The following is a 128679-nucleotide window of genomic DNA, read 5'->3' on the forward strand; positions in this document are numbered from 1 at the left end:
TTCGGCCTTATAACTTTTTTTAGGGCAATTTTACAATAAAATGATATAAAAGCAATATTATAGAGGTATTTTCACAGAATAATTTTCACTACAAAGTTGTTTAATTTCATTATTTTTCTGGATTTCACAGCGCTTCTTGGACTAAGGGGTGCAAAGGGTTTTCTCGCTGTATTTTGTAAACTAGCAATCTGCAACCTTACAGAAAATTTTATTAGTTAGTATTTGTATCAATTTAAATTTTCTACAAATTTATTCCTATTACTTTTTATGGTAAAATCGAAAATAAACAAGTTATTAACAAACGTAACGTTTTACAATAAAATGATGTTAGAAAAATATTATAGAGGGTTTTACAGCGCTCCGAAGTTGATTGGTAATAAATTACTCCTAAGAATACGATAAAAACGAACCATTAGACCGTTTTCTATTATATATTTTTTTATTTATATAATTTTAAATTAATTTATTATTTACTTAACATTCCTATGTTATTATTAATTTATTATCGACCCATTCCGCCACCACTAAACTTACCCATCGCGTGCGTCTGAGTTGCACGGAAAAGCACCAATGGACAGAGATAAAGTTTAATAAGACTATTAAACTATTAAACTAAACCAATATTATTCCTAAATAAATTTCTTGGTAATGAAAAAAAAACAAAACAAATTAATAGATCTTCCTAAAATTGCTCTATCAGAAGTGGTAGTATCGATCAGGCTGAATCTGATGCAGGTACAGTCATCATCCGTTATGCGCTTGCTGCATTTCAAGCTATAATTCTCTGACTGTCGTAGCAGAGGACATTAACATTATTGTCTTGCTTACAGCATTAGGAAGGGAGCAGTCCAATGTTGTGCGTCCGATGTGTCCAATTTTTTTAAAGTTTCAAAAGGGTGTAAGTCGCATCAATTACACTATCCTTTAAGTTTTATAAATGGCGACGTCATTGCAAAGAGTTTTTGCTGTTTCTCCATACTTTTTCAGGATGCGACACAATATAAGTAGCTTACAAGATCAGAAAAACTCATCAATATTTCACAGAAACATCCTGAGTTAGACAGCGGAACAGTATTATTTCTCAGTGCGAAAGCCGAGCCATCCTTGCCCAATGTCGTTGGCAAACGTTTTTTCATCTCTTTATATGGTGGAAATAAAGATGATTTTCTAATAGCATGAGATACAAACGATTCGCCAATACAGTGACTAAAATTACATTTAACTTATCATCGCTTCTGACAACACAAGATGCAGCTCGTGAATTAAACTTATCTAAAATTAAAATTAATTTAAAAATTCGAAGAATTCGAAGATGAATTACCCACAATGACGCCAATTCTAAATTGCGTTGTTTGGTAAACATCTTTGATATTGAATTAGATCCTGAACCACAGCCTGAACTATAAAAAAAATGAAAGAACAATAGCTGGAAATCAACTTTTTAAATATATCCTCCTCCTCAGTCCATCCTCCATCCTTCCCTGTCCTGGGCTAGTTGTTCGGCTTCATGTAACCCTTATTTAACGGCTTAGAGATCTTCCCCTAGGTCTCTTTCCTTCAACTCTACCCTCGACTATCAGTTTTTCCATCGTACCTGTTCTTCTAGCAATATGTCCAAAACACTGCAAATATCTTCGTTGTATTTGTTTAAGCAATCTATCCTTTACTTTAAGTTGTTCTAATATCGATACGTTAGTGCGATGATGAATCCAGAATATTCTTAACATGCGGCGGTATATCCACATATCAAAAGCGTCCAGTTTATTTTTATCCGCTTTCTTTAAGGTCAATGTTTAGGAAGCATATGTGGCTGTGGGAAAAATGAGCGCCCTTACCAGCCTTAGTTTTGTTGACTTGTAAATTGGACCGATTAAATTTAGACGACCGTATTGTAAATTTAACCAGTCCTATTTAGTTCTTGATAGATTTATTTTTTATTTCAGAATGTCATCACGTGGTAAATACGGCAAGTGGGGCACAGAAGATTTGAGCAGTGCTATTTCCGCTTTTCGTAATGGTCCTTATGGGCTTAATAAATGTGCAAGGTTGTTTATATTACCTAAAACTACACTAAAAAGATATCTCGAAGAGAAAAACAAACGGGCAAATAATGCAATTTAAAAAATTGGTGGGTTTACTGTATTTAATGGAGAAGTTAAAGCAGAATTGGCTAAGCATATTTTGATTTTCGAAGAGCGCATGGGATGGGCATACGATACGTTTGCAAACTGGCATTTGAATTGGCCATAAGAAACAATTTGAAGCACAATTTCAACATAGATAAACGTATGGCAGGCAAGAAGTGGTATTATGTCTTCATGTCAAGACATAAAGAAATATCTTTACGGCAGACGGAGAAAACATCAATTGCAAGACCTGCTGGATTTAGCAAAGCATCATCATCATCATCAATGGCGCTACAACTCTTCGTGAGTCTTTGCGCGTTTACTATTGCCTTCAATGTTTGTCGGTCCTGATGAGTTGATAAATTCTATCAAAGAATTTGTGAACAGGAAAAACTGACCGCCACATTTATATTCAAAGTCTGAAGAAGAACCCGGCAATGATAGTATTGAGGCATTACTACATTATATGTAAGAATAGGAAGAAAGAGAAGAGGCAGAAAATGAAGATAAAGAGGCTTTAGAAATAAATGTTCTAGAACCAGAAAATAAAAACGATCCTCGCAGTTATAATCCCCAGTGGTCAAAATATACAGGATGTCATAAAACTTTTTCTTTTCAAGGTAATATGAATATAAATAATTTCCTGATTGAATATTTAAATTATAATTTTTTAGCAACCTCTTGACTAAAACTTGACATCTCTGAAGATATAACAGCTTATGAGGCATACTGCTTATTTGTAGATGATGAAATTATAAATAATATTATAGAATTTACAAATAAATATGCAGCAAGTGTAATCGAGAACACTAGAATACAACGTGGGTCTAGATTAACAAAATGGATTCCTACGAATAGTACTGAAATAAAAAAAATCTGGGCCTCACTTTATGGATGGGTCTGGCGAGACACTCGTGATGTAAAATTACTGTCTACCAAACATGCTCCTGACTTGATCAATACCTCACAAAATAAAGAGAACACAACCACATCGACACCATTAACTAGTAAACAACTTTATCTGACCAAATGTCTTCCTATGCGATAACTTTAAGAAAAGGGGTAAAGTGGTTCAGGAAGCTGGCCATGGAATATCTCCTCGATATTAGTGTTGCCAATACTCACCTGGTAATGAAAATGGTTTCAAAGAAAAAGAAGATGCAAACACGAAGGTTCAGAGAACAGCTGGTTCAGCAAATGTTAGGCATAGAACCAAGAGAAAACCTATAAAAAAAAACAGGACATGCATTGACCAAAGACAAAAAAATTCGTCGTATTTGCAAGCCTTGTTACAGACATTTGATTGGTTCTCTAGGAAGATCGGAAGCCAGAAAGAAACTGAAAAAAGTAATGACTTATTGCTGTGGTTGTCCTGATCAACCTTATATGTACATGGACTGCTTTAAAAATATTCATACGTAATAAATTTATATTTTCACGTTTTTGTTTCACTTTTGTATGGCAAAAATAAAAACTATTTTTTTCTTTTAATTTTTCGTTATTTTTTCTTGGAGCGCCACCAATGTTTTAATGAAGTATCATTGGACGCCACAACAACAAAATTGCATATAAAAAACCAGATACCCTCACGTAATTTTAAGTGATAGAAGGGTATTCAAAAGCTATCGTGTCAGTCATATATGACTGACATGGTCCCACTGTAAAAATTTCCGTCAGTCATATCTATCTGACATGGCCTCTAAGAATTGAACAACTTTTTTGGTGTGGCGCCCCATAAAACTTTTTGAGAAAGGCGTGTGGCAGGCAATGTGTTAACAAAGAATTTGTGAGCAGGAAAAATTTACCGTCACATTCATATTCAACGTGAATAAGACAGGTTGCTACATTGCTATAATGGCGTGCCCTCCAAGTATTAAACCTGGCAGGACCCTGGGCTACCTATCTCTCGACATACGCCCGTTAGTGAAACCTCTGCCCCTACGAGTCCGACACCAAGGTGAAGGTGCCACGCGGCGCGTACCAAAAACGTCCCGTGGGTCACCCCGTGGGGTTACCACGACACGTCTACTATACGCGTCCCGTGGGGGCTCCACCTTCCCCGTAGTACCTGTGTTGTGAGTACCTTGCCTACCCGTTACTCCCACACCACGGGCGGGTAGGTTCGGCAGGCGGAGGAATTTCCACCTCACACGTAGACAGGTCGCCGCCGAGGATCTCTCCTCTACCACTCTTGGATCTCCCGGTGGGTACGTGCCGGGACACCCACACCACGCCTGACCAAGGTCAGGAGAGGTATATACGGGCCCAGCTCGTTCAACCTCACCAGGCTCTTTTGGAATGAGAGTAGAGTGGTCCCACGAGATTCTCGTCTCGGATACTAGGAATGTAGACCGGTGACCGTGTCGCCGAAGCGACCGTGTGCGTTTCTACCAACCCGACACCTCAAGCGACGGCTCTCCACCTCTCGATTCCTACCCATTAGTCGCCTCTTATGACAGGCAGGGCTTTCTGACCCCGGCCGTATTTTCAACGAGGAAAAGTTTGCAAGAGGAATTTCATTAGGTGCTTCGCCTGGCAGCATCGTCACTATTAGCGATACTGGATATATCAGTAGCGATCTTTTTGTAACACAGGTTAATAATTTCATTGAAACAGTTAAGCCAAGCCCTGAGGCTCCTGTTTGGTTATTGCTGGACGGCCACAGCACCCACAGTAAAAACATCAAAGCGCTACAAATTGCCAAGGATAATGGAATTAGGTTATTGCAGTTACCCAGTCACACAAAAATAGTTGAGGAATAAAGTAGGTTAAACTGTATCAATGTTTCAGGTTTCCGGGATAATTGGAGATGCTTATGGGCTTGCTGCAATAGTGGGAAATGCACAGAACGCTTTTCGTGCCAGTGGCATTTGGCCTATAGATGACAATGTTTTTAAAGAAACTGATTTTGCAGCTTCTATGATGCTTGACAGGGCAACAAACTCTAACCATGAATCTCAATAGGAAGCATCCTCTTCTGAAGATGATAATATTCCATTGGCAGAACAAACGAAGAGAGCATCATCAACTTCCCTAAATGCTCTTTCAGTTCAGGATATTTCGCCGTTACCTATAAAGGAATAAAAATCATCAAAAGTTTTCCGCACCCAGGACACAGTTGAATTGAGTAGTTCCCCGTACAAAAACGAACTTGGAGTACCTACGAGCTGAGTCATCTAAAGTAAAATCAGTTAAAACTATTTTAAAATTGTCAAAAATTGGTTGAGAAAAAAAGGTAGCAAAATTAGGTGTAGCTAAATCTGACAGCTGGTATTGTGAAATATGCGAGTCAGAATCAGTCGAAGAAATGATCCAATGTCTTAAATGTAAAATTTGGTTTCATGCAAAATGTGCCAATATATCGCTAAAAACTAAGATGTTTTATTGTTCAAATTGTAACACTTAAGATTGAGATTCATAATATTACATGACAATAAAGATTTTCTACATTTAGGTTAAGTTTATCAGTTACAGAACATTGAATATTAGTTTATGTTATGGTAATATATATTTTTTAACACGTTCCTCATGTTTAAATATAGATTTTAACATCGGTCCAATTTAGGGCGCTAATGGTACAATTAAAGATGCCGCTATCCCAAATTGGACTTTTGTTTATTTTTTTTTCATTTGAAAAATGAAATATTAAAAACTACCATGTATCTGTTATTTGATATTTTTTGGAATACACACAATATTAAGTAAATGATTTTTATGATAAAATTTTGAAATATTTATTAACATGTGTAATACAATAGATATTTGAAAAGTGGTCCAAATTAGGAAACCTTACCCTATTGTTGCCCGTATCCCGCCACCACGAGGCATTTACTTTATTCGGGATAGTGTTGTATATTTTAAATTATAATTAAATAATAAAATTCTGCTCTCTAAAGATATAAAATAATAATTTACATTTTTCGTAATTTAAGCATTAGGTTTTTGCAACTATTTCATCTTTACGTCCTTAATATTTAATTTTTTTTTGTATATTTTAAATAAATGTCCACATTACATCAATTATCTGACAATCTTTCAAATTCCTCAACTACTCATCAATACCGAGTGAATGGAAAAAAATAAACGGCTCGAAGAAGTGGCGGGGAGACAATAACTAACAATCTGATTGCAATTTTGGATTCACACTAGCTTCTGCTCTCTTAACCGTATCAGTTCTAAGCAGACCGGTAAAGATCGTGACAATTGAAATAATTTTCCCAAGTACAGTGACTCTGGTGTTACACTTGACAGTTTTAGAAACGGTTTCTTAAGGCGAAAATGTGGAAGCAGTATTAAAATCGACAATAACATTAAAGCGACAGTTAGATTATTTTCGATTATTTCTGATAAATTAATTTTTGAGTAACCTTCACTTTTCGTTTATCGGTTTCCGGATCTTTTATTGCGTGAGAAAAGTGGTGAAAACGGATATACAGCAAGAGGATATGCTAAAGATTCTTTTGTAACTTACATTGTTACTCATGTCTGTTTTAATAGTTTAGTTGAAGATATGGGAAATTTATCTAGGTGAGTACATACTTGCTCAACGCGCAATAATTTTTGACAATCTATTTTTTCGCCTAATGATTTTATTGTTTTTGATTATCTATTAAATTATATATAATTTTTCTTAAAGAAAATGTTACAGTGATGTATTTATATTTGTTTAATATTGAAATAATTTCTTTATTCATTGTTATTAAAAGCTTTAAAAATCGATGGAATTTAGCGCAAAGTTGAAAAGGTTTTTAATAAAATTTCAAAATTTAATTATTTGATTATTTCTTATAACATATTCTTTTTATGTACTTTCATTTTTTTTAATATTTATTTAATGTTAAGTAAAATGGTATTTTAAATTTACAATTTTTAAAGCCGAAGTCATGATTTAGATCTTCCTTGTCTATTTTTTCTATTGGATTGTACTGTCTAATATTTATCACCATATACATTTGTTTTGGGTATATTGTTATTTATAATACTGTATTAATTACGGTGATACTTTATTTCCATATGCATAGTTATGAGAATAATTTTAATATTCTTTGTTTATGTTATGAATTAAGATAACAATTGAAGAAAGGTTTCATGCTCTGAAACATATCTTTAAACATTTCTAAGAGTGGCTTTATTTTAGTTTTAAGGTCTTGCTAATCATCGGCTTTTTCTTCATATTTTTCACTTGGACTAAATTTTTGTTTATCTCAAGGTATTTTTGATTCCGATCTAATGTATTTATTTACCAATGATAGGTTCAGAATTTTTTATTATATCCTATTAGCTTTGATACCAGTTGGTGTTATTATCTATGTGACTTTTACATTATTGTTTAATTTTGTTGGTGTTATTATCTATGTGACTTCTACAGAAGTTTTGGTCGTACGTAAATTCGAAAAATAATAGTTCAAGAATTCCTGGTGTAATGAAATATAATGGCATTACTACCTCCGACCCACAAAATATTGTGAGTGTGTTTGCAGAATTTTTCAAGAGTGTTTTTCTGTCATCAGATATTAATTTCAAGGCTAACTCTTCCTCAGTTAACGCAGATTATTTAAATTTGTATCCTATTTTAGAGTCTGAGATAATTTTGGCTAGTAAGAAATTGAAAGACAAAATGACGTGTGGACCTGATAATATTCCATCCTTTTTGGTTAAGGATTGTATAGGTGCCTTAACTGTGCCACTATTAAAAATTTTTAATTTATGTCTTCTTAACAAGGAATATCCGAGTCTCTGGAAGGAGTCAAAAGTGTGCGCAATATTCAAAACTGGTGAAAAGGGTCAGGTAGAAAACTACAGACCAATTTCCATTATTTGCAATCTATCGAAAGTCTTTGAAATAGTTTTGTATAATCGTATTTACTCACGCACTCGTAATCAGCTCTCTCAATATCAACATGGTTTTGTCTCCAATCGGTCCACTGTGACAAACTTATTAATAGTTACACAATAAATCTCAGCGGCCCTAGATAATAGAGGTCAAGTTGACGTCATATACACTGACTTTACGAAGGCGTTCGACAGAATTCACCACGGCGTATTACTTTCTAAATTATGTCTCTTTGGCCTTTCTGAGGATGCCGTAACTTTTATGAGGTCTTACTTGTCAAATAGAACGCAGTTTGTTGCTTATAATGGTTACAAATCGGAAAAGTACCTACCTTCTTCAGGGGTTCCACAAGGTTCTAATCTAGGTCCATTATTGTTCTTGTTATTTATTAACGATCTGTGTGAATCAATTTCTGCACCATGTTTATGTTATGCCGATGATTTAAATATTTATTCATTGATAAGCGACCTTAATGATTGTCATTTTATGCAGAGTGAACTGAATCGAGTACATGAATGGTGTAATGTAAATCATTTGAATCTTAATGCCAGTAAGTGCAAAGTAGTTAGTTATTCTAGGAAACAGTCTAATATATACCATCCTTATATTATCGACGATAATGAACTTGAACGTTTGAATAAAATTAAAGACCTTGGAGTTACATTTGATTATAAACTCACCTTTGTTGAACATCAAAGAAGCACTTAAATTTTATGGATTCATAATTAGAAATATTCGAAATCTCACTAATACTAAGGCAATTAAATTACTTTATTACACTTTTGTACGCTGTAAACTGGAATATGCCTCTGTCATTTGGTCACCTTTTTATGATGTACATATCCAAATTATAGAGCAGGTGCAGCGTAAATTTTAAAAATTTTTGTCTTTCAAAATTAACGGCATATATCCCAAGAGGGGCATCAGCAATAGTGAGTTGTGTAGCGGTTTGGACGTAGTATCATTAGAATCTAGACGAACTAATGACTCCCTAATATTCCTGTACAAGCTACTACACAATCTCATTGACTGCCCTGATATTCTTCGACAAATAAATTTTAACGTTCCATTTTATCCAGTGAGAAATTCGATTACGTTCAGAAATACACAAACTAGAACTAATCTTATGTTAAATTCTCCTCTATTTCTCATGTGCAACTATTATAATTCCGGAAGTGCTTACTGCGATATATTTCACTGCAGTTTAAAGCAGCTTTTTAGGATGGCTGAGATCTAGGTGATTGAGTAGTTTCTTTATGTTAAGGTAAAATACTCGAAAAATGTGCTTTTTAGTTAGTACCTATGAATTATTAATATTTCATTTAACTTTAGGATTGTGTTTTGTCCTATAAATGGATTCTGTTGGACAATAAACGCTATTATTAAACGCTATCCAGATTTAGCCATACGGCTCACACTCCCTCTAAGGAGAAAATTCAGAGATACCGGTGGGACTCTTTCCGTGTTATCGAGCCCTAGGTGACTTGGTATGCTGGAGTACCTCCCAGAAATTTTCGTACACATCTGGACGTTGAGAGTAGTACAGCTTTCTGGATGGTCTTGTAGAGATGTTCATTCAGACCTAGCTTTTTTATTTTCTAGGAGGTTCTTTGGAATGACTCCAGTAGTAGAGAGAATAATAGGTATTGTCTTGGTACTTTCCATTCTCCACTGTCTTCGTATTTGAATTTCCAGATCCCTGTATTTGGCGATTTTTTCGTTCTGTTTAACACGAATATTATTGTTGTTCTAAACGCTTAAACGCTATTATTATTATTATTATTATTATTATTGTTTAATTTTTTAACACCAGTTTAAGCAAAGTAAGACACTTAGTTAACCCTTAATTTACTGGATCAATATTGGCGCTATCGGTTAATATAGTTGCAACTTGCTTACTTCTCTTTCCGAGAGAAGCAACACTAGTTAATGCAGGTGCAGGCGAAATGATATCTAATAACTTTCCCGGGGTCTCTTCCTCTGAATTTTCCTTTTCTGTGATGACTGTTTCTGCAGGCGGAGGAGTAATATCTCTGGGACACTTTGGTTTGTTTATGTTAACTGAAGGATTGGAAATGTGCTCCGGAACTGTTTCGGAATTTGCTTATGAATTATTATTAGTACTCCTCGTATCCAAATAAGCGTATTCTGTAGTTACGGATGGAATTAATGGGACCATATCAGTAGCTTTAAATGATGAAACAGCATTTTGAACTGTTGCAGATTTTTCCTAAGCTGTGGGAAAGAGTCGACCAAATGGTCGAAAGGTTTGCCATTTAAATAATGCCCTATCAAGAGCCTATAAAAACTGAGTGGTGTAGCTTGGAAGGCAAAACAGAATAACATCATTTTCGGAAGCGTATTCTAATGTTTTGACACTACTGCAATGGAAAGAGTGGCCATCCAAAAGTAGTAACACCATCCCTATCGGTTTTCTTGGAACAAACTGTTTTTTAAGTCATCGCAGAAAAAGTTCCTTGGTAACATAGGCTGATTTTTCACCCATAAATACTGTTGCATCAGGTGGCATACCTTCTTCAAAGGACTCTTTTTTTATTTTTTTTTACATTTTTTTAACCCTTAATTGCTATAACATATTCCGGCATGCTTTTAAGCTACAACCCTGTCTCGTCAATATTGTATATTGAACCAGATTTATTCATTAAAGAATGTTCATTCAGGATATTCAAGTAGAGTGAAATAAGCAGAAACATCAGTTTTGTTCATTCCTAAAGCTCTGGCAGCTGATATACCTTCAGATTTTCTTACTGACAATTGTTTATTTCTTCGTAAAAATGATTTCAACCAAGGATAACCAGTTTTTCGGTTATCCTTATTAAATTTGTGATTTAATTTAAGCTTTTCAGCTAATTCAAATGCCACTGATCTTACCATCGTCCGAGTAAGAGTAAAACCATGTTGCTGTAACTTTGTGATATGATTTACTAATTTAATTTCATTATTTATCGCAAGAGTGGAAGTCGGACCAAGTTCACGCTTTCGGAAGTCCCTGGTTTTTGAGAACTGAAATTTATTACAACTGATAACTGAACCTACAAGGTTTAGAGGCAACAACAATCCTTCAATTTTAGACTTATTTTTCACAAATGACGATGAATTAATTTCTACACTTGAAGCCTCTTCTCCTTTGGGTCTTTCTGATCAGTCGCTTATTACTACTCACATTCAATTTAGTTTAACACCGCTTTGCAAAAATAATTTTGTAACATATGCCACTACTGCTTTCTTTAATGTAAATTCAGTTTTATCCCAGTTAAACTGACAATCTATTTTTCTTAATCACTAAGATCCATGGTCAATGTGGATCTCTTTTCTTCATAATGCTATTACAACAATTTCTGATCATACAACCGAATGGCAGCTGTACAGAAATCGACTAAAACCTTGGATTCACCTCTCAGCTACCTACTTAATTCGACATAACGGCATAAGCCACAGCTTAGGCGAACATATAAACTTACTGGTTCCCTTGATGATTTTCTCAACCACCCTAATTTTTCTAACCGAGTCAAACAATCGTTGTTAAAGTTAAGAACACGATTTGAAGAATCTATCATTGCAAATGGTAATAATAAAAAAGTTTATCGGTATATTCGCACATCCTTATCTTCTAAATTCTCCATACCATTACTTCAAAAAGATGACGGGTCTTTATGTTCTTCGAATGACGAATCTTCGAAATGTTTATCGTTATCCTTTTCGCAGGTTTTTTCAGATGAACCTAACGATACCATATCTTCAAATATGTGCCCACGTTTCTCTAAATCTCTTAATAATCTCTCTTTCACATCGGATGCAATTAAACATGAACTGGATTAGACGAACCCGCCTCTTTTTCCTCAAACAGTGTGTAGAATCTGTAGCCATCCATATATCTCTCATAATGAATACTTCTTTTAATCAAGGTTCTCTATTGTCCCTTGTCCTGGAAATTGTCTTCGGTTACTCCTATATTTAAGAAAGGAAATAAATTTGGTTACAATAATTTTCGTCCAATCAACCTGGTCCCATTATCGGCAAAGTCATAAAATCGATTATTTCGGAAGCTATGTCTGAGTTTTTTCTTCAAGAAAATGTCATCCCTCACCAACAGCATGGCTTTATCAAAGGTCGTTCAACGATTACAAACTTACTTCATTGTGTAAATGATTCCTCATCATATCAATCGGCATCCTGTCTATGTAGTATTCTTAGACTTCTCCAAAGCTTTCGACCGTGTTCAAAAACGTCGATTACTGGCTAAATTGGATCACTATGGTATAATACCACTCACTAGACATGTCAGTCAAGAGCGGAGTCCCACAGGGATCACTACTTGGACTGCTACTTTTTTATATCTACAATAATGCCTCTGAGATTCAGTCCAAGTTGCAAACGTTCCATTCTTCTTTGGTCTACTTTGAGTTTGGTTGCTGCAGCCTGAGTTAAGAAAAGTGTTCCGTAAGTCATGACTAGAAGCACACATTGGTCGAACGTCTTCTTTTTCAAATAATTTGGTATGTTGCTCTTCAAGATGTCTGATAGAGCCCTATATGCAACCCAATCTAAAGTGATTATTATTTGCAGTTCAGCAGTTTGGTTGTCCCTGGAAATTTGGATTTCATGACCTAAGTATTTATATTTATGAACTAATTCTATTTAATTGCAGTCATCTTTTGGATTTGTCATGTATTGTGACTTTCCAAAATTTATGTTCAAACCCACTTCATTACAGGCGGCATTCAACTTAGTAAGCATAGTTCCAATCTCTTTTAAGTTATCTGTTATCAGAAGAATATCATTCGCAAATCATAAGTGGTAGATCATTTCGCGATCGACATTGATTACTTTGGCTTACCATTCCAATTTTTTGAAAGCATGTTCAGAACTGTCCTAAAGAGTTTGGGAGATAACTTGTCTCCTTGTCTCATTCCTCTATTGATTTTTATACAGTTTGCATCTCTGTGTAGTCTTACGATCATGGTTGCATTATTGTATATGTTCGCCATCAGTTTGAAGTATCGATAATCTATGCGACTTTCCTCCAACGCTCTTATTGCGCTGTTAATTTCTAACGTATCGAATGCTTTGTGAATATCTACAAAAGCTGGGAGCAATGGTCGGTTGTATTCGATGAATTTTTCTATAATCCCTTTTTTGCAATGTTGGTGGTCGTTGGTGCCAAATTTTTTTCTAAAACCTGCCTGTTCCCTGTTCCCTAGGTTGGTAAAAATCGAATTTTGCTTCCCGCTTCAATTTTTTAAAGCATTTTCCAGAATTGCCGTAAAGAGTTTGGGAGATAACGTGTCTGCTTGTCTGAGATTCTTCAGCTTCGTTTTTCGAATAAAAAGTTTTCATTTTTAATGCGTTGACATAATTAGTGACATAGATATTATATCATAAAATATGTATATATTCTAACTTAGTAACTTTTATCTTTAAAAATAAATTGATACCTGTACTAAATTGTAAAATCACCAAGTGTTTTTCAAAATGTACACCTATATATCACGTAATTTTTAAAAACAATATTTTCAGATGTGTTAAAAACAACGTAAAATATAATGCATTACTCCTGTCTAAGAGTTTATTACTTTATAAATTCAACTCCTATAAAAAACAAAAAATGTACATACAGGCCAAACCTTCAAAATGCTCGCGTCCAATAAATTCTTAGTGAATCATAAGGTTGTAACTTTTTTACAAATTGTGTCAAATCAAATCTAAAAATAAAAAAGAAGTACGCTTAAAAATCAATTAGTAACAAACCAATACCGTCTTCCTTACACTAACGAATTAAAATAACAGTACGGTACTCCTAGTGGGATGATATACTATTAGTACCGCCTTTATTATTGATATCGTCTAGTATCATGATACTATAACTAACAGTCTAGTATTACAAGTTAGAACTACTAAGAACAGACATAAATTTATGATTTTATACAACTAGTAAATAGACTAATGATCCAGAAATGTGACGAACTAATAGATCATTTCAAACAAATATTTTATTACTTAACGTTTTTTGTCTACCTTGTTCTAGAAATTCAGATCTTTTGTGTTTCTTACCCGTCGTCTAGTTTTTTGTTTTTTTTTTATTTCAGTGAAAACAGAATTTGGAAAATGGGGCTGTGGGCAATCTATAACATAAGGCGTAACATTCGTCGATACATTCACAATTCACACATGCTACAAGTCTACCAATACTGCCGATTTAAACGTCAACGCTTCAACCTCATCCACAAGCGTGAAATTTATCTAGCACACCATAAAGTTTCATTTTATTTGTATATCGAGTGACTTATCCCCTAAAAGTTTTACAACTTTGTCATAGCAATTTCCATTTGAGCTATAATTTTTAAGTTGATATTTAGGTTTTAACCGATTTCGCTACATTGAAATTTAAAGTTTTTGAAAATTGCTTCTTGTGTACACTTTAAAATAAAAGCGCTTTAAAAAGATGGAAACAAAAATTCAGGAGAATGGGGATACCGCTCACCAACACTATGGTATATACGCTCAACTTTGCAGACGATCAAGTAATAATGGCTCAGGATTATGACGATTTAAACTATATGCCACGAAAATTAATTGAAGAGTATGATATATGGGGTCTAGAAGTAAATAGAAAGAAAACCGAATACCTGTGCATTGGAGTGGAACAAAAAGATCTCATATTATAAAGCCACGATAAAGCACTGCTGTGACTACAAATATCTAGATATCACTATTTCACAAGTTGGAACATTAGATAAAGCCATAAGAGAGAGAAATACGTCAGGGAAAAAAGCCATCACAATGTTAAACAGCAATTCATCAGCAAAGAAAATAAAAAGAGGATATATGAGACTATAGTAAAAAGTATCACTTTGTACAGCTGCGAGGTGTGGTCACTGAAAGAAAGAACACTGCCAACGCTGAAAGCGACGGAAATGGATTTTTGGAGAAGAGCTGCAGGAAGATCTAGAAGAAAAAGGATTACCAATGAACGCATTAGAGAAATAATGGGAATCAAACGAACAATCACAAATGACCTAACAACAAAACAACTTATCTGGCTCGGTCACATAAAAAAAATGGATGAACAACGAATACCAAAAGAAATATTAAAATGGCAACCAGAAGGAAAGAGAAAACGAGGTAGACCGAGAAAAAGTTGGAGCGAAGGAATAAATAAAGAACTGAGAGAGAGGGCCATAGAAGAAGACCTATGGAACAACCGGACTAAGTGGCGATCGGAAGTTGGAAAACGGCGGAAAACGTTATAAGCCGAAAAGTAGTAGTATAATACTCGTAGTTACCTATTCTAATAAATGCCATTTCTTCTACTACACGCTGTTTTAGTTACTTATATCGAAGTGTACACAAGAAGTAATTTTCAAAAACTTTAAATTTCAATGTAGCGAAATCGGTTAAAACCTAAATATCAACTTAAAAATTACAGCTCAAATGTAAATTGTTATGACAAAGTTGTAAAACTTTTAGGAGATAAGTCACTCGATATACAAATAAAATGAAACTTTATGGTGTGCTAGATAAATTTCACGCTTGTGGATGAGGTTGAAGCGTTGACGTTTAAATCGGCAGTATTAGTAGACTTGTAGCATGTGAATTGTGAATGTATCAACGCATGTTACGTTATGTTATAGATTGCCCACACCCCTATTTTGCAAATTCTGTTCTCATTGAAATAAAAAAAAAACAAAAAACTAGACGACGGCTAAGAAACACAAAAGATCTGAATTTCTAGAACTCATAGTAAGGGATACAATTTAATTGAAAACTAAATTAGTAACTAATTACTAATAATAACTAAAATAGTATATTGGCATTTACATTATTTCGAAAAAATTTAAGAATTTCGAGACCAAAAGTGAACAATTTATTATTTAGACGAGACATGATATGACAGGTATGATCCCGGTAGCAAGAGTTCGACTGATGGTTCACTTAGGTGCCAGTTGAAAGGGGTGAATAGTAATTGTAGGAAATATGAAAACGAATTGGTAAATTTAAGATTGAATTTCAAATAATATGGTTCTACAAGTTATGCACAAAATCGCTTAACTTAAATTGGTGTTCTTTAGGATTTGGTTAACTATGCAGACCCAAAGGTGACTACTCAATTTATCACTGCTCAATCCCTGCAATGGATTCCTTCCATGAAATTCTTGTTGGACGCGAAACGGTACCGCCTGATATGTAACGTCCGAATTCTTCACCTTTTTCGTTGAAGGCTGGAAGTGAAGTCGTACTGTACCTTCTAGGTTAAAATCTACTCATTGGGGCATGCCCATTTGGATATATGTGTGCGTCGAAGTAAAATCATATTATGTGGCGCTTTGAATGAAATGCGACCAATAAGCACATAAGGTTATTCTGCATCATTTCAAGGAAATATAATTATTAAAATCTAAAACTTATTCTACTCGAAATAAATTAAGCATTATAATAATATTCAAACTAATCGAGGAACTAATCGAGAAGCTCCAAGAGAAACACGATCATATAAATATCCACCGAAGGATTCGTGAAGCCACTGGTCAATACAAGAGGAGAAACACACACCTCCTCATAAATAAAGACGGTAATCTGGCGACGACAGTGAATGAGAAGTTGGTTACCTGGAAAATATATATCGAAGAACTTTTCTGGGACGACTGAGGCAACCTTCCAGAAATAAATTGCATGACAGGGCCGTCAATTCTAGAAAGCGAGGTAAAGGCTGCTTTAAAACAGTCTAAGAATGGTAAGGCTACAGGTCCGGACGAAATACCCGTTGAACTTATTAAGGTGATGAGTGAAGTGAGCACGAAGGAGTTAACTGAACTGTTCAACGCCATATACGATTCGGGTAATATCCCAGAGGAATGGCTATTGTCAACATTTGTAACGATACCAAAAAAACGATCTGCGAAAACGTGCGAAGATTTCCGAACTATCAGTCTTATGAGTCATGCACTTAAAATTTTTCTTAAAATCATACATGCCAGAATTTACAAGAAATGCGAAGAAAATGTCGGTGAAATGCAATTCGGATTCCGCAATTCCATGGGTACACGTGAAGCACTTTTCACCTTACAAGTCCTACTTCAGAGATGCCGCGATGTCAGTTGTGATGTCTATATTTGTTTTATTGACTACGCTAAGGCATTTGACCGTTGTCAGCACCAGAAGATGGTCACCGCACTACAAAGAGTAGGATTGGATGAGAAGGACATTCGGATCATCATGAATTTATACTGGAACCAGCGTGCTTAAGTCAAGGTCAAAGACCAGCTGACCGACCAAGTGAAGATCATGCGAGGAGTAAGGCAAGGATGTGTGCTATCGCTGACTCTTTTCAATATATACTCTGAGGAGATTTTTAATGAAGCCCTCAAAAACCTAGACATAGGAATCCGAGTGAACGGTGAATACATCAATAATATCCGCTACGCCGATGACACTGTGTTACTAGCAACCAGCCTAAACGATCTGCAGGCCTTACTAGACCGAGTGCTAACTGTGAGCGTAACATACGGACTGAACCTTAATATTAAGAAAACTAAATTCATGGTTGTCAGCCGTACAAATTTAGATCCCGGGGCACTAATGGCAGATAGCGAAGAGATCCAGAGAGTTGACAGATTCACTTACCTCGGAACTACCCTCAACGTACAATGGGACTACGCTCAAGAGATTAGATCCAGAATTAAAATGGCACGGTCTACATTTATTAAGTTGAGATCCTTGCTGTGCTGCAGTGATCTCAGTTTGGGAACCAAGATGCGGATAGTGAGGTGCTACGTTCTTCCAGTGTTACTATATGGAGTTGAAGCCTGGACACTGACGCAAGCCACTGAAAATCGAATCGAAGCCTTCGAGATGTGGATATACAGAAGGATACTAAAAATATCTTATGTGGACCATGTCACCGACGATGAGGTCCTACAGCACATGACAAAAGAAAAAGAAGTGCTTAATTTAATTAAACAACGTAAGCTTGAGTACCTCGGTCACGTGATGCGGAACGAAGAAAAATATCAAATTCTTCAACTCGTTATGCAGGGTAAAGTATTTGGCAGAAGAGGACCGGGACGCCGTCGTATCTCGTGGTTGAAAAATCTCCGACAATGGTTTGGGATGACCTCAGCCGAGCTGTTTCGCAGAGCAGTCAACAAAACCATAATAGCCTTGATGATCGCCAACATCCGGACCGGATAAGGCACTAAAGAAGAAGAAGAATAATATTCAATATAAAATAAAGAAATAAGGATTCCCGAACAAGGGGTATCTTCGAATAAAGGTTCTCGAATGATTATTTTGCACTGTGGATCTTCAAATGGTTGGGTACCAAATGGGATAAAGCTTTGCGGAAAAAAAATAAAAAAGTGTAGTGTAGATTATCATCAGAATATGAATTCTAATATATTTGAAGGGTGGTTTAAGAATACATTACTTCCTAATATAACACCCAGCACTGTGATAATTATGGACAATGCCAGCTATCACCTAAGACTAAAAAAAATTCTGCACAGTTCTTCTTCAAAACAGAAACTAAAGATTTGCTCTAAGATAATGATTTGTATTGTAAAGGGAACTATAATAAGAAACAATTACTTGAAGTGTTTCATATTAAAACTTAAGACAAACAATATATACTTAACACGATTACAACAGAACATGGCCATACTGTTTTGAGGTTACCACCTAATTTTTGCAACCCCATAGAACTTATTTGGGAACAAATAAAAAAACGTATTCGGAGGAAAAATATTTTTCCAAAATTTCACGCCAAAGTGATTGATTTAATTCGATATGAAATATCAGAGACCACAAGTGTCGACTGGAAAAAAGCAGTTAACCATGAACTTAATTTAGAAAATGAATTCAGAGGACTAGGACAATTAACTTCAAACAGTAACATGAGAGCTCGTTTGCAGAAGAAATATTTTAGACTAGGCAGGCTAATGTGGTGACCATTTGAGTTAAAACCATTCAGTTTTTCATTTATAATGAAAAGCCATTGCGGAAGCCAGCCTGTTCTACCGGTTGGTAATTATTCATTTTTAAAGCAACTGGTTGTTAATAATTCTCGAAACAGTTTGTTTACTAACTGAGAAACGATATAGGTCTACAATTCTTTAGAATTTGACATTTGTCTCCTTTTCTGTGTAAGAGTATTACTAGACTCTCGTTCCAGTCGTTAGGGATTTTTCTATTGTAAAGACATCTATAAAATAGCTCGGACTCGGAAAATTACAGATTAATTAATTTATTAGACACAACACTAAAATTAAAAACCAAAGTAAGAACAAATAAATTAAATGAAATTATAACACTAGCAGAAGAACAACAAGGTTTTAGGTCGGGAAGAACATGCACCGACGCTATATTTATAATGAGGTAAGTGCAAGAGAAATCATTAGAATACCATAAACCGGCATATCTATGTTTTATGGACCTTAAAAAGGCAAAATCAAATTAAAGGAAGTTATCCACAAATTAAATACACAGCTTTTGGTTAACCAACATCCAATTGACAGAGTGGACAGCTACACATACCTTGGTACCAACATTAACAGCCAATGGGATCACATGAAATCTCTTTTCAGAAGTCACGATTTACCACTTGCTACCAAAATCTCTCTCATTAGATGCTATGTATTTTCTACGTTATTATACGGAGTAGAGGTCTGGACACTTTCCGAAGCTTCTTTAAGAAAACTCGAGGCATTCGAGATGTGCTGTTACAGACGTATTTTAAGAATTTCATGGGTGGATCGTGTGACCAATGTTGAGGTCCTACGTAGAATAGGCAAGGAATGCGAGATTATTAATACCATCAAAGAGCGCAAACTAGAATATCTTGGCCATGTTATGAGGAATGAACAGAGATACGGCTTGTTGCAACTCATTCTTCAGGGCAAGGTATTTGGAAAGAGAGGACCAGGGAGAAGAAGAATATCTTGGCTTCAAAACCTGAGAAAGTGGTTTAATACATCGACAACCGGACTATTCAGAATAGCAGCAAGCAAAGTTAGGATAGCCATGTTGATCGCCAACATCCGGAACGGATAGGCATCGTCAGAAGAAGAAGAAGATCCACTTATTGTACGGAAGAGAGATACCTCTAGGAATAATCAAAGCGATCGAAAATATCTACTAAAACAACACAATAAAAGTAAAATTAGAAGAAAAATTAACTGACCCTATTGAAGCTGGCAATGGGATAAGACAGAGTCCTCTATTGTTCAACCTGATTATGGATAAAATAATAAAAAAAGTAAGAACTAAAAAAGAATACCAAATGGGAGAAAAACAACTTAAAATAATCTGATATGCGGACGACGCAATAAATACTACTCTCTCAGAGTATAGATGATTTACAACGTATGCTGCACTATTTAATATAACCACCAGAAAATTTACCATGTTAATTTCTCCAAAAAAGACAAAATGCATAGTTATAACAGCAAATTTACTAAGATGTAAATTGGAGCTGGAAGGTCAGATAATAGAACAAGCGATGGAGTTTAAATATCTAGGCATCACATTATGTAGCTACGGAAAGCTCGAAACGGAAGTGGAAGATCAAGTGAATAGAGCAAACAGAGCCGCAGGCTGTGTGAATGGAATGATTTAGGAGAAATAAAAATACCGGAAAGAAATGTTGACTGGACAAAAATAATGTTAGAAACAGCAGATGAAAATACAGAAAAATTGATAATAAAACCATAATAATAGAACCCAGTTCTTGATGTTCTCCAAGGTGGAGAACATCAAGAACTGGGTAAGAAATAGAAGAGTATAATGGAATGATCATATAAGCCGAATCGGATCAAATAGAGTAGTAAAGACGGTAAGAGACTGTTTCATAATAGGAAGGCGATCAGTAGGAAGACTACGTAAACGATGGAACGACAACTTATTGGAAACATTGAAAAACAATCATGTCTACATAAAAAGAAGAAGAAGAAGTATAGGAATTGTTACTGTCCTGCTTGTTTATAGAAGCTTGGCAATTATTGTAACGTCGTGTTCTAAAGCTTTATGATTGTTTAGCTCTTTCTATTTCAAATCTCTCTATATTTGGTAGTACCTCTGATAGGAAATTGTGGTTAACTTACTTAACTTACTTAATTTAAAACAAACAATTTCTCGTTCTTTACTATATTCTGGATACCAGGAAATCTATAATAGTTAGCATTTTAATTACAAGTAAATTTTAATAATTTATCATTTGGCAGATAAAATAAACATCTTAATTATTAGTTTTCTTACCTTCACATGGTATATTTCCTATAATCTACAATAATAGCGTTATCTAAGTTTTCGATAATGAAACGTTTAGAAAATACTAGTGATTATATTTTGACTCCCAGTCTCCCGGTAATTTTGTTATTAAATCCTCATCTTTCCGTAATGTTTTCATACAGATTACTTGAGTATTAAAAATTAAAAAGTGTAACGATTGAACACGAATATAGTGCTTATAGAAAATTAAAGTTTTGAACTTATGTAATTACTTATGGAGATTTGTGCATCGATCCGTTACGGATGTTAGGTGTATTTCATTTTCACTTTCATTGATCACATTCTCACAGCTTGTCTTGTATAGATTATAGCCAAAGAAAAACGTGAAACCATGACAATGCCAAGATCGCTAGGTGGCGGAAATTGAAATTTGAAAAGTGTTATTACTTCACGTCTTTGCTTTATGGTTTTAAGTAGTACCGTTGCATAATTAGTATACATAATAGTCGCAGTACGATAGATTACAACATAAAAACTAATGATCCTTTAATATTTTAGTCTGGATATACATATTTAAAAAAATATAAAGTGCTTTTCAAATAAAACCATCCACCTTAAATAATTTTTGAACTCCTAATTTTTAGGAAAATATTTGTAATATATTTGTAATATTTGAAATATTTGTACGGAGAAACAATATGTCATATTTAAGCTTGCTGGGAAAGGCATCCTCTTACCCCCCGTACCATCCCTTATTTTTTTAAATTACTTTCACCTTTTTTTTTATTTGATCCATATTATGATATTAAGCCGTAATTGGTTATAATAACCTTTATTATAAATTAAATATATTTTTAAAAAAGGAAAAATTAGAAAGTCAACTGATGTTAGATTTCCATGTTAATGTAACCTTAGGTTAACATAAGAATGTAATTATCATTACAACCAATTGTGGCATAATCTCATAAAAAATATAATTGTTAAACATGCCACAAAAAAAAAACAGCTTCAAAACATTTAAAAATCAATCCATATATATAATAACGGATTTATTACGGCTGTCACCGCTTCTCCGCCCCCAATTTCCATCTTTTTCTGTCATATGCAGTTGCCTCTTCTAAGTCTCTTGCCGCCATTGCTTCATCCATATCGTTGCGCCAACTTCTCCGTGGTCGTCCTCTCTTTCTTCTTTCAGGAGGGATCCATTCCAGTACTCTTCTAGGCCATCTGTACTCTGGCATTCTTTTAACATGTCCGAACCAGATTAACTGTTTTCTTTCTATGTTATCATTGATATTTCGCTCCATTTTCATTTCGTTTCTTATTTGTTCGTTTCTAACTTAATTATTTCTTAACTTATTTCCAGCTTCGATCTACCGTAGCTTCGTCTCAGATAATCCATTTCTGTCGTCATAAGTTTATTTCTATTAGCTTTGGTGACGTCCCATACTTCCGAACCGTAAAGTGTAATACTTTGGACTATACTACCGTAAATGTGTTTTTTGGTTTCTCGTCGAATTGTTTTTTGCCAGAGAAGAGAGTTTAAGGCACGGGTCGCTGCTCTGCCCTTGTTTATTCTTTCCCTGATTTCATCTACGCTATTTCCCTCTTGTTGAAAATGACCCCCAAATATTTGCAGGATTGCACGCCTTTGATTTTGTCGTCTTCCAAGACTAGATCACATATTTCATCTGTTCCCACTGACAGATATTCACATTTTGTCATACTCATGTTTAGACCTGTCACCTCATATTCTTCTTGCAGTTTTCTTACCATATAGCTAAGATCGTAGCTGTCTTCGGCAATTACTACCTGGTCATCCGCAAAGAAAAGTGTATATAGCTTGTTTTCTTCCACCGTTATTCTCATGTTTCTACATTTTTTTACCCATTTAACTAAGGATCTGTCCAAATAGATTTTAAATAAGGTGGGTGACAGACAGCAGCCTTGTCTTAGTCCCTTTGTTGTTTGAAAGGAGAGGTGATTTCTTGTCCCATTTTAATTCTTGCAAAGTTTTGTTCGTAATATTTTTGAGTGGCGTTAATAAGAATTGGGTTTATTTTCAAGTTACCCATTTCTATCCATAGTTGGGAGATCGGTACACTGTCATATGCTTTTTCCAAATCTATTAAAGCTATATGGGTTTTTCTATTTCTCTGCACTCGTTTTTCCATTGCAATTTTTAATGTGAAAATATTATTAATAGTGGAGCGTCCGACCCTAAATCTCGCTTGTTCTTCGGGTTGTTTGTCTTTAATATTATTTTCTATCAGGTTTCGTAGTACTTTTGAGTATAGTCGGCCTATAGTAGCAATCACTGCGATCCCTGTATAGTTTTTAGGATCCATCTTTGTGCTTTTCTTGTGTATTGGAGAGATATACGATTGTCTTCATTCTTCTGGAACTTCTTCTCCGTTTAAGCATCTTTCGAATAATTTTAGGATCATTTCAAACAGTTTTGATGATCCATACCTAATCAACTCTGGATGTATTCCGCCTGAGCCTCAGGATTTTTTTAATTTCATTCCCTTAACTGCTTCTTTCACTTGTTCTATTGATATTTCGATTCTTTCTTCTACTTCCACTTGTTCATTTGTCTGTTTAAACCTTTCTCTTCTCTCTGTTCATAAGTTCTCAAAATGCTCTACCCATGTGTTCTCTGGTATTCTATTTATTATGACTTGATTTTTTGTCATTGTTCTCATCGTTTTTATAGTTCTCCAGCCTTCAGAGCTCTTTGTCCCTCCTATATGGTTTGTCTAGGTATTGGCATTTTTGTTTCCATGCACTATTTTTCTTTTTAACGACTTCTCGTTTGACTTCTTTATTCAAGTTTTTATATTGTTGTTTTGTATGTTCGTCTCCCTGTTGTAATAACTTTAGATATACTTCCTTCTTTCTTTTTATCTTTTCTTCCACTTCTTTATCCCACCAATATGGTTTATCTACTCTCCGTACCTGTGGCCCTAAGGCTTCTAGCGCTGCGTCTTTCATGCAGTTTTTTATATGTTCGTATTCATCCGTCATTGATCTGTGTGATTCCTGTAGTTTTTGTGTTAGTCTCGAGGAGTAAAGTAACTAAAGTAAAATCAATCCATTCATATTTTAAATTGACCTCAACGAACAAAATATATCAGTTATTTGCAATTATTTTTTAAAATCATATTTGTCTTGCGATGAAATTTGCTTTAACAATGATGGCGACTCTTTTAAAAACTTATAAAAATTAACACATTCATATTTCAAATTAAATTTTAGAAACAAAATATTTTTTAAGGTTTTAATGCCAAGTTGCGATTTTTCGGCGCTGTCCATATTTTTGTAATCAATGAAAAAACGCGCTCGACGTTCGCAGAAGTAGCTGGTAAACAAAAGAATTCAACAACTCGTGCAAAGCTTTTGTACGGAACGTGATTTTTTTCCGGGATTTAACGGGATGATTAAAGTGTTGTAAGCATTCGACCCAGCGTTGATGTGGTTTTGTGTGATTTTCGTTCCAAGATGTAATTTTATCACTGGTCACAAATTTCTTTACATGTCCGAACTCGTCAAATAATTCAACATTGTTTTCTTCTACGCTAATCCAATGTTTCTCTACCATGAAGTTACTCGTTGCCTCGACTTCATTCCAATTCGGCTCGGTAGCGAGTGTAGCCCATTCAAATATGAGTACATCTTCAAACTGTGATTTCCACTGCTCGAGATAATCGATGCAACTTTGATAAAATGGAAGGGCTGTTTGCAACACTGTTTGTTTATCAATACCGAGGTCCGCGTCTGCTTTGTTTACTTTGTTCAATACAGCTGACGACAGGAACTGTGAATCCACTCTTGTTTTCAACGACTGCTGGAAATCGTCCAAAGCCTGTATCATTTCAATCGCAGCTACTTCTTCACTTTCAATTCTTAAGACTGCCCGATTGACAATTTTAACCTATAGAAAAAAAAAACAATTGCAATTCAGGTTAGATTCAAATATTCAAGTTATGAAGTGATTAAAAGTCATTTTTGAACACGTTTCTTGAGATGGTTTTACATTATGCAATTTTCATGATAGGCAAGAGCCAAGCAAGACAAATTATGCAACAGCGCATGCCCACGCGCTATTTTCATGCAATTCCTGTGCTGTAGGAAAAATTAAAACGTGTTCAATTTTTCATACTATTTTGCTGTAAGTTCCTATCAAAATTCATGTTGCCAGTATAAGAAAATTTATAGTTTAGAATAAAACTGAACATTATCACATTTTATTGTGTAAGTTTATAATATTATTTATTGGATGTAATAATTTGTAATTTTTATTTTAATATATTTAATGCTGGACTGAAATGAAATATCTCATCATCATCATCAGTGGCATTACAGCTCGTTATGAGCTAAAGCCTTCTTCAGAACAGTCTTCCATTCGCCCCTGTCTCTTGCAACTCTTCTCCATGCTTTAACTCCGATGGATTTTAGATCATCCTCTATATTATCTTGATACCTAAGTTTTGGTCTTCCTCTGGCTCGTCTTCCCACTGGTCCTCTTCGGTCGAAAATTTTTCTGATCGTTGCATCTTCATCTCGCCTAATTACATGTCCTACCCATCGAAGGCGTGCTAATTTAATATATTTTACAACGTCAGATTCCCCAAAACTTCTATATAACTCAAAGTTGTAGCGCCTACGCCACAAACCCTGTTCTTGGACTCCTCCATATATTTTCCTAAGAATTTTTCTCTCGAAACGTTTAAGCAATTCTTGGTCGTTCTGTGTAAGTGACCACGTTTCAGACCCGTATGTTAACACTGGCCTTATTAGTGTTTTATAGTTTTTTATTTAGTGTTTTATATATGGTAACTTTAATTTTTCTGGGTAGTTTTGGGGCCACATGTTTCCTCAAGTCATAATAGCACTTATTGGCAAGCACTATTCTTCTTTTAATTTCTTCGCTGACATTGTTGTCTTTGGTCAGCAGCGAGCCCAGGTAGACGAAGGTGTCCACACCTTCCAGTTCCAGATCATCAATTAATAGTCTAGGTATCTGGTTTCCTGATCTAGTACAATACATATACTTTTTCTGTGCGTTTATTTTTAATCCCATTCTAAGTTCAGACGCCCTTAGTGATCGAAATGCTTCGATCAGAGATTCTGTGGACCTAGCAATAATGTCTATGTCATCTGCATATCCGACTACTTGTACAGATTTATTAAAGATGGTGCCATTCGTATTAATATGGCACTCTCGAATTAATTTTTCTAGTGCAAGGTTAAATAAGAGACACGACAGTCCCTCTCCCTGTCTCAGTCCATTTTTACAATGGAAGGGTCTGGAAAAGTCGTTTTGGATTCTGACTCTTTACGCCTGTGAGTGTAACTTCCGTTAGTTGAACAAGATGAAGCGGCATTTGAAATTCCACCATAGCCTGTAGAAGGTGAAATATCTAAAGTTAATATTTTGGTATATTTCTTTTGTTGGCAACAATGAAAGTGGTATCAAAAATTGCACAGAAATAGCTCTGATGTAAACAGGCTAGGCACAAGATATGCCATACAAAACAAACTTGCATAGAATGGGACTTGCATTGCCTAGATTTAAAGCTTTTACCTGATCAAGAATGAACAACAACCAAACTTTCGAATATGGGTCCTTAAAAAAATCCTTCAGTAATTTTGGGCTGTTTGAAGTTTCCAGAAAATACGCTTTTAATCGATCATAAACTCGTTGATAACATTGATTGCACGCATGTGAACATTTCCAAAAAGCGTGTTTTCCCATAACCAAGGATTTTCTGGTATTCAAAGTTTGCGGTTTCATAAAACTCTTTAAAATGTGTGACACGAACAGTGAAACGATAAAAATGTGAATAAATTTTCGCCATAATTATTTCCACGTCAAATGGTAACATATTGCAGCCACATTACAAAATGTTGTGAATAATGTGAGCCGCACAACCTATTCCCATCAAATTTGGATTCACCTGTGATTTTAGTTTGTAGTAAACATTGTTTTGCCGACCTCGGTTTTTACCACCAAAATTAGTATTAGTATTATCGCCGCAGAATGAAACTAACTTTCTTGATATGTTGTACTTTTCAAGAGTGTTCCTCAAGAGTTGCACAATAATATCAGATGTTTCCTCATCTTCAGCCGTAAAATTCAATATTTTCGTCTTCATGCCTTCTAATGGAACGAAATATCTCACCACAACCGGGAACATCTTTACGTTTCCATGGTTAGATGCATCGATAATTATACTGACGTATATTGCGTTGTTCATTGCATCAATCAATTGATTTTCGATTTAGGGACCAAAGGCATTTTTAACAATTGCCTCACATTTAGTACGAGCTGACTGAAATTTGGTCAATCCAAAGCAATTCCGAAATATTTTCGATGAGCAATCAGCTGAGCGAAAGTTTTCATTTTCCTTAATCATATACGCCCAAACACCTTCCCGAGCTGCTGTCTCTAAATCAATATTACTCGATGTTACTGGGCCTTGAAAAATTCAGTATTTTTTTTGCTGCTTGGCGCGGAGCTAATACCTCTTTGGTACTTTTCACTTTTGATGTGACTCACTACATCCGCTCTACCACTGTGGGCGATCGAAAATTCGGATCCACAAGTATCACATTTTACGTCACTGTTACTTTTTTCAAAAATAGGAATTCTTCCAGCAATGTTTTATTAAAAGTGCAATAGCGTTTTTTCTTTTTATTTTCTTTTTCTGGTTCCATATTAACAATAGAATATAATGAAAAATGTAAAGTCAACTAAACAATGCTTCGGACCTTCGTAGATGATCACTAATCTATTTGAGGCTTCAAACTGGTTAGTGACATGACATAAATGTTTACATAAAATCATATTGCAACGCAGCATATTTGATCTTGGTTCAAAGCACGTAACGGTTTGGAAATGAATCATTTATTCTTCAAGAATATAGTGCGAATGAAATCAAGAAGTTTGTTTACCTACTTAGAACTGGAATTTGAGATAAAGATGACCAGAAGGTGCCCCAATAATATTGGTTTAGTTAGTGATGGTCTCTATAGGGACTTTAAGTCGGCTGACTATGTGAAAATAACGGATTTTTTGTCACAGTTCTGTTGGGATCATTTATTTTTAGGAAAGCCACTGAACCAAATTATGAATTTTTTTATGATATAGTCTACTTAGCTATAGAATTATTTATCCCCCTAAAAAGGTATTCAAAACGTAGATTCCCTTCTTGGTTCTCTCCTGAGTTGAAGGACCTGATAGTTGAGAAAACAAAGCTTACAAAAAATACCTTTTATCTAAATCACTTCTGGATCATCGCACTTTTTCTCAGCTGAGGGCCAACTGTAAATTAATAAAAGCCGAAGGCTACAGAAATCATATTGATTTACCAGAACTATCGCTAGGAAATAATTTGAAGAGATTTTGATCGTTTGTGAAACCTTCCCTACCAAACAATTATTAGTGCTTTTCCATGAAATAAATTGTTGTGAGGAATGTGTAACAAATGTGTTTTAGATTTATAAAAGATCTAAAATAATAATCTATCTATCAGAATTGTTCAACAAATAAACAATTCAAGAAAATTTTAATTTAAAATAGATTTTAAAAATAATGAATTTGTCGCGTACCAAATAATGTAAAATATAAGATGAATTAGCATGAGCCTCTTTAGCTCAGTGGCAGAGCACTGGTCTTGTAAACCAGGGGTCGTGAGTTCAATCCTCACAGGAGGCAGATTGACGAAACAATCTTTTTTGTTTTTTTTTCTCTATATTACATAAAATTGTTTTTTTTGCAAAATTACTATAGGTTAATTTATATTTTTACTAACTGCTTAGAGAGTTTTAATATGCTAAAATAATTATTCGCAAATAAAAGTAGAGTAATATTATACAGAGAGGAAATAACTTATATAACAATCATTTTTGACCTTATTTTAGAAAATTATAATGAACGCTTCGACCCGTCAACTTTAGAGCATAGTACGTTCTTCGAATAAAAATATAAATATACAGGGTGATTTACACCCAAAAATATAAATATATAAACATTGACTCCAGCACCGATAGTTTTTTTTATTGGGACAAATTGTATAATTATATATTTTTGAAAGTTCTTTAATAACTACATTTTTTTTCATAAAAAAGTATTTCAAATTTAATAAGCGTCTTATAGTAAATGGAGTGTGCTGATCACGAATATGTGATTAGTTTTTTGCCAGGACGTCAGGTTTTCAAGAAAAGTGTGTTTGAAATTTTTCAAAGAAACTGCCAAAAATACGCAGAAAATATTTATTGAAACTAATTTTAAAAGAAATTTACACTGTAAAATTGAGTTGGTTATAAAAAAAGCAATGCAGTATAGGTAATCTACGTTAGGTTAACAACGTTATCAACGTTAGACAATCGTTGCTTTTTTGAATAAAATCGTTCTCTTTCCGTGAAAACTGCGTTTTGTAGTTTTCTATTTGTGGATTTTTTTGAGCGAGTCCCTTTCCAGCAGTAATTGCCATCATTTTAATATCCTATCTTCCGTGGTAACGTCTCTCCATCTCCTTTATGTCTTGATGGAAACTCTCTCCCTATCCCTCGCTGACAGCTCCAAGTTTTTCGAGAAAATAAACAACGTTTTTTATAATGGTCGGCCATGTTGGCTACAATTTCTTTGAAGCTTGGAGATTTGTTGTTTTCAAGGAAACCTGCTTCAGATTCATCCTGGGTCATTGTATTCTGGAACAATCTGTCCGATTTTAAGGTTCGAATTTGAGTGTCTATAAAAATTCCTTCTTTAAGTTTAACTTCAGATAGTGTAGGAAATTTGTCACACAGCTATTTAAAGCAGTCACCTTGTTTATTTAAAGCTTTGACAAACTGCTTCATCAATCCTAACTTTATGTGAAGGGGATGTAAAAGAACTAATTTTGGGTAAACTAATGCATCACGCACAAATGTCTCAATATTGACAGAACTCGACATCAATACTAGGCTTACCACAATCATCAACCAAAATATAGGACACGTTACCAGACGAATTGAAGGCATGGAGAGGTTGGTGGTTGAAGGCAAGGTAGATGGTAAAAGAACCCGAGGAAGATCACCACTTCGATGGTCAGACCAAATAAAGTGCGCTACCGGTTACTTTCTGTCTGAGGTAGCACACCGCGCCCAGGAGAGAGAAGAATGCATAGCAACCATTCGTCAAATACCATAACTTCACCACATCCTTACGAAGGATAAAGGATAGAGGAGGAGGAGGAGGAATGCATCACGCTGCACATTTTTTTGTCCCGGTTCAAGTCTTTCCCTGAGTGGCCATTCTTTCTTCACGTAATGTAAATTTCGTGCTCGACTATCCCATTCGCACAAAAAACATAGACACTTTGTGAATCCAGACTGCTGGCCCAAAAGCATGTATATTATTTTAAGGTCTCCACAGAGTTGCCAAAAATATTCCCTTTACATTATTTTATTTAGTAACAGCTTAAAATTCTCATATATTTCTCTGAGATGCACGGATTGAGCAACAGGCATTGAGGCATAAGTATTACAATTTTGCAACAAGACACCCTTCAGACTTCTCTTAGAACAATCAATAAATAACCGCTGTGGTTTGGAATCGTAATTGTCGGCTCCTAGTTTCATGACTACTTGAGGAATATTATTACAACATACCAGTGGACACTCTTTTCACGATGCCTATACCACGAAACTGTGGTTCCTGGACTCAACAGATTTTTATCTTTTAATCATAATCCTAAGATTTGTGCAGCATCCTTCGATAGGCCTAAGTCTCTCACTAAGTCTTAACTCAGCTCAGATATACTGTTGAGGTTGGTCTGTATCTGGATTGCATTCATCTTTATTGGCTTTTTCGTTTGAAATTTCATCTGATGATTGCTGTTGGATGGTGTGAAGAAAAGGTGGAGGGATGGAGATTCCTGATCCATGAGGTATAGATCGTTTAGCAGAAGGTAAAACAGGATACTGAAGTATATATTAATTTTTCGAATTAGAAACCTTCATATAGCAAAAGCAAAAGTAACAGTCGTCTCCATGGATTTTTGGTACCCCCATACCATAGGAATGCCGAAGGGTAAAGAGCTACGTGTATCTTTTGTCCATTTTCTCAGTAGCTCGACACACTGAAAGCACTGAATTTGTGTGGAGCCCAAGGTTTGTTCTGATCACCAAGCTTTACACCGAAGTAAGCGTGAAAGCTTTCTTGATAAATTCTGTTGTTTCGTTGATGCTTTGCTACCGTTAAATCGATGCACACGTAACAAAATACTCGTATATCAGGACTATTTATACACTTTGATGACACAATAAAAATGCAAATATTCATAAGAACTTCTCACCTTTAAAACGCTTTTTGATTTTTGTCGAAAGGACACTCTTATCAAGAGATATCTAATTTTTACCATTGAATTGACACAGATTTGATTTAAAATTGATTTCGCCCGCGTAGCCGCTTCGCTTTAAGCGATATTTTTGAGAGACCGGTTAATTTTACACAAAAAGTCCTAATGAAAATTTTTGTTTAAAATAGTCTTTTTTATTGAAATATTTTTTTTCTACGACGCACAGATTCTTGGTAAATCTCAAAAAAAAAATTTGCATATTTTTTGGGGTCAGAAAATTAACATTCTCGGAAAAACTCAGTTTGATCGTATGATTTTTAGAGATTCAGTGGTATTTTCGTCTCTGGCGACTACTGTATAAATAAATTAATTTGTTTATAACAAAACTAAAGCATCTCCGACATTTTGTAATGCGCTTTTTAGTTGAATCTATTCGTGTTACGTCGAAATAAAACAAAATACAAAATTAAGAAAATTGCTTTATTGTAAGCCGAGAAAATACATTTTTTTAACGTTTACCGATTTTGATATTTGAAATTCAATTTTCTCCAACCTATTTTTTTTTTTGGTATTTTTTAAGAGCAATATCGATGGTTTTTATTATATGTTATAAATATCTTGAAGATATAATTTTTATCGAGAAAGAGCACCGTAAGAAAAAGGTAATGATTTAAAGATTATCATCCTGTTGTTTATAACTTCATCGCACATGCCTCTCAACTTTGACCTGTTATATCTCAGGGAGCACTGCTCGTAATTAAACTTTTTTTCTTTTATAAAAAACGTCTTGCCAAGTCTTTTCCAACCCCGTTTCTTGAACTTAATTTAAGTTAATAGTTGCCGAGATATTCTATTTGTTTATAAGCCAAACAATTGTTTATAATTTTAAAACATTTCTGAGGCTGTCCAAATAATCGGATTTGATTTCCATAAAACATGTTAGATAGATTAAGTACGTTTTTACTAGTAAAAAAATTGGCAAACTTCCATGTGGTCTAGTTTTTGTTGTGCAAGATTTTAAATAAATTAAATTTTTTTTTTAAATTTAAATTGCAAAATTATTATGCGAAATCTGTTAAATCGATTGTATTGAAATTTATAGGACTGTTTTACTATGTTAAGATTTTCTAGACGAATTATAAAGGTCCTAAGGGTAATATATCATCATCATCATATTGGTGCTACAGCCTTAGAGGGTCTCGACCTTCTCAAGCTTTCTACGCCATTCTGCTCTGTCCCTTACTTGCATTTTCCAGTTGCCGACTCCGATCTTCTCGGCATCTTGTGTTACCCCGTCCATCTACCTCAGCTTTGGTCTACCCCGTCTTCTCATTCCCACGGGTTGCGTTGTTAGAATCTTTTTTATCATGTTCGATTCAGGGGCCCGGGCTACATGTCCTGCCCACTGCAGGCGGTTTCGCTTAATTATAGTGGTAATATCTTTTCCACCAAACGTATGCTTGTAGATATTCTGCAGTTCAAAGTTATATCTACGCCACCATATTCCGTTCTTACAGACCTCTCCGAATATCTTGCGTAGCACCTTTCTTTCAAAAATCGATAGAGCGGATTCATCTGTTTTAGTTAGCGTCCATGCCTCTGATCCATATGTGAAAACGGGGACTATCAGTGTTCTATACAGCCTTATACGAGTTTTTTGAGACAGACGTTTGTTAACTAAGTACTTTCATAGACCTTGATAACACTTTTTATTTTCTCAGATGTGTTATTATTGGGGATAACCGATGTCCCTAGATATATGAACTCTTTGACCGCTTCGAAGTTTTGGTCATTGATAATTACATCTGCGTCAACATTTCCAGCTCTTGTGTTTGTGTTAGTCACCATGAATTTGGTTTTATTTTGATTTATATGTAACTCCATTCGTTCCGCTGCTGCTACTAGCTCGGTTAGGATTTCCACAGTTCTCGCCCTGGTTCTTATTATAATGTCCACGTCGTCTGCATATGCTAGAATTTGGACTGATCTATTAAATATTGTTCCCCTGCTATCTAAATTAGCGTCTCGTACAACTTTTTCTAAGGCGACATTAAAAAGCTGACACGCCAGCGCATCTCCCTGGTTGAGTGGTTTTGAATTTTTACTACTGATAGCATCTTCGCCATTGTCACTTTTATCAAACATATGAGTTTTTTTGGAATTCTTAACTCATTCATAGCGTTGTAAAGACTTGGTCTTAAGACACTGTCATATGCCGCTTTAAAATCGACAAAAATATTATACATATCTATGTTAAACTCTTGCGCTTTTTCGAGAATCTGTCGTAGTGTAAAGATCTGGTTAATGGTTGAATGTCCACGCCTGAATCGTGCCTGATATTCTCCTAGAAACGTTTCGGTATAAGTCGCTTTGTCGTAATCTCTCGTGCAAAATGTTTTGTATGCTGTATTTAGGAGAGTTATTCCGCGGTAATTATTGCATTCAAGTTGGTTTCCCTTTTTGTGTAACGGGCAAATTAAGCCTAAGCTCCTCAGACCAAATTTTACAAACAATTTCTCGTATCACCTTGGTGAGCTGCTCTCCACCGTGCTTAAATCACTCTGCTGGGATGCCATCGCTGTCTGGGGATTTGTGGGTCCTTAGTTTTTCTATAGATATTTTCACTTTATCTACCGAGGGGGGTTCCACGAGTTCCTCATTTCAGTATTCCAGCTCTATATTGTTAGTAGGTTCCCCTTCCAGCAACTCTCGAAAATGCTCTACCCATCGTAACAGGATATCCTCTTTGTTGGTAAGTAAGTTACCTTCCTTATCATTACAATAGTTGATGTTCGGTTTGAATTCTTTTCTAATAATATTTATTTGATGATAGAACTTTCTTGTTTCTCCGTGACTCATATGGCTTTTGAGCCGTTCTAATATGTCATTTTCCGAGTCTCGTTTCTTTTTTCGGTATATGCGTTTTTCCTCTCTCCTTAAGTTTTTGTAGCTATTTATTGTTGTATTAGTTTTTCGTTGTTGCATGGTCCTAAATGCCCCATTCTTCTCATCTGTTATTTTTTTGCAGTCTTGGTTAAATCAGTCGTTTCATTCTTGGGTTCGGGATATTCCCAATGTGCTTTCGGCTGCTAATTTCAGAGCCTGCTTGCAGTTGTTCCACATTTACGTGCTTGACTGGTCAACTGCCCAGGTGTGTTCTAGGGTTTCTTTTATATGTGACTGGAACTTTTTCTCTTTGTTTTCATTTTTCAGCATATGTAAATTATATTTTACTTGTCTAGTGTGTTGTGTCTAGTGTAAGTGGTTGAAAAATATTGAATAAGAAAAGGCTTGTTTCCCTTTCTTTTTTGTATTTGTTGCTATTCTGTAGCAAGGGTAACAAATTAAAATATTTTAAACCAGCCGTATCTTACAGAAAATTTAATTGTCGCTATTTTATTTTGTTGCGACTTTGCTCCAAAGTGAATTGTTTTGAAGTTATAAGTAAGAAATTGATAAAAAACGTAATTATCTTTTAGATTACCTCATATACCTAACATTGCCAAACCTTATATTGAAAAAACAAGAAGACCGAGAAGAGTCCAAAAATGTAAAAACATACATGGTATTATATTAAGAAAAAGATAAGTTTGTTCCACCCCGTCAATATGGGAGGCCCTGTGCTCCAACTTTAACCTACATAATTTTTTTTCTGCAGCCGTCTCGAAAATAAAACTTTCGGTATGATTTATTAAATCGAAAGTACCATTTTACATAACTCGTACCGAAAGTAGCTACTTTCGGGACTAATTTTTTCACTTTAGGGGCGAGTTTGGGTAGCTAGGTAACGGCTTTGACAATTTTTATTTTATTATGACAACGCTTGTCATTTAATATTCGTTTGTTTTCGCTCAGTTTTCCGTTTTTCAAATCCAAGAAATGGAAATCAGTAGTGAAAGTAAAGCCGAAATGATTCCAGATGAGATTAGGGAAATTGCTAAAGCCGCTATTTCTGAATTATTGCCGGTAAAGTCAAGAAAGAGGTATGAATTGGTCTACGATTTATTTCGAGCTCAGCTACTTTACTGGCTGATAGTGGCGGTACTACAACCAACTTAAAAAGACACGGACAATGGAAATCAACTAATGTAGCAGAGGGATACGTAGAAAATTCTTTAAGAAATACAATTCACATAACTTCACAAATTGAAAATGGCCGCAACCAAGTTAATATCTCAAAAAATAGTAAAAGTACTGACACGTCTAACACTAATTTCAATACTGCCACTTCTGTTAATATTCCTAACAATATCAATGTAAATAATTGTTATAATTGTGTTATTTTAAAGAGTAACTTTAAAGTGTTTAATAAAAGTTCATACGTACAGTCTGTCCCAAACCCTTCTTTCAGTGCGTCACTAATTTTGACGTCATATAGGATTTTAAGAATGTCGAGAATTATTGCATGACATTTTAGTTAAATTTGACAGTTGCAGGATGGTAATCTGTCTTTATCTAATTGAAAATAATTTAATTAATTTTAATATTAGTCTGTGTTCTTTCTCGATATATCTCGGCATATTTAAAATATTTTTATGACAATAAATACAAAATTAAATTTTCACTGTAAAATGTCTGATAATACTAATCTGGAATGACATTTATCATTTTATCAGTTGACATTGTGAAAGTACTGTCAGGATCGAGTCAATCTGCGTCAAATTATATTTATGCGCATCATTGATTGGATATCTATTTAGCGTATTCTAAACTCCAACCAATTATACATCCGTAAGTAGAATTAGCTTTACGATAAATAATTTTCTAAGTTCAATGTTTAATAATCACAGACTCACATTTTTTTCTGTCACTTCTAGCTTAATGTGTTAGAGAGAATTCGATCAACTATGACGCACTGAAAGAAGGGTTTGGGACGAAATATAAAGATTATCGATATATTCTTTTTAACATACAAAATGGCTGCAGAAAAAATATTGTACGTAGCACGATCCAAAAGTAATTTTACGAGACTCGCAGGATTCCAGGACTCGCCTACGGCTTGCCCTGGAAACTTCCTACTCGTCTCGTAAAATATCACTTTCGGAACTTGTTACAAAAATTACTATTTCGTATCTCTTACAACAAATAAGTAATTGGACTTCCTCTCACTAATGCCGCATACTGTATATCAGAAATAGGTACGTATATACGGTTGCCTTCCAATGTATACACAAATTTTTATATATTTTTTTGCCGATACCCTGTACTTTTATTATACTCTTCACTTGCATTAACCTTTTTCTTGTTGTTTTAAACGTTATAAACGTTTGACACTCCTTTCGTCAGGTAGCTTAGCTTCCTCTGTGGATGTGTTAGTTGTTGCTCTGGAAACCTCAGAGTCTTCTAATATTATTGCCACAAATTGGTCGGATTTCTCTTGTAGTGATCGTTTCGCAAGTTAATATGCTCCGTTTCTAACTTAGCTGGTTTGGGTGTTTTTTTAGACGTATGGAACTTTGAAATGGAATAAAACAAAGATTATTTTTATAAATGACATGAAATTGACTTTATTCGAAAGGAAATCTTTTGTCATTATAATTTAAATATTATTTCTGGCACATGACCTTCATGACTGGCTCTGACGTAGTCTTATCTGGACGTCCAATTTTCGATAACTTTTTCCAATATTTGTCGCTGTATATCGGCAATAACGCAGCGAATGTTGTCCTATAAGTGGTCAATCGTTTCATGCTTATCTGCGTAGACTAGCACCTTCACATATTCCCACATACAATACTCTAGCAGTGAAAAATCGCACAATCTTGGAAACCAATTGACGGTCCGAAACGTGAAACTATGCAGTTACCAAACGTTTCCTTCAATAAATCAATTGTGGCACGAGCTGTGTGACATGTTGCACCGCCATATTGAAACGACAGCTCCTGCACATCATGGTTGTTCAATTGGGGAATAAAAAGGCAGTAATCATGGCTCTATAGCGGTCACCATTGACTGTATGCAAGTATGACTGCAAGTACGGTCTAATAATTCCACCAGACCATAAAGCACAGTCAGTTTTTCTGGATGTAATGGTTTGTCAACATACATTTGAGGAATATCTTACCTCCAAATAGGGCTGTTTTGTTTATTGACGTAGCCATACAACCAAAAGTGAGCTTCACCGCTAAACAAAATTCACTTATGAAAATCGGAATCAACGGAAATCTCGTTTGGACCCACTCACCGAATCTACGAATCTACACCTTGCTAGGTGATGATGTACCTTCAATTCTTGAGTTTGATTTTGTAAGCATGCAAAGTAAGATCTTTTCGCAAAATCTTCCATAAAATGAATGGACACGGATCCAACTGCTGTGCACGATGGCAGACAGACTGATTCGGGTCTTCCTAGATGCTACGCTCTACAGCAGCAAGAACTTCTTCTGTACGCATTGTACCACGTGCACATGGTGCAAGAATATTCCATGGTTAATAGAATTACTTGCTCTGATAGACTATTATGTTGACCATAAAATGGACTAGTGTGCGATACGTATTTCGAACAGAATCACAATTTTCAAAATTTTATACAATTTGGAAGCGTTGTTTAGACGTCAAATCTATTCATGCTGAAACGCCAAACCAAACGTAACATAAATCACTTGACAGCTGTCAAAATGGCCGACACTTAAAAATAATATTACCAACGTACATTTTCAAAACACCGTTTATGTATATATATATATATATATATATATATATATATATATATATATATATATATATTATTATTATTATATGCAAAATATTTAACCCTACAAAATAAATGAGCATGTGTTTTTAACTAGTAACTAAGAAAAAATACTGTCTTGTCTTTGTCATTATCAATAATTCTTATTGACGAGACTAGATACAAAGAAATATTTTAGAATCATCAATGCATAACTCCAGACTACATTCTGAATAGTATAAACTTCACGGTTAAACAAATTTGGCTTTACATCACAACAATGCGTTCTATAAATTTGTCATAATAAATTCTGTAACGAATTATAATATTGTACTAGTCTAACAGTAATTTTTAAAAATTAGGTAACCGAGTGATAACGGTCATAACAGAAAACCGAAGAAAACGATGGTTTGTTTTTTAAAAAAGCAAATGAAACGAATCTGGCATTGTTTTAATACCTGAATAATTGAGCAAGTGGTTTGGTTATGGCGAATTGATACATTTTTTGAGGTCATGGATACTGTTTATCACGTTCTTTATAAATCGATAACTGTTTTTTCTCTTATTGAATTTGAATATTTGTATAAATAACCGCAGTCTTGTGTGATTTTGTCTTCTTTTACTTTTACTATATTATATATATATATATATATATATATATATATATATATATATATATATATATATATATATATATATATATATATATATATATATATATATATATATATATATATATATCTACTAATATTCATAAGTTTTGACAACACAAACAATTATAACATACATGTTGCTATGGTATATTTTGACTAAGAATTTGCTATTTTATCAATTTTAAAATAGTTATTGAGGATGAAAAGTCTACTTCGTTTTGACTACTAAAATGTTCTTATCAACTCTAGGGAGACGAAAGTTATCCCTTTGTAAAATCCTTTTTATAAAATTAATTTCTGGCTGCTAATGTCAACAAAAAATATTACGTTTCTCGGTGTTTATATATATATATATATATATATATATATATATATATATATATATATATATATATATATATATATATATATATATATATATATATATATATATATATATATATATAAAGAGTTTATTACAGCTGCCGCCGTTTCTCGCATAGCTTCCAACGCTTGCGATCGTTCCAGTCATCTACTTGTAGACCCCTATCTTCCATTGCACCTTTTACTTCTTGTCTCTACGATCTTCTTGGTCTTCCCTTTTTCCTGCGGTTGGTGGGGATCCACTGTAACATTCTCTTTGGCCATCGTTGATCATTCATCCTTTCTCCATGGCCATACCATTTCAGCCTTTTGCATTCTATAGTTTCCAGGACGTCAATGTCTATGCCCATACGCTCTCTGATTTCAGTATTCCTTACTCTATCTCTTTTAGTGAGTTGGCAACATCTTCTCCAATAATTCATTTCCATTGCTTTTATTTTGGATGCGTCATTTTTATTCATTACCCAAAGCTCTGAACCATATGTAGCAATGCTTTCTATGATACTTTTGTATATCCTAATTTTTGTGTTTCGGGTGATGTGGTTGTTCCAAAGTATACTATTCAGTTGACGTATTGCTGAATTTCCTTGACCAATTCTAGTAGCTATTTCTTTTGTATTCCGACCATTGTTTGTAATGTTTACACCGATATATTTATAGCTATCAGTATTTTGAATTTGTTTGCTTCCTAGTTCTAAGTGCTTTCCTTCACCTCCCATTACTACGTACTCTGTTTTTGATGGATTAATTGATAAGCCCCACTTAGTATATTCTTCATCTATTTTTCGTAACATGTAGTGGATATCATCTTGATCTTCTGCAAGTATTACTTGGTCATCAGCAAAATGCAAGCTGTACAGTGTATGGTCTCCAATTATAACACCCATAGGTTCACATTTTCTTTTCCAAATATCCAAAACCCCCTCCAAATAAATCTTAAAGAGTGTAGGTGCAATGCAGCAGCCTTGGCGAAGTCCTTTGGCCACTTTTATCTTTTTTGTCACTTTTTGTCCAATCTTTATTACACTCCTCATATCATCATACAACTCCTTTACAGCATTAATGTAAATCGGTGGAATATTCTTGTCTTCTAGCACCTGCCATAGCTTGGCCAATGGGACACTGTCATACGCTTTTTGAAGATCAATAAATACCATGTGTGTCTCCATATTATGTTCCAAACGCTTTTCTATTGTTTGTTTTAGGCAGAACACATTGTCTATACAAGAACGACCAGTACGAAAGCCACTCTGATCTTCAGCGTCTTCCCAACAATCTTCAATTCGGCTTTTAATTATCTTCCCGTAGACTCTACAGATTGAGTTAGTTACACTAAGCCCTCGGTAGTTCTTACAATCTTTTCTGTCGCCTTTATTTTTGTATAGATTGCTGATATATGGAGTTTTCCATTCTGGGGGTAGCTCTTCTCCTCTCAAGAATAAATTAAAAGTATAGGCCAATAACTGAAATAGTTTGTCAGGGCCATATTTAATCAGTTCAATGGGTACTCCCCCGGTCCTGGAGTCTTTCCATTTTTCATAACGTTGGCGTGTTTTTTAATTTCTTTTGGTGTTATTTCAGTTTCTTCGCGGTAGGAAATACAATATTTTTGGTAGCCAATATCTTGGAATTCTGTTCGATCTTCTGTCAGCATTTGTTCATAATATTCGACCTATAATTCTGGGGCTATTAGAGTTTAACCTACTGCATTCTTTTCTATCTGTTCTACTACCTCTAATTGTTTTCCAGGCTTCTTTACTTCTTGCTGTACCCATAAAATTTTCTACGTTATCGCAGGCTTTATTTATTATTATTTATTTACCTCTTTTTTTACTTCTTTGTTTAAGCTGTTGTACTGTTCTCGGTGTTTAACTTTAGTTTATACTCGTTGCATATTGTCAAAACTCAGTCTAATAGATATTGTAGTTCCTTAAATCCTTATATTATCCTATTGTACTATCCTATTGTATTTTCAGGAAGTAGAGATAGCCACAAATTCACTCAAAAATAAAAATTCACCAGGATTAGACGGAATAACCAACGAGCTTCTAAAACACTGAGGAGAAAGTATAACCCTTGAGATTACAAAACTTATACAAAAACTAATATTGCACTGCAAGATACCAGACGCATGGAGAAACAGCATAATGATACCAATGTTCAAAAAAGGAGATAAAGAAAACCCCAACAATTATAGAGGTATAAATCTACTGAACACCGCACTTAAGCTTACCACAAAAGTCCTAACCAACAAAATCAATAAACCAACAACTTTATCAGATGAACAACAAGGATTCAGATCCGGAATATTCTGCGTAGACGTCGTATTTGTACTAAGACAAATCACAGAAAAGGCGTAAGTAATACAGTAGGTGTAAGTCGAAGCCGTCTTACACCTACTGTATAAAAGAAACATACCAATCAATATTATATAAATCATAGAAAACATCTACTTCCATAATCGAATACAGGAAAAGATAAATGGAAAACTAACACAGTGTATATCAGTACAAAGCGGAGTCAGACAGGGTGACTCGTTAAGCCCACTTCTCTTTAATATAACAATGGACGAAATAATACAAGCAGTACGTAAAGGTATGGTTAGAGAATATGGAACAAATAAATCAAAATATTATGTTATGCAGACGAAGCCGCATTAATCGCCGAGGCAGAAGACGAACTCCAAAGATTAACACAGATCTTCAATACAACAGCCAAGAAATACAATATGATAATATCAGCAGAAAAAACCAAATGTATGACAACATCTAAATACCCACTACGATGTAAAATCGAAATTGATGGGAAAATAATAAAGCAGGAAGTAAGGTTTAGATATCTGGAAATAGATATAGTTACGGAGATGTTGAAGAAGAAGTACGACAACAAAGCTTAAAAGCAAGTAAAGCGGCAGAATCTCTTAATGACACAATCTGGAAGAACAAACACCTAAGACAAGACACAAAAACAAAAATCTATAAAGCAGCAATTAGACCTATATTAACATACACGGCGGAGACAAGACCTGACATATCTAAAACGAGACGACTACTAGAAACAACAGAGATGAAAATTATCTGACGAATATCAGCGAAAAGTCTGTTGGACAGGGAGAGAAGCGAAAAGAAGAGCATGCAATACAGAAGACATAAATGGATGGGTGACAAAACGGAAACATGAGTGGAATAGTGGAATAGTAATTACATTAGTAATATGGCAGAGGATACGATAGTACGAATAGCACGAGATAAGTCACCAAATGGACGAAGAAGTATTGGCAGATCAAGAAAAAGATGGTGCGATAATTTAAACAACTTAGGAAACAATTTTTAATATTGAAGAAGAAACAGACTTTTAAGAATACATACAAGAAGAAATGAAAAGAAGATTCTATTGTACAAAAAATATTTTTTTAAGTCCAACCAGAGAATACTTACACGTTTCTGGACAATTGTTTATTCAGAAAATATCGTTTTGGGACCGTTTGGGACCTAATCGACGTTAGGAACCACCAAAAGCTTTTCTTCCATATTTTTATCTTTCCAATGGCTGTTTAATAATATAATCTGCCTTGATTTCGTTACTATGATAATTTTTCGACTGTTCTAACAACCATTCAAATTTCGTCATTTTGTGTCATGTGGAACAATTTCACCCAATCATGTCAACATTAGACTGATAATTGTATTCAGTGCAATTTTCAATCCCTATGACAACACGATCGAGTTTGACAACTTCATCCAAATAAATTTCAAAATGTCACGTTTCGGCAATGAGAATGTTCAAAGTATAAATGCGCTAATCAAAGAAAAAATTCCCAGAAATACAACCTACAGTCACAAATATATTTGAGGAATATTCATGGGATTTTGCTGCGGACGAGAATATGAGTTGAATGAACATAGAAGCTTAGAAGAATTGGCGTTAAAATATCAATAGATCTTCTATAGTAGAGACTAATTTAAATAGCCTCTAGGCACCAATTTAAATAGCCAATGGGACCACTCAACAGAAATTTAACAGCGAATAATAAAAGCAAAAGCAGCATTCGTTAGAATGAGAACCATTTTCAACAGTCGAGACATATCATTAAAAACAAAATGCCGTCTATTGAAGTGCTACATATTCACAGTTCTGCTCTACGGAATGGAAGCATGGACACTGACTGTTGCATCTATGAATCGGCTCGAAGCTTTCGAAATGTGGTGTTATAGGCGCATCTTACGTATATCCTGGGTTGACAGAGTTACTAATGTGGAGGAAAAGTTGGAATAAACAAAGTAAAGATAGCCGTGATGATCGCCAACATCCGGAACGGATAGGCACTTTAAGAAGAAGAAGATAGTAGAGAACAGCAACGAATCTAATGTTAACTTAAATTTTATTATGAAAATTTTAAATGTCATATTCGTATAATTTTTATTATGTCATGAAATTATCTCGTCTGTTATCAATGTCCTAGGGATATTACTACTGATAACGAAATGGCGAGTTATTATTAAGTGACAGTTGATTTTTAATTTGATTTTTGTTTCGCGAGTTCGCAAATTTTTAAATATGGATTCAGACTAATTTTTAACTAAAATTGAAAATCGAAAAGTCAAATAAACGTATGTTCAACTAAAATTGTAGAGGATTCTTATTAAAGGTAGTAAATAGCATTAAAATAGCATAAAAAACAGTTTCAAAACCGTTGTATAATTTATGTAAGAAACCCAATACAAAAATAAAAAAAATAATACTATCTAAATGGTTCCGTGTTGTGATTAGTGGGAATATACTTCAGAAATGATTAGAAAGAAAGTTTTGGAGGAACCGATTCATTAAAAACAAAGGTCTTATAAAAGTAAATAATGTCATCTGTACTAACCCGTGTAAATTATATCATTTTAATAAGCAGATAAAACACTTCTTAAATCTTTTGGAACGTGACTTACACATTTACCAAAATATTAACCTAGTTATATTCTAAAATAGCGAGTTTATTATAAATTAACTTAATTGTTTTAAGTGATAATGATCTGTCGCAACTTTTTTTGATGCAACGTCTTTAATTATTTTTAAATTAACCCAAAATCTTACTTTACCAGGCGAAATGTTTTGCGTCAAGTTCAACGATTTTGAAATTGGGAAATTATTAATGATTTAGTGAACAATTAAGAATTTATTCTTGTGTTGTCTATGCTTCCTTTTCTCAAAAAAATCGTCATCGTCTACGCGACATACATTTATAATTATGGATAAAAAAGCATTTAACGAAATGAACCTTGGATCGCGATCGGAACCTGAACTCAAATCTGAATATGAATAAAATATATTTGTTTTTAAATTTTTTATTAATTATATTGTAGCATTTCTAAATTCTTTGGATATGTATCGAAATCCCCTCGTATTTGATAAAGAATCAAAGAATAATCTTGGTGTATTTTATTTCCCATTCGTACGTATTAAAACACCGAATTCTTCCAATTCATCTTAGCGTCACCGAGTACAATAAACCATTTTTAGAGTTGTTTATATTTCTTGGGTATTTTTTTCTTTGATCGAAACCGCTAAATATTCTGCGTTTCAAATAAATATTCCAGTTTATATGTTTTGTTTATACCAAGATTGTGCGAATGAATGTTAAAAGATTATTAGATCACTCTCGCTAAAGCGGCTGTCGGCTAGAGTCGCTTATAGTGTTAGTCAAAAATGTTTCTTCGAATTTGTATTGTTTTCTGTTTTGTTCCTTATTATGGAAAATAAGTTTAGTGGCAGTTAATTGTTTATTTAATAGTTACAGTTAAAGTGAGGATTTGAAATATACAAACAAATTTTCCAGTCTTTTTAAAAAGCAGAGCTCCAAGTTTGTGTTCCATGCCCAATTTCAAATCTAAATTTTGTCTTTTCCTATCACAGTGGAGTTGAATTTGTCGAGTGGTACAGAGTTTGAATTCCAGCGAAGTTTGGTTTCTACCCCCAGAATTTTTGTGTAAAACCCCAGTGCAATCCAGGTAACTTTTTTTGTGTTAAAATTTAAAGTAAAGACAGACATTTTTTTAATAATAATAATTTGCTTTCATAACAAAAAGAATTTGTAATAATTAATATTGTACTATCTAATCATATTGGACATTAATTCATTTGTTTTGTTTTAAAAAAAAGGTTAACCTTCATTGCAGTAACAATTTCTTTGTAAGTTTTTGTAGTATCTACAACTCCTAAAGTTTGTAAACGGCTAGGACACATGTAAGTTTTTTCTATGTTATTTTTGTACTCTGTAACTATCTATATAGTAATTTGTGTCATTTATTTTTGTAACTGTTTGTGGTGAGACACAATAAATGTTTAATTTTTTTTTCTCTAACCATTTTGTTTATTTTTTTAACGAACCCTTTTTTTTTGAGTTTCATGTATAAAGATATGTTTTTCATTTTTAATAATTATTTCGATAGTTACAACTAGCTGTTGTAATAGTTATAATTAGGCACCTCGAAGTGGCGTCCTTTTTAAATTACTAGAGCTGTTTCCTGTTTCCTTTCTGTGTTTTGTTTTGTTTGTCCCAAGAGATTCATGATTCTTTGTTTCATTTTTCTGTAGTTGCCCCAATCCAACCCCCTTGTCATTTACTTATCCACGACCCCAGCTCTCCTAACAGACCCTGAGTGCCGTTCGCATACGTTTCGATTTATTTTGCTTGCCCCATCTCCACCCCCAGTAGTTTCTGTCCCCAATTTTCCACTCCTTATAATGCCCATGTGGTAGGCAAAATATTTCGTTACAATATTTATTCTTATTCTCAAATTTAAATTTATCATATTTGAATCAGTTATTTATGAAACATAGTAAGTCATAAAACTTATATATTTAAAGTCATATTTAAGTCATATTTAAGTATTTTAGTCATACTTAAAATACTGACAATAGGATTTAAATGAAACATGACAAGGGTAAAATTACAAAATTTTGAATCTTAGTTTAAGAATATTTTTTCAATTAAATGCTATGACTTAGTATGATTCATAAATAAACATAGTTTTTGATATATATATATATATATATATATATATATATATATTTATAAAACATTAGCATAAGCTATTAAACATGAAAAATAACAAGAACCTATTGCCAAAAAAAATGATGTACTTTTATAAACTTAAATAAACTTAAAATAAACTTAAAATGTGATGATGTAAGAAAATATTTCCTATTGGCGAGTTGGCCAGTCTGGTAACGTATTATAAAATTCTTTGTGCTCTTCTAGCAAGTACTGAAGTGTCTTCTTTAAATCGCCTATCTTCTCTTTCAAAATGGGACACTTCAATTGATAAGCTTGAGTAGTAGGTAGTTGAACATCATACTGCCCTGGCTTTTTTAAAGTAAACGTACTCCTTATAGCGCCACCAATAAAATTACTAATAGTAACAGAACCTTTTGTTTTTGAGTCAAATACAAATTCGGTATATTCTGAAATTTTAAAAGGTTCTTTCCTTTGTGCTTTGTTAGCAATACATTCAATAGAATTGGTAACTTTTTTGTAGAGAATGGGCCACCACTTTTGAAGATCAAGAATGGCTATAGTATCAACTAGCTTTACTAAAAACTTATGTTTCTTTCCAGGACGTAGTATTAGTCCCATAACTTCTTTGACACTGTAATAGCGATCTGTTCGATTTAATACACGCTTAATCAGACCAAAGTCTCTATCATTCGGACGAAATGAATGACCTCTTAAAGGCAATCTATAGAAATGTTTTTTGATTCGGCGCATATCTGTCAAAGCCAAGAGAAAACGTATCATCAAATGATTTTTGTTTTGTCCTGCATAGATGTCACTGTACAGGTACAAATTGTCAATGCTAGGCAAAGTATAAATATTCAAGAAATCCAATAGGAAGGAGCAAAGTTCGTTTGGTCCTTTCTTAGCAAGGCCTTTATGGTATAGGCAAAATATAGCAGTTTCATCACCTACATTATGAATTGAGAATGGAAGCACAAATAATTGCCTAAAATAGTACATTTCCTGGATGCATAGCAGTAAAATATTCTGCATATAGTCGAATGTTAAACAAAGTGATGTGCAATTTCTCGCTTTACATAGTTCTGTTGTATCCCTTATAGATTTGTAAAATTTCTTACTACGTTTTTTGTGGACAAGCAATTCGGCAGCAGCAACACGTTTTGTAGTATCGTTAAGTGTTGTATTTTTCAGTCTTAACGTTAGTCTTTCACATTCACAGCATGTGTCCACTTGTGGCCGACCATAGCGGTGGTTAAACTACTCTTTAAAAATTTTGTAATAGAATGTATATCCTACTTTTGTGTCAGGGTACCTAGTTTTAAAAAGATCGTACATAATTTTTATGTTTAGGGTTTAACAAAGATATTTGACTTCTGGAATAGAATAATGACTTTCTTCAAGGGAAAACATTGAATGTAATACATTATTTGAGCAACAGTGTCGGCTGGAATGGTTTTCCTGTTATTCTGCTGCCGTCTCTTATCTTCAGAAGTTTTTCCTAAAAGTAGTAAATTTTGTAAGCGATTAATTTTGATTGACGTTACGCCATGGAAGTTTTCAAACGCTTTCTTGCAGATCATTATTTTACATTCCCCCAAATGAACGTTATGAACAAATGAACTGGTTCTCTCTTTAAATGATGTTTTTCTCTTGTTCTCTAATTTTCTTGGTCTTCGATTTTTTTAGGTATGGCCTAGATTAGACTCTGTAGGTAAATATTTTGTTCGTTTTTGGTCTTATAGGAATAGGAATAGGAAGGAATTTGGTCTTATAGGAATAGGAAGGAATTTGGTCTTATAGGAATAGGAAGAAATATATTTTCTTCAAAATGTCCTGACTGTTCCTTTACAGAAACAGTTGCAACTATTTACCTGCACGGTTTTCCGGTTTTTCTTGCACGTACTATATTGCCTTTGTAATTAACATACTCTGCTCCAGAAAGTATTGCATTTTTAATTCTATTGATTTTATACTCGTCAGTGTGTAGTACACCTTTTTTCTTATCCGTTTAACACTTTTACTATCACTCATTTTTGTTACTAAAATACAAATGTAAAGCAACAATAATGATTTGGCAACGACAGAGGACAAACAAACAAAAGTTAGGTTAGATGTTGTATGTATTCTCTCACATTGGTAGATGAAAGTTTATTTGTGAAACATAACGTCGTCGACTTAATATCTTTCATAAATAAACCGAATAAAATACGGTCTGTTAGTGAGGGACCTGTCATAGTACTTAATATGTTTCATTAGCAAATGATGCGCCTATGTGTAAACATTGGTTTTCTGTCAAAATGTCAATTTCTGGAAATGGGTGACTTAATATGTTTCATTTATTATTAAATATATAATACACTACACACTAGTCGACCCGACAGATGTCGTACTGTCTTAGCTATATGAGTCAAAAAATGAATAGAATCTGGCCTGTTTCTGGAAACCAATATATAGCGTCAATTTAACTTGGTCACCGGCACATATTATATAGCGAATGGGCTTTAGAAAAAATTAATTAGCAGAGAGATTTTTTTGATTATGTTCTATTTGGAGATCAAGCTATATTCCATCGAAGCGGTTCTGTTAATCGGCAAACTTTCATGACTATTCAGTGTTTGTGTTTTTATTCATTTATTGACAACTTTAAAATTAATAGTCAAATTCACAATATAAATACAAGACAGAATCAAAAATTACATGTGCCTTTCTCTAAAGGTAATACGTTTTTTTTACTCACCAGCAGTAATAGGTCAAATAAGTTACCAGAGTCAATAAAAAAAATGTAAGAATACTAGAACATTTAAATTGATTTTAAAAAATTTTTTATTACAAAATAAGTTTTATTTTGTGTATGAACATTTTGATAATTAATAAGTACTATGTTTATACCAGGTTCTGAAACTACTTTCTTGTGACATGGTTAAGTTAAATATTATATTTTTTTGGGATTAAGCCACAACTATTGGTTGGAATTGTGATGAAAATCACATTTTTAATTAACTAATATTTGACGTTTCGATTTCAAATTATGTAAAAATGTGTATAACCAAAGATTTAACATTACCAATAAAAAAATCTTCCTTCCTTCCAAACCCTGAAAATCTAAATGAATACTTCTTTAATGTGAGTAAAAATATAACATCAGCTATTTTGCCACAAGATCCCATTTCCTATCTCCCCAATTCAAAAAAGTCTCGAATTCATTCTTTATAAGATCAGTTGATAAATCTGAACTAATCCAAACAATCAATAGTACCAAAAGCAGATCTTCCTGTAGTATTGATGGACTATCCATAAAATTTTTCCAAAAAATGTGTTGGAAGTCCTGGTCTCACGAATTAATGATTTCTTTGAAAAAGGTATATTTCCAAAGTGCCCAAAGACAGAGATTATTATTCCTTTTCATAAGGGTGGTGAAAAATCGAATGCCTGCAACTATAGACCTATTGCCTTACTACCGGTACTATCCAAAATAATTATTCAGAGACCTATAAAAGCCCGAATTATGTCCTTTCTCATTGCAAACAAGATTTTATCACAAAGGCAATTCGGCTTTTTATCTAATAAATGTACCAGTGATGATATGTTTTCTGTACTATATGAGGTTTACCAAACACTAATCTCTTTATAGATTACTATTATAATAAGGATACTAAAAATTCCATGGAGTAGCAGAACTAGAAACGAAGAAGTTCTTCTAAGAATGGGACATCAACGAACTCTATTAAATATTATTAAGAGGCGTAAACTAGAATATCTTGGACATATAATCAGAGGACCAAGATATGAGTTCCTTCGACTAATTCTCAACGGTAAAATCGAAGGAAAGAAATGGATAGGACGGAAGAAACTCTCTTGGTTGAGGAATTTGCGGCAGTGGACAGGTTTGACAGCGGACCAATTGCTACACGTAGCGCAAGACCGAGATCAGTATAAAAATATTATAAGCATGGTAGTCGCCGACGTTCCGTAGGGATATGGCACTCTAAGAAGAAGAAGAATCTCTTTATCTTAATCTTTACATTGCCACTATTTCTGTGACTATGCCAAGCTTTTGATTGTGTAAATCACGACATTTTGATAAAAAAACTAATTTTTTACGGAATTTGATGCATTTCTTTGAATTGGATCCAATCTTACTTGGGGAATAGGAAATTAGTAAACAACTGGTTAAAGCAAATTGTACTGACTCTTTTGTTGACAATTGTGGGTCTACTATTAATATATTTAATAGTTTTGCTATGATCACCCGATTTTATAAAATTTTGTACTTCATTTTGGACTTCGTTATAATACTCACATTGCTGGTTGGTTTGATCAGCAAAGATCTTGATACCTGCTTTTTTAATCAGTTGTTTATAACCTAACCTTTTCTTTATATGGTAGTATAACATTAATTGGTCAAGTTTTCAGTGGTGCAAATTTTTTAACTCTAAAAACTTTAATGCTGTTTCTGTCGATATCAAAATTTTACAATATGTCGTTTACCGTAGTCAAGTCTTAAGCATTTCTCTCCTGATGGGACTTCATTTTGGACTCATTTATATTAAAAACTACAATATTCGAAGCTCTCCTCTTTCTATCCATAATTTCACTAATTAAATCTTCCTTAACGCTCAATGAAATTTCACCATTTCTCTTATAACCTTCAACAGATTTTTTTAATTCTTGCAGCTCGTTTTGTAAATTACCAATTTTTGTAGCAATGTAAGAATTAATTTAACTCCGGCTTCACAGTCTTTACAGTAATTTTTCAATAATTTGGTTCTCTTAAGATCAATAACTTTTAGTTTACTTGCAGTAAGATTCGAACAATCCGTGTGCGTAGCCCGCTGGCAGATATCACATGTTATATGTGGTCTATTTTTTATTATTTTACAAACAACACACTCCATGATAATCGTAAACTTAAAAATTTAAGAATTGGGGAATTAGGCACGCCACTGGTAAATATTTCAAATCAGACGGAGCTTATCGTTAATTGATTTTTAATGGTAATTACTTTTGAGCAAAAAAAACGAAGAAGATAACAGCAAAACTTCACCAATTTCCACAGATCTCTTAGATCAGAACACTTCAACTTCAACAAAACAACTCTTCGCAGAAACTGCAAATTTTTCTCAGTATGCAGCTATGATTTTCAAGAATTAAATCGATGTTATTGCCAATAAATTTCGATCAAAACGTCATAAATGGACACACAACAGCAGTAAAAGTGGTTTATAGAATCCATGAAAAAACTGGAAGTGGTAGAAATGGACTATCTTAGTCAGACTTGGTTACATCCCAAATAAAGAAATAAGAAGAAGCACGGGAAGGATTTATAATACCGTAGATATAATACAGTCCAAGCAAATCTTGTGGTACGGGCATGTAATGCGAATGAAAGACGAACGATGACCAAAACAGGCTTTAAACGATGTTTCAAGGACTAAAAGAAGAAGAGGGGGACTGTCTCCACCGTTAAAACCATTATTTTGACGACGTTTTGGCAAGGTCTCACTTAAGTACCAGCAAACCTAACTTGACAGCGGCAAGAACGACCTTGCGTCAAAATAATAGATTTTCTCAAAACCAAAATTATTCAACTCGGAGTCAAACCTGAAAAACCACAGAAAGCATATATTATACACATATACACTTGCTAGTTTACTTTTTGTTATTTATTAAATAATATATAACTTTGATCTGGCACGCCTTTATGAAACACCCTGTAGGATTGTAACTTAAAATGTGGAGTTTATAGCTACCTGAAACTTTTGTATCTTTTACTATAACAGATCTACTGTGCTTTCTCGCACTAATCAGTCACCTTGTATTAAACAGAATGAATGAAAATCGACTAACTAAACAAATACTAAATTATAAACCGAAAGGAAGAAGAAGTAAAAAAAATGTATAACCCGGGAATGATGAAGAATCTTCTTCCAATGGTGTACAGTTTTTATATACTTTTAAGTTAAATATTTATATACTTTTTAACCAATAATTGTGATGTAAAAGTGGTTCGCTATAATATATAAAATATTCCGTATTCCATGATAGATCATACAAGGGCCCCAGATATGAGAATCGTCTAAAACATAATTGCCATATCTGAGCTAGTTTATCATCTACATCGTTTAATATATTTTGCATCAATTCTGTTTTGTATTCGCATTACTTATTTTTAAATTAACCCCGAATTTATATTTCCGTTTACATTACGTCAGTTCCAGTCACCGTTTTAACGCCGTAAGAATTATTATTGGTACCGCTAAACGGTATGATTCTCACGTTATGTGATAATTGAAAAAGAATAACCACTAACACAGAGACCTTTACCGGAATTCGGTTCCGGACGAAAGCTATAACAGTACTGGCAAAGCTCATCGGAGCATTTGTTGACAAATTTAACGTGAGCGACAAGTGCGCTTTGGAATAATGGAATTAGTCTCACTAGGAAGCGTAACAAGTTAACTAGGGATGTTTGCACACAAACTGCACATTAATGAAGCCAATGCTTCTTCATCCGTTTGATGATTTCTTGTTGGTTGGGAGATGTGACTGTTACCGAGAACGGACGGATAATATATGGGAATGGCAAATGGGTTTTAAATTATCTAACCATTTTTCATTGTATAGTAAAAAAAGAAAAGTCTTGTTGAATAGAAGTCTTGAATACAAGGCGTCCTACGATTTGTTTTTTTTTTTCAAGTTTACAGCTAGGCGGGATCATTGTCATTTTTAATTTAGAAGATTTTTACATGTAATCGCGTTTTAAATAGTATAATGATTTTGAAAAAATTGTATAACAAAACTGTTTTTAATAGATAATAAAGTTGAAATTTAGACGACCAAAATAATTCCTCTTAAAAAAACCATTTGGTTGAATTTACCACTACTTGTAAGCACAATATAAAGAATTATCAATGTTTTAGTAAAAATACACCAAACTTAATCAATTTACAATGACTAACAATAATAATTTTTATCTTCATAAACAACATCAATATACCTTGAGAACGCCAGGGGAGAAAAGTGAACCATAGATTATACTTGCAAAATTACGTCATGTTCATAGGTTTGGCCACAGCGGGTGCCGTGGCAGCCACACTAACTTTCGAGGGCTGCAAAAATTGGGATCGTTCACTTCTAGAAAGTGCCAACCTGTAAACATTTTGAGTAATATTATATGGAGACATTAAACTATAAAGAAAAACTTTTGTAATAAATAAGTTAAAAATTATAAATATGTAGTTATATCTAATACGGGCTACCGTTGGTATTTTAAAATTTTGCTCGAATGTTGAGAGCGATAGATTAGGAAGTTTTGATAAATACCTAACAATTAAAACTGCTCTATGCATTTACCATAGGACTTTTAATATTTTTATTTGTTTTTTAAGGTGAATAATATTTATTTATATTAAAAATAAACTAATCAAAATTAATTATACAATATACGAGTATAGTTCCATTCGTTTTTGTTTCAGCTTTTTAATCGTTTTTTTATTTTTTTCATAATTAATTTTTTACTGAAATTAATTTACTACACACACCACATAATATACAAATTGCCAGTGACCTAAAAACTAGTATATAGAAACTCGTACGAAATTACTGGCAGAATCATTGGAAACAATCCACTACATTTTTACACCAAATAGATCAGACGATTGAGCGGTTCGTTATCCCTGGTATAATTTAGAAATGAGATGGCTGTTGCTAGAAGATTGCGTATCGGTCACACCAGATTTACACATGGTCACCTAATGAATTCTACACCTAAGCCAATCTGTCACTATTGCCAATCTCCACTAAGCGTTCTACACATCCTTGTGAACTGCCCTCATTACAATAAACGACGCCAAGAACTGGGCATGAAGGGCGACATCACAGATATATTATCGAACCAGAGCCAAGTCATCACAGCTATCCAGTTCCTGAAGAACTAGCTTATTTAGTAAGCAAACTTACTAAATAATATATAACTATAGTATATTATAATATGTAATTGTACCTTATATATAATTGTATCCACGGTGCCTCGTACTAATGGCCGAAAATGTCACAAACAAGTTAAATTAAAAAAAAAAATTACTATACCTAATACGGACCATCTGGAATATTTATAATTTTAAATGTTTTTATTTGTGGATGAATGAGTGTTTTATAATCGGATATCTCTATTAGATAAGCGTATATAAGTTAAAAAAGGATATTGGAAATCCTTCAAACATGATAGGAAACCATAATACTGTGCACGATGACCCTTGCTTACAATTATTAACAAAAGAAAGATTAGAAAGATCTTCTAGAATAGTAAGAGGAGCTCCTTACCAACCACAACTAGAACAGTTTCCAACCAAATTAACAGGCAAAGCTAAAAACATTAGAAGTCGGTCGTTTTCTCGACAAGATGCAGCTTTCTGTTTTTGTACAGATGTTTTGGCACTAACGACAGTACTAATCCTGGATTGATAGAGACTGCGTTTATTTCTAGTGGATTTTCATCAAGGAATAAAGCTAGAGAACGATTTAAAATGCATCAAAATATAAGTTGAAATGAATTTATAACAAAAACTTCAAATTATGACGTGAATAAGTCCGTAGATCTTTAAATCCAAAAGCAAAAAGAGGCTGAACTAAAAACCACGGAGGAGCAGCGACAAAAAAATTTACATTATATAAAAAAACTAATTGTACAATTTCTTAAAAAATATTACCTTACATTTAAGGTATACATATAATCGGCCCCAAATAACTGCACTTATCTTGACAACTACATTCAAAATGATATTTTACGTCGTTCTCTCAAAAATGTAATGGATATTCAGAAGGAACTGAAAGAGCAACCTCTTTCTGCCATTGCAGACGAGATTTCTGATGTCTTGCGCCACGAGCAGATTTCTCTTGTTTTTAAATATATCCCTAAAGGTAGTACGTTTCCAGCTGAAAGGCTAGTAATATTAAAACGTTTAAATTTAACTGATGCATTAGCCATTTTTGAAATGATAAATTCTAATTTGCATGATATGAATGTTTCTGGGAGGACGTTGTAGCTGTATACTTTGACGGAGCTTCAGCGATGCCAGGAAACTTTACTGGTGTACAGAAAAGATGTAAAGAGAAACAAATTAAAATTTTGTATATTCATTGCTATGCTCATTGCTTACCGCATTGGTAACCGATTGCGCAAATCATATTGAAAATCCTAAGATTTTCGATTTTTTAGTGTAACACAATTGGTTTATTCTTATATTAAAGGCAGTCCAAAAAGGCACGCTGTTTTTGGAGAAACAAAGTTAAAATCTTTATTTGAAACACGTTGGGCTTCTCGTGCTAAGACAGTTGCTCCGGTCAAAAATCAGCTTGAAGCAATTATAGAACATATTGAAGAGACAGTTGATGACGCAACTGATGCAATAGCTAGAGCTAACGGTAAAAGGATACTACATCAAATAAAATCCTTTTGTTTTATTATGTGCAGTTCACGTCGGAGAAGAAAATAGAAAATAGATAATAGTGAAAAAGACAAAGAAAGGGTTGAAGGGGTAAGTATATGGCGTGCATCAGCTTCCGACCATCTTTTGACTCATGTTGGTTTATCGACAAACAATGGGACAGCACGCGCCAACGTAAATAGACAGTTTTGCCCTATCCCAGGGATCGTAAACCACAAATATTGAGAGAGAAAATGACATTCCACATTGCGTTGGTTCCCGTCTTTAGATTTTGTCTTTTACTTTTATGTATTTCCTATTTCTCTTCGCCGATGAAGATCGCTGCTGCACGTTCTATCAGATCACGGCTTTAGGGTTCTAAGCTCGGCAAACACGGCCTACTATTAACTAAAGGACGGAGTTGTGTATATAAATAAATACAAAAAAAAAATAAAAGAAAAGCCCGCAACTGTTGAAAAATACAATATTGAATCCATTAGCGACAATACTAATAAATATAGATAACAAAGACTAAAGACAAGAATTAGTGAAAACAGAATTCTTGAGGAAGACGATGTCGAAATCCCGTGGACAAAACTTGGCAATAATATAAAAGCAGTTGCAGAGCAACCACTAAATTGTCTAACTTCATCTAATACACAGATTTCTAACAAACCAGTGGTTGCTAAAGTAAACAGTTTAAGAAGATGGAAAGAAAGTAATCCCAGTGAATGGAAAAGAAATGTGGCTAAAAGACGTCGTTCAGAGTATTTACCCTATATTACTACAAATGTGGCATTTACATGATGGCAAAAGCCCTAAACCAGTTAATTTTGACAAATGTATCTATAAATATACTGAGCATTTTTCAATGGAACTGCGATAAGTACTTTGCGCTTATTATTGGAAATGAATTTTAAACGAAAAAAATATTTTATTTTGTCAAACATAGATTTTTTCTCCAAAAAGACGCGTATTAGTCAAGAAAACACAACATAAAGAAAGATCTAATGCAAAACATTATTTCTTTGAAAATGGCAATGACAATATTCGAGTATGCAGAAATTTTTTTATAGAAACATTCTCAGGTGGTGATAAACGCGGAAAACATAAGCCTATTATTAAAACCAGTCCGGAATCAATTCAACAAGTTAAATCCTATATCGAGTCATTTCCATCAACTGAGTCGCATTATAGAAGAAAGAGCACGAAACGTCAGTATTTAGATAAAAATCTAAATATCTCAAAAATGTATAGCTTATATCTAGCCCTTTGCAAGGAAAAAAAGTGGGTGCCGGTTTCTGAAATAACATACAGAAGAATATTTTGCAGAGAGTACAACTTGTCTTTTTTTAAGCCAAAAAAAGACCAGTGTTCAATCTGTTCTGTATATGATAATGCAAAAGGAGGTGACAAAGAACAATGTAAACAAAAATATATCGATCACATAGACAGAAAGAAGTCATGACAAAATGCAAAATCAAAGTATAAAGAAAGAGCAATGAAAATAATTTTCTTTTACTGACTTTCGACCTGCAAGCAGTATTACAAATCCCATGTGGAGATGTTAGCCAGGTATATTACACTCGCAAAATATCTGTGTATACTGTTACGTTTGGACAGAGATGAATGGACAGAAAGTAAGTTCGCAAGTAGGAAGTTGCATCTTCGACTATCTAAAGAACAACATTAACAGTAATGTATCCTATATTACACTGTTCTCGGATACTTGCGGTGAGCAGAACCGCAATCAAAATGTGGCTGCTTTATTGATGTATGCAGTGGAAGTGTTGGATAATGTTGAAATTATAGAGCAAAAGTTCTTGAAAACGGGACACACCCACATGGAGGTAGATTCGATGCATTCTGCAATAGAATGTGCAAAGAAAAATATTCCTGTGTACTCCTTACATGACTGGATGAACATTTTCCGCCATGCTAGATCAAGAAAAACTCGTAAAACCGCAAAAGTCATAAATGTGTCAAAACTGTATGACTGTACGGATTTTGCGAAAAACTTATTTTTAACAGAAATATTGACCAAACCGGAAAACCAGTGATGTGATCGGATTTATTACAATTATGACCTTTCGAATAATTTGATAATTTTGATTGCATTAATGTTTTTGAAGGAACAATAAAACAGAGTAATCCAAAAAAATTATGCTCGGCAAGTAAACCTAAAAGAACTAAAAAATCCACCAACAATACAAATAATAAGACGTCACCAACACTGATAAAGGTTTTAAAAATATAACTTATTAAACTGTTTATTCGGGCTGTTGGGCCGTTGTCTTCTGTTGAGATTTGTTCTCGACGTTTCGCCAACACTAGGGGTTGGCATCTTCTGGAGATGTTGATGCTTCGCTTGTAAGCAGAAACTGACGACGCGTTGTACTACGGAGGCAATATTTATAATTCCCACTCGCCTCCCCTCCACTGGTTTCGGCTTGAGGGGGCGTGTCGTTGTTTATAGTAGCTTTTCTATCTCCGTGTTTGGCGGGAAGGGCGTTTGTGGATTTTAATACTGGTATCCATGTTTTGTTGATTTTTAGTCCTTCTTCTATCCTATTGAAATTGTTTGGGTGCTTGTATATTTCCACCGCTTCCCGATATAACCGTGGGTAGTACTGTGAAGTTTTGTCCAGCATCTGCGTTTCTTCAAATAGTATTCGATGTTCTGCGCTTCCCAAAGCGTGTTCGGCAACGGCAGATTTGTCGATATGTCCTAAACGACAATGGCTTTTATGTTCATTTATCCTGGTGTTGGTGTGTCTTTTTGTGGTTCCCACATATACCATTCCACATGTGCATGGTATTCGGTATACTCCGGCCGTTGCTAATGGGTCGCGTTTGTCTTTTACCGATCTTAAACAATCCTTGATCTTCTTTGTAGGTCTGAAGATGGTCTTTATGTTGGCTTTCTTGAGTATTCGCCCAATTCTGTCCGTTACCCCCGATATATAGGGCAAGAACGCTTTCCCTTTACATTCTGTTTCTTCGTCCCTTCTTCTAGATACGTTGTTCATCGCCTTGTGTATTTCTCTTCTGGTGTACCCATTAGAGGTGAGCGCTTTTTCAATATAAAGAAGTTCACTTTGGAGATGTTGTGGTTCACAAATTCTCTTCGCCCTCTCTGCCAAAGTTTTGATGATACCTTGTTTTTGGCTAGGATGATGATTTGAGTTCCTGTTTAGGTATCTGTCTGTGTGTGTAGGTTTTCGATACACTTTATGTCCTAAGTGACCTTCCTTTCGATTTACTAATACATCCAGGAACGCTAGTTGTTGAGCTTTTTCTGTTTCCATCGTAAATTGAATATTTGGATGTAGTGTATTTATATAAGCCAGGAAATCGTTTAGTTTTTCTGCTCCGTGACCCCAAATCACAAAGGTGTCATCAACGTATCTGAACCATACCCTAGGCTTGTATGCTGAGTCCATTATCTTCTTCTCTAAATGCTCCATGAAAAGGTTGGCTACGACCGGGCTTAGTGGGCTTCCCATTGCTACTCCATCCATCTGTTCATAAATTTGGTCTTCCCATGAAAAGTATGTGGTAGTTAGGCAAATACGGTATAATTCCACCATATCCTTGGAAACTAGTCCCTCAATTAAATTCAGAACGTCTTCTAGGGGGACTCTTGTAAATAGGGAAACCACATCAAAACTAACAAGAATGTCAGATTCCTGCAAAGTTATTCCTTTGATCTTCTCAATAAAATGGGCGGAGTCTTTTACAAAGGCATCGTTTTTTCCTATATGTGGTTGTAAAATATCGGCCAGATGTTTTGCAAGGCTGTAAGACGGAGATCCTATGGAGCTCACAATAGGGCGGAGAGGTACATCGTCTTTGTGTATTTTCGGCAAGCCATACAAGCGTGGTGGGACTGCTTCGCTGTTGCATATTCTTGGCTTTATCTCCTCTGGTATGGACGAAGATTTAATAAGTCTGTTGATTTTCCGTAGGGTGACTGCTGTGGGATCTTTTTTAAGTTTCTTATAAACCGCAGGATCTAGAAGATTTTGTATTTTCGTTTTGTAGTCGGCTGTCTTCATTACGATCGTGGCGTTTCCCTTGTCTGCTGGTAAAATTACAACATCTTTGTCTGCGTTTAACGATTTTATGGCACGCATTTCTTGGTGGCTCAAATTATTTTTCGGTGTCCTAGCTTTATGCAAAATTCTTGCTGATTCTGTCCTTATTTCTTCAGCTGCTTCGATTGGTAAGTTGCGGATCGCAGACTCTATATTAGCGATGATGTCTTCTTTGGGTATAACTTTAGGCACAATCGCAAAATTTCCCCCTTTGGCTAACAATGATGTTTCAGCTGAAGTTAAAACTTTATCTGAAAGATTGACCACTGTTCTTTCTGTGTTTTGTTTTGATTCTACCTCCTTATGTTTGGTTAAGCGTTCGTATTTGTTTTTCTGGCGTTCAGTGTTCCTTTCTAGTTCATTTTCCATTTTTCTGTAACAAATGGATTCAATTTTATTCCAATCTTCATATTTCAACCTGCTGCTCAAAACGTAAAACAAATCTAGAAGCTCCTTGTCAACCTTCGCCAAATTTCGTCTGGTGTCATGTATTCGTTCTCGTAATAGTGCTTTTTCCATGCGTGTATATATTCTATTGGCTTGACTTGTTCTGATGGATCGATTCGTTCGTAAGAAGTTCGGTAGTACCCCGTTGTCTCGACATCGTGATAGAAAAGCTAACGACGCAAGAAGTTGAGCTTTCTTCTTCCGTAGACAATCTAGTCTCCTGTAGTATGTAGTTACCTCCTCCCCGTAGAGGCGACTGATAAATTGCGTTAGGCTTTCACGGCCATCGTCTAACTTATTAAACTGTTTATTCAGGCTGTTGGGCCGTTGTCTTCTGTTGAGATTTGTTCTCGACGTTTCGCCAACACTAGGGGTTGGCATCTTCTGGAGATGTTGATGCTTCGCTTGTAAGCAGAAACTGACGACGCGTTGTACTACGGAGGCAATATTTATAATTCCCACTCGCCTCCCCTCCACTGGTTTCGGCTTGAGGGGGCGTGTCGTTGTTTATAGTAGCTTTTCTATCTCCGTGTTTGGCGGGAAGGGCGTTTGTGGATTTTAATACTGGTATCCATGTTTTGTTGATTTTTAGTCCTTCTTCTATCCTATTGAAATTGTTTGGGTGCTTGTATATTTCCACCGCTTCCCGATATAACCGTGGGTAGTACTGTGAAGTTTTGTCCAGCATCTGCGTTTCTTCAAATAGTATTCGATGTTCTCCGCTTCCCAAAGCGTGTTCGGCAACGGCAGATTTGTCGATATGTCCTAAACGACAATGGCTTTTATGTTCATTTATCCTGGTGTTGGTGTGTCTTTTTGTGGTTCCCACATATACCATTCCACATGTGCATGGTATTCGGTATACTCCGGCCGTTGCTAATGGGTCGCGTTTGTCTTTTACCGATCTTAAACAATCCTTGATCTTCTTTGTAGGTCTGAAGATGGTCTTTATGTTGGCTTTCTTGAGTATTCGCCCAATTCTGTCCGTTACCCCCGATATATAGGGCAAGAACGCTTTCCCTTTACATTCTGTTTCTTCGTCCCTTCTTCTAGATACGTTGTTCATCGCCTTGTGTATTTCTCTTCTGGTGTACCCATTAGAGGTGAGCGCTTTTTCAATATAAAGAAGTTCACTTTGGAGATGTTGTGGTTCACAAATTCTCTTCGCCCTCTCTGCCAAAGTTTTGATGATACCTTGTTTTTGGCTAGGATGATGATTTGAGTTCCTGTTTAGGTATCTGTCTGTGTGTGTAGGTTTTCGATACACTTTATGTCCTAAGTGACCTTCCTTTCGATTTACTAATACATCCAGGAACGCTAGTTGTTGAGCTTTTTCTGTTTCCATCGTAAATTGAATATTTGGATGTAGTGTATTTATATAAGCCAGGAAATCGTTTAGTTTTTCTGCTCCGTGACCCCAAATCACAAAGGTGTCATCAACGTATCTGAACCATACCCTAGGCTTGTATGCTGAGTCCATTATCTTCTTCTCTAAATGCTCCATGAAAAGGTTGGCTACGACCGGGCTTAGTGGGCTTCCCATTGCTACTCCATCCATCTGTTCATAAATTTGGTCTTCCCATGAAAAGTATGTGGTAGTTAGGCAAATACGGTATAATTCCACCATATCCTTGGAAACTAGTCCCTCAATTAAATTCAGAACGTCTTCTAGGGGGACTCTTGTAAATAGGGAAACCACATCAAAACTAACAAGAATGTCAGATTCCTGCAAAGTTATTCCTTTGATCTTCTCAATAAAATGGGCGGAGTCTTTTACAAAGGCATCGTTTTTTCCTATATGTGGTTGTAAAATATCGGCCAGATGTTTTGCAAGGCTGTAAGACGGAGATCCTATGGAGCTCACAATAGGGCGGAGAGGTACATCGTCTTTGTGTATTTTCGGCAAGCCATACAAGCGTGGTGGGACTGCTTCGCTGTTGCATATTCTTGGCTTTATCTCCTCTGGTATGGACGAAGATTTAATAAGTCTGTTGATTTTCCGTAGGGTGACTGCTGTGGGATCTTTTTTAAGTTTCTTATAAACCGCAGGATCTAGAAGATTTTGTATTTTCGTTTTGTAGTCGGCTGTCTTCATTACGATCGTGGCGTTTCCCTTGTCTGCTGGTAAAATTACAACATCTTTGTCTGCGTTTAACGATTTTATGGCACGCATTTCTTGGTGGCTCAAATTATTTTTCGGTGTCCTAGCTTTATGCAAAATTCTTGCTGATTCTGTCCTTATTTCTTCAGCTGCTTCGATTGGTAAGTTGCGGATCGCAGACTCTATATTAGCGATGATGTCTTCTTTGGGTATAACTTTAGGCACAATCGCAAAATTTCCCCCTTTGGCTAACAATGATGTTTCAGCTGAAGTTAAAACTTTATCTGAAAGATTGACCACTGTTCTTTCTGTGTTTTGTTTTGATTCTACCTCCTTATGTTTGGTTAAGCGTTCGTATTTGTTTTTCTGGCGTTCAGTGTTCCTTTCTAGTTCATTTTCCATTTTTCTGTAACAAATGGATTCAATTTTATTCCAATCTTCATATTTCAACCTGCTGCTCAAAACGTAAAACAAATCTAGAAGCTCCTTGTCAACCTTCGCCAAATTTCGTCTGGTGTCATGTATTCGTTCTCGTAATAGTGCTTTTTCCATGCGTGTATATATTCTATTGGCTTGACTTGTTCTGATGGATCGATTCGTTCGTAAGAAGTTCGGTAGTACCCCGTTGTCTCGACATCGTGATAGAAAAGCTAACGACGCAAGAAGTTGAGCTTTCTTCTTCCGTAGACAATCTAGTCTTCTGTAGTATGTAGTTACCTCCTCCCCGTAGAGGCGACTGATAAATTGCGTTAGGCTTTCACGGCCATCGTCTAACTTATTAAACTGTTTATTCGGGCTGTTGGGCCGTTGTCTTCTGTTGAGATTTGTTCTCGACGTTTCGCCAACACTAGGGGTTGGCATCTTCTGGAGATGTTGATGCTTCGCTTGTAAGCAGAAACTGACGACGCGTTGTACTACGGAGGCAATATTTATAATTCCCACTCGCCTCCCCTCCACTGGTTTCGGCTTGAGGGGGCGTGTCGTTGTTTATAGTAGCTTTTCTATCTCCGTGTTTGGCGGGAAGGGCGTTTGTGGATTTTAATACTGGTATCCATGTTTTGTTGATTTTTAGTCCTTCTTCTATCCTATTGAAATTGTTTGGGTGCTTGTATATTTCCACCGCTTCCCGATATAACCGTGGGTAGTACTGTGAAGTTTTGTCCAGCATCTGCGTTTCTTCAAATAGTATTCGATGTTCTCCGCTTCCCAAAGCGTGTTCGGCAACGGCAGATTTGTCGATATGTCCTAAACGACAATGGCTTTTATGTTCATTTATCCTGGTGTTGGTGTGTCTTTTTGTGGTTCCCACATATACCATTCCACATGTGCATGGTATTCGGTATACTCCGGCCGTTGCTAATGGGTCGCGTTTGTCTTTTACCGATCTTAAACAATCCTTGATCTTCTTTGTAGGTCTGAAGATGGTCTTTATGTTGGCTTTCTTGAGTATTCGCCCAATTCTGTCCGTTACCCCCGATATATAGGGCAAGAACGCTTTCCCTTTACATTCTGTTTCTTCGTCCCTTCTTCTAGATACGTTGTTCATCGCCTTGTGTATTTCTCTTCTGGTGTACCCATTAGAGGTGAGCGCTTTTTCAATATAAAAAAGTTCACTTTGGAGATGTTGTGGTTCACAAATTCTCTTCGCCCTCTCTGCCAAAGTTTTGATGATAGCCAACCTTTTCATGGAGCATTTAGAGAAGAAGATAATGGACTCAGCATACAAGCCTAGGGTATGGTTCAGATACGTTGATGACACCTTTGTGATTTGGGGTCACGGAGCAGAAAAACTAAACGATAAATATTGCCTCCGTAGTACAACGCGTCGTCAGTTTCTGCTTACAAGCGAAGCATCAACATCTCCAGAAGATGCCAACCCCTAGTGTTGGCGAAACGTCGAGAACAAATCTCAACAGAAGACAACGGCCCAACAGCCCGAATAAACAGTTTAATAAGTTAGACGATGGCCGTGAAAGCCTAACGCAATTTATCAGTCGCCTCTACGGGGAGGAGGTAACTACATACTACAGAAGACTAGATTGTCTACGGAAGAAGAAAGCTCAACTTCTTGCGTCGTTAGCTTTTCTATCACGATGTCGAGACAACGGGGTACTACCGAACTTCTTACGAACGAATCGATCCATCAGAACAAGTCAAGCCAATAGAATATATACACGCATGGAAAAAGCACTATTACGAGAACGAATACATGACACCAGACGAAATTTGGCGAAGGTTGACAAGGAGCTTCTAGATTTGTTTTACGTTTTGAGCAGCAGGTTGAAATATGAAGATTGGAATAAAATTGAATCCATTTGTTACAGAAAAATGGAAAATGAACTAGAAAGGAACACTGAACGCCAGAAAAACAAATACGAACGCTTAACCAAACATAAGGAGGTAGAATCAAAACAAAACACAGAAAGAACAGTGGTCAATCTTTCAGATAAAGTTTTAACTTCAGCTGAAACATCATTGTTAGCCAAAGGGGGAAATTTTGCGATTGTGCCTAAAGTTATACCCAAAGAAGACATCATCGCTAATATAGAGTCTGCGATCCGCAACTTACCAATCGAAGCAGCTGAAGAAATAAGGACAGAATCAGCAAGAATTTTGCATAAAGCTAGGACACCGAAAAATAATTTGAGCCACCAAGAAATGCGTGCCATAAAATCGTTAAACGCAGACAAAGATGTTGTAATTTTACCAGCAGACAAGGGAAACGCCACGATCGTAATGAAGACAGCCGACTACAAAACGAAAATACAAAATCTTCTAGATCCTGCGGTTTATAAGAAACTTAAAAAAGATCCCACAGCAGTCACCCTACGGAAAATCAACAGACTTATTAAATCTTCGTCCATACCAGAGGAGATAAAGCCAAGAATATGCAACAGCGAAGCAGTCCCACCACGCTTGTATGGCTTGCCGAAAATACACAAAGACGATGTACCTCTCCGCCCTATTGTGAGCTCCATAGGATCTCCGTCTTACAGCCTTGCAAAACATCTGGCCGATATTTTACAACCACATATAGGAAAAAACGATGCCTTTGTAAAAGACTCCGCCCATTTTATTGAGAAGATCAAAGGAATAACTTTGCAGGAATCTGACATTCTTGTTAGTTTTGATGTGGTTTCCCTATTTACAAGAGTCCCCCTAGAAGACGTTCTGAATTTAATTGAGGGACTAGTTTCCAAGGATATGGTGGAATTATACCGTATTTGCCTAACTACCACATACTTTTCATGGGAAGACCAAATTTATGAACAGATGGATGGAGTAGCAATGGGAAGCCCACTAAGCCCGGTCGTAGCCAACCTTTTCATGGAGCATTTAGAGAAGAAGATAATGGACTCAGCATACAAGCCTAGGGTATGGTTCAGATACGTTGATGACACCTTTGTGATTTGGGGTCACGGAGCAGAAAAACTAAACGATTTCCTGGCTTATATAAATACACTACATCCAAATATTCAATTTACGATGGAAACAGAAAAAGCTCAACAACTAGCGTTCCTGGATGTATTAGTAAATCGAAAGGAAGGTCACTTAGGACATAAAGTGTATCGAAAACCTACACACACAGACAGATACCTAAACAGGAACTCAAATCATCATCCTAGCCAAAAACAAGGTATCATCAAAACTTTGGCAGAGAGGGCGAAGAGAATTTGTGAACCACAACATCTCCAAAGTGAACTTCTTTATATTGAAAAAGCGCTCACCTCTAATGGGTACACCAGAAGAGAAATACACAAGGCGATGAACAACGTATCTAGAAGAAGGGACGAAGAAACAGAATGTAAAGGGAAAGCGTTCTTGCCCTATATATCGGGGGTAACGGACAGAATTGGGCGAATACTCAAGAAAGCCAACATAAAGACCATCTTCAGACCTACAAAGAAGATCAAGGATTGTTTAAGATCGGTAAAAGACAAACGCGACCCATTAGCAACGGCCGGAGTATACCGAATACCATGCACATGTGGAATGGTATATGTGGGAACCACAAAAAGACACACCAACACCAGGATAAATGAACATAAAAGCCATTGTCGTTTAGGACATATCGACAAATCTGCCGTTGCCGAACACGCTTTGGGAAGCGGAGAACATCGAATACTATTTGAAGAAACGCAGATGCTGGACAAAACTTCACAGTACTACCCACGGTTATATCGGGAAGCGGTGGAAATATACAAGCACCCAAACAATTTCAATAGGATAGAAGAAGGACTAAAAATCAACAAAACATGGATACCAGTATTAAAATCCACAAACGCCCTTCCCGCCAAACACGGAGATAGAAAAGCTACTATAAACAACGACACGCCCCCTCAAGCCGAAACCAGTGGAGGGGAGGCGAGTGGGAATTATAAATATTGCCTCCGTAGTACAACGCGTCGTCAGTTTCTGCTTACAAGCGAAGCATCAACATCTCCAGAAGATGCCAACCCCTAGTGTTGGCGAAACGTCGAGAACAAATCTCAACAGAAGACAACGGCCCAACAGCCCGAATAAACAGTTTAATAAGTTAGACGATGGCCGTGAAAGCCTAACGCAATTTATCAGTCGCCTCTACGGGGAGGAGGTAACTACATACTACAGAAGACTAGATTGTCTACGGAAGAAGAAAGCTCAACTTCTTGCGTCGTTAGCTTTTCTATCACGATGTCGAGACAACGGGGTACTACCGAACTTCTTACGAACGAATCGATCCATCAGAACAAGTCAAGCCAATAGAATATATACACGCATGGAAAAAGCACTATTACGAGAACGAATACATGACACCAGACGAAATTTGGCGAAGGTTGACAAGGAGCTTCTAGATTTGTTTTACGTTTTGAGCAGCAGGTTGAAATATGAAGATTGGAATAAAATTGAATCCATTTGTTACAGAAAAATGGAAAATGAACTAGAAAGGAACACTGAACGCCAGAAAAACAAATACGAACGCTTAACCAAACATAAGGAGGTAGAATCAAAACAAAACACAGAAAGAACAGTGGTCAATCTTTCAGATAAAGTTTTAACTTCAGCTGAAACATCATTGTTAGCCAAAGGGGGAAATTTTGCGATTGTGCCTAAAGTTATACCCAAAGAAGACATCATCGCTAATATAGAGTCTGCGATCCGCAACTTACCAATCGAAGCAGCTGAAGAAATAAGGACAGAATCAGCAAGAATTTTGCATAAAGCTAGGACACCGAAAAATAATTTGAGCCACCAAGAAATGCGTGCCATAAAATCGTTAAACGCAGACAAAGATGTTGTAATTTTACCAGCAGACAAGGGAAACGCCACGATCGTAATGAAGACAGCCGACTACAAAACGAAAATACAAAATCTTCTAGATCCTGCGGTTTATAAGAAACTTAAAAAAGATCCCACAGCAGTCACCCTACGGAAAATCAACAGACTTATTAAATCTTCGTCCATACCAGAGGAGATAAAGCCAAGAATATGCAACAGCGAAGCAGTCCCACCACGCTTGTATGGCTTGCCGAAAATACACAAAGACGATGTACCTCTCCGCCCTATTGTGAGCTCCATAGGATCTCCGTCTTACAGCCTTGCAAAACATCTGGCCGATATTTTACAACCACATATAGGAAAAAACGATGCCTTTGTAAAAGACTCCGCCCATTTTATTGAGAAGATCAAAGGAATAACTTTGCAGGAATCTGACATTCTTGTTAGTTTTGATGTGGTTTCCCTATTTACAAGAGTCCCCCTAGAAGACGTTCTGAATTTAATTGAGGGACTAGTTTCCAAGGATATGGTGGAATTATACCGTATTTGCCTAACTACCACATACTTTTCATGGGAAGACCAAATTTATGAACAGATGGATGGAGTAGCAATGGGAAGCCCACTAAGCCCGGTCGTAGCCAACCTTTTCATGGAGCATTTAGAGAAGAAGATAATGGACTCAGCATACAAGCCTAGGGTATGGTTCAGATACGTTGATGACACCTTTGTGATTTGGGGTCACGGAGCAGAAAAACTAAACGATTTCCTGGCTTATATAAATACACTACATCCAAATATTCAATTTACGATGGAAACAGAAAAAGCTCAACAACTAGCGTTCCTGGATGTATTAGTAAATCGAAAGGAAGGTCACTTAGGACATAAAGTGTATCGAAAACCTACACACACAGACAGATACCTAAACAGGAACTCAAATCATCATCCTAGCCAAAAACAAGGTATCATCAAAACTTTGGCAGAGAGGGCGAAGAGAATTTGTGAACCACAACATCTCCAAAGTGAACTTCTTTATATTGAAAAAGCGCTCACCTCTAATGGGTACACCAGAAGAGAAATACACAAGGCGATGAACAACGTATCTAGAAGAAGGGACGAAGAAACAGAATGTAAAGGGAAAGCGTTCTTGCCCTATATATCGGGGGTAACGGACAGAATTGGGCGAATACTCAAGAAAGCCAACATAAAGACCATCTTCAGACCTACAAAGAAGATCAAGGATTGTTTAAGATCGGTAAAAGACAAACGCGACCCATTAGCAACGGCCGGAGTATACCGAATACCATGCACATGTGGAATGGTATATGTGGGAACCACAAAAAGACACACCAACACCAGGATAAATGAACATAAAAGCCATTGTCGTTTAGGACATATCGACAAATCTGCCGTTGCCGAACACGCTTTGGGAAGCGGAGAACATCGAATACTATTTGAAGAAACGCAGATGCTGGACAAAACTTCACAGTACTACCCACGGTTATATCGGGAAGCGGTGGAAATATACAAGCACCCAAACAATTTCAATAGGATAGAAGAAGGACTAAAAATCAACAAAACATGGATACCAGTATTAAAATCCACAAACGCCCTTCCCGCCAAACACGGAGATAGAAAAGCTACTATAAACAACGACACGCCCCCTCAAGCCGAAACCAGTGGAGGGGAGGCGAGTGGGAATTATAAATATTGCCTCCGTAGTACAACGCGTCGTCAGTTTCTGCTTACAAGCGAAGCATCAACATCTCCAGAAGATGCCAACCCCTAGTGTTGGCGAAACGTCGAGAACAAATCTCAACAGAAGACAACGGCCCAACAGCCCGAATAAACAGTTTAATAAGTTAGACGATGGCCGTGAAAGCCTAACGCAAGTTTTAAAAATACTTTATCAATAACCATTTCCTACAACCGTGGCGAGAAAGACATATCTTCTGAAACTGTTCAAGAATCTTACCATACCGAAAGAGTATCATGGTTGGTTTCAGGGATTATCAACATTATAAGCCATAACAGAAAGAATACCGGAGTCAGATGTACAAGACAGTTCAGATGATGAAGATTAATCTATTTTTTTTTTATCAACAACCAACAGAGTTAAAGTCAATTATTTCGTTGGACAACTTATCCAATTCTCGATTTTGCTACTTGTAAAACCCAACAACTTAAAATTTGCTAAAACTATAATTGATTCATTAAGTTTTTTAATCAAAACCGTAATAATGTATTGTTTTTAAGTTTATAAGTATTATTATCTGATTCTTATGCACTGAATATTATAAACCACTAGCTTTAATATTTGTCGACTATGAAAAGGCATTCGACACCGTAAATCAACAAAAAATGTTGGAAGCCTTGACAGAATGCCGAATTGACTATCGGTATATAAATATAATTAAACACATATACCAAAACACAACAGCCAGTGTTAGAGTGGATGATCGTCAAACCCAGAAATTCCCGATACAACGTGGAGTACGCCAGGGGGACACCATATCGCCGAAACTGTTCACTACGCTTTTGTAATATATATGTAAAAGGGCAAAACTGACCGACAAGGGCATAAACATAAACGGAGAAAAGCTTAGCCATCTAAGGTTTGCAGATGATATTGTACTAATAGCTGATAGGATAGATGAGGCCAAAGAACTTTTAAATCAGCTCTACCTTTCCTCGCTAGAAGGGGGATTGAAAATAAATATATCTAAAACCCAGATGATGACAAATCTTGTAGTCAGCGAAGATATATGCGTAGGAACAAGATCCATAGACCAGGTAATGGCTTATAAATACCTAGGTTATGAGATTCGCATAGGAAAAGATAACCAAACCGTTGAGCTTCTCCGTCGTATAAGACTGACTTGGGCACCCTTCTTCAAGCTCAACCATATTTTCAAATCGTCTGATATACCAATATGCCTTAAAAGAAAAACGTTTAATCAGTGTGTTTTGCCAGTGTTAACTTACGGTGCGGAAACATTGACCATGACAAGGAGAACAGTTCAAAAGATCCGCGTGTGTGTCAAAGGGCGATGGAGCGTGCTATGTTGGGCGTTTCACTACGAGACAAGATCCCAAATCGCCAGCTACGACAAAGAACAGGAGTGGCTGATGCAGTAGAGAGAGTAGCAACACTGAAATGGAACTGGGCAGGTCACGTGGCTCGAATGACAGATAATAGATGGACAAAGCGGATACTGGAATGGAGACCAAGAGATGATGCATACCGAGGCAGAGGTCGTCCACCAACACGTTGGACTGACGATCTAAAACGTTGTCAGAGGAATTGGATGCAAGAGGCACAAGATCGAAATAGATGGAAAATTATGAGGGAGATCTATGTCCAGCAGTGGATAAGCGAAGATTGAATGATGATCTGATTCTTAGTTACATTTTGTAAAAATAAAAAATATAAAAAAAAATCCTAGTTTTATATGTATTATATGTCGATATCCTTATCTAAAACCTTTAAATGCGATTATCTCAAAATAACTAATTTGATACTTGTCGGGTTTTGGCAGTAGCCGACACGATATGCTAAATTAAAATCGGTTAATAAGACCTACGACTTATTGGAGTAACGGCGACGAAATAAAAATAGAAATCTTTAAATTACCAAGACTGGTATAAAGACAGATATTATTTTAAATAAATACCCAAAAGCTAATTTTGTAAATTTTAATTATTATTTTGTATTGTCTGTTTACCTATACGAAATTAATTTAAAGTGAACGGGAAAGTGCTAAACAATTTTCATGGATGACACGATTACCCTTGCGAGTCAAGCAGTGCAATTACACAAAAATTATATAAATTATTAATAATTTCAATGAAAGTTTATTAAGACACGACAACAAAATAAAAAAAATATATCAGCCTCATAAAAATTACGTTGCGGTATTATTTAGTAATTTATATTATAATTTTTTTGTAAATCTGGTAATCGTAATTAATCAGCCTAAATTAAAAATTTCCTCTTTGTTAAAGGATATTAATTTCTCCTTGGAATTAATAATAAAATAAGCGGTTTCATATATTAATGAAGGTAATTTCATGAAATCTGTAGAAAATGTACAGTGACCTGGAATAAGTACTATTAACTTATCTATTTTTTACAGTTTTTTCCTCTTATTTTCTTTCCAATTCTTTTTATGTTATTTTTAGTATTCCGTATTTTCGTTTATATTATGTAGATTAATATTTTAATGTTATGTTTGGTCAACTATCTTAATTCAATTTTTCTACGTGTCGGTATCATATGCAGGGCTACCAAGAGGGATGATCGGGCCCCGGTAAAAAGTGAAGATTAAAAAAAACGGGAAACGTTACGTTATGTACGGCCCAGAGCCGCTACATAAATAAGTATATATGTAGGGGCTCTTTTTATTAGCTCATTTAGAACATTCTTCTTCTAGTTTCATAACCGTTATCGATTGTTGAATATCATGTTGGCTACCATATTCGCTATCGTGACTTTATTGACAGCAACTCTAAATAATGATGTAGTCGATTTGCCGTACCATTGTCTTAACTTTTTCAGCCATGAGGTTCTTCTTCTACCAGGACCAAGTGTACCTTGGATCTTTTCCTGAATGATCAGATGTAAAAGTTCATATTTTTCAGGGTGTCTCATAGTGTGGCGGAAGTGTTCCAGCTTGAGTCTTTTTATTTTATTGAGCATGTTGTGTTATTTGGTTCAGGTGTCTAAGGACCGCCTCATTTCTAAGTCTGTCGACCCTGCTTATAAATATTGACAACAATTTTTGTGGTTTTCACTATTTTCGTGCTCTGGAATTATATTATGTAACTTATTATAACTTATATTATAACAATAGAATATGGACAAGAAAAAAAAGAAAGGCTTTAAAAAAACAAGTACAAGAAATCCTAAAACAACAACAGACATGAGAGCAGAAAATTCTATAAAAGTATAAAAGAAAGCACACAGTCATTTAGACCAAAATTGACAATATACAAAGGCAAGGACGAAGAACTACTAACAGAGAAACAAAAAATTATAATGAGATGGAAAGAATACTTTGAGGAAAACCTAAATGCAGAAATTGGAAATGATCAAAACGAGACAATATATTTTACGGCGGAGCAGCACATTGAAAATCCGAGTTATGAAGAAGTAGTTCAAATAATAAAGAAACTAAACAACAGTGAAGCGCCAGGAACGGACAGAGTTTCGGCAGAATTGTTGAAATATGGAGGACCCGATCTCTGGGAAACAATCCATTACCTGATAAAGTTGGTATGGACCAAGGAGCAAATTCCGGAGGAATGGGCGGTTGGTCTTATACAACTCATATATAAAAAAGTAGATAACAGGGACTGCCAGAATTACAAATCAATTACATTTCTAAATGTAATATACAAAATCCTTTCTGGCATTATCTACACTAGATTGTCAAAATACTCCGAAAATATAATTGGTGATTATCAAAATGGATTCAGACCAAATAGAGCCACTACAGACAACATATTCGTACTTAGAACAATACAAGAGAAAGCTTATGAATTCGACAAAGAACTATAAAATATGTATATAGACTTTAAACAAGCTTTTGATAGTGTGAAAAGAGACAAAATGCTGGAAGCCCTCTGAAATCTAGGTATACCAAAAAAATATATCAGCCTCATAAAAATGACGTTGCAGGGTTCAAAAGCCGCAGTTAGAGTAGATGGAGAACTATCTCCCCTGTTTGACATAAACATGGGGGTGAGACAGGGAGACGCACTTTCAACCATGCTGTTCAACCTAGTTCTTAAAGCAGTCATCAGGAAAACGAATGTAACCGGCCATATAAACACCAAAACATTACAAATTACTGCATATGCAGACGATGTCGCCATTATTAGTAGAAGCAAGACACGACTAATGGAAATGTTCAAGGAAATTGATCCTGAAGGACAAAAAAGGGGGGTTAAAATAAACGAAAAAAAAAAACAGAATGACCATCAAAAGAACACCTGAGAATTAAAATAATATAGCAATGGACAACTAACTATTGAACGTGTTTATACCTTCACATATCTGGGCACAGAAATCAATCAGAAGATTTCCGTAAGTAGCGAAATTAATGCACGTATTTCCAGTGGAAATCGTACATACTATGCTAATAAACGATTGATGACATCGAAATTATTAGACAAAAGAACGAAAAAGGCTATCTAAAGAACTTTGATTAGACCAGTAGCAATCTATGGTTGTGAAAACAGGGTATTGACGAAAAAACAGGAAGCCCAACTCAGGACATTAGAGAGAAAGATACTGAGAAAAGTATATGGCCCGGTGCACGAGGAAGACGGCAAATGGAGAATCAGGAGAAACGAGGGGGTTAATGAGCTGAATGAAGGACATTATAAGATTTGTGAAAAGTCAAAGACGGTCATGGCTGGGACATGTTCAGCGACAAGTAGACACGAAAACGACAAAGATGTTATACAGTAAAAGCCGATAGGACCAGAACGGGATGGTTAGATGACGCGGAAGACGACCTGAAAACCATGAATATAAGACAATGGAGGAGAAGGGCCCAAGAGAGATCTGAATGGAAGGACATAGCCAGACAGACAAAGACCCATCCAGGGTTATGATGCCAAAAGAAGAAGAACTTATTATAACCACTTTTTGTCCCCAACCACCATCTGTAGATAATGCAGATCTTTGTGAAAGAAGATTTTCGTAAATAGACGACATGAAAACCAAAAAATATATTTTTGCTATGACTCAATACTAGCCAGTCACACGGCGAATTCGTTCAAAGCAACATTAGTTATATGCAAGCAGTACGCCCGCACTGTAACCGAAACAACAACACACGATGTCGCTACGGCATTAAAGCAATAAAATATATTTTAAAATAGAGGTAGAGGTCGTATTAAAAATATAGCCGAGTATTACTAAAACGCATTATGCACAGAGTCGCCCGACAAAAGAAAAGAGTCCCCGGTAAAAAGTAAAATAAAACCCCAAAACATTACGTCTTTGGTCGACGCATCTCCGGGTCCCTCTAAAATCTACCGGCTCTACCGCCCTCGCGGTGGGGTTATTATTCTGTCAATTACCAAACAAAGATTCTATTTTTTTGTCTTTACAAATAAAAGACTTCTGGATAAAAATGATATTAAAAAAAGTTGAGGTGGTAAGTAGTGTCTCCCAATACTACTGCCTTCATAAATATGACAGATTTTGGATCATTTATTTTAAAAATGAATCATGCCATTACTATTATACAGAGTTGGCCACTAAAAAGAGTCCATCCTAATATTTGGCAATATTTATTAGATTTAAAAGATTTACAATTTTCTTCTTAACCATAGCAATAAATTTTTTTTTGTTTATATCATTGGTTTTTTCTGTGGATTAAAAATTTTTAATCAATGCAAATTAATTATGCAAATTAATGTATCGTTTCTTTGTTACAGGTGGCGCAACAAGTTACTACTGAGTGTATTCTTATATTTCGTTCCAGAAGTAAGTAAATTCAGCAATTAATATTGAACAGTATATTTAAACAGGAATTAAAAGTAAACGAATTAAGAACAACTTCATGTCTTTAACAGCAAAACACAAATAACAGTACCTATATAAGAAAACGTTTATTTATTATCAAAAATTATATATATATATATATATATATATATATAAATATATATATATATATATATATATATATATATATATATATATATAAATATATATATATATATATATATATATATATATATATATATATATATATATAAAAATATATAAATATAAATTTAATCGCAAGGTTTCTCTTTGAGTTCTATTATCTTTGCCTTATAATAGTGTGAACACATACAGGAGGAGCAGAAGGAAATAAAACAAATGCAAATTGTAAAAAAAATCAAATATATTGGTAAAACACCTTGAAAAATATTATACATATAAAACAAATCACATATAAATATCGCTCCATCCCTAACCTGACAATTGAAAGCTGCGCAGTCAATATTGATTCGCTTTACTAAATAACCTATACTACTTTACAAAACTTATAAACAAAAACAAATTTAATTAGTTACTGTTCCGTTGCAAAACTTTATACCTCTGTACTATTGTTCTCATTTTTTAATAAACCGCTGAACTTTTAATTTCTTTACCCGGATAATCTCTTGTTAACTCGTTAGCTAACTCTTTTGCTCCCAAAAACAAATCACGATCTCACATCCTAACCAAAATTCCCATCTCCTCTTTGATACTAAATTCTCCAAGCCTAATCTTCTACCGATACAATGGTAATTATTTATTGGTACCTTCAAATGCTGTTAACATTAATTTCAGCATACATGGAATTTTTCTTCCATCCCTTTTTAGCTTCCGATATTACTCTTTTTACTAATACGAACAGACTGTCTTTTAAATTTGTAAACTTTCCCATTTTTACAAGACAATAGCTGAATATGGTTAATCGCTGTTTTTTAATCTCCTCATTAAAAAACAATCTCAAAAAGGTTTTTCCCCGAATTTTCAAACGAAACACTTTCTATTCATAGAACATTTAATAATTCTACCTAATGTTTTATTTCTACTATCTATTACAATCTAAACTTTATAAATCTAAAACACGTAAAGCGAGACACTAACCATAATGAACTGAAAGAGACTAAAAATGGATATCTGATGTCTCATTGCTTACTGCCATTATTATATAATTATGTTTACATGGGCGTATCTTTGGTGTTGTTGTCGAAAGAGGCAAAGTGGAGGTATATTACCATTTAAGAGTTTTTGTATGGTGATATATTTATTTATTATTACTGATATCAGATTGAAACATATTTTGTTTATGTTCTGTGTATCATTCTTGTCATTGATTGCGTTAGTGTTTCTTTTTATTTCTATTGATTCGTATATCACCCTTTTCTTTTTATTTTGCTCGGTTTTTAAAATGTTGATGCTTTGTTTTCGAAGTCAAATGTATGCTTCCTCTCATTTTCATGCTTTGTGAGCGCAGTGGTGTTATTCTTGTCATATTTGAGGGAACGAATTCTAGAATACGAATTGAAACGCAGAATATATAAATAAACGACGAAAAGAACAATTCGTTAAAATTTCCGTGTATTAATTGGTATCAATAGACTGTTATAACGTTATTTCTGTATTCCCTACGTCTTTAGACAGAAGTTTTTTCTAGGGTATATACAAACTCCTACATGAAATGCCAGCGAATTATCCTATTTCCCACTTCTCCAGTGGTAAGCTAAAAAAACCGCCACATACTTTAGTGACCTTGAACAAAAACGATTGACCTCTATCGCTTTCTGACTTTTGAGCTGTACGAAATTTGTAAAAGATTTACAGATTTCAGCAAGAGCTTTGCTACGGCTGTGATGAATTAAAGCGCCGAATATTATAACTAAACGGCGAAAAGAGAACAATTCGTCAAACCTTCCGCGTATGAATTGGCATCAATAGACTGTTATAACGTTAATTCTGTATTCCCTATGTTTTCAGATAGTCGGGTAGATACAAACTACTACAAGGAAAGCCAGGGAATTGTTCTGGTATTTTCCACATAACCACCTCTATTGTTAATCATTGTTTAAAATTAGCTCTCGATAAACCTTTTATATGCCGCCGGCCGTATTATTTATTGATTAAAAGACTATTTTATAGAATATTATAAAAAATTTATAAAAAATTTACAAAAAAAGTAAAAAGACAAGTATTAACAAGAAATACCACCATTAACATTCAGGAAATAATAAAATCCATTTTCAAATTCCTGTCTCACTTTGTTTCACAAAATGTTTCCTTTTTTTAGCTCTGTAAACTTAAATAATGCGCTGTCTTAAATCATCAAGAGATATTGATTGTTTTGTAGACCTCAGATTTTAAATGTTCCCACAAAAAAATGTCGAGTGGTGTTAATGCTGGAGATCTTGGTGGCCATTCTGTAACATTCCTTCGATCAATTCACCTGTCGAAATAATTTTGGTTTATCCAATCTCCCGCACAAAGGTCAAAGGGTGGTAGAGCCCCGTCTTGATAAAAAATATATGTTATTTTCATCAATCAAAGAATTTCCTTGCTCATTTAGTTGGTTTTCCATACTATCAACAATTGAAGGTTCGATAACGTTGTCCAAAAGTTTCCAAATATTTTTTTACCCGTATTGGCCCCATAAGAGTGTTTCCTAAAATTCCAGCCCAAACATTAATTTTTTAGAGTATTTGAGAAAGACCTTAAAAAAAATATGTGAATTTGTATCATCCTAATAGATATATTTTACCCTTTTTATCATCTTAATAGATATATGTAAATGCTTATTTTTAATATTTTATAAAATATTAGCGAAGTTGTTGCTTACATTTACTCTAAATATTTTTACTCATAGATGTGCCACTGTCAGTCATATGAAGATACAACAGCATCAGTGGAATACAGCGTAAGCAGTAGTAGCAGCACTAGCGTTGGAGACCATCCTGGTGGTCAGGAAAAAGGAAAGCTGTCAGTAGAACACACAAATCACTCAAGAGAGGCGTTAAATCTTCAAGCTAATTCTCCAGAGCCAGTAAGTTTGATATCGATACAATAAGTATAATTATATAAAGAAATAGTACTAACTGCTTCTTTATGATATCTTGTCATTAAATATGTTGTTTAAAATATAAAATTTCTAGGTAATATGTTTTACGACATTTTTTATAGAACTGTCACATATTTTAAAAGTCACTTGGTAATTGGTAAATTGGTACCAATTATTGGTAATTTCAGTGATTGGAAAATAATTTGGAATTTAACAGAGAATGAAGAATTGGGTTAGGTTAGGTTAAGCTAGCTCCTCATGGACATGATAATACAAATAGACTGACTGCTGCAATACAGTCGCGTTTCCCAGTGCGACAAAGAAAACTGATGCAAAGCAGTCCTTGCATCTCCTTCTAATGGACCGGGTTTATCGACCACGTGACCTTCTTATTGGTCATTTAGGTCACGTGGTCGATAAACCTGGCAAATAAGAAAGAGATGCAGGGAGTGCTTTGTGTCAGTTTTCGCTGTCCCACTGGGGAGCTGTATGGCAGCAGTCAGTCTATTTGTATTATATGTCTATGTCATGTTTATATGTCTATGTCTATGTATTATATGTCTATGTCAATTAAATCAACTCCCACCCAATGGCTTCCAGTATTAAGTCACATCCCACCTCCACATTTACGACGAGTTGACGCACTTACACGTGAATACAAAAAGATCATGAACAATATAAACCAGCCGATCCACCAAGATACCGAGGATGCACGAAATGCCCGTCTCCGTTCTAGAAAACCACCAATGAAAACGGCAAGAATGATACATGAGGAGTTCAACATCACGAATGCATGGTCCCAAGAATGGAACCAATGGCAAAATAGCATGTCCTGCATTACCCACAAGCTACCAGGTTTTGATCTTCCACGCAAAACATGGTCCAATCTAAATAGGATCCGAACCAGACATGGCAGATGTGCATACATGCTAAATAAATGGGGAAAGAACCCGTCTCCTCAATGTGCCTGTGGGGAGAACCAAACCATCTACCACATTATTGAAGAGTGTTCCTCAAGATCCTAGAATGGTAACCCTGAAGACTTCCTGTCTGCAACTTTAGAGTCAATTGATTATATTAATACACTTGATGTTTGTAACTATTTAAAGTTTGTCATGTACCTATATTACTAGTGTTTGTAATTTTGTTCTAAATGTGTTTAATTGCCATACGATAAATATATAAATATATCTATGGGTTAGCTGATCAACGTTCATATACATAAACAATACAAATAGATTGACTGTTGCAATACAGGCTCGTTCCTCCAGTGCGACAGAGAAAACTGAAGTAGTCCCTGCAACTCTTTATAATGGGCCAGGTTTATCGACCACGTGACCTAAATGACCAATAAGAAGGTCACGTGGTCGATAAACCCGCTCCATTAGAAAGATACGCAGAGACCTCTTTGCACCAGTTTTCTCTGTTGCACTGGGAGAACTAGCCTGCATTGCAACAGTCAGTCTATTTGTATTATATGTCTATGCCAACTTTCGTCAAAAAACACTACTGCAGAGATAATCCGCAGAATTTGCACGGCCAACAAGTGCTATTTTAAGCTTAATCTCCTTAAATTCTTAATTATATCGAGATATTTAAAGGTAAAACTCTATAAAACAATAATACGTCTATTCCTAACATATGGTTCAGAGACCTGAACATGGTAGGGCATGTAATGCGGATGGAACAAACTGACACAGCTAGAAAACTCTTCTTGACAGATCTATTGGTCAGAGAAGAAAAGGAAGATCCAGAATGATGATAAAGAGTTAGGTTCCAGCTTGTAGATATCTAAAGAAACAGTTCTATCTTGGATAAATATTGCTGATACATTGGGCCTATCTAATTTTCCTCTATTGCGCTAAGAAGAAGTATGACCTTTTATAAATATTTGACCCAAAATAAAAATTAATATGGGACTTTTGGGTCCAAAATTAAACATAGGCTCCCTTAACTTAACTGTTTCCAGTACTGTCTTTTACTTCTCGTTCCATCTCGTTATGCTCCTGTCTCCATCCCAATGTCTGTATTTGAAGATTTATCTATTCCATCTTTGTCTTTTAAACTTGCAATATATTCCACGTACTTCCATTTTAGCTTTGTGATCATTTTTCTTACATCAAATACTTTTGTTTTATTTCTAATTCTCAGAGTAACTCCTACCATTTTTCTCTCTATTGATCTTTGATCAACTTTTATTTTGTTTATTGTTTGTTTTGTTAGTGAGTCTTGTTCTCAAATGTTGAAGAATTTTTTTATTTGTTATTTTACCAAAAGATATTCACCCCAATCTCACTCTCATGTCTACGTCAATATCTTTATTTTTCTATTCTGTTTTTTGCCCTAAAGAAATTTAGGTCACATTATCCAATTTATTACAGTTTATTTCTCTGTTATCTGAGCCTATTACCTTTGTTTTTTCCATTTTCAAATTTAGACCTATATCTTTTTATTTTGTTGCTCTGTTACCATTGTCTTCAGATCTTTTTCGCTTTCTGCAAGTAAGATTTGCGTATCTCAGATTGTTCATCCTTACACCATTTATTCCGTAGTTTAATCTTTTCCGTCAATAAGTTGAACAGTAGTAGTAACATAGTGTCTTGTTGTTAAATACCTCTTCTTATTGATAATGGTTTGGTCTTCTCATGAATGTATACTTTTCATAGATATTGTTGACAAGAGTGAGACCATATATTTAGATTATTTTCAACTTTTAAAATTCTTAATGCTAAAATGAGTTGAAGTATTGTATGAACTCAAACTGCTCTCGCGTAAGCATGTCCATTAAGTATTTTCTCCAAAGATTTAGGTGCATAAACTTCAGCGAGTACTTCCTCTAAACCACTTCCTTGCATAATATAACCGATTGCTCCAAAAAATGAGATAAGCAAATGATAGTCTTATTATAATGTTCGATACTTCAGATCATTCAGGGGCAGGAGATACAATCTCGCGAGCTTTTGCATACAGAGGTTGATCAAAAGTAATTATACATACTTTGTGGTTATAACTTTTAGCATTCTCTAAAGCACAAAGTAAAACTGTGTATATTGTATTGTAATTACTTGCTGGTTGATGAACAAATTCAATGTAAGCATTCCAACCAGGTAGAGAAAATTTTTTGTATTTGTCATAAAACCGTATCACATCAATTTTTTTTTAAAAAGCAATTGCTGCCTGCTGCCGTAGCTTTCAAAGTTTTTAACCGCTTGTCTGTTTCATTCAAGTGTTTTTATCAGACCAGACTTGACTTAAAATATCTTGGTAATTGTCAATGAAACAAATAGATGTTAATTTTCCAGGCTTCTCTGTAATAATAATTCTACTGCCATACTTCAATTTCAATTATTATTAATGTTTTTATATAGTTCTGTCATCTAAAGCTACATCTTGACAAACATTCCTCAATTCATCCAACAAAAACTGTCAATCATCACTCATTTTTATGAACGGAAAATTTTTCTCCATTACAGAGTTTGCAGTTTCATCTTAAGGACGGCCAATTTTACCACCAGTATTAGGTTTTAAGTTATTATACACCCGAATAATAACGAACAGATTAGAGACAAAGCTGGATTTTTACCAACCTCGGGAACAAGCCGGTTTCCGCCCTAATTACGGCACAAACGATCACCTGCAGTGCCTAAAAACCCTGATAGAAAAAACTAACGAATATAACCGTCCCTTGGCATTGATATTTGTAGACTTTAAAAAGGCGTTTGATACAGTGGAACTACCGTCCATCTTAAGAGCACTACAAGATTGCAGGGTCGACCACAGATATTGTAATATAGTTAAAAATATATATGAAAATGCCACAACAACCATAAGTCTACATTCAGCAACTAATAAAATAAAGATAAAAAGGGCAGTCAGGCAAGGTGATACCATGTCACCAAAGCTGTTCATTACCGTTCTTGAGTATGCATTTAAAAGACTGACATGGCAACAGAAAGGAATATCCATCGATGGAGAAAGATTAAACCATCTACGTTTTGCGGACGATATCGTGCTTCTGTCAGATAATCTGGGAGAGATCAAAGACAAGCTCCAAGAATTGAATGACATACTACAAGAAACTGGGCTGGAGATAAATTTCGAGAAAACCAAAATGATGACCAATATGGTTCCCAGCGAAGAGATACAGATCAATAACAACAAGGTAGAATTAATCGATAAATACACATACTTGGGTTATGAAATCAGAATAACCAGAGACAACCAAACCTGCGAGCTAAATAGACGAATCACGTTGGGATGGACGGCATATGGAAGGATGAAGAGACATTTTTAAAACAAATACCCCAATTCACCTGAAAAGGAAGGCATTTAACCAATGCATCTTACCAGTCTTGACCTACGGAGCAGAGACCCTAACTTTAACGAAAGCTACTGCCGAAAAACTGAGGGTAACACAAAGGCGAATGGAGAGATCAATGCTGAAACTGACCTTGAAAGATCGCGTGAGAAATGAGGAGATACGCCGACGAACTGGCGTAGACGATATTATACTGCGAATCAATAAACAAAAGTGGAGGTGGGCTGGACATGTTGCTAGAATGGAAGACGGAAGATGGACGAAGAGATTATTGAAGTGGAGACCAAGAGCCGACAAGCGAAGTCGAGGCAGACCACTCACCCGATGGACCGACGACCTAAGGAGAATAGAAACAAACTGGATTGCAGCAGCTAGAGATAGAGAGAACTGGAGACGTTTGGAGGAGGCCTATATCCAACAATGGATGTGAAAATGGGGCTGGATGATGATGATGATGATTAGGTTTTAAGAAGATTAGTAACAACTGTCACGGTATTTTGCATCAGCACTCGCGCTCTAGTTCGAGGTGGATTTATTTTTGAAGTACTAGCCTATTCCTCCTCACGTTGTCTTTTCACTGTAGCGATTGAAGTTTTTCGGGTGTATGATTTTCTGCAATCAACGTGTATTGTAACGGATTTTGAGTTCTTAAATACTCAGTAAATTCATCACCTCTCGTGACACTAGCCTTAATTAAATTTGGCACACCACGATCAACCACAACTGTTTTATCTTCACTTAAAACTTTATTGCAAATAAAGCAAAAGTGGGACATTTTTTAGAGCTATAAAATAGCACAAATAACCTAAATGGTAGACGCTTGTATTAAGTACATACATTCACTTACTTAAACTGTTGATTGAATATTCAATCAACGCTTAAACTGAACCTTTAGCACTACAATACAAGAATCAGGTAGGTGGACGAGACCTACGGATAATAGAATAGCCAGATATTTTTTAAGGCCACGCGTGAAGGGGGGAATTAGTTAGGGACTGAGTTTCTTTTGAATAAATATTTTCAGAATAGTAGGTATAATGTATAAAAGAGATACAAATAGGTATTTATACTTGTCTTAAATACCTGATATTCATATATACGTGGCTTATATTTGCATATCATGTATAATATGACTCTAAGAATCGCGATATCTCAGGAATGGTAACTCTTAGGAAAAAAACCATAAATACTATTTTCGTAGAGAATTCTAAGATCTACAACTTTGGTTTAAGGTTTTTTTGATAAAACTTACCGTTTTCGAGTAAAATTCAAAAAACATCAAATTTTGACCTTTGACAAAGAATAACTTTTGTAGCACAAATACGATCGATTTCGATAAGGTTTTTGAATGTAACGTGTTCACAGGCGCTGTATCCCGTTACGAATGCGGCCTGCTCCTTCTCTATTAATTGGTAAAATTCGTGTTTATATTTAATTATTCATTAATTCATCAATTCATCATGAATTATTCATTAATTCATTAATTCATCATGAATCAGTATAGGCTACAAATTGTTTTTGTTGCATTAGCAAAACATTTTTTTTTTTTTTTTTGTTTTAATGGTATAGGCAAGTGCCATACAGCCAGTCACAACATGAAAATTTTCTACCCAGAAAGAATAAAAAGATAATATAAATTTCAAACTTAAGTAGCATTACAAATTTTAAGCATTAAAATTATTATTAAGGATAGGATAGGGATAAAACATGGACACTCGTTTCTCGTCTAGGGACCCATCAAGACATTGCTTTTAAGACAAATTAGATTGGGCCACGGATAAAAGGTAATAACAAATGGGGTAAAACAGAGGTTAGGATTCTAATTACAGTTAAATATTAAGCTTACTTTTGCAAATAAATTCCATCAAACACTCATTTACAGCTCTTATATTTAGAGATAGCAGATAGCACATATTGTACGGAGGAAAAATTTTGATGTTGACTAAATTTTTTATTAGATCTTCAGTTTGTTTTGTGTATTTTTTACATTCAAAGAAAATGTGATCTAGATCACCTTCTTTTTGACAGTCTGGACATAAATTTGAATTTACAATTTTTAGTTTGGACAGATGACTAGGATAGCAGGCGTGTCCAAATTTTATTCTAATTATGGATGTTATATACCTTCGTGGAACAGAATAATTTTTAAACCAATAATCACTTGGGATTAAAGGCTGTATAGAAGCATATTGCGAGGAAGACTGCGTACTATATATATGCCAAGATTGTTTCCATTTACTATTGATATTATTTTTAATTATTGTTAATACGTCTTGTCTACAGATTTGGTGATCAGCTTGCGTTCCGGTGTCAATGGCCTTTTTAGCTAATAGGTCAACATGTTCGTTGTATTTAACACCTATATGTGCTTTAACCCACAAAAAATGAACAACTCTTCGGTTTTTATGAAGGTCATAAACAAGTTTTTTAATTTGAAAGACATATATATTTGAGTTGTTACTAGGAAAACTTAAAGTTTCAATTGATAACATAACCGACAATGAGTCAGATACTATTGTAACAGATGTATTCTGAGTGTTTTCAAAGTATCTTAATGCTTCATATATTGCTACAGCTTCAGCACTAAAGATTGAAAAACTAGGATTTAGTCGACAAAGTTTTTCTGTATTAGTTGATGGAATGTAGAAAGCACACCCAGTACCAAACATAGATTTGAGGCATCCGTATAAATAACTAAAGAGTCTGACAGACTAGATAAACAGGACCTCAAAATATTCGAGCTAACAGAAGAATTTACATGGTAATTCGGTTGTATCACAGTAATGGGCTGCAAGCACGAATAAAAATGTTCGATGTGAAGATTATCCTCTGATTTGAAGTCATAATCAAAATTTGTCAGGCTTCTGAAAGCCTCACAAAGTGGAGGTGAGTTCTTAAGTCTCCAATATCGATTAGTTAAATCTTCTTCGTTCAGTTTTCTGATATTTGAGTAGAGAGTAGTGTTACGATTTTGTATATTAATAACAAACTTTTGACTGAGGTATTCTCTTCTATAGCCCAAAGGATTTTCTAGAGCTTCCACATGTAGAGCATTAATAGGCGTCGATTTCATGGCACCCAAACAAATACGCAATGCTGAGTTTTGAAACACATCTATTGTTTTCAGAATATGTTTACTTGCTGAACCATATAATATGCATCCATAATCGATAATTGATCTAATATACAAATATACGATCTAATATACTAGCAAAACATTTCAATTCAAAAAGATTAATAATGGATTAATATGACGGTAATAATTGACGGTATATGGTGGTAATGCATGGCCTACACTAATTAAAATTTTAGATGGCTCTAACTCAATTTATTCTCTTTAAATTTTAGGTGGTATTTATTGAAGATTCAGACGATTATGTTCCAGTTTCGCCCTTGAGGAAAAGAAATCAAGTTATCTCAGAAGACGATATTGATTGGCAGCATCCGTATGAAACGTGGGACAGGGAATACAGGAGATTTAGATTTAATAATACAAAAGTTCAGCGTAAGTTTAATGCTTTTATATAAGTTTATACATTGTAGGACTAAATTTCTCAGTTAGAACGTTAGAATACTTTCATAATGCATGAAAAAACATTATATAAAAGTATCGGTTGAAGGTTTCACGGCCCTTTTGCTCATTCTCGTAATTCAGTATTTTAATTTTTGTTTTCGAATCAATTTTTTAATTTTTACTCCATTTCTTTGAATTTTTTAACTGTTTTAACTAAAGAAGTGTAACTGACCATCCTACAGAGAAAATTGGAAAATGGAAAGAAGACGCATAAAGTAGTACAAAGAAATTTAGTTCTTTCAGGATAGTGTCCCTATACGCAAATCGCATCATCATCATCATCAACCTGTATGCACATAGGTCTCCCTCAGCTCTTTTCATCTGTCTCTGTCTTCTGCGGCTTGCATGCAGTTATTGCTAACACGCTTCAGGTCGTCAGTCCATCTAGTTGGTGGGCGTCCTCTGCTCTGTAGTGCTTCTTGTCTTGGTCTCCACTCGACAATATGTTTTGTCCATCGGTTGTCTGATAATTTGGCGACGTGTCCTGCCCAATTCCATTTTAGCGACGCGATTTTTTCGATGGCGTCTCTTGTTTTTGTTTTACGACGTCTCTCTTTGTTTGGGATTCGGTCTCTCAGAGAGACACCCAACATCTGGCGCACCATAGCCCTCTGAATTACGCGAATCTTATTCACTATCTTTTTTGTGAGTGTTAATGTTTCTGCTCCATAAGTGAGTACAGGTAACACACATTGGTCAAAGATTTTCCTTTTGAGGCATATGGTTAGATCCGATTTAAATACATAGTTTAATTTACCAAACGCTGCCCAGGCTAATCCTATGCGACGTGGGAGCTCACATGTCTGGTTATCTCTACTCAACCGAATTTTATGTCCTAAGTACTTATGCGATGTAGCCTGCACAATATCCCTTTCATCAACAGCAATATTTCGATTTAGCACCAGATTAGTCATTATTTGCGTCTTGTTCGTATTAATCTTTAGTTCGACCTCCAAGGAAGCGTGATATAATTTTTCAAACATTATTATTGCCTCATCCATACCATCGGCTATAAGGACGATGTCATCTCCAAATCTCAAATGACTGAGCTTCTCTCCATTTATGTTGATACCATGCTCGTTCAGATGTGCCTTCTGACAAGTATGTTCTAAAAGCGTCGTGAATAGCTTCGAAGAGGCGGTGTCTCCTTGCCATACTCCTCGCTATAAACATAATTTATTTGTTTCTTGTTCAGATAGTCTTAAGCCAGCAGTACTTTTTTGATAGATATATTTAATTATGTTTTTGTAGTGATGGTCAAACATAAACGGAGAAAAGCTTAGCCATCTAAGGTTTGCAGATGATATTGTACTAATAGCTGATAGAATAGATGAGGCCAAAGAACTTTTAAATCAGCTCTACCTTTCCTCGCTAGAAGGGGGATTGAAAATAAATATATCTAAAACCCATATGATGACAAATCTTGTAGTCAGCGAAGATATATGCGTAGGAACAAGATCCATAGACCAGGTAATGGCCTATAAATACCTAGGTCATGAGATTCGCATAGGAAAAGACAACCAAACCGTTGAGCTTCTCCGTCGTATAAGACTGACTTGGGCAGCCTTCGGCAAGCTGAACCATATTTTCAAATCGTATGATATACCAATATGCCTTAAAAGAAAAACGTTTAATCAGTGTGTTTTGCCAGTGTTAACTTACGGTGCGGAAACGTTGACCATGACAAGGAGAACAGTTCAAAAGATCCGTGTGTGTCAAAGGGCGATGGAGCGTGCTATGTTGGGTGTTTCACTAAGAGACAAGATCCCAAATCGCCAGCTACGACAAAGAACAGGAGTGGCTGATGCAGTAGAGAGAGTAGCAACACTGAAATGGAACTGGGCAGGTCACGTGGCTCGAATGACAGATAATAGATGGACAAAGCGGATACTGGAATGGAGACCAAGAGATGATGCCTACCGAAGCAGAGGTCGTCCACCAACACGTTGGACTGACGATCTAAAACGTTGTCATAGGAATTGGATGCAAGAGGCACAAGATCGAAATAGATGGAAAATTATGAGGGAGATCTATGTCCAGCAGTGGATAAGCGAAGATTGAATGATGATGAGTGATGGTCTATTCGGCATTCTGCCAATGCTTTTAACATTTTCTGATGACTTATGGTATCGAATGCTTTCTCGTAGTCGACAAATATCATTGCCAATGGTTTTTTGTATTCTGCACACTTCTCTATCAGGTTCTTTATCACTAGTAAGTGGTCGTTAGTGCTGTATCCTGATCTAAATCAAGCTTGTCCTGTAGGCTGATAAAAGTTTAATTTAGCATCCGGTCTTTTTTTGATAATTTTTGTGAAAAGTTTATGTATGTGTGAAAGCAAACTGATAGGATGGTAGTTTTTTAGATCTGTTGTGTCTCATTGCTTGTGTAATGACTGCATTGTTCCATTGAGAAGGAGTTTTTCCTCGGTAGATGCATTCGGTGAAAAGCTTGGCCAAAGCTTGGATAATTTTATTTTCACCTAGTTTGATAACTTCGATCACTACTCCGTCATCGCCAGCTGATTTGTTATTTTTCATTTCTAAAAGTGCCGTTTTGATTTCGTATGGAGTTATTTCTGATCCCTGGTTTGCAATTTTGGTCAGGGGCTGATCTTACAAATCGCATGTTTCAATGTAAATAATTCGTAATTTCAAACACTATTCAGTTAAATTGGCTCCGTTTGACAACCATCATCCCGCTGCTACGGAGATTTGATGGAAGCTCTGAAGAAATGGTTTGCAGAACTAGATTTTTTGAAATATCGAAAGGCGTTGTAGGTTCGTTGTATTTTTATCCAATTCAGAGGAGAGTATGTTTATTTTATGATTTTATTAATATTAGAAATATTTTAGTAGCGTTTGGTACCAATAAGCAGATCATATGAATAAAAAATGAAAAAAGAAATCTATCAAAACCAATATTTTTTGTAATTTCAACTAATCTGTTAATCATCGTTTTCTAGATATTGAAGCAGAATGTCAGGATGATTACATGAAAATTCGTGTTGGCTTTAATGGATCATTCACAGGTCTTGTATACTCTGCAGGTAAGTTTAATTTGATTTTAATAGCTTTTCATGTGTTTAAATAGACCAAATAAAGCTATACGCTTGGATTAAGTCGACTTTATTATGAGAAAACCAGCAGCATTCGCACTCAATCTACTCGATGCTAAATTGAATAAGATTTGTTCACATTTTCCTAACTTTATTGATTGCTTTTAGCATCTCTCAGGTATTGATGGTAAATTGTTTTGTTAAAGAAAAAAAATAAAATCAAAGTCAACTGACAGATGATATTATTTCTTCAAATTCACTTGTCATACGCCTTTTTTCTCAATCATCTCTCAATCATCTGATGTCATTAGTTTTTACATTTCACCTGCCATCACAAATTTCTGCAGTTTGAAGTTTTGGTTTTGGTTCACGCTGCCTCCAGTTTTGCTCCCATACTGGTAGTCATCCTTTACTCTCCTCCAACGCTGTTTTGCAGTCTTTATTTATTTCTTCTAAAGTCCATTCTTTGTCAAAACCTTCTTAAAATGGTCAAGAACTTTCGATGTCTTTGTCCTCTTTATGATTTTGGAAAAATCGAAATATATAATTAAACGTTTTAATTGCAGCTTTAAATTATTGTGGTTTTTCGAGGACTCTTAATCTAGCGGACACAAATGAGCGGAATCCAATTTAACCTGCACCATATTTTTTCACCCATTTTTCACCACCAAATCACACTTAATGGGTACGATTCTTCTGGCCTAAGGTTCAAGCTAGCAGAATTCAAAAAAAACTTTTTGCCGATGGCATATTTTTTCACTCGTTTTTCACTAATTTATTACCACCATAATAATTTTCACAAACAAACCCCTATAAGCGAGCCATTCTGCTGGCTTATGGTTCCAGCTAGCCAGATCACCATATTCAGAGCCTCTGAATATTATGCTCTGATGATACCTAACGAGGTTGAAATACGAATAAGTGGATGGCAGATGCCCTGCATTGAAATTAGATCTAATACCGTCTTTCTATTCTGTGTTAAAATTCTTTAATATATTACTAATTCATATTTGTTTTAGGGTATGCTTATGATCCCGATTGTATGTATATCAATGGCACCGGTAGAGACTACTACGAATTCTTCATCCAGCTTAATAGGTGCGGCACGTTGGGAAAGAATACACACAATGATGAGAATCAGAAAACACCTACAGTACGTGCTTCTTTTTTATTTTTTTTGTGTTTTTTGCTTATTGGGCTCTGAAACAAACAACTAATATCTTACAAAATATGTCAGTCATTAAATTATACGGTTAGCTGGATATGATGATGAAATATTGTGATGAAATATGTGTTCTGAAAATAGTTGGTAAGGTTGTGAACAATAATTTTATTTGCAATAATACTTACTTTGAGTAAGAGACTCGTGGTAGATGTTTTAAACCACACGTTTAAATTCCTTTTCTTCCAAAGTTTTTCTTACTGAGCACTTTTCCTTGCAGAAGAAATTCGAGTTATTTATATTTAGTTTTACATTTCATAATGTGCCCTAATTTTTTAAATTTGTTTGCATTTTGCTATGTAACTTTTTGATTTTGATTTAAGTTCGTTGTTGATTCAGTCAATACCTAAAACTGAAGTAAATCGAATCAGTTGTATACCACTTTGTCGTATTCCTGTTGACTTCTAGGCCATATTTTCTTTTGCTTTCGCTATTTGTTTATTTACATTTGTGAAGTAGCTCTTATGAAGTATCGTTAAAAATGTTAAATTAAAAAAATTTAAAAAATCAGAAATTGTGTAACCTTACTCAATTTAATAAGCTGTCTTCTAAAATTTGTTCTAGACCTACATAGATATAACTTTCTAGTAAATATTAAATATGAGGCATATTAATATACATCCTTCTAGGACCCCTATAAAAATGTTCACCTGCTGTGTTTTTTCGTGATTGACTTTAACATAAAGTGACTGTCCTCATTATATGAGTTTTTGATTATGTTTGAATTTGTTGTTTGAAACATTTTTTTTTGTTATCACGTCATGTTAAATAAATATCGTGTTATCGATGTTTTCCGTTTTAGGGGGAAATTTGGAGGTAGGATACGGATACGGAGAAGGATAGGAATAGGAAACTTTTTTGCATCTTTTTTGGGGTCCCAAGATTGACATTCTCTCCAAAATGTTGTTCGTTGTTGTTGTTCTAAAATTGTTCGTCACGTTTTTAGAGATCAAATCTTTGATGACTGGACTATTATGTACCCTTATTCATTGTTTGTGAAGTTTGTGGTATAATATAACTGATTTTACTATTGTTTTTAGAAAAATTTTATGTGGAATACGATCACGGTTCAATACAATCCATTAATAGAAGAAGAATACGACGAACACTTCAAGGTCACCTGTGAATACGGCTATGATTTCTGGAAAACTGTTACTTTCCCGTTTCTGGACGTTGAGTAAGTTAATAACAGAAATAGTAGTTATGAAAATTTAGATATGTGAAAGTAATTAGAAAATTTAGATTTCTAATTCGATAGAGTTCCATTAAAATTGCTTCAAAGTCACCATTAAAATTAGGTATATATTATTTTGAAATACCTATTTCAATATTAGGTATCCCACTTTATTACTTGATTTTGAGCCAAATTACGAGTATTGTAAAATTATTCTAAAGGGAATTAAACTCAAAGTTTGATTTATATAAATTTGATTTATTTGTACAATTATTGTATTTATTAAGACTATATTTAAATACTGAAAACTAAATATTTATTTTTTTGTATTGGTACCTCATTTTGATTATTTAAAGTACGCCTCAGCGTGTTTAAAATCAACTTTCAAAAACGCGCGCGTTTTAAAGTTGTCATGGCAACATCAACAGTATTAAATATTGATCTGACCTGACAAGAGTACATACCTTGTCAAATAAATAAAATATGAATAAATATTACTGACAAATGTTTTAAAAGCTTTAGTCAAATATTTCAAAAACTAAATGAATGTGAAACGTACAGTTGGTATTGTTTGAAATATTTATACTTCCGTTTTTTAAATCAGAGGAAATGCTGTTCAAATTAATACTACCGACATTCTCGAAAACCAATGGGGTTGTACTCCCATTAATGGCATTCCCAATAATGTTTGAAACATCATTCTTATTGGATATACTCTCTTCAACGTAATCAGTCGTCACAGCTGCCGATTTCCATCCTACTTGTCGTTGGTTTGATCTATTGTCATGCCACTATTCTCCATAATTGTAGCAGACGTAAGTCGAAACGTATGTCCCGTGTATATCTCAGGATCTTCCAATTTTAGATAACGTGCAATTTGCAAGGGACATTATCACGAATGCGTGCACTTTCACAAATGATTTTAAATCGACCCCTTTATTTATCCTCAACATACTTTGCAATTTCAAATGGATAGCCCACATAGTCGACGGCTTGCACTGCTCCGACATTGGGGGCTATGATGTATCATTTGCGTAAATAATTACATACTAGTGTAAAATTCAGAAAACGTACATCACATTACAGTTCTGAAAACATAATGTGTAAAAATGGTATGATGTATCATGCCCTGCGTTGCTATGCGTAAAATGACCAAGCCACAGCAGAAAATTACATAAAACGTTATTTTCGGTTCTGTCATATTTGGTCATATCCTGAAGATCTGTCAGATAATTCAAATTAACCTAACTTTTGGCTTCTTGTTTGTTTTTGAAAAAATGGATTTTGTAAATTTGTTATTACTCAATGAATTGAATGATGTGGCAGAAAGAAATTATGTACATGTAGAGCAACGTCAGTTACGGGATACCAGTAACCCATTTGAAATAGATAACCAGCTCTAACTAAATTGCAATAAAATTAAAAGTTCTCCCCCTACTTAATTTTGTATGAAATGGAAGTTACCAAAAATGTACTGGTAACAACCTGTTATTTTCAATGCAACAAAGTACATTTAGTAAAGTATTAACAGAAATAGCTGCAGGGAGAGTGGAACACTTGGTGCCAAAATGGTGAAAAAGATGAAGTACATCCTGTAGTTCTCATAGAAATGATTCTAAAGGAGGCAAATCAAAAAATGGTTGGGTGTTGGAAGCACAGAGAATAAGAAGTTTTATTGCTGCAAACTTTGTGTAGTGAAACAAAAACTTATTAATATTTTCATAATTTATTTATTTCACAATGATAAATAGTGATATAGTTTTATAATCAAATATAGTTTAGTAATATAATTTTACAATTTAGTGATATTTCATCATTTTATAATATATATGATAGAGTTTTATAATCTAGTATAGTTTAGTGATATAAATGTTAATATTTCAATTAATTACATAAAGCTCAAAACAAACAATCTAAAACATTACTAAGTGGCTCAAAATTTTTTAAAATGTTTAGATAATACAAAGATATTATATTGCTACAAACTGTATTATAACATATTAAATTAAAAATGTTTATATATTGTGAAAAACAAAAACATAAATCAAGTATGTTACAATTAATTACAAAAATGACAACACTAACAAAATAAAAATATATTACAACCTGGCTCAAAGGTTTTAAAAACCCTTAGAGAATATAAATAAGTGTTATCGCTGCAAATGTTATGTTATAAAATATTTAAATAAAAATGTTTATCCTCAGTTTATTTTATAATTATATGATTTATATTTATACAAACTTTGTGTTATAAAATTGTTAAATAAAAATGTTTAAAAACATAAAACCTGTATGTTACAATTAATTGCAAAAAGTTCAAAACAAACAAATTTAAAATATATTACAAAGTAGTCCAAAAATTTGTTAAAACCCTTGGAAAATCAAAACATACAAGTAAAGAATACAATTTCAAAAATTAACACAAACCTAAAATATACCACAAAGTAAACCTACAAATACACCTAAAATATACTACTACAAAGAACAAGGTTTGTAGCACAGGCATTACAACTTTGGGTTGTATAGAACCTTTGTGGAACCTGACATAAAAGTCATTAGGGTAGCATATCTTACTTGGATAGAGCATTTCATCAGGCAAGAGGTAGGTGCAACAGTCGGAAAGGTTTTTACCAGAAGAGGGCTGATGGGACAATAAACCAGAAGAAGACCAAGACTTAGGTATCAAGACAATTTAGAGGATGATTTAAAATCTATTGGGGTTAGAATGTAGAGAAGAGTTGGTAGACACAAGGGTGAATGGAGAATTATCCTAAAAAATTATTTGCACAAGCACAGGGTTTTACATTACAGCCCTGTTAAAGCTGGAAACATATATTCCTGTGTTGCATTGATGTTGACTAATGATAATGGTAAAACAAACTAAAATATATTACAAAATGGTCCAAATGTGCTCATAACCCTTAGAGAATATGAAGAAGTATTATTGCTGCAAACTTCGGTGTTGTAAAATAAAAAAAATAAAAACAAATTGTTAAATAAAAGTGTTTATAATTAGTATATTTCATAATGATATGTAGATATTTATGTTACAATTAGTTACAAAATCAAAAAGAATAACACAAAGATCAAGACAAAACAAAAAATCTGAAACATTACAAAGTGGCTAAAAAATTTTGAGTTATAAAATTGTTAAAAAAATGTTTATATTCAGTTTATTCCATAATTGAGATATAATTTTATAAAGGATATGTTTATAGAATTTTAAATAAAACTATTGCCTTTTTGATTTTCACAGGTTGACTTCCTTTTCCTTCTGAAAAATATTATACACCATAATAAACATAATACATCAATCATTAATCTTTACCTTTAAAATCCAATGTATTTATAATCTGGGGCTCCCCAAGATGAATCTTTGAAATGAGTTGCAAAATCTTCCACTCATTGAACACCTAAAAATTTAGCATTTATTAAATTTGATAGTAACAGAAATTAATTTTCTTACATGTCTTCATTGTTCTCCTGTTTTTTTTCAGTAAGCACTATTTATTTTTATGAAGTCTAACATCACTTCCAATTGTTTCCTGGTTGTTTTCTTTTTAATTGAAGCCATTAGTTTATTTTATTATAATTATAAAAAAATACTAAATTCCACAAATTACATACAATAACATAACCTAACTAAGAGCGAAAACGGCACCTAATTTTAGACAGCTTAAAAATTACATTTACATATAGATAAATTACATATCAAGGTAGGCAACCCGTTATACGTAGTTCTTATATCATACCGATTTGAAAATTTTTACATAAATGTGTTAAAATCGGAGTTTACAGCATGTAATTATTTCACATAAATGCTACATCATAGCCCTCAAGTATTCTTTTTTATAAGCGTGTTCCGATTTTTTAATGATTTAAGCAATTAATGTTGGAACTCATTCTTAAGGCAGCTTTACATCTAGGCTATGCAAGTCTCATGCTATGCAAGTCCGTCTTGCATGGCACATCTCTTGCCTAGCTTGACCTTTTTACATCAGAGATATTTCTGTGCAATTTTAGATCCCACTTTCATTGTTGCCAACAGAGAAAATATTTATCAATTTGAGGTTATTTTATTTTAAATAAATATAATTAAGTAATAAAATAAATAATATAATAAATAAATATACACTATTTATGGTTATTAAAAGGGTGAAGGATGTCAACCAAAGAAAAGAAAACATTGTTATTTGTTGAATATTGCTGTTGTAGCAACAATCATGAAAAATAATAAAAAAAGAAAACCTAGAAAATGCTGGGTCAAACCTTGGTTGAATGCAGGACTGGGAAATTTGAAGTTACCCCAAGAGTTCTTGGATGCTACAGATCTTTAAAGTTTTAAAAACTTTCTTCGAATGAACGAGTCCACTTTCCTTAAGCTCCTGGAAAAAATTAATCCCTTAATTCAGAAAAGAGATACCAATTTTCGCCAGTACATTCCATCAAGGACAAAATTAATTATAACTTTAAGGTATCTGGCAACTGGTGAAACGTTTCGATCTCTAATGTACAATTTTAGAGTATCAGAATCAGCTATGTCTCAATTTATTCCCATTGTGTGTAGGGCAATTTATGATATACGCTAAAGATAGAGATAAGGTTATGTTTTATTCTGTAATCTATTATAAATTGTTATGTTGGCAACATGAATTTTAACGATATAAATTGCAAGAAAATAGCATGAAAAATAGAACATGTTCTAATTTTTCGTCTAGCACAGGAATTGCATGGAAATAGCCCGTGGGCATGCGCAGTTCCATGATCTGTCTTGCATGGCTCTTGCCTAGCATGAAAATAGCATAATGTAAAACTGTCTTTAAGCAATATACAATCGCGCGTGTTTTAAAGATCTCAATACCCTTATATTGTGTACCCTTATATATTTTGCAGTATATACGTTACCACGTTGGAACTGTTAACGAACTTATTTATACCAGTTTTTTTTCTTTTTCTATTTCTTTTATTTTTAATTAACCTATAAATGACCCAATAAATGTTTTTTAGAGTTGCTACAGGGAATCCTGTTGTGTTTACGCTGACTCCCCCAGAATGTTACATGGAAATTAGGTATGGATACGGCACCACAGGTAATAGAGTAACAGAGCCTGTAAGAGTTGGCGATCCACTTACTCTTATGATTTATATGAGAAGCAAATATGGTGAGTTAATAAATATGGTTTTTGCAATACAAAATCAATAACTCGAATCAACAACTTTTATAATAAATATAAGAATCTTTGGAGAATTTTTGAAAATAGGCAGCTTGTTCAATAGTTAAATAGATTACTTACAATAATACACACTTTAGAATTTTTGTATTATAGATGGATTTGACATTGTCGTTAATGATTGTTACGCACACAATGGAGCGGCAAAGAAAATTCAACTAATTGATGAATATGGGTAAGTTATCCTGCTAATTTATAAATGCATGTAGCCTATCTACCTATTTCAATATTGATATCAATTGTTAGAGAATAATCATATACATACTCCTAATTGCCGGTCTATCAATTTCTCTCTACCATATTTTCATCGGCAAAAGTATAGCATAGTTTTTGCCGATATATAGCATAGTTTTTGCCGATAATCTGAATGACTTACAGATATTAACAAATCGCATAACAGAAGTCAGCAACAGATACGGACTAGCTCTTAACATAAAGAAAACCAAATTTATGACAATTAGTAAAAAACCAATACTAAACGCTCATCTTACAATCAACCAACAGAATATCGAAAGAGTCAAGCAATATACATATCTAGGCACCAATTTAAATAGCCAATGGGACCACTCAACAGAAATTAAACAGCGAATAATAAAAGCAAAAGCAGCATTCGTTAGAATGAGAACCATTTTCAACAGTCGAGACATATCATTAAAAACAAAATGCCGTCTATTGAACTGCTACATATTCACAGTTCTGCTCTACGGAATGGAAGCATGGACACTGACTGTTGCATCTATGAATCGGCTCGAAGCTTTCGAAATGTGGTGTTATAGGCGCATCTTACGTATATCCTGGGTTGACAGAGTTACTAATGTGGAGGTCCTGCGTAGAATGGGGAAAGAATGTGAAATTCTCATGACCGTCAAAACTAAAAAGTTGGAATATCTAGGACATGTAATGAGAAATCAAGAACGTTACGGCCTTCTCCAGCTGATTCTTCAAGAGAAAGTAAATGGTAAGAGAGGACCGGGAAGAAGACGCATTTCCTGGCTTCAAAATTTACGAAAGTGGTATAACACGACTACCACTGAACTGTTCCGCGCTGCAATAAATAAAGTAAAGATAGCCTTGATGATCGCCAACATCCGGAACGGATAGGCACTTTAAGAAGATATTTTCATGGTGTGAAAAGTTGTTTTATGGCCTTGGCCAACAGGTACTACTATAATGTTTCTCCATTCATCGGTCATTTGTCTTATTTCCATAATTCGTCCTCATAACTTTTTCATTTGTTATTTTGTTGACCATTACTATTGCTGTCTCTGTTAGCTCAACTGGATTTCTGTCAAATGCATCTGATTCAAAATCAAGAGCGAACAGAAAAGGAATTTTATTCCAAATAAACTCTTTTGATTTTATCATACTTTAGAGATCATGCATCCTATTCTACAGCTCGTCGAAGTGGTGAGTAAAACGATTCAGTTACAGGAAATCGATCTCTGTCAGACTGTAGATGAAGTTCAATGTTTAGATCTAGCTGTGGAAGAGTTAAGAATAGAAGAAAGTGTTTATAATATAGAATCTAGAGAAAAACCCTTGCGATTGTCTTGGAGTAAAAATTCAGGAACCACTAAAACGTAAAGTTTCTCAAAATTTGACGATAATCCTAATACGGCGTTTGTAGTTGGGGATAAAAAGGAAGAAAAAAAATTCTTTTGTTTTTTATACTGTGAGTTAAAGCATGAAGTAAAGAACATTATTTATGATGTAGGTGAATAAATGATGAAAAGATTAAGAACATTTTCGTTAAATTAAAATGATTTCAAGCGTGTCTGAGATCAATTTAAATTAATAGAACTGAAGAACTTAGAACTTCGAACTGGAGGCAGAGGTTCAACTTTTAAAAACGAAAAAAAGTAAGTTTTCTTCCTTGAACAGCTTCTGAATGGTTAAATTTGCTATCAGTTCATGATAGAGGAACAAAGTTTAATAATTTTAAACAATTGATAATAAAAGTCACCACGATTCCGGTTACAGGCTGCACTTGCGAATTATACTTCTCCAACGAAAAAATATCGATTAAAAAATTTTATTATATGATATATGGTCGAGCACTATCGTGGATTAGCATGAATCTGTCATATGCAATGTAACCAATATATGGCAAAACATGATCTTGCAGGATGTTTTTTTGAATGTAAGAGTCACCAGTCATCCGTTCAATCACTTCCACAAGTGTAGTACGTCCCTCCCATCTAATACCTTCCCAAAATATTATGCCTCCACCTCCAAAACTAACGGTCTGGGCGAGGTTGCAGGTGGCGAATCGTTTTCCAACTTTTCTGTAGACGTGGTTTCGACCATCTGGCTTCCATAAAAGGATTCTGGTCTCATCAGTGAAAAGAACATTTTTCCAGTTGTCGATATTCCACTGAATATGTGTTCTTGCAAATTCTAAACGACGAGTTTTATAATTTTGGAGAAGACGTGGAACTTTTATAGGCTTTCAGCTGCTTCTTTTAATCTTCGTCTTATTGTTTTTGAACTCACAATAAGCGATTTCGTGTAGAATTTAGAATCAAAAACGGTCATCAATTATGGTTGTGTTATGGTTGTGCACCTTGGGGGTCCTTGACCAGAACTTCGTACAAAATTTCTTGTCTCGTGGTACCTTTATAAAGTATTCAAAACTGTAGATTGACTTCTAGCACGTCGTGTGATATCTTTTTGTGTATATCCTTCCTCGTACAAAATTAATCTGTGCTGCTTGGACTTCATCACAGTGTCGAATTGATGTCATACATGTTTTAAACCATGGACGTATAAACACAGATGGACTCAGTTATTTACATAAAAATGTGAAGCCAAAATTATTTGACTAGGTCACATTCTCAGCACCTTCAAATGTTGTCACATTTTTTTATTAAAATATCTTATTCACGTATCGCTGAAAATATTACTATATTTATTTTATACTCTACAGGTGCTATCAAACCAAAATAATAATTTATTACTTATATTAATATATTTAATTGTAATTAAAACATCAAATGTGCACATAGTGTGCATATCATTTAATAATAGCGTATAACAGATATCAACCAATTATTTTATATGTAGAAGCACTGAAACCTATTTATTAATGGCAACGGTGTTTACATTTCTCTGTCTTATAGCTCTACGTCAAACTTCAAATGCTGTTCCATGTCATGTCCATGTTTTGTTTACTTTTTACCCAAGATGAGGAAAAGTTGTTTTTCGATATTTTGGCTGTATTTTAAGTGATATTTGTAAATAGTGAAATAAACAAATTATAATAATGGTGCTACAGTTTTGCATTTGCAAAAAAAAAACGAAATATTTACATCCCAATGTCTCATTTAATTTGTAAGTACTGTTTGTTTACATTATTTAAGATGAGGAACTGAGGAAGCCTGTGTGTTTACATTTTAAAATATGTCTTTCATAGGCGTACCATTGGGTTTATTCATATTAATTAATGTATTGAACAAGATATTAGTTCAATTAGTATAGACATTTTTAAATTGTAAGTAGACATCATCTGATTAAAAAGATCTGTTTAGTAGCTTTTTAATTTAATATTTCTTATGAATTAACAATAAATTAGTGAAATGAATAAAACTCATTTATTTTTCTATGTAGGTTTCCAAATAATATTGATTAATGATGAAACTTACTCTAAACTTCAACAGAGAAAACAGTATAAAAAAACCTTTCAAAAGCATCCTTTTTGGTTATTTAAACTTGTAAGGAAGCTGAAAAATATTTCAGATTTTTTAATAAAACTATAAATATCTACAACAGACTAGTTAAAAACCTTATGAATATTTTGATTAATAAATCCATACAAAATGTCCCAAAATCAATCTATGAGCATGTTGGTGACCATATGTATGATGAAGATGCAATCGATGGTCACTCTATGCAACTTTTAAAATTGGTTCTTGAGAAATATTTTAAAATTGGAATTCATCATGAAACGTCCATGAGTTCATCATACTATTTTTACTTTAATATTTCTGTTCGGTAAATAGCTTTCCAATAATTTATACATTTTCACGCCTACTTTTTAATAAGTAGGTATATTTGCAAATAATTTTATGTCAAATGCCAGCAAGAGCTTTGGAATGATCAATAAATAATTTGGTAGCAGAAACCCTTACTACGTGGAATCTATTGATATTGTATTAAAACAAATTTGTCACAATTTGAAAAAATTTGTTTTAACACATTATCAATAAATATAGGTATGTACTTAAATTTGACAAATGTATATTTTTTAATTGTTTTTTTTTATCGTAGGATTATTTGATACCTATTAAAAAATTAACTTGAGCTCAACTATATTTTATTGTATTAATTTTAAAGCAAATAAAATTGTATTTTATTTTTTCTATAAAAACGTGTTTTTATACATTATTACTACTTCCAATTATTAACGTCTGAATAATTATCCCCGCGAGTAAAAATTCAAGCACGCTTGTGCTCATTGAGGAAGTATCACAGTCTATCGATACCCGTTTTACTCCCCTTTACCCTCTTGTCCAGGAATATCGAAGCTTCAAAACAGTGTGTGTTTAAGGTATCTTATTGCTGGGTCCATCTATGTTTATACGTCCATGTTTTAAACTTAAATCTTGTTAAATCAAGACAATATTTAATTAAATTTAATAAATTAAACTAAAATAACGGAATTACTAAGTATGGTTTTTCCTTTATGTGAAGAAACTTTTTATGATAAAATGCACGAATGACACAAAACGCTGAATAAACGTCAAACCAATTGAGTACATCAGCCTACTATATGAGTAACAACAGTAATCTAGAATCATTTTAAAATAATAGTGACTACAAAAAAAATTGGAAAATTTTAAAATATTCGTTATTTTTGTCCATAAGTGTAAAATATTAATCAAAAGAAAATTAACAAAGAAAATTATGAGTAAGAACGTTAGGTAAGTTTTCTTAAGAAAATAAAAAAAAAAGAATTACCAACTCAATAACTTAATAAAAAACAAATCATTAATAAAAAAAGTCAATGACTAAACTAGGAGTCTTACGGCCTGGGTATCCACACGAAAAAATCCTAAAGGCGAATATGGAAATCAGATGAGAGGTTTATAAGGGATGAGGTTTATAAACGACGTTAACATTCGCATAACCCAAGATAGAAACATACAGTTAAATCCAAAAGGGAATGATGAGTTATACTCACAGATATGATAAGAAAGTCTCGGACGAAAAGTTGATCAAATTTGTTTAATCATTTTTTTTTACAAATTGCAACAATTAATGTTTCGGCACAGGTTTGATTTCTCATTAGCTTTGTTCGCGGAGACAATGCATGACTCGTTTCTGACTGATTCATATGCGCAGTTGCGTTTTCAGAGTTCGCGGTGTTAAAAATCCGGGACTTTGACAGCAAGTTTGCGGTCAAATTAGAGTGCGGATTTTTAGTCAGCACAAACGCTATAGAAACTGTAAGTTGTCAGGTTTTTGTATGTCTTCGTCTCGTACAAGAAAACATAACAATTCCTGCACTAAACGAGGAAAAATGAACACGAGGAAAGTCATTGATTGCTCCAGACCATAATCTTATTTTTTTCTAGTTAACTAATTTTTAGTTTTTATACAGTTTTTGACGAATTTTTGCAGTACACTTACTTGCAGTTTGCTGTGTTTTCTGATAAATTAAAGACATGTTAACAATGAATAGGTATTATACGGTACGGTATTATTAAGGTACGTTATTTGCCACTTTTAGAACTCTAATAAGGTTATTTTTTATTAAATATTACTATCTTATATAAAAATGACAAAAATACATAGGGATTCAATTTATACAATCATCTGAGAAACCAGACCTTTCCATTTGTCCATTCCTCTCCGCGAACAAAGCTATTTTATACATTAAAAATGTTTTTAAAATAAAATAAGCTCAGAATTTCCATTGGGAGCTGATAGAAGAAGCCTTGAATTTTAATTTAAGCAATTATTGATTTTAAAAATAATATTTTTTCGTTTGTGTTTTTGAGCCTTAAAAATAGTAATTTTGCGTTTTTTTCAGTTTTAAATTATTTATCTCGAAAATGATCAACTTTAGAGAAAATTTAAAACAGATCTTTTTTGTTCATAATGATCTGAAAAACCTAAAAAAGGAAAAATAATGAAACCCGTATGGCAGGGTAGGCGCTCATTTGTACAATGAGAATTCAAACCAGCAAAAATTTGTACCATATACCTTGTCTCTCTCTTATATACGCCGCAGCCCGAGCGCCCGTCCTGTCATAAGCACTTTATTATGGATTAAACAATATTGTTTTAAAATTAAATAAGCTCAAAATACTTATCGGAAAATGATGGAACAATGTTGAGCTTGAATTTAGATCCTTGGTGAATTCAAAAATAACATTTTTTAGTTGAGTCTTAAAAATCGTAATTTTGCGTTTTTTTTTTCAATTTTAAATTGTTTATAACTCGAAAACGATCAAATTACAACAGACCTATTTTGTTCAGAATGGTATAAAAAGTTTCAAACTTTTTGGACATAAATTGTCCGGACCGAAAAAATTGATTGTTATTTGTTAAAAAATTTTTCGCCCGGGCGACACCTTAAACCTTGTTTTGGGGTATCTCATGAAAGTGATTATACAAAAAAAAGCTCATGAAAATATTTTTCCGAAAGAACCCGAGCTTTTCGTCTTGTCTAACTACACCACTACATGAAAACGATTACACCTCCCACGCGACAGTGTAACATTATACTTTGCTGTACGTTTGCTATAGAAAAGTTCTAACTTTCTGTTAATTCGTAGTTCTGGTAGCTTTCTTTATGTACCAAATCCACTTGTATCTTCATACACAACGATTATCAATCAATATCTCCCCAAAGCACAATCTAGATCATCAGTTACATACTGTCCATAGGGTTTAAGGATGAAATGCACTGTCACAGCGCAAGAATCTCTTCTAGATCTTCCTATCTTCTGCCGTAACCTTTGCTTTTCTCCATATAAGTCCTTTTTGTCGAGTTGTTGTGTTATTAGATCGTATTTCTAGGCCCTCCTCTTTTCTTTTTCCCTTGTGCTTTAGTTTCCCATATCTTTTTAACCGGTATTTTATATTTTAGTCGCTGCAGATGACCCCACCAACTTACCTGTCTTTTTTTAAATATACTCTGCCATCAATTCTATTTGGAATTAATCCCTTATAACATTGTTTCTTACCCAATCTCTTTTAGTTACTCCTTGTATCTTTCGTAAATATCTCATCTTTGCCACCCGTATCTTACTTTGCTATTGCTTACTTAGTATTCAAGATTCACATCCATTCGTAAGAATTATATGTAATATATAGCCTTAAAAACATTTGTTTTAAAATGAAAAAGACAGAAAAGATTTGATTTCACGTTCAAAGCGTCTATGTATCTATTGATACGTATTTCGACTTAATAAGTCTCATCAGAATAGTTATTCATAGCCGTTCTTAACGTGAAAAATAATCTTCTCTGTCTTATAAGGAAGCAACAATAACTTTCCTTCGTTATGGACGCAATAGAGATAGATAGCGATGATAGAAAAATCGGTAAGATAGTTTCGAAACAAATTCAGATTTCTGCTTTAATCTGGAGCCTTCTAAAAATTGCAAGGCATGGCCAGACGATGATAAAGATGTTAATAGAGACATGGGGAATCTAAAATTTGCATTCCACGACATGTCTATTCATCTAAGCAGAAATCCTTAACGAATTTGTTTCTCGTACTCATACAGAGTAGATCCGAATAAAATGAAAAAGGCAGAAAAGATTTGATTTCACGTTCAAAGCGTCTATGTATCTATTGATACGTATTTCGACTTAATAAGTCTCATCAGAATAGTTATTCATAGTCGTTCTTTTTGCATTTGTTTTAGTTTGTTTAGTTATTGCTTTCTTGTTGATGATTGTTCTTTCTATTGCCTGATCTAATTTATTCGCTTTATCTATCCTTTTATTTATCTCTACTTCTTGTCTGCCAGTTTCTTCTCTTAACACTCCTAATAATGGCTATTTTTATTTTTGAACTTGCTGCTCCAAACAAATCAATCGATCTGCATTGATACCAATCACGTAGATTCTTCAACCATGAGTTCTGCCTTGGACCAACATATCTTCTTTCTTGAATCTTTGCCTGTATTATAAGTTTCAAAATTTCATATGTTGGTCCCCTCATCACGTGACCTACGTATTCCAGTTTTCTGGTTTGTATAGTGGTGATTAGTTCTGTTTCTTTACCAACCCTCTCCAGTACTTCTTTATTTGTATTTCTATTAGTCCATGATATTCTTAATACTCTACAGTATAAACAGAGTCCGAAAGCCTAGATTCTTTTTAAATTGCATTTTTTTAATGTCCAAATCTCAGTTCCATATAATAATATTGAAAATATATAACAGCGAATGGTAAGTAGTCTGATCTCCAAATTTAGATTTTTGCACGTTAGGAGTGGATTCATTCGTTGCTGATCTGGCAATCTCTATTCGCCTGTTTATTTCTGCAGTATGATTATTGGTTTCATTGATCAAAGTTCCCAAGTACTGATATTTTTCTACTTGTTCTATCACGTTACCATTGATTGTCAATAAGTGATGTATATTTTGTGGTCTTTTTGTAATTAGCATGTACTTCGTTTTTTTTTAGCGAATATAGTAATTCCCATCTCAGCACTATTCAAATTTAAGATTTCGATAAGATCACAGTGTCGCTGCATATCGTAAGTTGTTAATTAATTTTCCGTTAACGGTAACTCCCGCTTTGATATTATTAAGCGTGTTTTGGAAAATTTCTTCAGAATATAAGTTAAACAAAAGTGGTGATAAAACACATCCCTGTCTAACTCCTCTACAGATCTTCATTTCTTCTGAGTGTTGCCCATGAATTTGAACTATGGCTCTATAATAATATTTGCACTATATTTATAATTTTACTGTCAATGCGCTTGTTCATAAGTATTGATATTAGTTTTTCATGTCTTACTTTATCGAAAGCTTTTTCGTAGTCAACAAAGCACAAGTGTAGATCAACGTTTACATCCGGACATCGCTGAATCAATATGTTGATGGCAAATAGTCCTTTTCGAGTACCCATTCCATTTCGGAACCCGAACTGCGTCTCGCTAATATCCTCCTCTAGCCTTTCGTATATTCTCTTATGCATTACTTTCAGCAGTACTTTTAAAGTATGACTCATAAGGCTCGGTGTTCCATAAACAGAGCACCCTTTTGCTGCTTGTTTTTTAGGGATGGTCATAAATGCTGACTTCAGCCACTCTTGTGGTATTATTCCCGTATCGTACACCATGTTGAATAAATCAGCCAATACTTCCAAGTTATCCTCTTCCACTAGTTTTAACAGTTCTACTGGTATTTCATCTAATCCAGCTACCTTATTGTCTTTAAAGTTTTTGATAGCATATTTGATTTCATCTATCGTGATCTTCTGTCTCTCTAAAGGATTTATTTCTTGTATTTTCTGCATTTCACCTCTTTCATCTTGGAAAAGTTCTCTAACGTACTCCTCCCATCGTCTTAATTTATCTGGTAAATCTATTAGTAGTACTCCTTTTTTATCTTTTATGTGTCTTTGCTGTCTATTTCGACCCATTCCAGTCACTTCCCTTATTTTGTTATGCATATTTCTTATATCATATTTTGTTTCTAGTTCTTCTATCTCCTTACATTGTTTCATCAAATAGATTTCCTTAGCTATTTTGATTTTTTCCTTAATTATTCGTTGTATTTCTTTATACTTCTGTAGATCTTTTCCTTTATATTTCCTTCTTCCTTCCATCTGTAATAGTATTTCTCCTAGCATCCACTGTTTTTTTAGCCTCTGACCTATGTTGTATCAAACTTTCTTGAGCTGGTTTCAGTAATGTGTTTTTTATATTATACCACTTTTTATTTACATCCATAATTTGTTTGTTGTCAGTTATATAATGATCGAATAACCCTTATAATTTTATCTGGTGTATATGTTCTTAGTTTACTATTAACTCTTTTCTATTTTTAAGCTGTCCTGTGGATGACAAGTTAATATCAAGATTTAGAGGATCGTGGTCGGATTCTGGAGTTTATGAAACTCAAGTGTACGCCTACATGAAGACTTTCCGATTTACAGGATCACCGGCTTTATACATTGAATGCGATGTTAGGATGTGTCATGGCAGATGTCCGGTAAATAATGTATTTTCCTTGTTGCTCTATGACAATTCTAACTGTCAAGTTTCTTTTTCAGAGTCAAGCATGTCATTGGAGAAACATTAAAAATGTAAGGAAAAGATCTACGGATACAAATCTTACGACCGCTGCTCCAGTATCGTTGTCAGAAAATGTGAACTTATTCCAGTCCTTAAGAGTTCTTCAAGAAGGCGAAACTGATGAACAAAGAAATATTTCCGTGTCAAGTAAGTGTTTTAGTATAATACTTTCTTCTAAAAGTATAGGGAAATGTCAAGAATAACAATAAATGTAAGCTAAATTCTAATATTTAAAACCAACATCATTATGAACGAAAATTCTTATGTTTAACAAAGGCGAGGCAAGGTTGACTCACAGGTTAGTTTGAAACTGGCTTCAAAATCTGATTCGTATCCAAAATAGTGAAAAAGTAAGTTTACTCTGGGTGCTTGGACATACTGGTATTGAAGGGAACGAAAAAGCAGACCTACTTGCCAGGGGAGGGGCAAAAGAAACATTCATAGACTCAGAACCTTTCATTAGCGTAGCATGTAGCACAACCAAAAGAACGAAGGACACTGTCGCCTCAAGGGGTACATGAATAAAATCGTACACATGTACGGCGCATGATACAAAAAATAACAGGTATGATACTCCCGAGTGCGAAATTGGGTTGAGTTCGCGCATGGCGTCACACTGAGAGTGATTTTAAATATATCTAGTAAGAACCCAATAAATTAATTTTTAATTGGCCATAAAAAGTCATTTTAATAGATTAATATAGTTTCTATTTAACTATTTTGGATTTATTGAAATGTAGGGGTTTTATTAGTTTGATTTAAAAAATTAACAAATAATACAATGAACAAAAATAAATCTGTAAAATTAATTTGTGAGTTTTATTTAAAATGTTTTATGTATTCTTCGCTTTTAACCCTAGAAAGATGACCTTCGTACATTTTACGAGCTGGCTTTTAATTGGCTTGTCTTATTTGGTGCCAGTGTCAACGAGGGGATCTAGCCTTCTTCTAGTTGCACGTGAACATATGAAAATAATTGATCATTAATAATTATCTGCAATAAAATCGCGAAACAAATAAAACACAAGGTTTTAAGTTACATTTTTTTCATTTCTCATATCTTCTTTCGTGTTTAATTTCTTAATTTTAAAATACTTCAAGATCAAAAGAACAGATGTTTGATTTTGTAGTAACATTCAATTTTCTCAGATAAATCAATTAGCCTTTGTAAATAATTTTTCCTTGACTTTAATTAAGTTGAGACCCATTGAAATTAATAAATATGATATTTAGCTCATGTATTTTTGTCATCAATTCGTGACGTCCTCTCGTGGGAGTCACTATCCGGGTAGCTTTTAGACAGTCAGAGACAGAGTTCAAAATAAAAATAAAACTTTATTGCCTTCCTTAAATTAAATTGACAAAAATCTTATATACATATTTACAATTTGGTTTAGTCTTCTCAGTACCTGGCCTATTTATTCAAATTAAGTTTGACCTTGTCATATGGAACCAGTCTTATCGGCAAGCGAATGTGTATTTGAAATTTTACGGTTTTAATAACAGCGGACGGTAGGTATAAAGGAAGGAAAGGAACTCAACACGTCCCTTAAGTGATTCGGGTTAATAGGACACTCCTCGACAATCTCAACACGACTGCTTCAGAGTACGGGTAGTGAAAAGCTCAACACGCTTTTCGGGTAAAGACGGTATGGGACGGAAACAACTTGTGAACTCAACACGTCCGCAAGCCGGGGTAGGGAAGAGAGAACCTTCAGTCAACACCTGTCGATTCTGTCTCTGTGAGGAAATGTTGCCGTTTATATAGCGGAGCTTTGCCCTTTCTACTGTCGATACACTCCTACTTCATGGGTTGGTTCGCGCGCACGCTGGTTTAACGGTGATGGCTTGGACTCATCGTTACACCCCCTCTTCCTGGGGAAAAAAAAAAATTTTGGAACAAAATTTTTTTTTTATTTTTATTCCTTGCCAGGTACTTGGTTACCCTAAAAAAAAAATTTACAATACATCGAAATAAAAAATGTCCGCCCTAAAAAAAAATATAAATATCGTCTTCTTAAACAAAAAATCGTCTTCCTCTCTCTTTAAAAAAAAACGTCTTCCTTCGTGGGGCTTCAATTATTGGTTTTTATCCTCAGCACCTGGTTCGGGAGTCTCAGTCTGTATTTTTTTCCTTTATGCTGCGGCGGAACTAGTGAGAGCAGCGGGATTGACACTGGAATTGACTGGACTTTCTGAATTTTTGTGATGCCCATGGTTGGTTCATCGAAAAGGTTCTTGAATTTGGAAATAGCCTTTATCAGGGGCTCGCAGCCTTTGCCCGGGGTGTTAGGTTTTGGTGTGTTCCCTAATGGTGATATTACTTCTGGAACGGTGTATGGTGGCGGCGTAACTGTGCCGTCCATTTCTATGTCACTGTAATATATTTCTAATGTGTCTGACATTGTATTTGAAGGTAACTGTAAACTGTATTAAAATATACTGTCACTACTTGGTGTTGACTGTAAGTGCTTGGACTGATTAAGGAGTAGGGAAATCGGTAAATGCGGGTTTTAGGTCTTTGATATGAGCTGTTATTGTACGGTTTTTATCGTCGTGTTTTAATTTGAATATTACATTAGAACACACTTTTGTTATAGTATATGGGCCTGAAAATTTCGGTGCTAATTTGGCGTTAAAATTTTTGGCGGCATTTGAGAGTTGGTATTCCCTTTTCATGACTTTGTCGTTTATTGTGGGTTTCCACTCTCTTCGTCGTAAGTTGTAGTAATGGCTTTGAGTTGTAAAAGCTTTTGCCAGGTTTGTACGTACTAATTCGAATGTTTCTCGTAGTTTATGCCATTTTATGTTTTGATCGGTATGTTGTGTGTCGTTTGGGGTGTTTACGACTTTACTTGGAATTTCTAGTTCGTGTCCAAAGTTCAGGAAGGCTGGGGAGAAACCCGTTGAATCGTGTTTAGCTGTATTATATGCGAATAGTAGTTCTGGAAGGCTCGTGTCCCATTTCTTATGGTTATTATCGCAGAACTGAGCTATCATTGTTTTGATTACTCTGTTTGTTCTTTCTACTGGATTATTCTGGGGAGAATATGGCGGAATGTTTCTTTTAGAAATCTGGAATTCGTCTAGCAACTTTCGTACTTCCCTGTTATCGTATGTTCTTGCGTTGTCTGATATTAGTTCTTTGGGTGATCCGAATCTCATAATGATTTTATCTTTTAAGTTCTGACAGACTGATTTTGCCGTTGCTGTTCTGATCGGTATGGCTTCGACCCATTTTGAAAAGGTGTCCTGGAATGTCATTATATATTTGTTTCCTTTGCTGGATGTTGGAAGGGGTCCTATGATGTCGGTTGAAACGGTGTGCCATGGATGTGGCGGAATTTGTGTAGATTGCATGCGGCCTGGAGTTAAGCTTTGTTGCGGCTTAAATTGCTGACAGTTCTTGCAGTTCCTGACGAACTTTGCGGCGTCTTTAAACATCCCTGGCCAGTAGTATTTTCTAGCTAGGCGGGTTATTGTTTTGGCTATTCCTAGATGTCCTGCGGTCGGTTGCTCGTGGTTTTCTGCCAGGAGTTGTTGTCTCTTGTGGTTTGGGATGCATAGTTTCCAGGGGTTGGATACCTCTGTCTCTTTTAAATCGTATTTGTCCCAGAAGTGTCGATAGAGAAGTCCATCTTTGATAGAGTAGTCTGGAAATAGTTGCGGATTTGTCTGGATTTTATTTAAAGCTTTATTGTACCATTCGTCGGGTTCTACATCTTCTACGTTTATTATGCAAACCAGATCTACTGGTTCTCTAGAGAGCGCGTCGGCCAGGACGTTCTGGGAGCCCTTTCTGTAAATGACATCGAAGTCAAATTGTTGTAGCAGCATTGCCCATCTAGCTATTCTACCTGTAGGGTTTTCCATTGTTTGTAAGTATCGTAGACTTTGATGATCTGTGATAATTGAAAATGGGTATCCTTCGATGTAGGGTTTCATCTTTTCTATACCGAAGATGATCGCTAGTAGTTCTTTTTCTGTAACGCTGTAATTTTTTTCGGCATTTGTTAGGGTTCGACTTGCGTAAGCGATGACTTGTTCCTGTCCTTCGTCGTTTGTTTGTACTAAAGCTACTCCTAAACCGTGGTTCGAAGCGTCAGATTGTAAAAAAAATCTTTTCTGGAAGTCCGGGCAGATCAGTATTGGAGCTTGTGTCAGTAGTAATTTTATTTTGTTAAATGCTTCCTCTTGGTCTCTGTCCCAAGTCCAATGTTGTTTTTTCTTTAGTAGCTTTGTTAAAGGGGCTGCAGTTCGTGAAAAATCTTTTATAAATCTCCTATACCATGAGATGATGCCCAAAAATCGGCGTAGTTGTTTAACGGTTTTTGGTGCGGGATATTCGACTATAGCTTTTGTCTTGTTGTCGTCCACTTTTATTCCCGTTTTGTTTACTACATGGCCTAAATAATTTATTTCTTCTTTGCAGAATTTACATTTGTCTATATTAATTCGTAGTTTGGCCTGTTGTAGTCTGTGAAGTACTTCTTTTAAGTTTTCCATATGTTCCTCGAACGTTTTCCCCAGTACTATTATGTCGTCTAAATAGGCGAATGCATGTGGTTCCATTTCTGGGCCGATTACTGTATCCAGTAAACGTTGAAAAGTAGCGGAGGCGGCGTGTAATCCGAATGGAAGTACTTTGAACTGGAATAGTCCTTTTCCTGGTGCTATGAAAGCGGTCAAGGGTTTGCTTGCTTCGGAAAGTGGTACTTGCCAATATCCATTTTTTAGATCTAACGTGGTAAAATATTTTGCAGATTTTAACTTTTCTAGGATATGATTGATGTACGGTAATGGGTAGGCATCTTTTTCTGAGATGTCGTTGATTTTCCTAAAATCGATGCAAAATCTGTATCCGTTGTTATCCTTCTTTTTTACTAGGACGATGGGGGAACTGTACGGGCTATTGGATTTTTCTATCACGTTCTCTTCTAGCATCTTATCTATCTCATCGTTTATGATCTTCTGCATTGCCGGGTTTCGGGGCCTGTATCTTTGTTTGATCGGTGTATTATGTTTGAGTTTTATTGTATGTTCGGTTAGATGTGTTGTTCCTTTAATTTGTTTAAATTTCTCCAATTCTGTTAGTAACAATTCCTGTAATTGTTTTTTTTCGGTATTGTTTAGTGTAGTACTGATGTCGAGCTGCTCTCGTATTGGACTGTTCGTGAATTCCGGTATGTATGACTGAATATCTTCGGTCTGGTCGTCGGCCGCGGTATCGGTCGGTAGTTCGGTATATCTTCGGTCTGGTTGTCGACCGCGGTATCGGTCGGTAGTCGGTATATTTTCGGTCTGGTCTTCGACCGCGGTATCGGTCGGTAGTCGGTGGGTCGTTTTGTTATATATTTTGCTTCTCTGTTGGAGCGGATGTCTTGCGGTTGGTGTTTCGTTGACCCTGGAATTGGTCGGTATTCGGTTATTATCTGCATTGTACGATCTGGATCCGTGTTCTGTCCTGGTTGGGTATTGTTCTCTCCTTCTTACGCGATTTCTATTTAAGATGTTTGATAAATCAAGAGTGATTAAATATTATGACTCAATAATAATTAAACATACTTTATATATAACTTCTAAAACACCAAAATATTGTCCATATTACATATATATATATATATATATATATATATATATATATATATATATATATATATATATATATAAGTAGGTATGTCTACAAAGAAGGACGAGTATTGCTAATGTTGTGGAACAGATCGGAACTAAAATGGAATTGGACAGGCCATGTAGCGAGAATGCATGACTCACGATGTACGAGCAAAATTACACATTGGACGCCAAGAGCAGACAAACGTAGTAGAGGAAGACCACCTACACGTTGGCTCACGACATCAGGCGTATCACGAAAAATTGGCAACAAAGAGCACAAAATCTCAAAGAATGGAGGAGTTTAAGGGAGGCCTATGTCCAGCAGTGGATGTGATAAATAAAGGCTGGATGATGATGATGATGTCTACAAAGCCACTATCAATTATAAAATCACATAAAGAGTTCAAAATATTCTTAATAACTTTTTCACACAAAAAGCCTAAAAATCAACTTAACTCTCACAAAAACACTATAAAATTTACAACAAGCTTACCAAAGACGCCAAAATCTAAAAAATCGATCAAATTTCCATTATAAACAGATTTAGTATTACAATGTCGGCCGCTCTTATTGTGACGTCAACAGAACGCGATCTGCTGATAGTGGCGTGCGCAATATCATACCTTTTTTTTACCATGGGTACGGTGGAACAACTCGATGGGTGGAACAAGAGAAACGTCCCGGAATTCGATAGGATAGGGCTCGATACATTTGCCTGGTGGTTGGATGGCTAAGCGCCCAATCATATTAAATATAATATAACTTAACACGAATTTATTTAATAACCATTTTTCGATTTAATCTGAAATTGCATTACTTCTACTTGTACAAAAAACTATTAAAATTAGAACATAGGTACATAAAAAATATTTTTGTTACAAAAAATTTTCTTCTCCTTCACGTGCCGAATTATCCGACGTTGGCGATTACCATTGCGAAGACTTCTGGATCTTCTGCCACATGAAATAATTGTCCTGCACTTGATATCTGAGTTCATTCACGAATGATTTTTAACCAAGAAACCTGTTTTCTTCCTACACCTCTACAACCTCCTATTTTGCCTTTAAGGGTCAGTTATAATATTCTATATCGATTTCCCCTCACTTTATGTCTCAGATAAGACAAGGTATCTTCAGCATCCGTCTATGAATCCACATTTCCAGTGCTTCAATTCTGTTTATACTTGATACTTTTATTGTAAAAATATTTTATAAATTAAAAAAAATATGCCAAATCTTAACCAATCTTATAAACACTCTCTGTAATCAAAACTATGGAGCGGACTTTTATCCTTGTTTATAAAACTCCCATTTGATCCAAAAAGATTAAAATTCCATTTTGTATTCATCTGATAAAAAATCCTTGTTACATCACCTTGTTACATTATTCAAACTGCAGCATTAAGTCTAACCACGGAAGCTTTTATCAGCCCAATAGAAAAATTAGTAGTAGAAATTTTTTTTGTGAGAGTGGAAATCTTCTAAAGACCATACCGGATGAATTGTACCTGGCGTGAGTTGGAGCGTAGCACAACTTTCCAGATCATTTAATCGCGCACGCTGCATTTTATTTCCCTTTTTTTATCTTTCTCTTTCTAGAATTTCTTTCCTTTTTATAATTATTGCTATTGCATTCAAAACATTGCATTTTTCCTCTTCCCATAACCGTCATTATGTCCTGCTCTCTAAATATGCCTACTTTGGCGTACATTTCAGTTCTATCTTCATTGAACCTATTACATGCAAATATACAATGATCGGCTGTGTCATTAACTCCACAGTTCGCACAGTTACCATCCGTTGCTTTGCCTATTCTTTCGATATAAACTCTGAACGATCCATGGCCCGTTAGAAATTGTGTAAAGAAGTAGTTCATGATCTTGTAATCGCAATTGATCCACTCCTTCATATCCAGGATTAGCACCCTCGCCCACATAGTCCTCCGTTCATTTTTCATTCTCTTTGCCACCTTTTTATTACTTCCCTTCTTGTTTCTTTTTTTTTCCTGGCTATTGTTACCGTATGTATTCGATCTTTCTTTTGCCTGCAGGTGAATTGATGGTACTCCCGCTATAACCTGTAGAGCTACAGTTGAGGCCGTCCGGTATGCGCAGACGACCCTAAACAAAGCTTTCCTTTGTGTTTTTTTCCAATATTAATTTATAGGTTTGTTTATTTAGTACTTGATGCCAGATTGGTGAAGCATATAAAATTGTCGAGTGGTCAACTTTCATGAGGATTCGTCTTTGTTCTGCATTAAGTCCTCCTATGTTACGCATAATTTTTGCTAGTGTCGCAGTTCTTTGATCAGCCTTAGTGGCGACATATTTGGCATGTTCACCAAATTTTCGCTTACAATCACGGATGACGCCCAAATATTTCACTTTTTAACTGGAAATATTCTTATTTCCAACATGAAGGAGATATGATCCCTGTCTCTAGGAGCTTTGGGACTGATTACCTCTTTTTTTTGTGACGCTAATTTTAGATTTCTGTTTTCTAACCAAACTGTAAGTATTTTCCACATTCTCCTGTAACACCACATCTCGAATGCCTTAATGTTTTTGATGTTTATCTTTTTCATATATACATATGTACTTTAATTCTGTAATTTTAATTCACCCTGTAGGTTACAAAAACACGAAACCAATCATCCATTACAGAAAAAAATAAACGTGCGTTCAAATGCATTATCCGTTTTACCCCAACAAGTCTGTCTAAAATGGCATATTAATATAAAAAAATCATGAAATGCAACTCATCTGCGCTAGAGATCTGAGATTGTACTATTGTCACTAATATCTCAAATTCTAATCAACAATAGCCCAAATTTTAACAAATATATAAAAAACTTAAAGTATTTTTGAGTCTTCAATGGTTCAGGGCAAAACGACTTACATTAAAATGCCAAACATCGCAAATGTATGGTTTTGTTTTTGGTGTAATTCCTGCACAAAAAACATGCGCCCACTGCTTACATTTGCAGCATCATATCCATGGTTCCCCTGGTTTGGATGTTGAGAACGTTTCGCAACAAAATAATCAAAAGGCGTCATCTTCGTCATTATCAGGTTTACTTTCAAATGCTTCTTCTGGGTCTATTTCAATTAGTCTCCTAAACTTTCTTGTAGTTTGCCTTTGATTTTCTGTTTCTTTTTGTTTGGCTTCCGCCATGACGGGAATGCTGGTGAGTACAGTTGGAGTGCAATATTGCACTCAATATTTTTCGTGTTGTTTCCTTCATTGTACGATTTATCCTTTTCAATCTGCGATATAGTTGATTCTTCATGAATTTTATCAGCGTTGACTGAAAATGCTGTTAGATTAGGCTTGTTTGTTGTGTTCGAGGAAGAATACAACAGATAGTCAGAAAATATTAGAATCAACAGGCGAGAGACCTCTACTTTTAAAACCACTAACTACATTTTAGACAGTTGCTGCCTTTTCGCATGATACGCGAAAGGCACCGGCGACTTGCCTCTAAGAAATTGGCCTTCATTGTTCCTGATTTTTTTTCTCGTCTCCTGATTCAAATACGCTTTCAAAGGTGCAAAGAATGAAACGTCCACTGTTTGGATGCGATGACTGCGTTGTGCCGACAAGCAAACGAGTATTATGCCATTCTCTTATGCATACTGTAACACGCTGCGGTTCTTGTGCCTAATGTGTCCATCCTGAACCAGCAAAATAGATGATTCTTTGGTCGGGTGACCAAATTTTTGGAAATACTTCAACCATTTGAGAAGGATCTCATCGGTAATCCACCTCGACCCTTGAAGAAATCTCACTGAAGCTCTAATAAATCTGGTTTCCAATTTTTTCTCGGAAAGATAAGTGTTGGGAGAGTGTAATTTTCAATTGGGTTTGTACAACAAATAACTGTGAGATGTATTCCGCTTTCAGCCCCCGCGATAGTACCAACTTGTTTTTTACCAGTAACGGAAAATATTTTTGGTGGATTCAGCACGGTGGACACTCCAGTCTCATTCATATTATAGATTCGGTCGAGAAGGAAATTATATTTGTACATAGCTTCTTGATATGCTTTGAAAAAAAAATTTTGCTATATTTGGTTTGTTGAACAACATTGCTCCAGCTATCGACGTATTTTCAAGTCTCCTTAATGAAATATCGGGATGTCTATTCCTAAAGCCTTTAAACCAGTCCCATCTAGCACGTTTCGATTTCTTGTTAAACCTGTGGTTAATATTAATAATCGCGCTTTTAATAATTTCAAATTTTCCACTAGTTTGTTTTCTTGGGCGATTGTAAATGTGGTATAAAATCTAGAAAGTCTTTTCTCGTTATTTTTAACTCTTTTATTAAAGTTACTAGCTCGTCTTCCCAAGGTTGTGAATGGAACGTTGAATATTCTTAATGCTTTCAGCCATCTTATTTGTTGACTACTAATATCTTTGATTGCATTTTGCATCGTGTTTTCAATCCTAGATTTCCCTATATGTTTTTTTTTGATTTGCCGACCATGATCAATGTAAAAACATAGCTTTATTATGAAATATAATCAGAGTTTTTAATTCATTTATGCATTCTATTCAATCCATAAATCAGCCTAAAATTGCATACATATATTTGTATATATGCCATTTTGCCCAACATAAACATATGCCAGAATAAATAATTTTCACGTAACCCCATTTTTTGACTAATCAACAAACGATACAGATCTCTGTTAAAACACAACTTATACTAAAACATAATATTGTTGTGATACATACGTTGAAAATTTTAGAAAACGCCACATCCACACAAACAATTAGTTCGTAATCAAGAAGAAGTGAAGGAAAACTATTCACTCAACGAATTATAATATATAAACACACTTTTATAGCATTTCGTTACCCTAAAAAGCTAACCTGCTAAGTCCACTTTTAATATAAAATAATATTTTTGCGTGGTTCGAAAGCTATTTTGCTTTTTTCCATGAGCTGTTAACCAACCAACTCCTAATTATGCCAGAAATACCATCTATTACCTGATACGAAAACCTGCTATCTGTAAGAATCTGGATTTGTAAAGGTAAATACTGCTAAGTCATCGGTGTCATGCCATTTCATGTCTAGACTCGCTACAGCACGGTCTCAAATTTTTGTCTAAAGCACAATCAAGAGATACAGATTCAAACAGCATCATTGAATACCCAGCAAAGAGTAAGGGAAGAAAAAAAAACATTTTCAAGTGCAGGAATCAACTTAGTTTGTACAAAAAAATAAACGATTACGGGAAACAGGAAAAGGATATTTAGGCAAGGTAAAAAAAGCAGGAAAATGGAACTATGAAGAACCAAGGGAACCTAGTGCTATAAAACTGAGATGCAAAAAAGGGACAGCTGCTACAAAAGGTCTGTCCTTGACAGAACAGGACAGACGTCAGATATTTGAAGCATTTTGGAAAATGAGCTGGGGGAAAAAAGACATTTATAAACAGACATGTTGTTTCTCTAGCTCCCAAAAGGCAAGAAATCGAAAAAAATCTGAGGAGACAAAAAGGAGATAAACGCTGCAATATTTTTTAAAGGTCAACGACCAGAATTTTAGAGTGTTTAGAACCATGTTTTTGGATCCTCTGGGAATCGGATGGACAGTTTATCATTGGAAAAACATTTCTGAAGCTCGCGCTCCAAGTATTTTAAACAAAAACTCTTTAGGACCAGAAAAACCATTTGATATGCGTCGTAAATGCTTAACTGAATTTTTAAAGAAATACTTATTAGCAGAATGGAAATCACAACAATCTCTCTACGAGTTCTATGTTAACGAGTTGTGCAGATTAAAAAAAAATGAACCTATCAATAGTCACTTTTCAAATGTCTTTAGAAATGAGAATTTTGTCTTGTTCTACCCGAAAAAGAAAAAGACAAAAAGATGATTTTGATCGAGCAGTGTTGATTTCCAACAGTGATAAAAGTGCACAACCTTTGCTTCTACAATCTAATAAATAGTAATGTATTTTGTTATCTTTGGAATGAAGCCAAAGGTGGTCTAAATGCCGAAGAATTTGCAAGTATTTGAGTATTCTTTTTGGAAACCCACATTCTTCCTGAAATTGCTAAGCAAGAGAATGGGAATGGGGAGACTATTACTATTTTTACTGATGGCTGTAACTATCAAAATCGCAATTGTGTTATGGCCAATGCCCTACAAAATTTAGCAATAAATCATAATATAACAATAGAACAGAAATTTCTTGAGCCTGCCCATACACAAATTGAAGTGGATTCTGTCCACTCAGTGATAAAACAAAAGCTAAAAGATAGGATAATAAACGTACCTGCCGATTATGTCACCGTCTGTCAGCAGGCAAGAAATAAACCAGCTCCATATAATGTAACTCATTTAAGTTTTGACTTTAAGAAATTCAATGCAGTTCAGTTTTACAAAAGTAACCCACCATGGAGGGTAAAGGGCGATGCAAAAGTTACCGATGTTCGTGCTATTCGATATTCACCCAAAGGACAAATTCACTATCTATAAGATGCATTTTACATAAAAATGGACAATCATTTCTCAAAGAAAATCACTACAAAATCTACACTCAGAAAGGCGTAAAATAACCGCGCGAAAATATGAAGATCTACAAATTATTAAGAAGACTTTGCTCGTTAATTACACACACACATGCACACATTTTACGACGATCTTTCCCATGAATAGTGTAATGGAAATATAGCAAGGAAATAAAGAAGGAAAAATTAAGGGATAATTAGCCTAGTAAAGGGAAACAATTATTTAAGAAATTATTACATATTCCAAATTGATTAAAGAACAAATAAATTCATAGCTAGTAGGTAACATATTTACGTAAACATTTTACATTAAACAAAGATTGAAAACTCGACCCAGTTTAAATGTATTACACGAGTCTCAAATATCAGACCACCAAGGTTGTTTAAATCACGTTTCAAAACATAGACCTCCGCCGATATACAACACGAGGATCAGTCAGCAAAAAAACAATAACGCGACCTTGGTACTACGACTGAAAATTGAGAACACGGACTGATAAAAAAGGCGAACAAGGGGGCCAGCAGGAGTTAGTGGGAAGTGGTCACGCCAGACGCTCCACGCCATAGTGTGGAGATCGGACGATACGCAGACAGTGGACGCGTTAATTAACTCGACGGGATAGTGGACGCATAAGTGTCGGCAACTGGAGATTCGAAGGTTTGCAAATCTCAAATCCCTGTAGACTGGAGGCGTATTCCCTAGCTAGAGCCTAGATACGCAAAGGTAACTAAGATCTATATACTAACCCAAGGTATATCTAATGATACGGAATTGTCCGACCTTTAATTCCTTGCTTGTCTCTTCTCGTCTCCCTTCGCGCCTGATCGAACATTTTGGTCATAACTGATATTTTGTAGTGTACAGTCTAGTTAATACATTGTAAACTCGAAATTTGTTTTTGTTATTCCTAGCCGTTACAGGTCGAGACTGGAAGAGATACACATTTCGCTTATGCAGTGCTCCGGCTTCTAACGTAAGCCCATAGCCTCTCACTCTTTGCAGGACCTGAGACCGAGAAGTCCTTATCCCCTTCCTTTCCAGAAAGATTTTCCTACCCTCTTGTAAATCCGCGAGGGCGAAACCAGTCAGTCCAGACTAGTGGAACCAGTAAGCCTTGCCCCGCTCGCAGGGATAAGTATCTCCTAAAAAAATTGTAGAGGCATTGATAAGGACATTGAGACAGACGTCTTCTACAATGGTGACAGCCTTTATCAGAGCCGAGACAATTCATTAGAGGGGGTTAGTCGATTCATCTACAGCTTCAATCCTAAATTATCACGCTTAACCCCCCCAATGTTGTTAGAATGGTGACAGCGGCGTCTTCACCCCCCAATATATTTTTATTTATTATTAGAATAGTATAAAAACGTTCCATTGTTATTTCCGATTAATAGTAGTAATCTACTTTTTCAATAACTTTGATTTACGACTTGGTTTTCGTTTTGTATTAATAAACTCATTTTATTTTAAAGCAAGAAGATCTAGTTTTATTTTAGAAGATCCTTGAAAACCTGTGAAGTCCATTTTTACTACCGCTTTTAAATGGCGAAAACCTGCACTCTCCAAAATTAGTACTTTTCGGCTAATAGCCAAAATATATCTTGTAAATTTCATCAGCATATTGTAAATAAAGACATTTCTAAATGAATACAGTTATTAGATTAGTATTTTAAACAAAAAATTGTATTTTTACAACGTTTTTTTGCTCTCCTGTAAAATTAGTTAATATGGACTTAGCAGGTTAACACTTTAGGGTGACGATTTAGCGTTCTGAGGTGGAATGCAACTCCAGATTTGCGCGGTTCATTCAAAACCGGTAATGTGCCGTTTTAACCAAGTATGCCGCTTTAGGCCAGCCTACCCTATGTATATTAGCACTAAATATCTTAGTAAGTTAATCTCATGTTATATTATTATTTACAGATGCCCCCGTCGATCCAAACAGCGTTTGCTTGAAAACTGGATGGTTTTCTGCTCTACTCGCTTTGGGTGGAGGTGGTATGTGTCTTCTGGGCGGTGCTCTTCTAGCCACCTGTACAAGAATGAAGAAGGTTGCCATAGATAAAGTTTTAGTTAGTAGTCAGTTTAATGGTTACATGAACCATAGGGGAAGCATAAATTAAACAAATCTTTGTAAGGTCTCATTTAACTTATTGCTAGGGTAATGTGTGTGATTCTCAAGAAATTTACTTACAGGTGGTCAATGTTTCATGAGGAATGTTAAAAAAAGGACGATTTTACTGGTGATTAGTAAAGATTCTCTTATAGGTTAAGGAATATTTATTATAGCATACATTTTATTTCTGTACAATATTTAGTTTGTAATAATAAATTTAAGATACTATGAGAGTTTATGTTTTTATTATACGATTATTATTCGTTTGTTGGAACGAACAAATAAACCGAATGGGACCAGATAGATTAGCGAACATCTGTAAAAACAACAAGCCGTATAGCAGAAGACCCGTTTGAAGGCCGCCAAAAAGGTGGAAAGATAATGTACAGTCAACAACGATTGAAACAGAATAAGAGGCAGACAAACAGGAGTAATCCTAGTCGCGCGAAGAAGAAGAAGAAGAGAAAAGCCCCGGTGGTAAAAGGGCCCAGGATTCTTCTCTATCTTGACCTTTCAGTAGACGCAGTTTAATTTTGTGTATCAGTAGTCGCACACGGTCTACTACACCGGTCATGAAAATAGTGTCTGGATGCATTTTGTTTAAATTTTAATAAAATAATCTATCGTTTGTAGTTTTGTTAACCTTATTTATTATTATTGTCATATTTTGTTCTTTTAAAATGTCTATTTACGTAGCACAAAAAACAGTCCACAATTTTTTTAATAGTTTGATTTATTCTCTTTTTTACTAAACAAATTACAATTAATTTAAAATTAGAACATATCAGTCTTCAAGAACTATCTTAAACAAAAATAAAACATTGTTTTACTAAGGCTTATCATAAAAACATATAAGAGATGGCAAAAAACATAATAAAATTAAGCCGGAATATTGTTACTTCTTCTTCTTTAAGTTCCATCTTCTATCGAAGGTTGGAAACCATCATGGCTATGCGGACTCTATTGACTGCCGCTCTAAAAAGTTCTGCACTACTGCATTCAAACCATTCCCTTAAGTTCTTAAGCCAGGAAATTCTTCACTTTCCTTGGGTTTTGCCTTGCATAATAAGTTGTAATAATGCCCTCTCATCACATGTCATAAGTACTCAAGTTTTCGTCTTTTGATAGTTAATATTATTTCCGCCTCATTTTCTATCGTTCTAGTTACTTCGACGTTTGACATTCTTTGAATCCATGATATTCGTAAGATTCTTCTGTAACGCCAAAATTCAAAGGCGGCCAACTTATTCAGATGGACTTGTTTTAGTGTCCACGCTTCCAAGCCATAAAGAAGAGTAGAGAACACGTAACATCGAAGCATTCTCAGGCGTAGTTCTAACCTTATATCCCGACAACAAAGAAACTTTTTAAGTTTAATGAATGATGCACGTGCTATTTCAATGCGTGTCCTAATTTCTTTGGTTTGGTCTACATCTGATGTTATCCATGTTCCTTAGTATTTATAGTTATTAACACTCTCAATTGCAGTATCTTCAATAGTCAGTTGGATATTTGCATGTGCAGATTTAGTCATGATCATGCATTTAGTTTTCTTTAAATTTATCTTCAGTCCGTACTCATGATAGCGTTCATTAAGGCGTTGCATTACGTTCTGTAAATCATTGTTGTTATCCGTCATTATTACTGTATCGTCTGCAAAACGTAAGTTATTCAAAACTTCTCCATTGATAGATATACCTTCTATTGAGTCTGAGAGCGCTTTTTGAAATACCGCTTCACTGTAGACATTGAAAAGTAATGGGGACAGCACGCAATCCTGGCGGACTCCTCTCTGTATATTTGATATTTTGGGTGTACTGGTTGTCAAGTCTTACCTTGGCAGTTTGATTCCAATATAAATTAGATAGATAATTAGATTAGATAGATAAAAAGAATAACCGAATGGAGCCCCATAGGAAGGAGGAAAAGAGGACGACCCCGAAAATCCTGGAGGAACGAAGTAGACGACGCCATGAGTAAGAGAGGACTAAACGATGGAGAATGGAACAACAGAGAGAGATGGAAACGGTTGAGCGAGGGAAGGCAGTGAATACTGTAGAATCCCTAAATATATATATATATATATATATATATATATATATATATATATATAAATTAGATATAATTTTCATATCACGACTGTCAATATTTTTGCTTTTTAATATATCTACAAGCTTTTTATGTTGAACCTTATCAAATGCCTTTTCAAAGTCTACAAAACATAAGTACATGTCCTGATTCATGTCCATGCATCTCTGAGCCAGCACATTCAAGCCGAACAAAGCATCTCTTGTACTCATACCATTTCTAAAGCCAAATTGTGTGTCAATAATTTCATATTCAAGAGTTTTAACAATTCTGCTGTGAATTATTTTCAAAAATGTTTTAAGTGTGTGACTCATTAAAGCTATTGTTCTGTGATCTGTGCAACAAGTTGTTGCACTTGGCTTTTTGGGAATTGCTACAAAAGTCGATTGCAGCCATTGTCTGGGGATTGTAGCAGTCTGATATATTAGATTAAAGAGTTCAACCATTACATCAATAACATCTTCATCGATGAGTTTTAATAATTCGATTGGCACATCATCTGGTCCAGTAGCTTTACCCTCTTTTGTGTTTTTGATGGCATAGACGACTTCTTCTCTTAATATTGGTGGTCCGGTATCCTCGGTGATTTCCAATGACAGTTCTTCTCTTTCATCATTAAATAGTTGTTGGATGTAATTGGTCCAGTGACATAATCTCTCCTTCATATCAGTAATAATATCCCCTTTATCATTTTTAAGGATATTCGTTCTTGTACGTTTTCTAGAACCTGTCATTTCTTTGATTTTTTTGTGTAAATTAAAGCTATCATACTTTTATCCAGCTCTTCTATTTCCTTGCATCTGTCGGAGAGCCACCTCTCTTTTGCCTCTCGAATTTTCTTTCTGATGTTTCTCTGAATTTCTTTGTATTTATTCGGGTTTTTTGCTTTATGTTTTCTTCGTTCTTCAATAAGTTCAAGAAGTTCTACTGTCATCCAAGTTAAGTAACAATATTGTTACAGTCGTTGTAAATTGAATTTACATGTTCCAAATAAAGATACTTTTTACAAATCGAACAAAAATATTTCGTTTTTCGATTCTTTTTCCATCCACAGTCACATCACACCTCCCAATTGCTCCCGGAGTTCTTTGAACTGGCACGACATCTTCGTCCAAATGACAGATCTCCTTTAGTCGATTTCTTATTATCTTGGGTATATAGACATTTTGGCGTCGATCCTTCTGGTGGTTGTACATAAGGCTAAATGCTAAATTTGTCAAAACTTCTCGTCGGGTCTTTGTGGAATTTGGAACGTTACAATTGTAAATAACAAAGGAATTTATTGCTGTAACATTTAAAAGGCTGTACAAAACAACCATAGCCCATTTTCTACTACAACGTGCCACATGATATTGTGCGCATAATTTTTACGTGCACACTTGTTTTTCTTTTGGTTATATGACACTAGTGTTCCTCTTGACCAAAACCCAAATGTATTAGAGCCAATAGGTCTTCCTTGATTGTTAGAGAAATATGCAGGAATAGAATCTTCTATTTACTTTAATTGTTCCCAAAAGAGTTAAACCATTTTCCTTCAAGCTTATACCAAGATCAACGCTTGAGGTATCAATTGTCGGTGGTAACATTTCTCTTAGATCCGTAGAGATGTTGACAGGCCCGTTTCGCCACTGTCTTGCTACTAGTGTCTAGATAGTATGGACTACCCACTTGGTTTTTGCCAACGTATATGCCATATGAAGGGTAAGGGGAAAAAACAAACGATGTCCATTTTATAAGAATTTCAGGTAATCAACTCATTGTGTTGACAATATCCGGTCCCAAACACGTGCTAAACTGTATGGGAATAATACCAACGGTGTCCAAATAAGAAAGCATTAGAAAATACCCATACTGGTTTAAAACAAACGTTGTCCGCGCGGTACTGGTAAACAACCGACGTAGTCCAACTAGTTGCATAGCAACGACAGTTAACAGGGCGTGACAATTTTACGTCATGTTTTGTTCTTTTCGTCTTTCGTGGCAGTTTATGTCAAGATGAGTTCGAGTGAAGAATATTTGTGTGACGATCTGTTAAAAAAAACCAAGAAACGACAGAAAATTGGTCGAACTGCAGATGTAATGAAAAAGTTAAGATTGCAGGCTCACGAGTTAGGATATGATTGTAAGTGTAAAAGACTGAAGTGTTTTGAAAACACTACTGCTCAAGAGAGGCAAAACATACTTAACGGATTCAATCAACTAGGATCAATTGATGCTCAAAACTGTTATTTAGCTGGATTGATTGCTGTATTGCCAGTTGTAAGACGAAGGTCACGACAAGTCGATGGAGAACAACACCATGATGCTACCTACCGCTACAGAGTACGAGTGAAGAGAGAAAACATAGAAGAAATATCTGTCTGCAGTAGTGCTTTTACTGCAATGCATGGTATTACTAGATCTAAGTTGGTTCATATTCAAGCATCTCTGAAAACATCCGGACTTGCTCCTGTCGACAAAAGAGGAAAGCATTCTTCGAAACATCGTCAGTTAACTTCTGATTTGAGTAACCAAATTCAGCAACATATTGCTTCATTTCGGGGCAGGTTAAGTCATTATAGCATTCAGGACTCGAAAAAAAGTGTATTTAAGTGAAGAGTTAAATATTATGAAAATGTTCCAAATGTTTAAAGAAAAGTATCCTATTGCATCTGTTTCATATGACACGTACCGAAATATCTTTAATAACAAATTCAACATTTCATTTGGATACCCAAGGGCAGATACCTGTAGCAAGTGTGATGAGTTTAATGCAAAAATCAAGACTTTTCATTCTGTTGATGATGCAGTACAGATAAAAGCTCTATCTACTGAAAATAACTTGCACAAAAGTCGTGCACAAGTTTTCTATGATAGAAAACGAGCTGCCCGAATAAAAGCTAGGAGAACTTTTGAATATGAATCAATCGTCATGGACTACCAGAAAAATATTTCGCTACCCAACATCAGCACTAACGATGTTTATTATAGGAGACAACTTTCTATGTTTTCTTTCAACATTCATGTGCCGTCTTCAGGAAAATCCTGTTTTTTTACATATCCTGAATATGTGTCAAGGAAAGGATCCGACGAGGTATCATCGTTTCTCTTTTATTTCATTTTTAATGAACTACCAACAGAAGTCCGTCATCTTCACATTTTCTGCGACTCAGCTGGTGGACAAAATAAAAATTTCACAGTTGTTCGGCTACTTCATTACATTGTCCATGACATAAAGCGTCTAGATACTATTCAAGTTACATTCCCCATTAGAGGACATTCGTATCTAGAATGTGATAAAAACATGGGCTTGATAAATTTGAAGACTAAGATGGAACTACCCGTAGATTGGATAAATGTGTTAAAAGATGCAAGAAAAAAGCCGGAACCGTTCAAAGTTATAGACGTGGACCAGACATTAACGAAACAGTGGACTACATTTCTCCAAAAAAAAGAGAACTTCGATTGGTGAAAGACAAATGCGGATTGGTTTTTTACCGAACCACTTATAATGGCATTTGGGAAAGCAAGCAAATAACAGGTAGATCAATAAAATCTGTTGTTCCAAGAAAAATGAAAGATGGCGAATTTGAGCTACCAAGTCAAGCATACCATAGACCATTACCGATTTCCCAGGCTAAGTACAACGATTTACAAGTTTTAAAACGATTTTGTCTTCAAAATGCTCAAGGATTTTACGAAACATTGCTATACAAATGAAAAATCTCTGTGTAGGCTTATGTAGAAAGTGGACAACGTTGGTTTTTAACAAGTTATTTGTGACGTTAACGTGCTTTTTTATTTTTTCAACAAAATCTAATAATGTTAAGTTCGTATTCTTTTGTTTAGATATTAATAATATAGTAATAAACTACTTAAAAATATTTGTATGCAGTTTTATTTATTTCTAAGATCATAACCAGCAGATTAGTCACGTTGATTAACTTTTCTCTGTAAGTTACTTTTGTGACGTCGTTTGTTTTTTCCCCTTGCCCTTCATATATACCATGTTACTATTATAAAAACTTCGCATCAGACAGTGCAAATATTTTTATACCGTATCTATTGGGTTTGCTTGATATGCGAATGGGAGAAACATTTTTTCTGATTTTCGTTCCACTTGGTAATAAGATCTCTTATTGGCGCTAATTTATCCAAACTCATGCCTTGTATTGATATAATCAGTTCGCATGTACCTTAGTAAGTTTCTGAATCTCGTGATGTTCATTGTCAGTCGGAAAACCTCTATACCGGTGCCGTCCGTTTTCCACAAGTCTGTTGTATTAAGGTGACTTGCCTTTCTTACACCTGTAAGATATGAGACCTAATAGGGCACGAATTTCACCAACTTTTGTTGGATATATGTATATCTCGATCGCGACTGAATTTCTGCTTCTTCTTCTTCTTCATGTGCCTTGTCCGTTCCGAACGTTGGCAATCAACATGGCTATTCTGACTTTGTTTGCGGCAGATCTGAATAGTTCAGCAGATGACAATCCGAACCATTGCCGCAAGTTTTGGAGCCACGAGTGTCTTCTCCCTGGACCCCTTCTGCTGTCTATTTTCCCTTGGACGATCAGTTGTAGTACTCTATATTTATTGTGTCTCATAACGTGACCCAAGTATTCCAACTTTCTTTTCTTTATACTTATTCCTACCTCTCTCTCTTTACCTATCCGGCGTAGTACCTCTTCGTTGGTCACGTGCTCAGTCCAGGATATACGTAATATACGTCGGTAAGCCCACATTTCGAAGGCCTCTACTTTTTTCATCAATGTTGCGGTCATTGTCCACGCCTCCATTCCATATAACAAAACCGGGAATACATAACATTTCAGAAGTCGAATTTTGAGAGGTAGGGTGAGGCTTTTAGAGGTGAAAATTTGCTTCATGCTAGTGAACGATGCTCTTGCCTTTTCTACCCTTATACGTATTTCCTTCGCTTGATCCCAATTTGAGTTAACTGTTGTTCCCAAGTAGATGTACGAATCCACGTGTTCAATTCTTCCATCGTCTAATATCAGTTGCTGTGGTGGTTGTTGGGTTTTGCTTACTAACATCCATTTGGTTTTTGTGATATTTAGTCTGAGTCCGTATTGTGCACTTGTTTTTTGTATCTTACTCATTAGGCAACTCAGTTCCTCCATGCTACTTGCTAGAATCACAGTGTCATCAGCATACCTTATGTTATTAATTATTTGTCCGTTTATCTTTATGCCTTCTGTGCTTTCCTCCAGCGCTGTCTTAAATACTTCTTCTGAGTATATATTAAAGAGAATAGGAGACAAGATACAGCCCTGTCGTACCCCTTTCTTGATCTCAATTTTATTGGTAAATGTAGATCCTACTTTCACTTTAGCTGTTTGGCCCCAATAG

At 34.8% G+C, this 128679-nt stretch overlaps 1 protein-coding gene, 1 long non-coding RNA gene and 1 other non-coding gene across 3 annotated transcripts; 2 read left to right on the forward strand and 1 right to left on the reverse strand.

The window, feature by feature from the left end:
* The first annotated feature begins 6279 nt into the window (after positions 1–6279).
* On the forward strand, positions 6280–121420 carry LOC140442600 (uncharacterized). Its single transcript, XM_072533610.1, has 12 exons — positions 6280–6653; positions 75018–75066; positions 77957–78133; positions 85815–85971; positions 89006–89089; positions 90118–90251; positions 91361–91497; positions 96502–96656; positions 96822–96900; positions 106739–106901; positions 106963–107131; positions 121044–121420. The coding sequence occupies exons 1-12, from the start codon at positions 6637–6639 to the stop codon at positions 121241–121243; spliced, it is 1521 nt and encodes a 506-aa protein (XP_072389711.1). The 5' UTR covers positions 6280–6636; the 3' UTR covers positions 121244–121420.
* On the forward strand, positions 28850–28921 carry TRNAT-UGU (transfer RNA threonine (anticodon UGU)). Its single transcript has one exon. It is a non-coding gene; the product is annotated as a tRNA-Thr (tRNA).
* On the reverse strand, positions 93533–95232 carry LOC140442599 (uncharacterized). Its single transcript, XR_011951077.1, has 3 exons — positions 94961–95232; positions 94823–94907; positions 93533–94768 (listed from the first exon to the last, which is right to left on the reverse strand). It is a non-coding gene; the product is annotated as an uncharacterized lncRNA (long non-coding RNA).
* Positions 121421–128679: the final 7259 nt, after the last annotated feature.

The sequence above is a fragment of the Diabrotica undecimpunctata genome, chromosome 6 (genome assembly GCF_040954645.1).
Source record: "Diabrotica undecimpunctata isolate CICGRU chromosome 6, icDiaUnde3, whole genome shotgun sequence".
Lineage (NCBI taxonomy): Eukaryota > Metazoa > Arthropoda > Insecta > Coleoptera > Chrysomelidae > Diabrotica > Diabrotica undecimpunctata.

What these genes read in the sequence shown, in the direction of transcription:
- LOC140442600 (XM_072533610.1), top strand. An exon ending in CAACTAATTGATGAATATGG is followed by an intron (nt 96,901 to 106,738) that starts GTAAGTTATCCT and finishes TCTATTTTTAAG; the next exon opens with CTGTCCTGTGGATGACAAGT. An exon ending in TGTGTCATGGCAGATGTCCG is followed by an intron (nt 106,902 to 106,962) that starts GTAAATAATGTA and finishes TTTCTTTTTCAG; the next exon opens with AGTCAAGCATGTCATTGGAG.